A 144179-nucleotide genomic window follows, 5' to 3' on the forward strand; every position below is an offset into this window, starting at 1 on the left:
AGCGAAAAGGGACAGGGGCATCAGAGGAGGGCACCAGAGGACAGGGGCATCGTAGGAGGGCAGTGGCAGCAGAGGACAGAGGCAGCGGAGGATGACAGGGGCAGCGGAAGAGGGCACCGGAGGACAGGGGCAGCGGAAGAAGGCATCGGAGGCTATTCTAATTTTTGGGTTAAAGCTGTGCGCTTTCAGGTGCTGTTAGAAGACACAGCTTTCCCTCTGCAGCAGCGAAGGACAGGGACAGCGGAAGAAGGCATCGGAGGACAGGGGCAACGGAGGAGGGCACCGGAGGAGAGGGGCAGCGGGAGAGGGCACCGGAGGACAGGGGCAGCGGGAGAGGGCACCGGAGGAGAGGGGCAGCGGAAGGCATCGGAGGACAGGGGCAACGGAGGAGGGCACCGGAGGACAGGGGCAGCGGGAGAGGGAACCGGAGGACAGGGGCAGCGGGAAAGGGCACCAGAAAACAGGGGCAGCGGGAGAGGGCACCGGAGGACAGGGGCAGCAGAAGAAGGCATCGGAGGACAGGGGCAACGGAGGAGGGCACCGGAGGACAGGGGCAGCGGGAGAGGGAACCGGAGGACAGGGGCAGCGGGAGAGGGCACCAGAAAACAGGGGCAGCGGGAGAGGGCACCGGAGGACAGGGGCAGCAGGAGAGGGCACCGGAGGACAGGGGCAGCAGGAGAGGGCACCGGAAGACAGGGGCAATGGAGGAGGGCACCGGAGGACAGGGGCAGCAGGAGAGGGCACCAAAGGAAAGGGGCAGCAGGAGAGGGCACTGGAGGACAGGGGCAATGGAGGAGGGCACCGGAGGACAGGGGCAGCGGGAGAGGGCACCGGAGGACAGGGGCAGCGGGAGACGGCACCGGAGGACAGGGGCAGCGGGAGACGGCACCGGAGGACAGGGGCACCGGGAGACGGTACCGGAGGACAGGGGCAGCGGGAGACGGCACCGGAGGACAGGGGCAGCGGGAGACGGCACCGGAGGACAGGGGCAGCGGGAGACGGCACCGGAGGACAGGGGCAGCGGGAGACGGCACCGGAGGACAGGGGCAGCGGGAGAGGGCACTGGAGGGCAGTGGCAGCAGAGGAGGGCAGTGGCAGCAGAGGGCAGAGGAAATGGAGGGCAGCGGAGGACAGGGGCAGCAAAGGGGGACAGGGGCATCAGAGGAGGGCACCAGAGGACAGGGGCATCGTAGGAGGGCAGTGGCAGCAGAGGACAGAGGCAGCGGATGATGACAGGGGCAGCGGAGGACAGGGCCAGCGGAGGAGGGCACCAGAAGACAGGGGCAGCGGAGGAGCAGACCAGAAATGTCAGGATCCAGCCATCTGGCAGTGCGCTTACAAGCATGCACTTGTCTAGGTAACTGGCCACCTCCGCTAGACTGCAGTGGTGGTCAGTAACGTAGGCGACAAACAGTAAAGTAGAATATTTAGGCCATGTTCACACTTTGCGGTTTTTACAGTGGAACCGCGGCGATTTTGCCGCTGCGGGTCAGCTGCAGTTTCCATTGCATTTACAGTAACATGTAAACCCTATGCAAACCGCTGTGCACATGCTGCGGGAAAAACCGTGCGGGAACGCAGCGGTTTACAACCCGCAGCATGTCACTTCTTTGTGCAGAATCGCTGCGATTCTGCACCCATAGGAATACATTGAACCGCTTACTTCCCGCATGGGGCTGTGTCCACCATGCGGGAAGTAGGCGGATAATGTGCGGGTGGTACCCGGGGTGGAGGAGAGGAGACTCTCCTCCAGGCCCCGGGAACCATATTTGTGTAAAAAAAAAAAAAGAATTAAAATAAAAAATCATGATATACTCACCTTCTGACGTCCCGACCTCCTCAGCGCTGCACGCGGCCGTCTGGTCTCAGGTTTTCTATGCAACCAGGACCTGCGGTGACGTCGCGGTCACATGACCGTGACGTCACGAAGGTCCTTCTCGCACAGCATCTTTGGAACCGGACCGCCGCCTGCAGCGCCGAGATCGGGACGTCAGAGGGTGAGTATATCATGATTTTATTATTTTTTTTAACATTACTATTGATGCTGCATATGCGGCATCAATAGTAGGAGTAAAATCCCGCAGCGGAACCCGCAGGACAAACCGCGATAAATCTGCAGGGATAACCGCAGCGGGTTTGCCCTGCAGATTTATCAAATCCGCTGCGGGAGAACCCGTGGGAGAACCCGCAGCCCCCTTCCTCGGTGTGAACATAGCCTAAAAAATCCCTGTGTTCTTCTTGAGGCAAATGGATTCTTGTTTTTACAAGCATTTTTGCAATTGTACCCATTTATGATAATGTGACAACCACTTTAAATGGTTAATCTGGGAGGGCGTTGTACTGTTTGGAGAGCCACTTTAATAGTCTGTCAAATGGATGAGTCATAAAATCCTAAAAATGACTTGTGCCGCATATAATACAGAGAGTGCAGCTGGGGAGCAGGAAGTGTGCAGAGGTGGCCCCGTGGCCTTTATCACCGAGTGCAGGGATCACAGATTCCTCAGGTCAATGTCTTATTCTGCAGCAGGTGAGAAGCGGACGATCTCGCCCAGCAGGTTCTGGGCGTCATTCTCCACCCCGTCATCTGTGAACGGGTCACACCGGAGGCGGCTCATAATCCCGACAGCCAAGAAACCTAAAAACTCTGCAGAACTCACAACAAGAAAGTTCCAGAGATCAGCGGCCAAAATCCGTAACTGCCACCCAGACAGACCCCGCTGATCTGCAGCCTCGCCCCGGGACGGATATCGGGAGGACACGAAACAGAGGGAGAGACGAGGGGAGAACTCGGAGCTGATCCCGACGGTGTCCTGTGTGGGGCCGATCCCACCGATGTGTACAGGGTGGAAGTGACAAGATGCAGTGACAGCAGTGTGCAGCCTGCGGTGTGACTAGAGGACCTGCTGGAGGCAAGCTGGGACTCGTGCACTGTTATTATCGGTCACATTCTGAGTGCAACCGAGGGGCCACCACAAAGTGAGTGCAACCGACAGACTGCAACCGAGTGACCACCACTGAGTGCAACAGACAGACCACAAAAGGGGGACAGTCACAGAGGGACAGTCACAGAATGCAACAGACAGACCGCAACCGAGGGACAGTCACTGAGTGCAACTGACAGACTGCAACCGAGGGACAGCCGCAGAGCGCAACCGACAGACTGCAACCGAGGGACAGCCGCAGAGCGCAACCGAGGGACAGCCGCAGAGCGCAACCGAGGGACAGCCGCAGAGCGCAACCGAGGGACAGCCGCAGAGCGCAACCGACAGACTGCAACCGAGGGACAGTCACAGAGCGCAACCGACAGACTGCAACCGAGGGACAGCCGCAGAGCGCAACCGAGGGACAGCCGCAGAGCGCAACCGAGGGACAGCCGCAGAGCGCAACCGACAGACTGCAACCGAGGGACAGCCACAGAGCGCAACCGACAGACTGCAACCGAGGGACAGCCGCAGAGCGCAACCGACAGACTGCAACCGAGGGACAGCCGCAAAGCGCAACCGACAGACTGCAACCGAGGGACAGTCACAGAGCGCAACCGAGGGACAGTCACAGAGCGCAACCGAGGGACAGTCACAGAGCGCAACCGAGGGACAGTCACAGAGCGCAACCGAGGGACAGTCACTGAGTGCAACCGACAGACTGCAACCGAGGGACAGTCACAGAGCGCAACCGAGGGACAGTCACAGAGCGCAACCGAGGGACAGTCACAGAGCGCAACCGAGGGACAGTCACTGAGCGCAACCGAGGGACAGTCACAGAGCGCAACCGAGGGACAGTCACTGAGCGCAACCGAGGGAGTCACAGAAGGACAGTCACAGAGCGCAACCGAGGGAGTCACAGAAGGACAGTCACAGAGCGCAACCGAGGGACAGTCACAGAGCGCAACCGAGGGACAGTCACAGAGCGCAACCGAGGGACAGTCAAGTCACAGAGCGCAACCGAGGGACAGTCACAGAGCGCAACCGAGGGACAGTCACAGAGCGCAACCGAGGGACAGTCACAGAGCGCAACCGAGGGACAGTCACAGAGCGCAACCGAGGGACAGTCACAGAGCGCAACCGAGGGACAGTCACAGAGCGCAACCGAGGGACAGTCACAGAGCGCAACCGAGGGACAGTCACAGAGCGCAACCGAGGGACAGTCACAGAGCGCAACCGAGGGACAGTCACAGAGCGCAACCGAGGGACAGTCACAGAGCGCAACCGAGGGACAGTCACAGAGCGCAACCGAGGGACAGTCACAGAGCGCAACCGAGGGACAGTCACAGAGCGCAACCGAGGGACAGTCACAGAGCGCAACCGAGGGACAGTCACAGAGCGCAACCGAGGGACAGTCACAGAGCGCAACCGAGGGACAGTCACAGAGCGCAACCGAGGGACAGTCACAGAGCGCAACCGAGGGACAGTCACAGAGCGCAACCGAGGGACAGTCACAGAGCGCAACCGAGGGACAGTCACAGAGCGCAACCGAGGGACAGTCACAGAGCGCAACCGAGGGACAGTCACAGAGCGCAACCGAGGGACAGTCACAGAGCGCAACCGAGGGACAGTCACAGAGCGCAACCGAGGGACAGTCACAGAGCGCAACCGAGGGACAGTCACAGAGCGCAACCGAGGGACAGTCACAGAGCGCAACCGAGGGACAGTCACAGAGCGCAACCGAGGGACAGTCACAGAGCGCAACCGAGGGACAGTCACAGAGCGCAACCGAGGGACAGTCACAGAGCGCAACCGAGGGACAGTCACAGAGCGCAACCGAGGGACAGTCACAGAGCGCAACCGAGGGACAGTCACAGAGCGCAACCGAGGGACAGTCACAGAGCGCAACCGAGGGACAGTCACAGAGCGCAACCGAGGGACAGTCACAGAGCGCAACCGAGGGACAGTCACAGAGCGCAACCGAGGGACAGTCACAGAGCGCAACCGAGGGACAGTCACAGAGCGCAACCGAGGGACAGTCACAGAGCGCAACCGAGGGACAGTCACAGAGCGCAACCGAGGGACAGTCACAGAGCGCAACCGAGGGACAGTCACAGAGCGCAACCGAGGGACAGTCACAGAGCGCAACCGAGGGACAGTCACAGAGCGCAACCGAGGGACAGTCACAGAGCGCAACCGAGGGACAGTCACAGAGCGCAACCGAGGGACAGTCACAGAGCGCAACCGAGGGACAGTCACAGAGCGCAACCGAGGGACAGTCACAGAGCGCAACCGAGGGACAGTCACAGAGCGCAACCGAGGGACAGTCACAGAGCGCAACCGAGGGACAGTCACAGAGCGCAACCGAGGGACAGTCACAGAGCGCAACCGAGGGACAGTCACAGAGCGCAACCGAGGGACAGTCACAGAGCGCAACCGAGGGACAGTCACAGAGCGCAACCGAGGGACAGTCACAGAGCGCAACCGAGGGACAGTCACAGAGCGCAACCGAGGGACAGTCACAGAGCGCAACCGAGGGACAGTCACAGAGCGCAACCGAGGGACAGTCACAGAGCGCAACCGAGGGACAGTCACAGAGCGCAACCGAGGGACAGTCACAGAGCGCAACCGAGGGACAGTCACAGAGCGCAACCGAGGGACAGTCACAGAGCGCAACCGAGGGACAGTCACAGAGCGCAACCGAGGGACAGTCACAGAGCGCAACCGAGGGACAGTCACAGAGCGCAACCGAGGGACAGTCACAGAGCGCAACCGAGGGACAGTCACAGAGCGCAACCGAGGGACAGTCACAGAGCGCAACCGAGGGACAGTCACAGAGCGCAACCGAGGGACAGTCACAGAGCGCAACCGAGGGACAGTCACAGAGCGCAACCGAGGGACAGTCACAGAGCGCAACCGAGGGACAGTCACAGAGCGCAACCGAGGGACAGTCACAGAGCGCAACCGAGGGACAGTCACAGAGCGCAACCGAGGGACAGTCACAGAGCGCAACCGAGGGACAGTCACAGAGCGCAACCGAGGGACAGTCACTGAGCGCAACCGAGGGACAGTCACTGAGCGCAACCGAGGGACAGTCACTGAGCGCAACCGAGGGACAGTCACAGAGCGCAACCGAGGGACAGTCACAGAGCGCAACCGAGGGACAGTCACAGAGCGCAACCGAGGGACAGTCACAGAGCGCAACCGAGGGACAGTCACAGAGCGCAACCGACAGACTGCAACCGAGGAACAGTCACAGAGCGCAACCGACAGACTGCAACCGAGGGACAGTCACAGAGCGCAACCGACAGACTGCAACCGAGGGACAGTCACAGAGCGCAACCGACAGACTGCAACCGAGGGACAGTCACTGAGCGCAACCGAGGGACAGTCACTGAACGCAACCGAGGGACAGTCGCAGAGCGCAACCGAGGGACAGTCGCAGAGCGCAACCGAGGGACAGTCGCAGAGCGCAACCGAGGGACAGTCGCAGAGCGCAACCGAGGGACAGTCGCAGAGCGCAACCGAGGGACAGTCGCAGAGCGCAACCGAGGGACAGTCGCAGAGCGCAACCGAGGGACAGTCGCAGAGCGCAACCGAGGGACAGTCTCTGAGCGCAACCGAGGGACAGTCGCAGAGCGCAACCGAGGGACAGTCGCAGAGCGCAACCGAGGGACAGTCACAGAGCGCAACCGAGGGACAGTCACAGAGCGCAACCGAGGGACAGTCACAGAGCGCAACCGAGGGACAGTCACAGAGCGCAACCGAGGGACAGTCACTGAGCGCAACCGAGGGACAGTCACTGAGCGCAACCGAGGGACAGTCACTGAGCGCAACCGAGGGACAGTCACTGAGCGCAACCGAGGGACAGTCACTGAGCGCAACCGAGGGACAGTCACTGAGCGCAACCGAGGGACAGTCACTGAGCGCAACCGAGGGACAGTCACTGAGCGCAACCGAGGGACAGTCACTGAGCGCAACCGAGGGACAGTCACTGAGCGCAACCGAGGGACAGTCACTGAGCGCAACCGAGGGACAGTCACTGAGCGCAACCGACAGACTGCAACCAAGGGACAGTCACTGAGTGCAACCGAGGGACAGTCACTGAGTGCAACCGAGGGACAGTCACTGAGTGCAACCGAGGGACAGTCACTGAGTGCAACCGAGGGACAGTCACTGAGTGCAACCGAGGGACAGTCACTGAGTGCAACCGAGGGACAGTCACTGAGAGCAACCGAGGGACAGTCACTGAGCGCAACCGAGGGACAGTCACTGAGCGCAACCGAGGGACAGTCACTGAGCGCAACCGAGGGACAGTCACTGAGCGCAACCGAGGGACAGTCACTAAGCGCAACCGAAGGACAGTCACAGAGGGACAGTCACAGAGTGCAACCGACAGACTGCAACCGAGGGACAGTCACAGAGCGCAACCGAGGGAGTCACAGAAGTACAGTCACAGAGTGCAACCGAGGGACAGTCACTGAGCGCAACCGAGGGACAGTCACTGAGCGCAACCGAGGGACAGTCACTGAGCGCAACCGAGGGACAGTCACTGAGCGCAACCGAGGGACAGTCACTGAGCGCAACCGAGGGACAGTCACTGAGCGCAACCGAGGGACAGTCACTGAGCGCAACCGAGGGACAGTCACTAAGCGCAACCGAAGGACAGTCACAGAGTGCAACCGACAGACTGCAACCGAGGGACAGTCACAAAGCGCAACCGAGGGACAGTCACTGAGCGCAACCGAGGGAGTCACAGAAGGACAGTAACAGAGTGCAACCGAGGGACAGTCACAGAGCGCAACCAACAGTCACAGAGCGCAACCGAGGGACAGTCACAGAGCGCAACCGAGGGACAGTCGCAGAGCGCAACCGAGGGACAGTCGCAGAGCGCAACCGAGGGACAGTCGCAGAGCGCAACCGAGGGACAGTCGCAGAGCGCAACCGAGGGACAGTCGCAGAGCGCAACCGAGGGACAGTCGCAGAGCGCAACCGAGGGACAGTCGCAGAGAGCAACCGAGGGACAGTCGCAGAGCGCAACCGAGGGACAGTCGCAGAGCGCAACCGTGGGACAGTCACAGAGCGCAACCGAGGGACAGTCACAGAGCGCAACCGAGGGACAGTCACTGAGCGCAACCGAGGGACAGTCACAGAGCGCAACCGAGGGACAGTCACAGAGCGCAACCGAGGGACAGTCACAGAGCGCAACCGAGGGACAGTCACAGAGCGCAACCGAGGGACAGTCACTGAGCGCAACCGACAGACTGCAACCGAGGGACAGTCACTGAGTGCAACCGAGGGACAGTCACTGAGTGCAACCGAGGGACAGTCACTGAGTGCAACCGAGGGACAGTCACAGAGCGCAACCGAGGGACAGTCACAGAGCGCAACCGAGGGACAGTCACAGAGCGCAACCGAGGGACAGTCACTGAGCGCAACCGAGGGACAGTCACAGAGCGCAACCGAGGGACAGTCACAGAGCGCAACCGAGGGACAGTCACAGAGCGCAACCGAGGGACAGTCACAGAGCGCAACCGAGGGACAGTCACTGAGCGCAACCGACAGACTGCAACCGAGGGACAGTCACTGAGTGCAACCGAGGGACAGTCACTGAGTGCAACCGAGGGACAGTCACTGAGTGCAACCGAGGGACAGTCACTGAGTGCAACCGAGGGACAGTCACTGAGTGCAACCGAGGGACAGTCACTGAGTGCAACCGAGGGACAGTCACTGAGTGCAACCGAGGGACAGTCACTGAGTGCAACCGAGGGACAGTCACTGAGTGCAACCGAGGGACAGTCACTGAGTGCAACCGAGGGACAGTCACTGAGTGCAACCGAGGGACAGTCACTGAGTGCAACCGAGGGACAGTCACTGAGTGCAACCGAGGGACAGTCACTGAGTGCAACCGAGGGACAGTCACTGAGTGCAACCGAGGGACAGTCACTGAGCGCAACCGAGGGACAGTCACTGAGCGCAACCGAGGGACAGTCACTGAGCGCAACCGAGGGACAGTCACTGAGCGCAACCGAGGGACAGTCACTGAGCGCAACCGAGGGACAGTCACTGAGCGCAACCGAGGGACAGTCACTGAGCGCAACCGAGGGACAGTCACTGAGCGCAACCGAGGGACAGTCACTGAGCGCAACCGAGGGACAGTCACTGAGCGCAACCGAGGGACAGTCACTGAGCGCAACCGAGGGACAGTCACTGAGCGCAACCGAGGGACAGTCACTGAGCGCAACCGAGGGACAGTCACTGAGCGCAACCGAGGGACAGTCACTGAGCGCAACCGAGGGACAGTCACTGAGCGCAACCGAAGGACAGTCACAGAGGGACAGTCACAGAGTGCAACCGACAGACTGCAACCGAGGGACAGTCACAGAGCGCAACCGAGGGACAGTCACTGAGCGCAACCGAGGGAGTCACAGAAGGACAGTCACAGAGCGCAACCGAGGGACAGTCACAGAGCGCAACCGAGGGACAGTCACAGAGCGCAACCGAGGGACAGTCACAGAGCGCAACCGAGGGACAGTCACAGAGCGCAACCGAGGGACAGTCACAGAGCGCAACCGAGGGACAGTCACAGAGCGCAACCGAGGGACAGTCACAGAGCGCAACCGAGGGACAGTCACAGAGCGCAACCGAGGGACAGTCACAGAGCGCAACCGAGGGACAGTCACAGAGCGCAACCGAGGGACAGTCACAGAGCGCAACCGAGGGACAGTCACAGAGCGCAACCGAGGGACAGTCACAGAGCGCAACCGAGGGACAGTCACAGAGCGCAACCGAGGGACAGTCACAGAGCGCAACCGAGGGACAGTCACAGAGCGCAACCGAGGGACAGTCACAGAGCGCAACCGAGGGACAGTCACAGAGCGCAACCGAGGGACAGTCACAGAGCGCAACCGAGGGACAGTCACAGAGCGCAACCGAGGGACAGTCACAGAGCGCAACCGAGGGACAGTCACAGAGCGCAACCGAGGGACAGTCACAGAGCGCAACCGAGGGACAGTCACAGAGCGCAACCGAGGGACAGTCACAGAGCGCAACCGAGGGACAGTCACAGAGCGCAACCGAGGGACAGTCACAGAGCGCAACCGAGGGACAGTCACAGAGCGCAACCGAGGGACAGTCACAGAGCGCAACCGAGGGACAGTCACAGAGCGCAACCGAGGGACAGTCACAGAGCGCAACCGAGGGACAGTCACAGAGCGCAACCGAGGGACAGTCACAGAGCGCAACCGAGGGACAGTCACAGAGCGCAACCGAGGGACAGTCACAGAGCGCAACCGAGGGACAGTCACAGAGCGCAACCGAGGGACAGTCACAGAGCGCAACCGAGGGACAGTCACAGAGCGCAACCGAGGGACAGTCACAGAGCGCAACCGAGGGACAGTCACAGAGCGCAACCGAGGGACAGTCACAGAGCGCAACCGAGGGACAGTCACAGAGCGCAACCGAGGGACAGTCACAGAGCGCAACCGAGGGACAGTCACAGAGCGCAACCGAGGGACAGTCACAGAGCGCAACCGAGGGACAGTCACAGAGCGCAACCGAGGGACAGTCACAGAGCGCAACCGAGGGACAGTCACAGAGCGCAACCGAGGGACAGTCACAGAGCGCAACCGAGGGACAGTCACAGAGCGCAACCGAGGGACAGTCACAGAGCGCAACCGAGGGACAGTCACAGAGCGCAACCGAGGGACAGTCACAGAGCGCAACCGAGGGACAGTCACAGAGCGCAACCGAGGGACAGTCACAGAGCGCAACCGAGGGACAGTCACAGAGCGCAACCGAGGGACAGTCACAGAGCGCAACCGAGGGACAGTCACAGAGCGCAACCGAGGGACAGTCACAGAGCGCAACCGAGGGACAGTCACAGAGCGCAACCGAGGGACAGTCACAGAGCGCAACCGAGGGACAGTCACAGAGCGCAACCGAGGGACAGTCACAGAGCGCAACCGAGGGACAGTCACAGAGCGCAACCGAGGGACAGTCACAGAGCGCAACCGAGGGACAGTCACAGAGCGCAACCGAGGGACAGTCACAGAGCGCAACCGAGGGACAGTCACAGAGCGCAACCGAGGGACAGTCACAGAGCGCAACCGAGGGACAGTCACAGAGCGCAACCGAGGGACAGTCACAGAGCGCAACCGAGGGACAGTCACAGAGCGCAACCGAGGGACAGTCACTGAGCGCAACCGAGGGACAGTCACTGAGCGCAACCGAGGGACAGTCACTGAGCGCAACCGAGGGACAGTCACAGAGCGCAACCGAGGGACAGTCACAGAGCGCAACCGAGGGACAGTCACTGAGCGCAACCGAGGGACAGTCACTGAGCGCAACCGAGGGACAGTCACTGAGCGCAACCGAGGGACAGTCACTGAGCGCAACCGAGGGACAGTCACTGAGCGCAACCGACAGACTGCAACCGAGGGACAGTCACTGAGTGCAACCGAGGGACAGTCACTGAGTGCAACCGAGGGACAGTCACTGAGTGCAACCGAGGGACAGTCACTGAGCGCAACCGAGGGACAGTCACTGAGCGCAACCGAGGGACAGTCACTGAGCGCAACCGAGGGACAGTCACTGAGCGCAACCGAGGGACAGTCACTGAGCGCAACCGACAGACTGCAACCGAGGGACAGTCACTGAGTGCAACCGAGGGACAGTCACTGAGTGCAACCGAGGGACAGTCACTGAGTGCAACCGAGGGACAGTCACTGAGTGCAACCGAGGGACAGTCACTGAGTGCAACCGAGGGACAGTCACTGAGAGCAACCGAGGGACAGTCACTGAGCGCAACCGAGGGACAGTCACTGAGCGCAACCGAGGGACAGTCACTGAGCGCAACCGAGGGACAGTCACTGAGCGCAACCGAGGGACAGTCACTGAGCGCAACCGAGGGACAGTCACTGAGCGCAACCGAGGGACAGTCACTGAGCGCAACCGAGGGACAGTCACTGAGCGCAACCGAGGGACAGTCACTGAGCGCAACCGACAGACTGCAACCGAGGGACAGTCACTGAGTGCAACCGAGGGACAGTCACTGAGTGCAACCGAGGGACAGTCACTGAGCGCAACCGAGGGACAGTCACTGAGCGCAACCGAGGGACAGTCACTGAGCGCAACCGACAGACTGCAACCGAGGGACAGTCACTGAGTGCAACCGAGGGACAGTCACTGAGTGCAACCGAGGGACAGTCACTGAGTGCAACCGAGGGACAGTCACTGAGTGCAACCGAGGGACAGTCACTGAGTGCAACCGAGGGACAGTCACTGAGTGCAACCGAGGGACAGTCACTGAGTGCAACCGAGGGACAGTCACTGAGTGCAACCGAGGGACAGTCACTGAGTGCAACCGAGGGACAGTCACTGAGTGCAACCGAGGGACAGTCACTGAGTGCAACCGAGGGACAGTCACTGAGTGCAACCGAGGGACAGTCACTGAGTGCAACCGAGGGACAGTCACTGAGTGCAACCGAGGGACAGTCACTGAGTGCAACCGAGGGACAGTCACTGAGTGCAACCGAGGGACAGTCACTGAGTGCAACCGAGGGACAGTCACTGAGTGCAACCGAGGGACAGTCACTGAGTGCAACCGAGGGACAGTCACTGAGTGCAACCGAGGGACAGTCACTGAGTGCAACCGAGGGACAGTCACTGAGTGCAACCGAGGGACAGTCACTGAGTGCAACCGAGGGACAGTCACTGAGTGCAACCGAGGGACAGTCACTGAGTGCAACCGAGGGACAGTCACTGAGCGCAACCGAAGGACAGTCACAGAGGGACAGTCACAGAGTGCAACCGACAGACTGCAACCGAGGGACAGTCACAGAGCGCAACCGAGGGAGTCACAGAAGGACAGTCACAGAGCGCAACCGAGGGACAGTCACAGAGCGCAACCGAGGGACAGTCACAGAGCGCAACCGAGGGACAGTCACAGAGCGCAACCGAGGGACAGTCACAGAGCGCAACCGAGGGACAGTCACAGAGCGCAACCGAGGGACAGTCACAGAGCGCAACCGAGGGACAGTCACAGAGCGCAACCGAGGGACAGTCACAGAGCGCAACCGAGGGACAGTCACAGAGCGCAACCGAGGGACAGTCACAGAGCGCAACCGAGGGACAGTCACAGAGCGCAACCGAGGGACAGTCACAGAGCGCAACCGAGGGACAGTCACAGAGCGCAACCGAGGGACAGTCACAGAGCGCAACCGAGGGACAGTCACAGAGCGCAACCGAGGGACAGTCACAGAGCGCAACCGAGGGACAGTCACAGAGCGCAACCGAGGGACAGTCACAGAGCGCAACCGAGGGACAGTCACAGAGCGCAACCGAGGGACAGTCACAGAGCGCAACCGAGGGACAGTCACAGAGCGCAACCGAGGGACAGTCACAGAGCGCAACCGAGGGACAGTCACAGAGCGCAACCGAGGGACAGTCACAGAGCGCAACCGAGGGACAGTCACAGAGCGCAACCGAGGGACAGTCACAGAGCGCAACCGAGGGACAGTCACAGAGCGCAACCGAGGGACAGTCACAGAGCGCAACCGAGGGACAGTCACAGAGCGCAACCGAGGGACAGTCACAGAGCGCAACCGAGGGACAGTCACAGAGCGCAACCGAGGGACAGTCACAGAGCGCAACCGAGGGACAGTCACAGAGCGCAACCGAGGGACAGTCACAGAGCGCAACCGAGGGACAGTCACAGAGCGCAACCGAGGGACAGTCACAGAGCGCAACCGAGGGACAGTCACAGAGCGCAACCGAGGGACAGTCACAGAGCGCAACCGAGGGACAGTCACAGAGCGCAACCGAGGGACAGTCACAGAGCGCAACCGAGGGACAGTCACAGAGCGCAACCGAGGGACAGTCACAGAGCGCAACCGAGGGACAGTCACAGAGCGCAACCGAGGGACAGTCACAGAGCGCAACCGAGGGACAGTCACAGAGCGCAACCGAGGGACAGTCACAGAGCGCAACCGAGGGACAGTCACAGAGCGCAACCGAGGGACAGTCACAGAGCGCAACCGAGGGACAGTCACAGAGCGCAACCGAGGGACAGTCACAGAGCGCAACCGAGGGACAGTCACAGAGCGCAACCGAGGGACAGTCACAGAGCGCAACCGAGGGACAGTCACAGAGCGCAACCGAGGGACAGTCACAGAGCGCAACCGAGGGACAGTCACAGAGCGCAACCGAGGGACAGTCACAGAGCGCAACCGAGGGACAGTCACAGAGCGCAACCGAGGGACAGTCACAGAGCGCAACCGAGGGACAGTCACAGAGCGCAACCGAGGGACAGTCACAGAGCGCAACCGAGGGACAGTCACAGAGCGCAACCGAGGGACAGTCACAGAGCGCAACCGAGGGACAGTCACAGAGCGCAACCGAGGGACAGTCACAGAGCGCAACCGAGGGACAGTCACAGAGCGCAACCGAGGGACAGTCACAGAGCGCAACCGAGGGACAGTCACAGAGCGCAACCGAGGGACAGTCACAGAGCGCAACCGAGGGACAGTCACAGAGCGCAACCGAGGGACAGTCACAGAGCGCAACCGAGGGACAGTCACAGAGCGCAACCGAGGGACAGTCACAGAGCGCAACCGAGGGACAGTCACAGAGCGCAACCGAGGGACAGTCACAGAGCGCAACCGAGGGACAGTCACTGAGCGCAACCGAGGGACAGTCACTGAGCGCAACCGAGGGACAGTCACAGAGCGCAACCGAGGGACAGTCACAGAGCGCAACCGAGGGACAGTCACTGAGCGCAACCGAGGGACAGTCACAGAGCGCAACCGAGGGACAGTCACAGAGCGCAACCGAGGGACAGTCACAGAGCGCAACCGAGGGACAGTCACAGAGCGCAACCGACAGACTGCAACCGAGGGACAGTCACAGAGCGCAACCGACAGACTGCAACCGAGGAACAGTCACAGAGCGCAACCGACAGACTGCAACCGAGGGACAGTCACAGAGCGCAACCGACAGACTGCAACCGAGGGACAGTCACAGAGCGCAACCGACAGACTGCAACCGAGGGACAGTCACTGAGCGCAACCGAGGGACAGTCACTGAGCGCAACCGAGGGACAGTCGCAGAGCGCAACCGAGGGACAGTCGCAGAGCGCAACCGAGGGACAGTCGCAGAGCGCAACCGAGGGACAGTCGCAGAGCGCAACCGAGGGACAGTCGCAGAGCGCAACCGAGGGACAGTCGCAGAGCGCAACCGAGGGACAGTCGCAGAGCGCAACCGAGGGACAGTCTCAGAGCGCAACCGAGGGACAGTCACTGAGCGCAACCGAGGGACAGTCACTGAGCGCAACCGAGGGACAGTCACAGAGCGCAACCGAGGGACAGTCACAGAGCGCAACCGAGGGACAGTCACTGAGCGCAACCGAGGGACAGTCACTGAGCGCAACCGAGGGACAGTCACTGAGCGCAACCGAGGGACAGTCACTGAGCGCAACCGAGGGACAGTCACTGAGCGCAACCGACAGACTGCAACCGAGGGACAGTCACTGAGTGCAACCGAGGGACAGTCACTGAGTGCAACCGAGGGACAGTCACTGAGTGCAACCGAGGGACAGTCACTGAGTGCAACCGAGGGACAGTCACTGAGTGCAACCGAGGGACAGTCACTGAGTGCAACCGAGGGACAGTCACTGAGAGCAACCGAGGGACAGTCACTGAGCGCAACCGAGGGACAGTCACTGAGCGCAACCGAGGGACAGTCACTGAGCGCAACCGAGGGACAGTCACTGAGCGCAACCGAGGGACAGTCACTGAGCGCAACCGAGGGACAGTCACTGAGCGCAACCGAGGGACAGTCACTGAGCGCAACCGAGGGACAGTCACTGAGCGCAACCGAGGGACAGTCACTGAGCGCAACCGACAGACTGCAACCGAGGGACAGTCACTGAGTGCAACCGAGGGACAGTCACTGAGTGCAACCGAGGGACAGTCACTGAGTGCAACCGAGGGACAGTCACTGAGTGCAACCGAGGGACAGTCACTGAGTGCAACCGAGGGACAGGCACTGAGTGCAACCGAGGGACAGGCACTGAGTGCAACCGAGGGACAGGCACTGAGTGCAACCGAGGGACAGTCACAGAGCGCAACCGAGGGACAGTCACTGAGCGCAACCGAGGGACAGTCACTGAGCGCAACCGAGGGACAGTCACTGAGCGCAACCGAGGGACAGTCACTGAGCGCAACCGAGGGACAGTCACTGAGCGCAACCGAGGGACAGTCACTGAGCGCAACCGACAGACTGCAACCGAGGGACAGTCACTGAGTGCAACCGAGGGACAGTCACTGAGTGCAACCGAGGGACAGTCACTGAGTGCAACCGAGGGACAGTCACTGAGTGCAACCGAGGGACAGGCACTGAGTGCAACCGAGGGACAGGCACTGAGTGCAACCGAGGGACAGTCACTGAGTGCAACCGAGGGACAGTCACTGAGCGCAACCGAGGGACAGTCACTGAGCGCAACCGAGGGACAGTCACTGAGCGCAACCGAGGGACAGTCACTAAGCGCAACCGAAGGACAGTCACAGAGGGACAGTCACAAAGTGCAACCGACAGACTGCAACCGAGGGACAGTCACAGAGCGCAACCGAGGGAGTCACTGAGCGCAACCGAGGGAGTCACAGAAGGACAGTCACAGAGTGCAACCGAGGGACAGTCACTGAGTGCAACCGAGGGACAGTCACTGAGCGCAACCGAGGGGGTCACTGAGCGCAACCGAGGGACAGTCACTGAGCACAACCGAGGGAGTCACTAAGCGCAACCGAAGGACAGTCACAGAGTGCAACCGACAGACTGCAACCGAGGGACAGTCAGAAAGCGCAACCGAGGGACAGTCACTGAGCGCAACCGAGGGAGTCACAGAAGGACAGTCACAGAGTGCAACCGAGGGACAGTCACAGAGCGCAACCGACAGTCACAGAGTGCAACCGAGGGACAGTCACAGAGCGCAACCGAGGGACAGTCACAGAGCGCAACCGAGGGACAGTCACAGAGCGCAACCGAGGGACAGTCACTGAGCGCAACCGAGGGACAGTCACAGAGCGCAACCGAGGGACAGTCACTGAGCGCAACCGAGGGACAGTCACTGAGCGCAACCGAGGGACAGTCACTGAGCGCAACCGAGGGACAGTCACAGAGCGCAACCGACAGACTGCAACCGAGGGACAGTCACAGAGTGCAACTGACAGACTGCAACCGACAGTCAGAGTGCAACCGACAGACTGCAACCGAGGGACAGTCACAGAGTGCACCATAGACAGTCAACAAGTGAGTGCAATCCACAGCCTCTACCCCAGAGACAGACACTGAGAACAACCGAGACTACAACTGAGGGCACCGGACTGCCGGCACTAGAGCGAGCTGGTGCCTGTCTCTCACAGCTGTTTCTCTAAGGGTATGTGCATACGATACGGATTTTGCCGCGGATTTTTCCTCCGCGGATTTGGAAAATCCGCAGTGCAAAACCGCTGCGGTTTTCACTGCGGATTTGTGTGCAGTTTCTTCTGCGGATTCCTCTGCGGGTTTTCAACTGCACTTTCCTATTGGTGCAAGTTGAAATCCGCTGCGGAATCCGCAGAAAGAAGTGATATGCTCCTTCTTTTTTTCCGCAGAGAATCCGCGCGGATTTTTCTGCATCATGTGCACTGCGGATTTTGTTTTCCATAGGGTTACATTGTACTGTACACCGCATGGAAATCCGCTGCGGATCCGCGGCAAAATCCGCATCGTGTGCACATGCCCTTAGGGTATGTGCACACGATGCAGATTTAGTGCAGAATTAGTGCAGATCTGCAGCGGTTTTTTGTGCAGCAGAAACGCTGCACTGTGATTTACAGTACAATGTAAATCAATGTGAAAAAAAAAAGCTGTGCACATGGTGCAGAAAAATCTGCGCAGAAACGCTGCAGAGTTCAAAGAAGTGCATGTGACGTCTTTGTGCAGTTCTGCAGCGTTTCTGCACCGTCCATAATAGAAATCTGCAGTGGTAAAATCTGCACAAAAACTGCGGATTCTGCCAGGAGATGCAGATATAGTGCAGAAAATTCTGCACCACATTTCCTACGCCTTAGGCTACTTTCACACTAGCGTTAACTGCAAACCGTCCCAAAAACGTCTTTTTCCCGAAAAAACGCTCCGTCATATCTGTCAGCTGTCTCTTATAGCGCTCCGTCATATCTGTCAGCTGTCTCTTATAGCGCTCCGTCATATCTGTCAGCTGTCTCTTATAGCGCTCCGTCATATCTGTCAGCTGTCTCTTATAGCGCTCCGTCATATCTGTCAGCTGTCTCTTATAGCGCTCCGTCATATCTGTCAGCTGTCTCTTATAGCGCTCCGTCATATCTGTCAGCTGTCTCTTATAGCGCTCCGTCATATCTGTCAGCTGTCTCTTATAGCGCTCCGTCATATCTGTCAGCTGTCTCTTATAGCGCTCCGTCATATCTGTCAGCTGTCTCTTATAGCGCTCCGTCATATCTGTCAGCTGTCTCTTATAGCGCTCCGTCATATCTGTCAGCTGTCTCTTATAGCGCTCCGTCATATCTGTCAGCTGTCTCTTATAGCGCTCCGTCATATCTGTCAGCTGTCTCTTATAGCGCTCCGTTATATCTGTCAGCTGTCTCTTATAGCGCTCCGTTATATCCGTCAGCTGTCTCTTATAGCGCTCCGTCATATCTGTCAGCTGTCTCTTATAGCGCTCCGTCATATCTGTCAGCTGTCTCTTATAGCGCTCCGTCATATCTGTCAGCTGTCTCTTATAGCGCTCCGTTTTGTCTCTGTCTCTCGCAGTCACTCTTTCCCGCCTCCATGTCTCTCGTGGACTCGGACTCCTCCGCTCACATGAAGAGCCGCAGCCCCGGACCGGACTCGCCGGATTCCCACAGGAAAAAACGCAGCTCCGTCACCGAGACTCCCGACGACACCGAGCCGCTACTACCGCCGACTCGCTCCGGAGACCCCGCCCCCGCGGCAGACCCCGCCCACACATCGTCTTCCTCCAAGGCAGACCACGCCCAGTCCTGCTTCCCGCTGCGCTACTGCTGCCCCCCAGCGGCCGGCGGCTCCATTGCACGCTGCTGTCATGGAGGAGCCAAGATGGCGGCCCTGGCCTACAACCTGGGCAAGCGGGAAATCAACCAGCACTTCAGTGTGAGGAACGCCAAGCTGCTGGCGCTGGGGGCCGCGCTGCTCGTCTCCGCCTGCCATGCCGTGTTCTGGGGATACTCGTCTCACGGTGAGTGCTGCTCCTCCATCATTATCACCTTGTGCGGTGTCGTGACAGCTCCCCCTGCTACTATCGTGACAGCTCCCCCTCCCCATGTGGTGACAGCTCTGCTCATACTGTGACAGGGAATAAACCCTGCATCCTGCCCGGTCAGTAGCCCCCTGTACAGACATATATGGGGGGGTGTAATAAATGTCCGCAGCGGGGGCCGCTAACAGCACCGTCTAACCATCGTCTTTGTCGATAAAGTTGTCTAATGTCGTCATGTGACCTTCGCCAATAATTCGGATGCAGGTCGTCGACGATGCGGCGTCATGGCAACCGCTTATTTCCTCGGTCATGTGACCCTTTCCAAAATCTCCGACCTGCGAGAATAGAAAACTCCAAATTTGACGCTTTTGGGCGCCGCAACTTTTCCCAAAACTGCAATAAAAAGCCACCGAAACCTCGTCTGCGGCCCAGACCGGTAGCCATGGCAACGCCAGAGCGCCGCGCAAAAAAAAAAAACGAGACGTCACACGAGCGCATCGCCGGAAAAATACAGCCGTAACCGGTCTCAGGAAACGACGACACGAGTATTTACATATTATTTTTATTACTTTAAAATGAACATCGGAATCCAAAACCCCAAAAAGGCAAAGGCGGAGTCGGGGTTGTGTGTGTTTTTATTTATTTATTTTTTTTTGTTTGTTTTTGTTTTTTGTTTTTACACCATCCTCACATTTTATTTTTCTCCATTTTTCAGTCAATTTTGTAAAGTGACACTACAAGAAAACAAGGGCTCAGCGGGAAGTATAAAAAAAAAAAAAAGCCCCAGTGGCGCTGCTTGGGTGAAGGGGGTCGGGGGAGAGGACGCAGCAGGAAGGGGTTAAACTAGCGGCTCTAATGTGACGTTATTCATTGCTGAGGTCGTTATGGAGGAAGCGCAGCACGAACACCCGACCCGCTATGTGCAGCCACAACCTAGCGCCTCCCGGGAACACCGGGCAATTGTTCATTTTTGCTCTTTTGCTTTTTCTCCTTTTTTTTTTTTTTCCTCAAAGATTCATATTTTTTATTTTGTAATTTTTCCTCCAATAATTTTCTGGGTGTAAAATTGTCCTGGTAATGATAACGCGATTCTCCCGGTAAACAGTCCCGTCCCGTCCTCTTCTCAGCCGGGTAAACAGTTTGTTCCCTGGTAGGGGGAGCATCAAGACCTTTCTGGCTAAATGGGCAGTGTCTATCTATCTATCTATCTATCTATCTACAGTATCTATCTATTTATGTGTGTGTATATTTATGTGTGTGTATATATATATATATATATATATATATATATATATATATATATATATATATATATATATATATATATATATATATATATATATAATATTTTTAATGTATGATAATTTAGGACCCCCATCTCCCGAGCCCCGTGTGTAGGATAATGTTTTGTTGTAGTGCACAATGCCTTTTAATATCTTTTTTTTTTTTTACTAAAAATCATTTGTGCTATAGGATTTCATAAGTTTTTTTGCCCTTGTTGTCGTGTGTAGATTCTGTGCTGCGTTCTCTATTGCTGGCTGTAGAATGAGTTAACTGAGAATCATCGGTGAGCTCGTTCAGATGGGAGAGTTTTGTCTTTATCTGAGCTCCTTTCACCACTGACAGCAGAAAATGGGAGTAATGTTATGTACCATTTAGGGTACGTGCACACGTTGTGGATTCTCTGCGGATCCGCAGCGTTTTTTGCGGTGCAGAAACGCTGCAGATCCACAATTGATTTACAGTACAATGTAAATCAATGAGAAAAAAAAATGCTGCGCACACTTTGTGGAAAATCCGGTGCGGAAACGCTGCGGATTAAAAGAAGTAGCATGTCACTTCTTTTTTGCGGATCTGCAGCGTTTTTGTACCCATTCCATTATAGAAATCCACAGGGGTAAAAAACAGTACATCTGCAAAAAATCCGCAGCAAAAATGCACAAAAAACGCTGGGGAGCCGCACAAAATATGCGACAAATCCGCAGCTACATTTTCTGCCAGAAGAGGCAGAATCCGCACCAGAAATTCCTAAGGCTAATCCGCAAAGTGTGCACATAGCCTTATAACTTGCAGCTCACGTATTCGAGCGGTCGCTTTGAGCATCTGCACAGTTTTTGTTTAGTGATCAGGCAGAGCGCTTTGTGAATGCTCTGCCTGATCATAAAGAAAGTGGTCAGGTAGATTCAGCTGTAAGAGTCAAGTGTGTATATAGAAGCCTGGAGTCGCCCGGGTTATGTCCTCTGCCGGCCATCTATGAAACCTAGTCGTGTGGTTGTTGTAATTGGGGGCCACATTCATTATAGGGACTAGTGGAGCATTATTTTTGCAAGGATGGGAACATTTTTGCTGTATACCTGATGGTAGCCGCGCAGAGCATTGTCCTCCTTGGGTGTGTGGCCATCACTGATGTAACGTGGCTAATAGCCTCTTATGTTTCTTCTTACTAGGAGATGACACGTGCGGATACCTCATATCCAGCGGCCGCTTCCTGGGGGAGAACGTATGGCAGCCGTATACCTGTATGATGCACAAATACAAGCCAAGGTATGGAAAGGGGCAGAAACCTGACCCACCGACAGGATCCACCATTCTCAATAGGAGATATCACAGCTCACCTCCTCCTCCTCCTGTACAATGACTGATAACACTGGATTCTCCATTCACAATAGGTGATGTCACAGCTCACCTCCTCCTTCTGTACAATGGTGGATAACACCTCTTTATACAGTAGATAACACTGGATTCTCCATTCACAATAGGTGATGTCACAGCTCACCTCCTCCTTCTGTACAATGGCGGATAACACCTCTATATACAGCAGATAACACAGGATCCACCATTCACAATAGGTGATGTCACAGCTCACCTCCTCCTCCTGTACAATGACTGATAATACCTCTATATACAGTAGATAACACAGGATCCACCATTTACAATAGTTGATGTCATAGCTCACCTCCTCCACCTGTACAATGACTGATAACACCTCTATATACAGTAGATAACACAGGATCCACCATTCACAATAGGTAATGTCACAGCTCACCTCCTCCTCCTGTACAATGACTGATAATACCTCTATATACAGTAGATAACACAGGATCCGCCATTCACAATAGTTGATGTCATAGCTCACCTCCTCCACCTGTACAATGACTGATAACACCTCTATATACAGTAGATAACACAGGATCCACCATTCACAATAGTTGATGTCATAGCTCACCTCCTCCACCTGTACAATGACTGATAACACCTCTATATACAGTAGATAACACAGGATCCACCATTCACAATAGGTGATGTCACAGTTCACCTCCTCCACCTGTACAATGACTGATAATGCCTCTATATACAGTAGATAACACAGGATGCACCATTCACAATAGGTGATATCACAGCTCACCTCCTCCACCTGTACAATGACTGATAACACCTCTATATACAGTAGATAACACAGGATCCATCATTCACAATAGGTGATATCACAGCTCACCTCCTCCACCTGTACAATGACTGATAATGCCTCTATATACAGTAGATAACACAGGATCCACCATTCACAATAGGTGATGTCATAGCTCACCTCCTCCACCTGTACAATGACTGATAATGCCTCTATATACAGTAGATAACACAGGATGCACCATTCACAATAGGTGATATCACAGCTCACCTCCTCCTCCTGTACAATGACTGATAACACCTCTATATACAGTAGATAACACAGGACCCACCATTCACAATAGGTGATGTCACAGCTCACCTCCTCCTCCTGTACAATGACTGATAACACTCTATATACAGTAGATAACACAAGAAGCAATATTCACAATAGTCAGGATCCACCAGTCAGAGCTCACCTCCTCCTCCTCCTCTAAACGCCCATTTTTGTATTTCTTTTGTAGTGATGCCAAAAGCTGCCTAAGAAACCAGCGTGTCACGTTTGTGGGAGACTCCCGCATCCGTCAGCTGTTCTTCACCTTTGTAAAGATCCTTAATCCGCATGTCAAAGAGCAAGGAAACAAGGTGAGTGTGTGTGGGGATTGTGGCAGGACGTGGGCTGCCCGTTTGTCTGCGGCACCATGGACCGCTTTGTGCTCCCTCTTCGGGTCTGCTCACGTCTTTGCTTCTGACACCGATGTCCTCGGCCCCCCATGAGCACGGACAAGTGTCCCGCTAGGTCCTGTTTCATGCATATGTCGACTGATGTCCCGGAGACCCCATCAATTACTATATTGCACTGTCGGCCGCTGCCTGGAAATCGTGTAGTCGGCTGTATAATCTGCGTGTCAGATGTTGGGGCTGACTGGTCTGTGGGGTTTCAGGAGTGACCGGTACAGCCGGAATTAAAGGGGAGTCCAAGTGCATTAATCCTTGTAGGTGGGAAACTTTCTAATGCTGTTTCAAGTTCTCACCGTTTTTAAGATCTCTTCTTGCTGTCAGGGAATAGGGACAATGTAATTAAGTGCTAGGGGTGAAAACACAGCATCACGCCTTGTCAGTCTAGGATTTATGACCCTTGGATGATCATCTTGTCTCCACAGCATGAGAACATACCGTTCCAGGACGACGACCATAACATCAGGGTGGTAAGTGGTTTCTCTTTCTGCTAGCTCTCAATCCAAAATCAAAAGTGATCATCCATCCTAATGATAGGTGATCACTAGTGATGAGCGAGTGTACTCGTTACTCGATATTTCCGAGCATGCTCGGGTGGTCTCCAGAGTATTTGGGGCGTGCTCGGAGATTATGTTTGAGTTGCCGCAGCTGCATGATTTGCGGCTGCTAGACAGCCTGAATACATGTGGGGATTCCCTAACAAACAGGCAATCCCTGCATGTGTTCAGGCTGTCTAGAAGCCGCAAATCATGCAGCTGCGGCAACTCAAACATAATCTCCGAGCACGCCCAAAGTACTCAGACAACACCCGAGCATGCTCGGAAATCTTGTGAAACGAGCATACTCGCTCATCACTAGTGATCACTTCTTAATCAGCATGTGTGTCACCACTCCTCTCTTTTTACATGGGACTGCTGAGTGCATTGAGGATGAATGGAGCGGTGATGGGCAAGTGTGGCCCTGATTTTAGAGGAGTGACGCATATATATCACACATTTATGGCCTGTCCTGTGGACGGAGAATGCTGCTTCCAAGGGGTTAAAGCTTAACCCTCTGAAAATCGGCTTTTATGGCGACAGATTATGAAACTGTGACAAAACGGATGTTGATTTTTTTTTTTATTTTTTTTTTCCCTTCTAGGATTTCCTGTGGTATCCGGAGGTGAACGGTTCTATGAAGCAATGCTTCCAGACTCTGATCGAGGTTCGTGCCGACACTTTCCTCTGTCTCCTTTTTAGAAAGCGAAGTAATGACGACTTTTTGTGAGATCCTGGACCTCCCTGACGTCGTCTCACCGACCTGAGCAATTCTATTAAAGTTTTACTAACTTTTTAAACAGCGGGTTTGCGTCACGTGGGGACGGGCGGCCATGTATCCAAGTACAGATACTCAATAGTAGTGATCAATAGTCCTATTGTTATAGTGTGGGGGGACATATGACAAATTGGGGGACAGGTAACGTGACTAGTTCGATGTTTAGTTAATCTATTGATGCTTACGTAGGACTGATCCATTCCTCTGTGCTGACCGGAGTCAATGGTAAAAGACAATTTCGCAAGCAGAATTTCTAAAACCTCACAAAAATTATGTATTTACCTGATGTACAAACCACAAGAAACTGGAATATCTCTTTAAAAAGTTCACATCAGCCACCACTAGGTTGTGCTCGCTGCATACAGAGCCCCCAACATATGCCGTTAAAGGGGTATACACATTTTGATTGCTGATCCGACTGATTTTAACAGTATAGGGGCAGCATTGTTCCATGCTTTTATATCGGGTTCAGGGAAAGAGCTCTCCCTATCAGTGAGAGGGATAAATGCTCGATCCTCACCTATCAGACATGGCATATACTGTTAGAACTGCCAAGTTTTGTCATGTAAAAAAAAATCATACTAAGAAGTAATTTTTCCACTTTTAATGTAACCCATAATCTGTAATAATCCATTTAGAAACAAACTGAAATCATGTGGTTGCATAAGTGTGAACGCCCTCTTATAATTGTGGATGTGGTTGCATCAGAATTAGCCATTCACATTTATATTCATGGTAAATAGTAGTCAGTGCACGGCCGCCATCATTAACAGCGATTCTGATTAACCCAATATAAATTTTCACTGTTCTAAGAGGATTTTCCTGACATTTTTTTAGTTGGATTTTACAGCGAAATCCATGATCCATAACCAGCTGACAACACAGCAAAGGGATCTGATTGTTAAAAGCTATTGGTCAGGAGGTAACAAAAAAATAGTTTGCAAGGCATTAGATCTACCACGGAGAACTGTGAGGATGTCACTAAGGAGTGGTTTACATTTGGCACATCAGTGACATTACTTCTCAAAAATTGATGACAAGAAGAAAATTGGTCTTGTAGGCTGCCAATACGGGTACAACAACATTAAAGGAGCTGCAGGAATTTTTGTCAAGCACTGGTTTTGTACTGCATGTGACAACTATTCATTTGTCCGGTTAGGGTGGCAAGACAGAAACCACACGGAAAAATCATCCAAGTCCCTCTATGGTTTTTCAAAACCTACATCAAGCAATATGAGAAAATGAGTTATGGCTGATAAGAGCAAGGTAGAAATCTTTGGCCATAAATTCCAAAAGGTGCAAAGCCAACAGTGTGTGTCGCCAAAAAAAAACATACCCACAGTAAGGCATGGTGAAGGCAGCACTGTGCTTTGGGGCTGGAAATGAGGCTTTAGTCAAAGTGAAGAGATTTATGAACAGTTACAAATATCAGTCAGTATTGCAACAAAACCTTCAGGCCTTGGCTAAAAAAGATGAAGATGAAGTTCACCTTTCAACAACGACCCTAAGCATAGCTCAAGATCCGCACAAGAAACTTAAGAAGAAGATAAAAGTTTTGGAGCAGCTCGTATCTAAATCATTGAGAATCTGCGAGTGACCTGAAGAAGGCGTTGTACACAGGAGATGCACCCCACAGTCTGATAGATGTGCAGCCATTGCATGGGGGAGCGAGCAAAGATACCCATTATAGATGTGCCGCGATGATAGACTCCGACCCAAAAAGCATGAACGCCGTTTTAAATTCAAAGGGGACTTCAACAAAGTTTTAATTTGAGGGTGTGCATATTTATGCAACCACATTATATATATTATTTTTTTTTTCCCCATTCGAAAAGGTTTTAGTTTATTTTTCAAGTGAATTATATAGATTATGGGCGATATTAAATGTGGAAAAAGGTCTTAGATGTGGATGGTTCTTAGATATATATATAACTTGTTTTTCATTTTAAAGCAATGACATTTTAACAGAGGTTTGTAGACTTTTTTTAATTTATTTTTATTTTTATGCAGTTTCCAGATAAATACTACGTCAAATACAAAGTTGTAGTAAATGTCGAGTGGAAGCGTCTTCTTGCTTCTAACATCGTTCATTTTCTTACTTCCAGAGCCCAGCATCAAAGCCCCAAATTGTTGTAGCCGGAGCCGCCACGGTAAGCTGCTACTAATCCTATAACTACGTGCACTGAGACCGAGGACCCTGAACTGTTAATAAAACCGTCTGTTTACGTCGGCTCATTAAATACGTGTTTAATCTGTAGAAAAGAAGGTTTTATTTTCTCATTAACCCTTACATTTACGTGCGCCCTCTACAAAAGAGAATGAACGTTCATTGCTCTCCACTCCCCATAATCACGGGTGTGGAGAGCAGTGAGTATTCCGGTAGCTGTCCACGGCTTATAAAGCAGCGTATGACACCACTGCCATGTGCTGCTTACAAGCATAAATCACCTGCTGGCATAAGAACAGGATGCTGTGAGGGAGCGCAGGGAAAGTATAATGGTTTGTTGTGTTTTTTTATTTTTATTTTTTTTTAATGTTTTTTCTGATGGGGGGCTATGCATGCCGGGATGGAGGTGAGGGTGCAATGCATACCTGGATGGGGGATATTCGTACAGAATTAACCACATTTTCTCCATCGCCACATTGGGGGACACAGGACCGTGGGTGTATGCTGGGGGATATTCGTACAGAATTAACCACATTTTTTGCCTCCTTTTTAATTTTTTTTCACCTATTTTCCTCCTCTAAAACCTAGGTGCGTCTTATAGTCCGATAAATACGGTAAATTATTCCGATCGGTAAACGGCGTAACGAGAGATAACGCCTCACATTTGTTATCTGTGTAGTGGTTCTGACCCAGAGAATCATATTGCCAGGGTCAGTATTCTTCTAAAATTAATGCTGTAAATAATAAACCCAAAAAACAATTGCAGAATTTCATTTTTTATTTTTTTTTTGCTGTTTTGTGGCAAATATCATTTTTCTTTCCTGCTTCCTTGTACATCACATGTCAAAATGAATAGTGTCATTCATAAGTACAACTCTATAAAAGGAAGCACTCAAACGGCTATATCGATGGGAAAAATGCAAAGTTATGGCTCTGGGAAGAAGGGGAGAAAAAAAAGAAATGAAAACACAAAAATGAGACATCATCCTGTCCTTAAGGGGTTAAATAAAGAAAAAAAAAAACAGTATAATTGTGCTATCATCAGACTAATCCATGGAACAGAGTTACCTTCTACAAGTATTATCGCTTTTTTGTCCAAACCCCAAGAATAGTTGTTTTTTTTCCTTTTTTTTGTCTTAAATATTTGGCCAATCATGGGAAAACTTGTTGTGCTTGGCAGACAATGTAAATAGTGATTGTGACCAGTGAGAACACAATGAAATGAAAATGAAAGTTTCCGCTTTATTCTCAGTGGTCGATAAAGATGAACAATGGCAGCGCGGAGTCTCTGGCCCAGTACAAGGTGAACCTGACGGATCTGGAGCCGGTTCTGGGGAAGTTGGCGGACACCGGTGACGTCTACTGGATCTTGCAAGGTGCCATAAATTGTATGTCTAGGCGGAGGTGGCACAAGACGACGTCCATGTTGTCAGACTCGTATTGTGAGGAGCCGGTCTGACCACATGGCCATTGTTTTATTCTGCCTCTGCAGACCGATGAACCTGTCGTTTTCATCGTTCATGTAAACCTCGTGTCCTCTTCTCATTCTCAGATCCCGTCTATGAACAATTATTAGGTGAAAGTCGCAGGATGATCACCAACGCACGGGTCGATGCTTACAACGAAGTTGCGGCAGCGATTTTAAATGGCACCAATAGACAATCGAGATCAAAAATCAAAATTTTCAGCGTCTCCAGGCTCATCTCTGAAGAAACTATAGAGCAATCTTTGGATGGCCTTCATATCCCAGAGACCAGCAGAGAGATAGTAAGCGCCAGAAATTTTGTGGATAACTTACGAGATGCCTTGGCCGATGTGGCGCCGCCTTGCAGGGACACCTTGGCAGACGTGGCGCTGCCTTGCAGGGACACCTTGGCAGACGTGGCGCTGCCTTGCAGGGACACCTTGGCAGACGTGGCGCTGCCTTGCAGGGACACCTTGGCAGACGTGGCGCCGCCTTGCGGGGACGCCTTGGCAGACGTCGCGCCGCCTTGCGGGGACGCCTTGGCAGATGTGGCGCCGCCTTGCTGGGACGCCTTTGCAGACATTGGGCCATCTTCAGGACTGTGGGTGTGCTAAGGGGTGCTGGCCACTTGGACGCCAGTCCCAAGAACTGTGGGAGCCCTGACACTATCTTGGGGACAGTGGGCATTTTATGGCTGTCAGCAGGATTGTGGGTGTCTGGTGAGCATATGCAGGACAGTGGGCGCATCCTGTGGCCTTTTCGGGTACAGTGGGCTACCTGTGGCCATCGGGGGGGGGGAGTTAGGACATGTCTGTAGTAATATCTACATGTAATCCCGTCCTCTCTTGCAGAGCTCCATGATTCTTATGAATTCCTACTGCAATAAAATCCTCAAGCCCATCGATGGCTCCTGCTGCCAGCCCACTCCTCCGCTCACCCTCATACAGAAGCTGGCTGCCAGTTTCTTTGCTTTATCCATCGGGGCCTACCTGGCGATCAGTGTGATCCAGAGGAACAAACACCGGAAGAACAAGATGTGCACAGACATAGAGAGCGGGGAGGAGAAGAAGCCGGCCACCGTCAACCCAGCCGCCTCCACACTGGAGGTCGCCCTTTTCTCCTTTGCCAAGCTTGGGCTCATCATGACGTACTTCTACTTCTGTGACCGCGCCAACCTGTACATGAAGGAAAACAAGTTCTATACCCACTCCTCGTTCTTCATACCCATCATCTACATCCTGGTGCTGGGGGTCTTCTACAATGAAAACACAAAGGAGGTAAGATCTGCCTCATAGTGGTCTTGTCTGAACTCTGTAATGTAACAACCAGAACAAGGAGTGCAGCTCTGGAGTATAATACAGGATGTAACTCAGGATCAGTAATGTATGTACACAGTGACTGCACCTACAGAATAGTGAGTGCAGCTCTGGGGTATAATACAGGATGTGACTCAGGATCAGTAATGTAATGTATGTACACAGTGACTGCACCAGCAGAATAGTGAGTGCAGCTCTGGAGTATAATACAGGATGTAACTCAGGATCAGTAATGTATGTACACAGTGACTGCACCAGCAGAATAGTGAATGCAGCTCTGGAGTATAATACAGGAGGTAACTCAGGATCAGTAATGTAATGTATGTACACAGTGACTGCACCAGCAGAATAGTGAGTGCAGCTCTGGAGTATAATACAGGAGGTAACTCAGGATCAGTAATGTAATGTATGTACACAGTGACTGCACCAGCAGAATAGTGAGTGCAGCTCTGGGGTATAATACAGGATGTAACTCAGGATCAGTAATGTAATGTATGTACACAGTGACTGCACCAGCAGAATAGTGAGTGCAGCTCTGGGGTATAATACAGGATGTAACTTAGGATCAGTAATGTAATGTATGTACACAGTGACTGCACCAGCAGAATAGTGAATGCAGCTCTGGGGTATAATACAGGATGTAACTCAGGATCAGTAATGTAATGTATGTACACAGTGATTGCACCAGCAGAATAGTGAGTGCAGCTCTGGGGTATAATACAGGATGTAACTCAGGATCAGTAATGTAATGTATGCACACAGTGACTGCACCAGCAGAATAGTGAGTGCAGCTCTGGGGTATAATACAGGATGTAACTCAGGATCAGTAATGTAATGTATGTACACAGTGACTGCACCAGCAGAATAGTGAGTGCAGCTCTGGAGTATAATACAGGATGTAACTCAGGATCAGTAATGTAATGTATGTACACAGTGACTGCACCAGCAGAATAGTGAGTGCAGCTCTGGAGTATAATACAGGCTATAACTTGGGATCGGTAATGTATGTACACAGTGACTCTATGCTCTTTTATGTATGTGGAGTAGGCGACGTGCAGGAATGTTGGGACGTCATTGTTATATTACACCTGTAGTTACCTTTGTTATTGCAGCGAGGATATTTGTTTCCGTTGCTGTTTCTCGCTTGTTCTGACCTCTTTTTATTACCATCGTGTGAAGAGAATTATCCGCAGTTTCTGGACTTTGTACTTTGGATCACTTAGAGCTTTTCAGTAATTACTTCCTGCTCGGTCCAGTCCGACATGAGACTTCTGTAGTCAATCGCAGGCTGTTAGTAATGTGTTGGACAGCACTGCAGGCAGTGATTGGCTGCAGCTGCAACATGGCCGGTGGAGTAGAGTCTGATTGTTTTGCTTGGAGAGAAATTGGCAGTTTTCTACCTTGTTGCAAGAGGCAGCATTTGCAGATATGATCACAGGAAGGGCAAACATGTTGATCTGTCAATTTGCCCCGTAGTGAAGGCTTATATGGTCCTTATACCATCGCTGACAACAAGATTCTCTTTCTTGTTTGATTTCAGACAAAATTATTGAATCGCGATCAAACTGATGAGTGGAAGGGATGGATGCAGCTCGTCATATTAATCTATCATATATCCGGAGCCAGCTCTGTGAGTATCATCACTGTGGTGACAGGTCCAAGTCCTGTGTAACACACGGAGGAAGGAGAATCTGCACGGACAAGTCTGGAAATAACGTGTCATATGAGGATGAGCAATACATACAGTGGCATGTAAAAGTTTGTACACCTCTGGTCAAAATTACTGTTAACATGAACAATTAAGGGAAGCTGAAGATGAAATGAGCTCTAAAAGGCCTAAAGTTAAAGATGACACATTTCCTTTGTATTTTAGGCAAAAAACAAACAAAAAATACACTCCTCAAAAAAGTAAAGGGAGCACTCAAATCCCACATCATAGATATCACTGAATGAGATATTCCAGCTGTAAATCTTTATTTATTACATAGTGGAATGTGTTGAGATCAATAAAACCTAAAAATTACCAACGTAAATCACAACTAATATGCCATGGAAGTCTGGAGTTGGAATGATGCTTAAAATCAAAGTGGAAAATTGAGTTACAGGCTGATCCAACTTCAGTGGAAATGCCTCAAGACAAGGAAATGATGCTCAGTAGTGTGTGTGGCCTCCACGTGCCTGTATGACCTCCCTACAACGCCTGGGCATGCTCCTGATGAGGCGGCGGATGGTCTCCTGAGGGATCTCCTCCCAGACCTGGACTAAAGCATCCGCCAACTCCTGGAGAGTCTGTGGTACAACGTGATGTTGGTGGATGGAGCGAGACATGATGTCCCAGATGTGTTCAATCGGATTCGGGTCTGGGGAATGGGCGGGCCAGTCCATAGCTTCAATTCCTTCATCTTGCAGGAACTGCCGGCACACTCCAGCCACATGAGGTCTGGCACTGTCCTGCATTAGGAGGAATCCAGGGCCAACTGCACCAGCATATGGTCTCACAAGGGGTCTGAGGATCTCATCTCGGTACCTAATGGCAGTCAGGCTACCTATTGCGAGCACAGGGGGGCTGTGCGATCCTCCAACGAAATGCCACCCCACACCATTACTGACCCACTGCCGGTCATGCTGAAGGATGTTGCAGGCAACAGATCGCTCTCCACGGCATCTCCAGACTCTGTCACGTCTGTCACATGTGCTCAGTGTGAACCTGCTTTCATCTGTGAAGAGCACAGGACGCCAGTGGTGAATTTGCCAATCCTGATGTTCTGTGGCAATTGCCAAGCGTCCTGCACGGTGTTGGGCTGTGAGCACAACCCCCATCTGTGGAGGTCGGGCACTCAGACCATCCTCATGGAGTCGGTTTCTAACGGTTTGTGCAGATACATGCACATTTGTGGCCTGCTGGAGGTCATTTTGCAGGGCTCTGGCAGTGCTCCTCCTGTTCCTCCTTGCACAAAGGCTGAGGCAGCGGCCCTGCTGCTGGGTTGTTGCCCTCCTACGGCCTCCTCCACATCTCCTGGTGTACTGGCCTGTCTACTGGTAGCACCTCCAGCCTCTGGACACTACGCTGACAGACGCAGCAAACCTTCTTGCCACAGCTCGCATTGATGTGCCATCCTGGATGAGCTTCACTACCTGAGCCACTTGTGTGGGTTGTAGAGTCCGTCTCATGCTACCACGAGTGTGAAAGCACAATCAACATTCAAAAGTGACCAAAACATCAGCCAAAAAGCATTTGTAGTGAGATGTGGTCTGTGGTCCCCACCTGCAGAACCGCTTCTTTATTGAGGGTGTCTTGATAATTGCCAATAATTTCCATCTGTTGTCTATTTCATTTGCACAACAGCATGTGAAATTGATGGTCAATGTTGCTTCCTAAGTGGACAGAAGTGAAAAGAGGATTTCTTCTACAAATGGATAATAATCCTAAGCACACAGCCAAATCCACAATAGATGACCTCAAAAGGAGCAAGGTGAAGGTTTTACAATGGCCCTCGCAGTCCCATGATCTCAACATCATTGAAAATCTGTGGCCTCTAAATACCAGAGGATGCAAGACGACCCAGGAATCTCACAGGACTAGAGGAATTCTCCAAGGAAGAATGGATGAAAATCCCTCAAACAAGAATTGAAAGACTCCAAACGCGTTTACAAACTGTTGCTTTCAAAAGGGGGTGTTACTGTGTACTAACCATTCTGGGTGTCTATATTTTTTGCATCTGCACATTTTCCTTTTTGTAATTTTTTAAGTCTAAGAGGACTATATATATATTGTTGCCTAAACTTCAAAGGAAATGTCATCTGTAACTTTAGGCCTTTTAGAGAACATGTCATCTTCAACTTGCTTAACTACTCACAATAACAGTAATTTTGACCAGGGGTGCCATAACTTTTACATGCTACTGTAGACGCTGCTGATCTGACAGCATAATGCTCCATCGATGGGGCCAAACACGGACTGACATGTAGGGGTTCCTAACTCAAAAAGAGGGAGCTGCTGCGTATCAGAAGAGGCAGCTGCTGCAGAACCTCACAAAACACCCCTCAGCTGCTGCTCCCCTCATAATATGCACCTCAGCTGCTACAGAACCTCATATACGCTCTTGATGTAACCACTGCTGACTAATCTTCCTTCTCTCCTAGTTTTTGCCGGTGTACATGCACGTACGGGTTCTGGTCGCTGCCTATTTATTTCAGACAGGATACGGACACTTCTCCTATTTCTGGTTAAAGGGAGATTTTGGAATCTACCGCATCGCCCAGGTACGGAGATTTTGGCAGATTTGTAGAGTAGTGTAACTACATTAATAGCTCTTGAGTAAATATTCATGTTTTTTTGGGGGACGCTCTGGTGATGGGATTTGTTCCCCAACGTACAGAAGAGCATCAAAACTCTTGTGGAACGGTTTCTCTTTTATGTTAGTCTTGTGAATGAGTTTGTTGGGAGTTCAGGAAGGTAGGGGACCCCACGTTTTGCTGTAGAGGTACCTACACCTTAACCATTTCTAAAATTTGCCATAGACCTAAATGAGAAAGACCTTTAAAAAAAAATTGATTGAACCTTGGATTTTCATCATGAAATGTTGGTATTTAATCTACTTTATTAATGCTGCTCATTTCTGTCATCACAGGTCTTATTCCGCCTGAACTTCTTGGTGGTCGTCCTCTGTATCGTCATGGACCGGCCGTACCAGTTCTACTACTTCGTTCCTTTGGTCACCTTCTGGTTCATGGTGATTTATGGATCCATGGCTTTATGGCCACAGATCACCCAGAAGAAGGCAAATGGTAACAATGACCGCCGGTTTATTCTGAATTTACACCTTTGTGTATTTTGCTTTGTCTTTATTTATTTGGGTCAATTCTGTTGTCATCTTTAACGCTTTCAACTTTTTAAATCCTTTGTTTGGGTTAAAAATATATATATTTTACCTCCCTGGAATCGTGGGGGAGCAGGAGATGAGTCGCTGTCAGACGCATTTCACAAACGTGTGTTATAATTAATAATTTCTGTAATAATTTGGATCTGTTCCTCCTGTCACATTGATGTTGCGTTTCCTCTTCTCCAGCTAATAACATTTGGTATTTCGGGCTGGTGTTGAAGCTCGGATTCCTGCTGCTGTGTATCTACGTCCTGTCTCGTGCTCAGGTACGCTGCACTTCCCTACGTGAACCTCCCCTGTAAATTACGGGTGTGGGGGGGACACCTCACGGTTTTTAGCTTCTGAAGTCCCTAATAAATATGACCAGAGTCTACTTCTGTCTGGTCTGGGGATCCCACGTGTCCTTGCATGGATGCAGCTCGCCACATACACTGATGTTACACAGAGGTAAATCAGATATTAATGGGACGGGTGCACGACCTGGATATTGATCGCCTATCGTAAGGATCATTGGCATCAGCCCGATCCACTGTCATCAGTGAATGAAGTGGAATAGTTCAGCACTGTGTACTGTCGTGGCCATTTCTCAATTTTGTACATCAGCTCCTATTGAAGTGGATGGGATCTGAGCTGCGGTACCTGAGAATGGCCATTACACGGTGTATGGCGCTGTGCTGTTCTGGCTCTGCAGACCATAGATCCGGCAGCTGATCCAGTGGGGGTGCGGGATGCCAGACCCCCGCTAATTACCGTAGATATTGATAAACCATCCTAAGTCCTGGAAAACATATTTTAGCGTAGATGGCGATTTGGATCCATACAAAGTCCCCATGACAACACTGACGGAAATAGGACGAGGCAGCCGTGGAATCCATAGAGAATGACTATAAAGGTGGCAGTGCGATATGTTCATGACCTGCAGTTACACACCCTTTCTCATAGGGTTGTTGGACCCCCATTTCGCTGTTAGATGGGGGTCCGTGTGGTGTAATCATCCGGTATTAGACATTTGTGTTGTATCTATATGACTTTGGGAAGCCCAGGAGTTTGAATGTTTTCATAATCATCATGTCTGACATATACATCCGTGCCATACATTGCTACCACTGTGGAAGCCGCACTCAGGGCGGACATCATGGCACATTACTAGTGTAGGTCTGGTGCTCAATTACCCCCACAATACCCTCTGACGTTCTGCTCTTTCCTCCCAGGACTCCTTCGAGAAGATCTTCTCGCTTTGGCCGATCTCTAAACTGTTTGAGTTAAATGGTGAAGTCTACGAGTGGTGGTTTCGATGGAGTTTAGACCGATATGTAAGTATTTTCTCTACACTCCTATGGATTGCGGTCTCCTCTTTGTTTTAGAGCATCTGGAGCGTCTCTTGTTTTGGGACTTTGTGCCTGCATCTTCCTCCACTATTCCTCTTGATATAGGCTGAGTCTTTGTTTTGTCAAAGTGGCTCCTTAAATTATTGGTACATTTCCCGGTGGAACAACTGAGGGATAATGCAATGCAGAGATATTAAATGTTCAGGCCACTTTCTAATAATATACCCAAAATTATAGACCAATCAATATATAAGGCGTACCTCCAAAAGAACATATACCCAAACAAGAAGGGAAGTAACAGACCAAAAATAAAATATAAGAAATTTTATTTAGCAATGATTAAAAGACAAAAATCCGAATAATATTTAAATATATACAAGACAAGGGGAGACACGGCAGAATGGACTCAAAGCAATCCATGTTGTATATCCATATATACACGTATAAAGGGGAATGAATAAGTTGATCACTAGATGCACATGCAACAGCAGGCTCTGGATTACAAAAATGAATAACAGCAGATTGGATGTAACCATAACCAGTGAAGTAAATCTCAGCAAAATATATACATGGAAATGTCTCATAAGGATCTACAGGTAACGGGTAATGATGAATGTGCCTACTAGAGACTACTGGGCTATATTAAATATGAGACCATGTAATTATACCTATATGGGGTGCAAAGGTAGCCAATGAGTATAGGGCTGTGCCGACTATCAAATTGCCAAATAGGTACAGGGTAAAGTGTCAGTGCATAAAAGATAGAGTCAGAGTTCAACTATGCCCATATAGGAGCCATATTAGAGAGGTCATAAGCAGAGTGTCAGCGCTGTGTGCATACCTGCTGGTAGAAGGATTTGCCGTGAGACAGGATAACCCCGACGCGCGTTTTGCAACGTAGCTTCTTCCAGGGGGTTGTTGTCTTGTATATATTTAAATATTATTCACATTTTTGTCTTTTAATCATTGCTAAATAAAATTTCTTATTTTATTTTTGGTCTGACACTTTCTAATAATGTTTCATTCCCTAACCTGAAAAGTTTACATAACTCATTGAGTGTCCCGGGGGCCGCTCTTAGATGCTGTGGTTTTTAGTAACCATTGCATCTAAGGGGGTTAAACCAAAGAGAGAGAGAGTCCTTCTGTCAGTCCATCGATTTGCCCCTGTGATTCAGTCACCAGGGGGCTATGCGCTGCTTTGGTTCCTAATGAGACCCTCCTCGTTTGCCAAGTATATAGGCCTATGATGCCCTGCACTACCAGGCATGACATACTGCGATACAGAAGTAGTGCAGTGTATTATGAAAGATAAAGGATTGCAAGGTCCATCTCATTAATGGGAAAAAAAATCCAACTAAAAAGAAACCCCCACAAACTTCTTCTTACAAAATGCTGTGTTACGTCAGCATTATATTCTACAATGACACTGTAAAATGTTACTGCACATAGAAGACAGAGAGGGTTTATTAGCGTGTCTGCCTTCCCAATAGCTGTGTACACAGTATATAGGAGTGACTGACAACGCTCGCTCCCCCGGTCCGAACGATCATGTGATCAATGGGTGTAAGGATATAACGAGGGTCCTAGGAGACCCTCATCCCCCTCTACCATGCAGCCAGTAGGCGGCTGAATTTGCACCTTTACCTGGGGCTAACGAACCAGCACTAGTTACAGGGAAAATGAGGGAAAAAAATTAAAAAGTATTTGTGTTAAAATCACCCCCTAAAAAGTCTTTTATGACCTTATAGGCAGCGCAACTTGTGAAATAAATATATCAAAATCAAGAAAAAATAAATAATTGCAATCTTGTTGAGGAAAAAACCAACAACTTGTCTGACTTATATAAAAATTGTTACGGAAGTGGAACAAAATGATCTTTTATGGTTATAGGAAAAAAGAAAAATGGGCACATTTCTTCTATTTACCCACCAATATTGCACGATATTGGCAATAAAAAATGATGATAATATGAAAACTGCCTCATTTTGAACTGGTTAATAGATTATTGCTCGCAGAATATGAAGAAAAAAAATGACACTGTCTTCTGTCCAAAGAATCGTAGCATCAAAACACTGCATCTGTAATCCATAGTTTCTGGGTTGGATGTGTGACCACTAATATTGCTGCTGTCACATCCCTCGGAGGGGTGGATATCCAGCTTTTCAAGAGTCCAGAAAAGAAGATCTCGCTAACGTGGCAATGGCGGCTGATTCTTCTGTACGTTGTGTCTTGCAGGCTGTTTTCCATGGCATGCTGTTTGCGTTCATCTACCTGGCGTTACAGAAATATCAGGTGCTTTTCGAAGGAAAAGGGGAACCTCTGTTTTCCACCAAAGTCTCCAACGTGCTGCTCTTCTTCTCAGTCGTGTCTTTTTTGGTAAGTCCTGATTTTATCAATATATCCGAGCAATATACCATAACTTTATATCATGGGAACTCCTTTTTAAGAACCTGGACTGAACATCTGGGAAACTTAGTGGTTGTCTAGTACTTTTTGCTTTGCTTCGATATGCGAAAGTAGCGCTAAGTAAACCAGAAGGCAAATGTTCTTCCGAATACCGGACCCACTGGGAGGTTACTTGGTCCCTGCTGTGAGCTTTTGATCCATTTTGCCCCCAGTACCATCCGCTCTCCTTGGTTCTGGATTCATAAAGAATCCCTATTATTATCCAGTCTATAGAGGATTATTTCCACCTTCCTGCAACAGACGCTGGGGGAGCAGGTGGGCACAAGAGAGGACGACCGAGGGGGGCTTTACAATGATTGGCTTGGATTACCAGTGCTAGCGATCATGAGAAATGTCGAGCAGGAATGGATGTGAGGAATCTAAAAATATGGAATGTCAAACAAATAAAGGTAACTAAGTCTACAGTGCCAGCAAATCTGCGATCTGCATGCTTCCGGCCACATTCCGACTAGACCTGTCACTCAATACACTTGCATTGCGTCTAGTTGGCACATGACCACAAGTATGCAAATTACATTATTGTTCTCCTGGCACCAGAGATTCCTGACCGTGTGCACTCCTAAGTCTGCAGTCATGTAGAGTGACTGCAGACTTGAGCACAAAGCCTGGAGAACCCCTTTAATCGGGCGCTAAGCAAAATACGTGTAAATCATATGCATTTAAAAAAATGGAAGACACTTTCAAAAGATCTGATGCACTTCCTATATTTAAATCATATAAATATTATGTAACAAAGACAAGACAAATAAAAAAAACATTTAAAGAGAACCTGTTTCTGAGGACAAAATGTCTGTTGGTTGTAATCCATAATTGACAAACACATGCAGGGATTGCCTAACAAATGGGAACTCCCTGCATGTGTTGCGGCTGACAAACCGCCACGAGACATGCAGCCGTGGGAACGTATTATTCGAACACAGCGCAGACACTCAGCACCCGATCATAGCGGATTACACCTTATTAGAGCTTGTTCGCTCATCGCTAATAATAACCAATAGGGCCATAAAAATACATCTGAAAGTTATGAATAAACACTTCCCCCTAAAGTGATATCCAATAGTATGTAAAAAATAAATATAAAAAAATATATATATATGTTGCACACAAATATGCCCACATACACTGCTCAAAGAAATAAAGGGAACACTTAGACAACAGGATATAACTCCAAGTAAATCAAACTTCTGTTTGTCAACACTGCTTGACAATCAATTTCACATGCTGTTGTGCAAATGGAATAGACAACAGATGGAAATTATTGGCAATTATCAAGACACCCTCAATAAAGGAGTGGTTCTGCAGGTGGGGACCACAGACCACATCTCAGTACCAATGCTTTCTGGCTGATGTTTTGCTCACTTTTGAATGTTGGTTGTGCTTTCACACTCGTGGTAGCATGAGACGGACTCTACAACCCACACAAGAGGCTCCGGTAGTGCAGCTCATCCAGGATGGCACATCAATGTGAACTGTTGCAAGAAGGTTTTCTGTGTTTGTCAGCGTAGTGTCCAGAGGCTGGAGGCACTACCAGGAGACAGGCCAGTACACCAGCAGACGTTGAGGGGGCCGTAGGAGGGCAACAACCCAGCAGCAGGACCGCTACCTCAACCTTTACAAGGAGGAACAGGAGGAGCACTGCCAGAGCCCTGCAAAATGACCTCCAGCACACCACAAAAGTGCATGTGTCTGCACAAACGGTTAGAAACCGACTCCATGATGATGGTCTGAGTGCCCGACCTCCACAGATGGGGGTTGTGCTCACAGCCCAACACCGTGCAGGATGCTTGGCATTTGCCACAGAACACCAGGATTGTCTAAATCGCCACTGGCGTCCTGTGCTCTTCACAGATGAAAGCAGGTTCACAATGAGCACATGTGACAGACGTGACAGAGTCTGGAGACGCGGTGGAGAGCGATCTGCTGCCTGCAACATCCTTCAGCATGTCCGGTTTGGCAATGGGTCAGTAATGGTGTGGGGTGGCATTTCTTTGGAGGGCCGCACAGCCCTCCATGTGCTCGCCAGAGGTAACCTGACTGCCATTAGGTACCGAGATGAGATCCTCAGTGTGTGTCAGCAGTTCCTGCAAGATGAAGGCATTGAAGCAATGGACTGACCCGCCCGTTCCCCAGACCTGAATCCCATTGAGCACACCTGGGTCATCATGTCTCGCACTATCCACCAACATCACGTTGCACCACAGACTGTCCAGGAGTTGGCGGATGCTTTAGTCCAGGTCTGGGAGGAGATCCCTCAGGAGACCATCCGCCGCCTCATCAGGAGCATGCCCAGGCGTTGTACGGAGGTCATACAGGCACATGGAGGCCACACACACTACTGAGCATCATTTCCTTGTCTTGAGGCATTTCCACTGAAGTTGGATCAGCCTGTAACTCAATTTTCCACTTTGATTTTGAGCATCATTCCAAATCCAGACCTCCGTGGGATATAAGTTGTGATTTACGTTGATAATTTTTAGGTTTTATTGTTCTCAACACATTCCACTATGGTATGAATAAAGATTTACAGCTGGAATGTTTCATTCTGTGATATCTAGGATGTGGGATTTTAGTGTTCCCTTTATTTTTTTTTGAGCAGTGTACATACATACATACACACACACACACACACACACACACACACACACACACACACACACACACACACACACACACACATATAATATATATCTCTCAAGTGAGAAGCTTTAAAAAATAGAATTGTAATTAAGAATAAATTATCATTTAACAAAATGCTCAATGACATCAATAATTACTATGCTGGAATACCAGAGAAGATCTAATTGACACACAACTTGTTAAACAGATAAATGGCACTGATGCAGCATTAAACAACTACAGAATACATGTTATGTAACCAGAGAGAGTGTCGCTTACATTACCACATATACTAGGACCAATATAAGTATATATGAAACTGGCATCTTGTGGGTTGCTCAATTTTCTTTATCCAAAATGTGAATGATAGTAAGGGACTGTAGTAATGGTTCTGTATATAGCTTTCAGTTGCATTCCTTAAAATGCGCAGATCTGACAAGGAACAGTAGATGGGTGTAGCTGGTCTCACTGGTTGCTGCCTGAGTTGATGGAACTGCTGGACATCTGATTTCGAAGACCAGTAATCATGATTATTATAATTTATTTATATAGCACCATTAATTCCATGGTGCTGTACATGAGGAGGGGTTACATACAGGGTTATAGATATGTTTAACAGTAAACAAGTTTACAATGACAGAGGGGAGAGGACCCTGTTTTTCTCTTCGCCACGACAGCACCCACTTGAGAGAGGGGATCCGCCCCTAGGAACAGGAAACCCTATGGAGAGAATAAAAGGGGCGGTCCCCCTCGCTCCCACAGTTGGTTTCCTGTTCCTGCGGGAGACCTGGAGAGAAGAGGATTCCCAGCCTGGATGCCGCTTGCGCGGTTTACCTGAATAGGGACAGCAAGGGCTCCAGGGCTGGAAGCAGCGTCGGGGGTCCTGTCTCAGCTTCCCCCCTCTGCTGGCAGGTACCGTGAGGCCAGGATCGGGGAGGCACCTGGCTCACGGAGAAGTATCCAGCAGACCTGCGGGCCGGACCGCTGGGGTAAGATCCTGTGACGCCAGCCTCGGGTGGCGCACAGGCAGCGTGGGGCCAGTGATTTCTCCCCCGGAAGTATTACCACAACTTCCGGGGTGAGGGAGGAGGAGGACGGCGCCTGCGCGATCGCTGGATAGAAGCGCAGGCGCGCACAGCAGAGCCGCAACCCGGATGTAGTGGTCACTTCCGGGTGCGGCAGGATGAAGATGGCGGCCCCCATAACAAAAGGACGCCGGCGTTGATTCCCGGCGTCCATCATGGCATCTCCTCAAGAGACAACGTTGCCTTCTTCTGAAGCTAACGCTGTTACACCAGGAAGCCGGACTAGCAGCCGCAGATCATCCTCCAAGAGCTCCAGGGAGAAAAGATCGGACCGGTCGGTTCCTCCATCTGTGCCTCCGTCTCCTCCTCTCCAGCCAGTATTATGACAGCTTCAGGGGTGAGTGTATGTCTACCCTATTGTAAGCTGATTGTACTCCCTCTTTCATCTAATTCCCTAGGTTAAAAGAACAGGGAAATCCAAACATAAGCAATGTGCCTTATGCTCTCAGCCGCTCCCGGATACCTATTTAAAAAAGTTATGCCAGTCTTGCATCGAATCCACCTTACGTGAGGAGTCTTCAGTAAGGTCGGATGATATACGTAGCATGATAAGAGAGGAGTTGCGAGCTTTTCGAAACTCGGATAAAATTCCTGGAAGTAGGAAGAAATACAGCTCTCCTCTATCTGAACAGTCATCTGAGGTTGAGGATAAGGAGTCGGACAGTTCCCAAGAGGTTATATCCTCGGAGGGTGAACAGGATACATGTTTCCCTACAGAAAGCATTGACAATTTAGTCAGATCTGTACGCAACACCATGGGTATGGAAGATACTAAGACCCTTAAAACACCTCAGGATGTGATGTTTGCTGGCCGGTCAGAGAAAAAGAGACCTTCCTTTCCTATTATTCCATCAATAAAGGAGTTAGTCAAAAAAGAGTGGGAAAGCCAAGGGCAAAGAGGGTTGCCGTCTTCCTCAAAACGTCGCTATCCATTTAATGACGAGGATTTCTCCAAATGGGTAAAAGCCCCAAAAGTAGATGCGGCAGTGGCATCCACTTCTAAGAAATCTTTATTGCCTGTTGAAGATTCAGGATCCTTGCAAGACCCGCTCGATCGGAAAGCAGACTCCCTTTTAAAAAGAGCTTGGGAATCCTGTACAGGAGCTTTTAAACCAGCTATCTCGGCCACATGTACTGCTAGATCCATGATGGTTTGGTTGAATGATCTGGAAGAAGGCTTAAAAGGTGGCCTTTCCCGCAATAAACTCGTGTCATCCATTCCGTTAATTAGAGGAGCTACTGCCTTTTTGGCAGATTCTTCGGCGGATTCCATCCGATTATCAGCCAAATCAGCAGGTCTAACCAACGCGGCTCGCCGCGCCTTGTGGCTAAAGGGGTGGAAAGGAGATCCACAAACAAAATCCAAGTTATGTGGTCTGCCCTGTCAGGGTGAGTACCTATTTGGTAAGAATGTCATCCAGTTGAGTACCAAAGCGGGTGAGAGGAAGAAAGGGTTCCCCAATAACACTTATCTTCCATCTTATAGGAGAGCATTCCGAAAGCCCATGTTCAACAGAAGACGGGACTATAAAAACCAGAACCGTTGGGATAACAAGGACTTTAAGCAGAAAGGAGCCTTCTTCGGAAAACGCCCTTTCAAACCTGAGGATAAACCCCGCTAGGACAGATCTACCCGTTGGTGGTAGGTTGTCCTTCTTCTCCACACAATGGCTGGCAATAACCTCTAATTCATGGGCAACTAGCCTGATAACTACAGGCCTAAAACTAAGATTTTCTCAAGTTCCCCCGGACTCGTTTTGTTTGACTTCCTTAGGTTCACCATCACAACAAGAGGCCTTGGAACAGGAAATAATAACTCTCCTGTCCAAAGGAGTATTAGTGGAAGTCCCTTTTCATCAAAAAGGAAGGGGATTTTATTCCCCTTTATTTTTGATTTCAAAACCCGACGGATCATATAGAACAATAATTAACCTTAAGAGACTAAATGTCTTCTTAGAGAACCAAACTTTTAAAATGGAATCCATCCGGTCAACTATTAAGCTTCTGTTTCCCCATTGCTTCATGGCAGTTCTTGACCTTAAAGATGCATACTATCATCTTCCAATCTTCAGAGAGCATCAACAATATCTACGGGTGGCAGTTATGGTCAAAGGTCAGATACGGCATTATCAATACACATCAATGCCCTTTGGACTATCAATAGCCCCTAGAGTTTTCACAAAACTAATATCAGAGGTAATGTCATATTTGAGGTTAAAAGATACCCTCATAATACCCTATTTAGATGACCTATTGATAGTCGGGAACTCTTTCTCAATGTCATCAACGCTTATCTGATTCAATTTCATCCTTACAGGGGTTGGGGTGGTTAGTGAATTGGGAAAAATCTAAATTGTCCCCCACAACTGAGCAAAAATTTTTAGGAATTATTCTAGACTCTACAAATCAAATGTGCTTTCTTCCCGAGTCAAAACAAATAGCAATCATAAACAAGGTACAATCAGTGATTAACCACCCCCTATTTTCCCTAAGAGAAGGTATGTCCCTTCTTGGTTCCTTCACTTCTTGTATTCCAGCTGTTCCGTGGGCCCAATTCCATAGCAGGAAATTGCAGCATACAATACTTCATGAGGAAGAATGGTTACATGGCCGATTAGATACTCGTATTTCCTTAACGACAGACGTGATACAATCTCTCACTTGATGGTTAAATCAGAATCATCTTTCCAGTGGGGTCCCCTGGGTGGTTAAACCATCAAAAACTGTTTTCACTGACGCCAGTCCTAGTGGTTGGGGAGCACATTTAGAAAACCAAATAGTACAAGGTCTGTGGTCTCCTAGAGAATCAGATGATTCTTCTAATAAAAAAGAGCTGAAGGCTGTTTATCATGCCTTATCTGAATTTCTTCCGCAGTTACACGGAACACATACAAGAGTCTTCTCAGACAACATGACAGCGGTAGCATATATAAACCACCAAGGAGGAACAAGATCGGAAGGACTCATGTCTATAGCCAACGATATTCTAGCCATGGCAGAGGAACACCTCCTGTCCCTATCGGCGCTACATGTGAGAGGAATCGACAATTTGAGAGCAGATTTCCTCAGCCGCCACACTCTCCACCAAGGAGAGTGGGTTCTAAATCGTCGTATCTTTTGTATGATAATAAAAAAGTGGGGCACTCCCGAGATAGATCTCATTGCGACAAGACAAAACAGGCAAGTCAAAAAATTTGCATCATTGTTCCGATCTGACAATCCAGATATCTTCGACGCCCTACAAGTACCATGGGTATTCAAGAAGGCATATGCCTTTTCCCCGCTGATATTACTTCCGACAGTGATCAGGAAGATAAGGGAGGACAGAGCAAACGTGATCCTAATTGCTCCATTCTGGCCCAAGAGGCCATGGTTTTCCTGGCTGAGAGCCATGTCAATCTCAGACCCATGGATCCTCCCGGAGGATCGGGATGTTCTCTTCCAGGGCCCCTTCAACCACCCTCAGGTGAAGGGTCTACGGTTAACAGCCTGGAACTTGAGAGGCAGCTGCTAAAGATGAGAGGGTTCTCAAACAAAGTGATTGACACTCTTCTACTAAGTAGAAAAAAGTCCACTACCTCCATCTATGCAAGAGTGTGGAAAAAATTTCTAAACCTCTACCCAACAGCCCTGTCAAACGAAATTCATATTCCTATAATTTTAGAATTTCTTCAAAAAGGGCGCGATCTAGGTCTGGCAGTCAGTACCTTAAAAGTACACATTTCTGCGCTGGGGGCTTTATATGGTCTTGATATCGCAGGTAATAATTGGGTAGCCAGATTTGTTGCAGCATGCCAGAGGTCAGAGACAATCCGAATTCCCCATGTACCACCTTGGGATGTTAATTTAGTTCTCGAAGCTCTTACAGATCACCCTTTTGAGCCTCTACATTCAGCTCACATAAAACATGTCTCCCTCAAGACAGCTCTTCTTGTCGCCTTAGTATCAGCGAGAAGAGTAAGTGACATACAGGCACTATCGATAGATCCTCCTTTCATGTCTATATTCCCAGATAGAGTTGTCCTTAAGACAGACCCTTCATACTTACCCAAAGTATGCACTAAATTTCACAGATCGCAAGAAATTTTCCTTCCCTCCTTCTATGATAACCCTACAAGTCAGGAAGAACAAAAATACCACACATTAGATGTGAGGAGAGCCATATTAGCCTATTTGGATAGGACTAGCGCCTGGAGGAAGAGCAGGGCTCTCTTTGTTTCTTTCCAGGGTCATAGAAAAGGAGCTGGAATCACGAAGGGTACTTTATCTCGGTGGATTCGAGATGCAATATGTCTGGCCTATTCATCCAAAGGGGAGAATCCGCCTGAGACCGTAAGAGCACATTCCACCCGGGCGATTGCATCATCCTGGGCTGAACGAGCGGAGGTTCCGTTAGAACAGATATGTAAGGCCGCAACCTGGTCTTCGCCTACTACCTTCTATAATCACTATAGATTAGATCTATCTGCCTCATCTGACTTATCCTTCGGTAGATCAGTCCTTAACACGGTGATCCCTCCCAAATGACTATCTCTGAAAGTCTCTCAAGTGGGTGCTGTCGTGGCGAAGAGAAAACACCGGATTACGTACCGGTAATGCTCTTTTATAGAGCCACGACAGCACCCCTTCACTTCCCACCCTTATAGGTTTTTTATTAGGAGCACGGTTAAGGGTGTTTGGTTCTTGTAGTTAGCCATGCTTAAGTTAACTAGTTATAAACGATGATATTGAATGACCTACTAAAGTCTGGTGGGCGGTTCCTCGCAATCTCTGTAAACCCAACTGTGGGAGCGAGGGGGACCGCCCCTTTTATTCTCTCCATAGGGTTTCCTGTTCCTAGGGGCGGATCCCCTCGCTCAAGTGGGTGCTGTCGTGGCTCTATAAAAGAGCATTACCGGTACGTAGTCCGGTGTTTTGCGGACTTACATTCTACGGGATAATGGGGAAGAGACAGGAGGTCGGGGGTGCTGCAGCACTGGTGGTGGTGAGGCGGCAGCTCTGGTGGTGGTGAGGGGGCATATCTGGCGGTGGTGAGGCGACAGCTTGGGTGGTTGGTGAGGCGGCAGCTCGGGTGGTGAGGGGGCAGAATGTTATTGCAGGCTGCAGGCTTTCCTGAAGAGATGGGTTTTCAGGTTCCGTCTGAAGGATGCGAGGGTGGTGGATAATCGGACGTGTTGAGGCGTGGAATTCCAGAGGATGGGGGATATTCGGGAGAAATCTTGGAGGCGGTTGTGTGAGGAACGAATAAGTGTGGAGGAGATTAGGGGGTCTTGGGAGGATTGAAGATTACGTGAGGGAAGATGGTGGGAAATTAGTTGAGATATAGGGAGGGGACAGGTTGTGGATGGCTTTGTAGATCAGTGTTAGTAGTTTGAACTGGATTCATTGGGGAATTGGGAGCCAGTGAAGAGATTTGCAGAGGGGAGAAGCAGGGGAGTAGCAAGGAGGGAGGTGGATTAGCCGGGCAGCAGAGTTGAGGACAGACTGGAGTGGTGCAAGGGAGTTAGCAGGGAGGCCACAGAGGAGGGTGTTGCAGTAATCGAGGAGGGAGATGATGAGGGCGTGCACAAGAGTTTTATTAGATTGTGGGCTGAGGAAGGGACGGATTCTGGCAATATTTTTGAGTTGGAAGTGGCAGAAGTTTGGACATGAGGTTGTAAGATTAGATAAGGAACAGAGGCGGGTGAAGATGAGGTCTAGCGTATGTCCGTCTGGTTGGGTGGCTGTTGAGGACCACTGAGTAAGTCCAAAGGATGAAGTAAGGGCCAGCAGCTTGGAGGCTGCTGGCTGGCGGGTGTCAGTAGGGATATTCATGTCACCCATTATGATGGTGGGGATGTCAGCAGTGAGAAAGTGAAGAAGCCAGGTGGAGAATTGGTCAATGAAGGCAGTGACTGAGCTCGGTGGTCGGTATATGACAGCCATTTGGAGATTAGAGGGAGAGTAGATACGGACAGAGTGAACCTCGAAAGAAGGGAGGATAAGGGAGGGTGTGATGTGTCCTTCATCTGCTGCACTAAGTTTCCTTGGCCGTCCAGTGTGTATTATGTCTTCAACTTTGCCCATTTCTTGCTGCTGCTTCAGAAGAGATTAAACAGCAAACAGAAATCCCAGCCTGCTTTGAAATTTTTACTTGGAAGAGACCTGGCTGATGCAATATAACTACCTTGTGTCTTGTTGCTGTGCTCAGTCTTGTCATGCTGCTTGTTACCTATGACATGATATTGTCTTCTACAACCTCACCTTTGTAGAAGTTTGTCTGTTCGTCACCCAGTTTTAAGTCTCCTACACGGCTGTTTCCGTTTCAGTTCATGAATGTTACAAGCTACATATGAAAATGATGATCATTATCACCTGTTTGGTAGAATTGGTTAATTGCTCACATGACTATAATCCTACAAAATCCACAACTTTTTGCAAGTGTATCTAGAAAAAGGTGACGGGCGGTCACCAAATATCGATGTGATTTACATTTCTCTTTTTTTCATTCACTTTTCATTTTGTTAATTGATAAAAAATAAACTGTTAACTAGCCACCCCCTTTCCCAAATAATACAAAGAATAATAAAAAAGACCCATAATCTGCACTGCCGCGTAAAGTTCAAGTCCCATATGATAAACCTCTTAAAGAAAAAAGTTGTTGTTTTTTTCCACTGAAATATAAAATAAACTATACATAATCCTAATTGTACTGACCTGAGGAAACATTTTTACCGCACTATGAACACCATAAAAGCAAAGCCCCTAAAAAAATAAATAAATAAAGGCAGAATTGTATTTTTTAACTTTTTTTTTTTTTTTACATTTCACACACTTTTTTTTTTCCTGTTTTTTTTTTTCGCCCCCCACTACATTGTATGGTAAACTGAATAATGTCACTCAAAGCTAAAACTGCAAAGAACCCTTAATCGGCTGTGTCTACATTAAAAATTAAGAGCATTGAATTGTGGAAGAAACAAAAGTGCGAAAACTAAGAATGTCTGCTTCCTTAATGGGTTAATAACCGCTGTCCTTCTTCTTTCTCCAGACCTATTCCATATGGGCCAGCAGTTGTAAAAACAAGACCGAATGCAACGAGATGCACCCGTCCATTTCTGTTGTACAGGTACCGATAGTTCTCCATTATGTCTGCAGGTAGTGGACACAACCTTTTTTGTCACAAGTCTATCAGACCGATCGTTAGCGCTTCACCTCTGAGGCCTAAAAAATAGGAAATAAAATTCCTCCTCCTTGCTTTACACTGCAGCTTTACTTGTAGAGGTTAGCTGTGGGTGTACAGGAAGCAGGAAGGCTGTGCATAGAGAAGGAGGCTGGTCTGAAAGTGTCACACCTAGCTTAAAAAAAAAATTTGAGAACTGCCCTCTTTCTTGTTACGCAGATTTTAGCTTTCGTCCTCATAAGGAACATTCCCGGGTATGCCCGCTCTGTGTACAGCTCATTCTTTGCCTGGTTTGGCAGAATTTCTTTGGAGGTAAGTAAATGTCGCCTGTGTGAAGCTGTTTTATTAAAACGGAACCATTATAGATGTCTGTGAGTGGCAAAAGTATGTGAACTTCTGCAATACCTGCATATAAAAGTTTTCAGTAATTGTTGATTATTTGCAGGAATTTTAGCTCATTCCTCCCTCCAAAATAGCTTCATCTCTGTTATGAGAGGCCTTAAGTTGCTTAGATGCTACCTTGGGTTCCTTTGTAGCCTTGCATACTCTTATATGCCTTGCTGTTGGAGTGATCTTTGTTGGTTGACCGCTGCTGGCGATGGTAATAATGGTCTTCAGTGTCCTCCATTTGTACACAGTTTGTCTGCCGGTGGATTGTTGCTTCCAAATTCTTGAAGGTTGGCTTTATAACCTTTTTCAGCATGATGAGCATAAACCATTCTTCTTCGGAGTTCCATCGGGAATCTTCTTTGTTCATGCCGTGATCCAATTCCATAAAAATGTGTTGTGAGCATCAGACTTTAATAAATTCCTGTTGTTTAAATAAAACTGGTTGCCCAATCACACCAGATTGTAATCCCATTGACTGAAAACACCAGAGTCTAATTTCACGTTATCTGCTAACCTTAAAGGTTCACATAACCTTTGCCACTCTGACATGTGATACTGGAACCTTTTTTTTAATTTAAAAAATAAAAAAGTAAAAAACTGTGGGCTTATAGTGCATGGTCTGCGTGGGCGGAGCATAACCAAAGGCTTGTCACGCCCCTGAAGAGCTACTTCCTGTACTTTACTCCATTCCTCCAGCCCCGCACTAATAATAACTATATTTCATCTAGGTTATCAGGGATATTTTGGGTGTTTACTTTCCTGCAATTTTTTTTTTTTAGATTAGTGCTTTTTTCTTTGCATCTAACACCTCTATATTTTATCTTCCAGTTATTCATCTGTCAGTATCACATTTGGCTGGCTGCTGACACAAAGGGAATCCTGGTCCTCATCCCTGGGAACCCCATGCTGAACATCATCATTAGCACGTTTATATTCGTGTGCGTGGCGCATGAAATCTCCCACATAACCAACGACCTGGCACAGATCGCTGTTCCCAAGGACATGTCGGCTCTTACCAAGAGGTTAATCTGCATCACCAGCTTCTTTTTTATACTCCTGTTTCTATCCGCTGTCCAACATTAGCCGGACGGCGGGCCTAGACTTTCACAGACTCCAGGAAACGCGTCTACCTAATGTCACGCAGCGTCTGAGGATACATGGACCTCGTCTTCTACAGGAGCAGCCTGCAGTCACTGTCCCTGCTGTGGCAAGGCTAATACTCCGACCATGCGGGAAGTAGGGGTTTCACAACAGCGAAAGACCGCTGACCTATAGAAAACAAGATGGGTATGGATATAGAAGTGAAGAAAAAAACACAAAAAAAAAAACTGTACAGAAGAAACTTTTTTTCTTAATTTAATAGGAATACCTTCTGTTTACATGTTTTTATTCAGGGGGCTGCCGCCGAGGTGCTGTCTTGTCCCTCTGCCTTTTTGCATTTGCTATAGATGTTGTGGGGCGAAAGCTCAAAAAGCGTTACTGACCACTGAAGCTGTGAAGGGGTGGAGCGCCTGACCTCCATGTGTTGGGAAGGGGTGTAGCGCCTGACCTCCGCATGTTGGTAAGGGGTGGAGCGCCTGACCTCCGCGTGCTGGGAAGGGGTGGAGCGCTGGAACCTCCGCATGTTAGGAAGGGGTGGAGCGCCTGACCTCTGCGTGTTGGAAAGGGGTGGAGCAGCTGACTTTGTGGAGGGAAGGGATGGGGAGCGGCTGACCTCCGCATGGAGGGAAGGGATTGGGAGCTGCTGACCTCTTCTTGTTGGGAAGGGGTGGAGCGGCTGACCTTCACTTGTTGGGAGGGGTGGAGCGGCTGACCTCCGCGTGGTGGGGAGGGATGGGGAGCGACTGACCTCCGTGTGGTGGGGAGGGATGGGGAGCAGCTAACCTCCGCGTGGAGGGAAGGGATGGGGAGCGGCTGACCTCCGCGTGGTGGGGAGGGATGGGGAGCGACTGACCTCCGCGTGGTGGGGAGGGATGGGGAGCGACTGACCTCCGTGTGGTGGGGAGGGATGGGGAGCAGCTAACCTCCGCGTGGAGGGAAGGGATGGGGAGCGGCTGACTTCCGCGTGGAGGGAAGGGATGGGGAACGGCTGACCTCCGTGTGGTGGGGAGGGATGGGGAGCGACTGACCTCCGCGTGGTGGGGAGGGATGGGGAACGGCTGACTTCCGCGTGGTGGGGAGGGATGGGGAGCGACTGACTTCCGCGTGGTGGGGAGGGATGGGGAGCGACTGACCTCCGCGTGGTGGGGAGGGATGGGGAGTGACTGACCTCCGTGTGGTGGGGAGGGATGGGGAGCGACTGACCGCCGCGTGGTGGGGAGGGATGGGGAGCGACTGACCTCCGCGTGGTGGGTAGGCATGGGGAGCGGCTGACCTCCGCGTGGAGGGAAGGGATGGGGAGCAGCTGACTTCCGCGTGGAGGGAAGGGGTGGAGCGGCTGACCGCCGTGTGGAGGGAAGAATGTCAGGCTGATAAAGCTTTTGATTTTTTTTTTTTTTTGTGCGATTATGTACGTGAGATTTGTAATTTATAAGGAGCGGTATGTATATACTGTCTGTGATCCTGTATGTAAGGTAGCGGCACTTAACCCAGCAGCAGAAGAGGAACATACAGCGTACATTCAGAGTAGATCCACATACAAAGCTGAGTCACTTCAGCGATACGTTATTTTTTATTTTTTTTTTCTATTAAGGGTAACACTCCGCTTTATGGAGGCCGCCCGCGGATATAGGAGGTCTTACAGGCCAGGCAAACCGTTAACGGAGAGGAATGAAGTGGCGCTCACCAAGCAGTTTAACCTTCCATATTGCTTCTCGCATGACTTGCAAAAATGTCACAAGGGTTGGGAGGTTGCAAAATAGGCAGGCCACACAGTGCTCCCTGGGAAAAAGGTATGCAAATTAGCTCATCTCCAGAAGGAGGAAAACTGTCTCTCTAGTGCCACCTATAGGTAGTTGCCCAACCAGAAATCACTTTATGGTTTGGTTAATATTCTATTGACTAATTTATATGACCATAAACGATTCAACAAGGGGTAATATAGAGACAGATTTCTTACTTCTGTGTGAGAGCTCATTTGTGTTAGTGTATATTATTCCGTTGTACTCCAGAGCTGTACGTACAATTCTGCACAATTAGCTCGATTTTTTTTTTTTTTTTCCCAGTATTTTTTTTGCTTACTCATTGCCTACGTTATGGGTATGTACTATAATTTGCCACATGTAAGCAGAATTATATCTTCCCCCCCCCCCCCCCTTAGTAATCCACTCAACGAAGTAAAACTTGTCAGCTGTTTCCAGTGATGACCAACAGAATTGTGAATGCAGCTCTGGAGCATAATACTGTTTGTATTCTATTCACAAAGTTAGCCAGCAAGTTTTGCAGATTGTGTTTAGGCGAAACACATATCGGACATGGTGGTGTATACCGTCTGTGCCCTAGATGTCCAGATGTGCACACCCTTTGGTGACTGATGCCGCGGGCCTTGATTTGCACCATGCATTATCAGGAATTCTTGATAACTGGCACTTTCCTATACTTTTGTAACACACACTCCTCTACCGGTGCTGGGGGGTAATAATTTCATTTATTTGGGGTATTTTGGCGTTCTTTCCTTCTCTGGGCATTGGTTTGGCGTTTTGAGTGACTGTGAGTGTATAGTTGTATATTACGAGCTGATTACAGATGAGATGTATATATTTTAAAGTCATTTTTTTTTTTAACATTTATTTATTAAAAGAAAAAATTTAAGTTTTATTCTTTTTCCTCCCATTCAGGCTTCGTACACACACGGCGGGATTATTATCGCACTTTTGCATCAAATAATTCCGCAATGTCTAGACGTAGCCTCGGCTCTGCTTTTTAGGACCGAATGTTCACATTGTAGATTTACTGCCAAATTCATTACATAAGTCGAATTTCTTTAAAGGGATTGTTCAGACTTAGAAAAAAGACACATGGCCGCTCTTTTTCTTGAAGCAGCGCCACGGCTGTAGATGTATTGAGTCTGGTATTGCAGCTCTTTTTGACGTAAATGGGTCGGAGTTGCAATACTATACATAGCCTGTGGACAAGGGTGGCGCTGTTTTTGTTGGGGTTTTTTTTTTTTTTTTTTTGCAGAAAACCGCAATCTTGTTCAAGCCCTTTAATCTGAAAGGTCTTCTGGGTATTTTTTTGTGATCAGAACTTCAGATGTTGTGTTAAAGGGGTTATTCCAGTTTACAAAAATACTATTATTATTAATATTAGACCATCATAGTCTATAGATTTGCAGGACCCTCGTCCGGCGTCTGTCGGTATACCTCTGCACCTGGACCAGGGTCCCACACACTTGAATGCTGAGAATCAATGGGCATCTCTGGCGTTTACAAGGCCCCTATCATGACATTAAGGGCCCAGTGGCTTCGGGCCTAAAGCAAGCATCGGTGGCGTCCAGGATGCCGGCATTCAAGTTTCGGCAGATGTTCACAAACCTCGCCTTCGCCTTCCACGAGTGCTGACATGGACATCAGCCTGGGACACTGAAAATCTTTCTGCTCATCTCTAGTGTGAGCCTATACTGAGAATCACACCAATCGCCAGAAAGAAGGATCCGGTCATGCTGTTCTCCATAATTTATCTATGATTAGGACTTTTTTTGCATAAAGAAGTAGTGGTACGGCTGTGTAGGTGCTTGTCTGCCCATTAAAACGATATATCTTTTGTATAGATCCGATGTTCCAGTCATGAGAAATCTAGTGTAGAAGCCGTATGCAAATCCAGGGGGCGTGTCAATGCATTTACAGGAAGTAGTCAAAAGTGCACTTCCTGCCCAATTTTCTTGACTTCAACGAAGGATTTCTCATGACTGGTGCTTCGGATCTAAACAAAAAAAGTATCGTTTTTATTGGGGGTGATGCACCTATGCAGCTGTACCGTTATTTCCATATGATGATCGAGTCCCTTTAAATTCAGCATAGTCTGCAGGAAAACAAGGGACATAACTCCTGCTACGACATCGGACCCACACAGATTTAACAACTATCACCGTGGGAGATCATTTTTGTAAACTGGGATACTCTTAAAGAATATTCACCCTGGATTCTTTCAGACCATGTCCCACTTTCCAAAATGTTTATACAGTAGATATGAGTGTAAAATGTGTTAGGAGAATATTTATAGGAAAAATTGATTTTCAACTGAAGAAAACTTTTTTTTTTTTTTCCCCCTCAATAACAGCCCTATTCTTGCCCATCAAAATGGATCTGAGCTGTTCTCCCGTGAAAAGAGTGGTGCTGTTTTTAAGGGGTAAAAAAACGACCTTTTTTTTTCTCTCCTATTTCAATCTTATATTGAAGTCTTTGGGTTTTGTGGTTCCACGGCTGCGGTCTGATGATGGTAACTTTTGGTACTTGGGTTTTATTCCTCCTGCAATACTATTGTGGGGTCTGGGCCTCTCGTGACTGAGCTTTATGTAGGACGTTCTTATGTTTTCTGTTATTTATATGTGTGCACGTGTTTACACCCTGATTGCCAGGATTCTTTATTTAATTTATCTTATGAAGTGTATATTAAGTATTGGGGGGAAAATGAGAGGGTAATAAATCCCATTTAACTTCCTTCTTGTGTCTTTTTTTTATATCATGTTTGGTGTGATAAATGCTCACATTTATGCATCATAATATCGTAAATGCAAAGTGCTGAAAACTCCCCGTCGTATCCGAACTGTAAGATGGGACTGAAAAGTACCAAGCAAGACATAACAAAGATAATTTATGATAATTTTCTATCTAAGGACCACCCATGAGGAACAATTAAAGGGGAATTTTTTTCCCTAAAGAATACCCCACCTCCTTCGGGGTTTCCCCACCATTCCCAGTTTGACACTTATCCTCTTCGCCTATGGTCTGTTCTTCCTAGTTTCAGTCTTCGTCACAATGGAAATGACAGCTGATCGGTAGGGGTGCATGGACAACCCCGAAATATTACCAATAAAAAAGGAGCAAGACCGAGGGCTAAAACTGTGGCATAAAGATGGGTCACCAATTTTATTTTGGTGCTGGGGCAATTCCACCTTGATTTTGGTCCATAGAAGATACTGACTACTTGTATACTAATCTCTCTGGTGCCCCAGATAATACACACAAGGACTGATCGTGCTCCACAATGTTTCAGCCTCAGATTAAGGTTTTTATCAGAATTGTGGATAACAAAGCTACCATTAATGTTGCCTTCTATCTAACGTGTGCGCAACCTTTGGGGCTTTGAAGCAGCGCTTAATGAAGTTGACACTTTCTTTTGGATCACTTTTCATCATGATTAAGGATGCTGCAACACCCCGAAACGCGTAGTTCCCAATGTCAGATCGATGTTGGCACTATTTTAAACGTGAAGTTTTATCGCACGCACGTGAATAAAGAAGATTGCTTCTTCGTCAGTCGGATTTTCTCTTTCTTACGTTCTTTGAATCACTTTCTACAAGATGCCTCTAGGAGGGTTGCAAACGACATGTCTTCAGGCTTGGCGCCTCTCTTTGGTTCAGATGCGTCATGCCTGTCAGTGTCATACTAATAGTCCAATGTACATCGTAGAAATGGTGGCTATTGTTAGGACCTTGACCGCAAAGTCAAACCATCAAAGGGAGACCCTCGCTTTCCTCTAACCACTTGGATGCTACGTTCAGCACTGAATCCGGAATCTTGAGTTCTCTCTGATACCAGTCGTTAACTGTTGCACCCTGGGACCATCACTAATCAGAAGAATAACGAGAACCCAGGCTGATCTGCTCTTACATATTTTTGGTTAATGTGATTATTTTGTAGGATAGCCCATCGTGAATTTCTCTTATTATTGGGATTATTTCCTCTTCCTGACCTTCATTTATTAGTCAGACTGAAGCCACTACTGTGTAATACTTCATGTCTCCTTTGGGGGCACTGCAGGAAAACAAAACACTTGCAAAATCCACTTGACTTCGTTTTCTAGTATAGTCCAACATGATATATGGAAATATAACCCAAAAAACTAAACATTTTTATGGGTTGCATATCCACACTACATTCTTAACTCTCCTCCATTCATAAACTTGCAAAGCAAACACCGGAAGCTTTTATCAGCAAGTAACTGTCCCCAGCCTCTTTGGTCACGGACATTGGACATGCTTTATTTTTCACACGTCACACATATACAATACAAGAAACAATGGCACCACCAAAGGCCCAATGAGATGATCATTTTTGGAAAAAATGTAGGGACCATCTGATTTATCAGTTTGTGAAGACTCTTCACACTTTCTACTTGTTTTCATGGAGCGATTTCCCCTCCCTCCGGAAAAAAAACCACAATACAACTTGGTACAGAAAAATGGATGTTAATGTTTATTAGCACCGTTTCAGTGGTTCAAGTACCATAATTAGCACCTCGGTACGACCGCTTCCTTCTCCTAGCACCACTTTTTGGATACCCATCTGGAGCCATGAACATTAGGTATGAGGTAGCTAAAACCTATTGGAAGCCACAGCTTTAAACTTCCTCTGTGGTAGATATTGATAGGCCACAAAGATGCAAGCTTTCACGTTTTTTATTTCGATTTTTTGAAATTTTTTTTTTATCTTACAAAAGCTGACATTCTGTCTTTAAATTTCACTTGATGTTACGATAGTGAAAGACTTCCGTATCCTCTTTTGGTACGTTTCAGATTTTCTTTGCACGATGCTCCTTTTTTTTAAAATAAAAAAAGAAAATTTCTTCTCTTGCCCAAAATTTACCCAGGTAGATGTTGGAAAAAAAAAAATAACGACCTAGAATTAGAAGGTGTCAGCTTATAGAAAAGGGACGAAGAGAGAGAACGCGTCTTAAGTTAGTTTTTTTTTTTTAAAAAAAAAAACATTGTTCGTTATTTGAAACAGACTGGACCAATGTCTATTCCGAACTCTTGGTCGGCACCACCAATGTCCAAAGGTGCAATGTCCAGGAAGGGTAAGCGCGATGGTTTGTTTGTTCTGTATTCGATGACTGTCTTGCCCCAATCTCCGTTACGTGTCTGTAATAGAAGGATACAATTAATGAGTAGGTGCCCTCGTAAAAAAAAAAAAAATTTGGCTTCTCCAATAGTGTCAACCTTCACAGTAATCGCCTTTGGGAAAACTTTTTATATGAAGGTTATTTACTCTGTTGAGTGTTCAACTCTGAAGATCATTAGATGGCAATGGTGGTCAAGCTAACCAGTTATGGGGTCTCTCAAGTGGATATGTGCTCAATCTCAATGCCCTACTTTCTATTTTTTGCCTTGTGTCCCCAGCCTCTCCCAGAAGGCAGCTTCTTGTGCATGGTCAAGTCGCAGTTTTTGGAAATTGTGCAAAACTGTAATGTGTCAATCTTAAAATTCGAGAAGGTAGTTTTACTATTTTTTCCCTAAAATGGATGGTGACTAGAGTTGAGCACTTAGATTCATAGGATCCTGGTCCAGTAGCCACATGGGTAGTCTGTAGCTTGCGAATTACAGCCTTGCAAATGTCCTACTACCTGACAAAATCCCCTGACAAGTAGGCTACGCAATGTCATTGCGTTATGGTGCTACGCGTGCATTGACGTTGCGTTAGGCCTGTTAAAAGAAAGAGGTGTCGGGATGCCGAAAAGTAGTAGGAGGTTTCCAGGACTCTGGTGTGACCACTGGACTAGTCTTCTGAGAATCTTTTTTGCTAACTTCATTGCAAATAGTGGTTGCAGAGGGCGCACCAAGAACTCCACATGGCCCTAGACTTGCCCTTTACTCACCACTCCCTTAAAAGTAAGGACATGTGGAGTTGGCATCCATTTAAATATATGGTTCCATCATGGAAGGGTGTAGTGCCACAATGGAGACTAACAAGAACTGTGTTTTCCGACTCTGCTCTCTGGACTTACCGTGCAGCCGTCTTCAAGAACGCTGAAAGTGAATCTGCTGTTGCCCTCTGCTCTGAGTTCGACGTCGTTGGATCCTTGCAGAATGACGGCCTTTTTCAGGTTGCCGGTCTGTCCATCCATGTAGGCAATGCTGTTCTTGCAGTGGTAGGTGATGTTCTGGGAGGCATGGTTTGCCAGTAGACGCATGAAGGCGAGTTGAGTGGCCATATCCTTGGGAGTGACACCTTCATCGTTGTATTCAAACTAACGAGGTAAGGAAATACATTTGCACGTAAGTATAAAAATTCCTACATTCATGCATTATACAAAGACAGTAATTAATTGTCTTATAAATTGATGGACTATGGTTGTGCCATAACTTTATGGTTGATCCGACTTCTGGAAACACTCCAATCCTGAGAATGAAGGACATGTCATGCTGGTACAGCCCGGTGAACTCTTCTAAGTTCTCCCTACATAGCAGCGCTCCCAAACATCTGGCAGTGCAGAGTACTGCAGCCAACCCAATTCACTTGCATGGAGCTTCTCGGCAAAGCGGCCTCATGCTCTCACCTTTAGGACCTTCATTGTTCCTTAGTATGAAGGACCGTATCCATTAAATGGGGCTAGTTCCAGTTTCTATTTGGCAAGAAGTGCTACCGGGGAGAGGAAACTCAGAAGAGGATTGGTGTAGGTCCCAAAACTCAAACCTCCACCGGTCAGGAGATAATGGCATATAGCACTTTAAAATGGAATCACCCTGACATAACACATCCACAATTCACATTCACTCACATAGGGTATATGGGAAAATATTTTGGGCTGTACATAGCAGTTGTCTTGGCACTATATGGTAATTTTATGTGGGTTGCATTGCTTTTTGCCTGAGGTCCATTTTCTATAAAAGTAGCCCTTTGGTCTTGGATTGGGCCAAAGGTTGCTGGCATTAGTCACCTGTGTGCCACCATTGATGGTTTCACCGAACCAAACGTGCTTCTTGTTGGATTTGTTGATGTACCAGTTCTTCTGTGGGATGCTGTCTGGGTTTGCGTGGATGCAAGTCTCACCACTGGAGAAGTCACAGAATACTCTGATGGCATCGGAAGAGCAGCCTTGGTTGGGGTCAATCCAGTAGAATCCTGTAAAGTAGGAAAACATCAGAGGTCATTCATTGTTTTGGAATGCACCTCATAGTGTTTCCTATGTGTGGGTTAATTTTTCTTGGCTTTCTACTCGAAACTGCCTAAGATGAAGTACCACTGATTCTATAAGGATAAAACCCCTTTACATTGGATAGTAGATAAATGGATTATTAGTAGAGGTCTGACCAATGGTATGTATCCCCACCAGTCCTGAAAACACGAGTCCTGTATCGAAAACGTGAACAGAGCAGTAATGCACGTGATTGACCAGCAATTCATTCACTATTGTAGGCCGTGGTTACGCAAGAGCGCTAGTTCCCAAAGTCTGATCATGGGACCCTTGACCATACAGTGGATTCATCACCTATCCTGATGGTGGTGGATACATTTTGTTGATGGGAAAACCCTTTTAACTTCCAGATATAGGTGGGGCATTGGTTGTGCAAACAAGATACTGAAGTGGCCAAGATAAAAAAAAAAAAATAATAAACTACAAATGAAAAGTCTGCCAGGCACTCTCTTATGTTTGTACATACCGCTAGTCCAGTCGGGGTGGCTGAGTCTTAAGTCACGGCAGGTACGGGATGGGTTCTTTCTTGAGCCTTCTGGCATCAGAATGGTTTCGATCTGGTTGTTCAGAGATTTCAAAGTAGCATCCACTTCGTAATCCTTGGGTCTGCGAACAGGTTGGTCAGCTCTGTAGAATTCACCGCCTTCATGTTCATATCCGCCACCAGATGGACCAGCGTGTCCAGGAGGACCAGGGGGACCAGGAGGACCCTATGTAACATTAAAAGTAATCATTACCCCAGGCTTTAAAAAGCAACATGTAAACTATACGTCTAATTAGTTTGTCTAAATACTTGAAGCTCACAGGGTTGTCTTATTCCAGAAATTTATAAGTGTGACTTTTTGAGACAGAAAAATTAACTTAAACTACTTACCATGGGACCGGAATAACCGGGTGGACCACGGGGACCAACGGGACCGATGGCACCAGCATGTCCAGAACGACCCTCTTTGCCTGGAGGACCTGATGGACCAGCGGGACCCTAAAATACCCCCACACCAAAAAAAAAATTAATATTCGCAATCCAAATAAAAATAATAATTTGGATTATTATTAGGTTGAATTAAATTTACATACACGAGGGCCAACTGGACCCATAGAGCCTGCGGGACCAGTCTCTCCTGGAGTTCCCTGATGGTGATCGTAAAAATAAATATTAGACTTAACATACAGATCCAAGGATGGTTGAAAATAGCATAATTTATAATATATAGTACACGCGTTACTCACATGGGGACCGGGAAGACCTTGTAGACCGTTATGTCCTTTGCGACCATCAAGACCTCTGCCTCCTCTCTCACCACCTTCACCCTTGTCACCACGAGGACCTTGGGGACCCTAATAAAAATAATGTTGGTCAAGAACTAATGTTACCATCAGTTTTTATTGGACAGTCTAAAAAGCCAGTAAACGAAAGAGCTCTGTATAGTTAATCGGTGCTCTTTAACGGGCCGAGATTGGCCCCGCCTAAATGCACTTTTGCCTCCAGCATTGCTCAACAATATGTGGAACCCCCATAGAAGAGAATGGAGAGAGCTGTGCTTTCAGGGCCAACCCCACATTCAGGATCCCATTTTTGAGTGGATCCCATACCATGTTAATATGTAATATATGTGTGAGATGGGAAATAGCTGTCCACTTGGAAAAAGATTTGAAGATTTCCCAAGCAATAAACCGAGCAGATGATGTCTTACTGTTGGGATCCTCCTCAATCTAAAGGAGAACCTGACACCAAGTGTTCAATATTTCTATAGCACCCCCACAGGGGAAATACAGCATTTCATGGCGTCCATTGAAATCTGGCTATTTCTATATAAGACATGGACTTTTTGGATCTCCCAGAGAAATGGTTGATTTTTTTTAGCTACTCTCTGTTGGAGCTAGTGGTAGTAGATCCCATTTATTAACCCCCAAATCCCTTAATATTATATTTAATAATAATTTCTGATTCTCTGTTTGGGCACTAGGGTTTTGAAGCCGATAAGGCGTCAATCAAAAGTTATAATATTTCTAGAATATTTAGATAAAAATTATACATACAGCAGGGCCTCTTGCACCAGCGGGACCGACTGAACCGGAAGGACCGGATGGACCCTAAAATAAAGAAACAGATTTGCAACACATTTACCAATTATTATATTAATGCAACATATGCCACATAATAATAATAATAGTACAAAAGTAATTGGTAGAACGAGTAGGAACCAACCAAGAAGAACCGACTATGAAACATTCCAGATGGAAACAAAAGATCTGACTACACAGGGTTTATTTGTAGTCTGTTACTATGGAGACACATAGGTCAGCATAGGAACTGTAAACGCAAAATTGTAGATTTTTAATTAGGACTAAATATGGATTAATTAGGTAGAGTTCCATAAAATTAAAGGATAATTAACAGAAATCACCAAAATTATTTGCAGCATCCTGATGCCAGGACCACGTTGGTAGCCCATGGCTGCCAGACCAGAGCCCTGTGACTCTCTTCCTATCTGCTAGCATTCCCGGTGTCTTTTTTTTTTTTATTAGTCAGCCTGGAGTGACGCAACAATGAAGTTGCGTTGGACCTACAAATCAGAAGAGGTACCGAGGATGCGGGAAGATTCGGAAAAGCTTTGCAGAGCTCTAGTTTGATGGCCGCTGGACTAGGTTACTGCAAATATTTTTTCTGAACTTATAGTGCAGGATGCAATTAAGCTAAAAAGTGACCGTATTACAGATTTGTGACCAATTTCGAAGACTCCTGTTCCATACAGGAGCACATGGTATTTTTTATTTTCTCACTGACGTATCCAAAATCTGGGAGGAAAAAAATTGTGGCATGTTTTCATATCGCTCCATTATGGCGGTATGAATTGATAGACACATAGGAGGGGAAAATACCAATCTGCACATGTTCACCATATGGCGGCACTAATCATCCATCATATTGATACATCGGAAAATTGTAATAATACTTTGTAAATATTGTATATCCCCATTTAATATATTTTGCCCAGATGATCTATCCTAAAAGTGGAAGTTCAAGTTTCAACTCACAGATTCACCGCGGTTTCCAGATTTACCAGCAGGACCAGTAGAACCGATGGACCCTGGAGCACCAGCAAGCCCAGAGGGACCAGTATTACCAGGATAACCACGTTCTCCCTAAAACAAAAACATTTTTTTTTTAAAGAAGTTGCTCAACAGAAATAAATTAATCTACATCATAAGAAAGAAAAAAAATAGTCCAAACTTACCTTGGCGCCGGGAAGACCATCGCGGCCGGGAGGTCCATCGTTACCGGGGTGGCCCTAGAATAAAATAAAGGTGTTTAGAAATGACTATTCAAAGAGCGCACAACCTATGTTTTGGATCCCAGGACAGGTTGGATTTGGGTCTTAGGCATATTTATAGGAAGAGGGATGTTGGAATGGATCACAGCTGTGGGATCATTTTTGGACGCATATTTGAAGTTGTTTTGTTCCAGCTTCGATAAGAATGAGCCGTGAGATGGGAAATTGTCGTGAACCTCTACAATTGATTAGTTGACCGCATCTGACCAATCTATCATCTGATATAATAAAGTGATGGACATTCCTAAATACAATTAAAAAAAAAATATTAAGATACTCACATCACGACCGGCTTCTCCAGCATGGCCAACGGGACCGGGGGATCCAACATTACCAGGAGAACCACGAGAACCTGCAGGACCAGCAAGACCAGAAGGACCAGACTCGCCCTATAGAGGAAAAAAACAAAAACAAATGTATCATTGAAGATTTTCTTAAATGCCTATGTACAGTATATTATCTTCTGGAATCAAATATAGCCTAAAACTAAACGCCCACCAGGAAGCCAGTGCAAAGAGTGATGATTTTTATTAGATCTGTCTTCAGCTTTTTTACTGCGTTGTATTTAAGGGCCAGCTATTTTTATATCTTTATATGGATGGTCACTTTTTTTTTTTTATCAATTACTATCGAGATTATCCACTACTTTTTTATTTACTATATTATATTACTTGATCAGTAGCGACTTTATCTTCAATTTTCGGGTACTTACATTGGAACCAGATCCGCCAGGAAGACCGCGCTCTCCTCTTGTACCAGGAAGACCAACAATACCGCGAGCACCAAGAACACCAGAGGGACCAGCAGTACCAGGTGCACCCTATGGTCACGGGAAAGAAGAGGAAAAACTAAAAGTTTCATAGTACATGAGCAATGGATACTGTAAAACCTCACAGGTCACTTCTTAAGAGCAGAAAGCATTGAAGATTAAAGAAAATTGTCCGCGATTCATCTTTTGTGTATTTTTCCGAAAGTCACTTTTCTTTCTGTGTCTAGCATTCGATGCCTTTTTTTTTTTTCTACCACCAAATTCATCAAAATGGTGCATGAAAATAAAAAATTGCTCTTTATTTTTACCCTTTTTAAGGTGAAAAAAACATTTGCGTGCAAATATGCAAAAAAAAAAAAAAATCAGACAGAAATTAGAGCACGTTTTGCACAAAAATTTGGGGATGTACTGTATAAAAAAATTGCAAATAATAAAAAGCTAAAGTTAAAAAAAGTTAAAAAAAGTTGCATTATCCGTTAAAATTTGGCATGCAACTCTAATATTTGCATGCAAATATGCAAAATAGATAAATAAATTACTCACTCCATGCAGGAATTGGAGCACATTCGCACAAAAATGCAACTAATTTAAAAATGGCAAATAATGCAACTGGATTACAAAACCCAATGCCCGTAAGGGCGAATAGAGAAAAAAAATACAAAAAACAAAAACAAACTTGAAAATTTTAAAGCTTAGATTAAAGAAAAAGCCTTAAAATGGGAAAAACTGGGCAAAAATAAAATAGGCGCAAAAATGTAATAATGAATTGGGCTCTATATGTAGTAAAACCTAAAAAAAAGAAAAATCTGCATGGATAAAAAAATAGTATTTTTAACTGTTTAGAAAATGATATGAAAAGTAAATATGTATTTCATGTGTGAAAAAAAAAAACATTGATGAAGACCTGAAATCATCATCAACAATATTCTTGACAACCTGAGACTTTAGGTTTTTTTTTACACTTTTTTTTTTTATCATTGTAAAGTGTTTTTGTTTTTTTTTAATTTATCATTTATACTTACAGCGGGACCAGATTCTCCAGAAGGACCTTTATCTCCAGCCAGACCTTGAGGGCCAAGATGACCTTGCTCACCAGGGCGACCAACTGGGCCACTGTCACCACGTGGACCTCTTGGACCATCTTTGCCAGCGAAACCAGTTGCGCCAGAAGGGCCAACGACACCCTACATGGGGGAAAAAATCATCTTATCTATGGATATAGTGTGAAATATTATTGAATGAAAATCCCGAGTATATTCTATTCAGTAATGGGCCCACAGATGTGTCATTGTGAATGCATCGCAGTCTCGAAATGAAGGATGTTGAGTTGCAAATTTTGATAAAATTGTACTTTCCTATTTTTCAACTTTTTTTTTTTCAAATTCACCTTTCATTAAAAGCGAGCTATGAGCTGATCATTTTTTTGTTTTTAGGATCGGCGAATATATGTGGGAACAGCCCATAAACCTTTTGTTTTATGTTGGGACTCATCAAGAGCAACATTCTTTTCTAAGAACCAAACGAAGGTGGCATGTTCTAGGTTTTCTTTGTAAAATGCGTCGATGTAACTGGTTACAACTATTACAACTCGTTTATGGTAATAAGCCGTTATCAAATTAATTGCCAGTGAAATTATAATTGCCGATGGAAAAGAATTTGCCGATGCACTTACAGCGGGTCCGGGAGTACCGACTCTTCCAGCAGGGCCAGGGAACCCAGTTGCACCCTATAATTGGGATATGTGATGTATAGTTAATGATTTTCTTCAAAAAGTTCACGGTAATCCTAACGTTATGGTATTCACACCGTTGACTTACAGAAGGACCTGCATCACCACGAGCGCCAGGGGATCCAGCAGCTCCATTGGGACCCTGAGCAAAAGACAAAAAAAGATTTGAATTTATCGCTCTTCGGTCACCAAGCCACTATGGTTTGGGAACACGGTCTAGCAGAGGTAACCGTATATTCACATGGTCTATAACCCATTATATTGCTCCGAACTTTACCATCCCCCAATGCTTAAAGTATGTGTTACTTACAGCAGGTCCAACTGCACCAGCGGGACCGAGTTGGCCAGGAGAACCAAGTTCTCCTTTGGGTCCCTTAGGTCCTCTCTCTCCTTTAACTCCAGCATGACCAGCAGCACCCTAGGGAATATAATGCAGACAATATAACAGTCCATTGTAATTAAGGAGACTAGAGTTGAAATCATTGCATGGCACTTTAAAAAGTCCAGTTACTTACAGGAGGTCCAGCAAAACCAGTAGGACCAGCGGGACCAGCTTCACCACGTTCACCCTGGATGGAGGAACAGAAGAAAAATGATCAGTTTGCTTTTTTTCCCATTCCTGGGGTATGTAAATCAATTTATTATAATGGATATCACTTACAGGAGTACCACGGGGACCAGCATTACCAGAAGGACCGGCAGGTCCAGATTCACCCTATATAAAAAAAAGAAAACAAATATTAAATATATAATAATATATCCATAATACAGGATAATTGTAGTGTAAAACTATAGTGGAATGGATTCTTATATGGCACCCGGATTACATCCTTACCCTGTCACCGGGACCTCCAGCTGGACCGGGGGCACCACCAGCACCAGCGGGACCCTATACAGAGCAAAATAAGAAAACAATATCAGAGTGATGGATCAGAAATAGATAGAAAATAGGAAAAAGTCATATTTGAATCCTCATTTCAGGTGTTCATGGTGTCCATTATGGCTAACCAGAAACTGGCGTACGACAACTATTATTGCAAAAAAAACAATCCACGCAAATTGCAGGTGGGTTGTCACTGCTCTCCCATATGTAGATGGACTTTTCTATTACATGGAAGACTCTTAGGAAAGAAGTTCCCAGCTGAGAGGTCTAGGACGTGTTATACTGTTATGCCTCAGAAATGCTTCTCCACTTCTGACCCAAACCTGATGATTAGTGTACGGTAGTAAAATTGGAATAAGGCACATATGAGACCACATAAAGTGGTGACGGGAGGCAATTAACATGACGTGGAGTTGTACATATTAGGGTACATATACAGAGATGGGTACATATTACATAGTGTGGCGACAGGAAAGTGAACATCAGTTGTTGAAAACCTGTGATGGGATGCAAATAAGATAGCGTAAAGTTGGAAAGGGGTAAAGTCTACTCTACAGTAGATCAGATATTGAGAGTTGGGTATGTGTTAGTGTAGAGTCGGTTATGGGTACATATTGGGTATTGAACGTTGGGTATGGGTACATATCAGATATTGAAGGTTGAGTATGTATTAGTGTAGAGTCGGTTATGGGTACATATTGGGTATTGAACGTTGGGTATGGGTGCATATCAAATATTGAGCATTGGGTATGTATTAGTGTAGAATTGGATATTGGTACACATCAGATATTGAAAGTTGGGCAAGTATTAATATACAGTAGATGGGTACATATCATAGATTGAGAGTTGGGTACATATGAGTGTAGATTTGGGTTTGTGTACATATCAGATATTAATAATGGAAATGTGTAGAATTGGGTGTATGTGGGTACATATGAGTGTAGAGTTGGGCTTGGGTACATATCAGATATTGAAAGTTGGGTACATATGAGTGTAGAATTGGGTTTGAGTACCCTTCAAATATAGAGAGTTTGGAGTGTATTAGTATAGAGTTGGGTGTGGGTCAGATATTGTACATTTAGGTACAGCACATAGCGCAGAGCTGTGATGGGGTGCATATGCTAGCATGCTACTGTAAAGTCAGAAAATAATACATATTGCATTGTAGGAATATATACAATATATTTAGGAAGCGGTAAGGGGTTGGGAAGGGATATATTCTAGAAAGAATAGAGTTTGGAGAACTAAAACAAAATATTACAGTGTACTCACACGAGCACCATCTCTTCCTGGGCTACCATAGTCTCCAGAATTGCCAGCATCTCCCTGTGGATCAAAAAGTCATGTTGAGTATTTTCACCAGTCATGGTCATGATTGGGATCTATGGAATGGGCCAATATCAATATATCATTACTCCAAATTCTTGGTGTCGTTTAATAAAGTTTTTTGTTTTGGCACATTACCTTTTCACCCTTGCCTCCTGGGACTCCAGCGGTACCTCTCTCTCCTGGGATTCCAGCAGGGCCTTGGGGTCCAAGAGCTCCGTTCAGACCAGCAGCACCAGGCTCTCCCTGGATGAGTTACATCATTACCATGTAGAATCAATTATAAAATGTAAAACTGCTGTGTTATTACTAGTATTGAACCCATCATGGTCAGAGCATGACACTTGACCTTTCATTTGGTGTTTTCTCAACCCCTTTGCCCTTTGCATGCACTTATCCCTGACCTGGACCTATCACAATTTTTGATTTTCCCTTTATAAATAACTATTTCTTTCAAACATAATAGTGTATTATATCTATAACCATACATCCAAGGTATTCCTGATAAGTATAGAAATACATCTATATCAGACAAAGAAAAACATCGTCAATGTAACTTCCCTAAACCATGAAAAATCTACAGAGGATGCCATAATGATATTTCGGTAAATAATGTTTTTGCCACTAGGGAAATTTGTGATAAATATAATAATTTCAATCACTGACCACCTATGGTGACAACTGTAATAATTTTGCTTACTTCAAACACTATGGTTGCAGATGGCTAACACAGCCATAATCTATGATTACTGACACAACTTTACCAATGCATATCATAAAATTGATCGTATCAACAATGCAAGAACTAATTATATAATCCTAATTTGGCTCCATCCCATAAGTACAAATGCTCTCTATATGGCTATAGATATTGATAATTTTTCATCATGGAACATTCTCTTGATTGAGAGATGTTTGTGTATTACTATACTTGTGTCCTCCAAAAAGTCGCATTTAAGAAATTGACTGTTTATAAATAATAATAATAGGAAAAAAACTTACTTTGCTTCCATCAGTTCCGGGGGCACCAGTAGGTCCACGGGGTCCGAGAGCTCCAAGTGGACCAACGGCTCCACTCTCACCAGGGCTACCACGCTCGCCCTAAAGAGCAACAATAGGACTATCATTATGGAACATGGAAAAGTTTTTCACAGGGATACACGATGGAGAAAGATGGTAGAAGGAGACCAGATTAATTTAATGTAATACTCACTCTTGTACCAGCAACACCAGCAGGGCCAAAATCACCAGGGGCACCCTAGAAAAAAATTATAAAAATATTAGTTAACATCAGACAGATATTGACAATCAAGTCTCTCTTAGATGAAGTCAGTCTGATAAGAGGGGCTTTCTTGTAGAATGCATTGGAGACGCAAAAAGAAATTCTCCAAGAGTCTGCAACCCATAGCGAACATACTATTGGTCATGAAGAAAACTATGTAATTTCAGAAAACTCTTCTGAAGTCATTTGGTGACTCGATGATTCTAAATCCAACATCTGCAACATGTAATATGCAGGTTCCCACCATGTTTGCTTTGGTTTTCTACAGTTTTTCCCAAATTCCCGCCAAAAATGGTAGGATAATTGGCTTCCTATGAAATTAGCCCTAGCTTTTGTAAAAAGGGGGCTTAGATTAGTGACATCCATTGAGGTCCTGGATCTTAGAACACTTCTATGGAATATGGGAAATAATAATAAATATCTGAATAAGGTAACAAATGGGCAAGATGTTACCACCAAACCCATAACTGGTGTCTACTAGACGACTGCAAATTTATATTAATTGGCAACTTACTCTTTCACCGGGTTTGCCAACTTCTCCTGGAGGACCACCGGGACCTGGCAGACCCTATCATTACAGAATGAACAATGGTTAATAATTGTACACATGGATCGAGAAACTATTCTTCATATTGTATTAGGATAGTAGTGAGAATTGTTTACCTGGAAACCTGCGGCACCAGATGGACCCTGTTCACCCTTTTCTCCTTGACCACCCTGAAGACCAAATATAGGAAATATGGGTTATCTTAGCTCTTTCTCCGGAAAGAAGTTTTGTTTTATGTTCTTTAAAGGAGGGTGCAAAAAAAAGGTGTTAGAAAATTCAACTTACACCAAGACCTGCGGGACCTTGGGCACCATTGTTTCCATCGGGACCTGGGGCTCCCTAAAAACAAATACATTGACATTAAGGAAATCGAAAAACATTCACTGAATTTTACTGTCATTATCAAAAATCGTGACTTGAGGTCTATAGTAACTATAATCTAGATTGCACCAACGATAACTAGCAAGTGTCTCTTCAGTCACCAGCTAATTATATTTTAAATCAAAAATGTTTTTACCAATATGTAGCGTCTACTAATCGGAACTAAAGTCTACATTATCTCTTCTAGGACTCTAGTTTTCGGTCTAAATACAATGTATTTGAAATCACTTTAGATATTGTACTTACTCTGTTTCCAGCGAGGCCTTGGTTTCCTTTTTCTCCATTCTTTCCGGGCTCACCCTGGGAGGAGAAGACGCCGCCATTAATGTCAGGTATGTTTATTTTTAATTAATTTACTCTCGCAATTAAACTTAAGATTATATTTCAGTAAAATACTCACATTTGGACCTTTGGGTCCAGGGAATCCAATGCTACCAGGTTCACCTCTGGGACCAGCGGGACCAGAAGCACCAGAGCGGCCTTCAATACCTTGGGGACCCTTAAACATAAGACAACTAGGTAAGTGCAAAATAAAGCACAGGTGCAATAATATCAAATGTAATCGTGTTTTTGAGGGTGATGTACTCTTCAAGATGCAGCCTCCACCTACGGTTACCCCACTACACTTGACCAAGCACCAAAACCACTAACCAATAAAAACCCACTGAGAGACACCCTTACTTAGAGGGCTTGTCCAGGATGAGAAAAATATTGCACCACAACTATCCATTGGTTATGTCTGGTTTATCTTTGGAGCAAAGCAGTCATCTTTTTCTAACCCTTGATAACCCCTTTAACAAAATCTTAATTGAGCTGAAACACATTGTAGACTATGGTACAAAAATAGCCCAGGTGTTTCTCTCCTAAGATCTAGGATTGGGGGGTATCTATATATTATCCTCCAGAATATAAGGTCTTTAATCTGACCATCAAGGACGACATCTGCTGAAAGTTGTATGTTCTCCCTGTGTTTAAGGGGGTTTCCTCCCTCAGTCCAAAGAGATACTGATAGGAAATATATGTTGTGAGCCCCAATGGTGGACATAGATGATGATGTCTGTAATGTTCTGTGGAATATGATGGGGCTGTATGAGAGACTCAACGAAATAAACTAAAATAGTACTAAACTTACAGCAAGACCTTCTTTGCCAGCAGGACCAGTGCTTCCCGAGAAACCAGGAAGACCCTAAAACAATAAGATTATCAATTAGTACGTACATACCACCTAAAATAATTTTATTACAGTTTTGGAAAAAACTTCCCATGGAACACGTACGAAAGGTTTATAGATTGAGAAGAGATTAACTTACTCTTGCTCCAACAAGACCGGGTTCTCCAGGGCGTCCAGCATCTCCATTGGGACCTCTTACTCCAGGAGGACCAGAAGCACCACGATTACCAGCTGGGCCCTAAATAAAGTAAAAAGTATGGATTAAACTAGTTTTGAATAAATCGAAATGGTCAACAATTGGACAGAACCTTGAAGTTAACTTACAATGCCACCAGCTCTACCATCAGGTCCAGGCAGACCACGGGTTCCGGGAACACCCTAAAATAAATATAACACAAATTAGATTTTGTATGACATTAGAAAAGTGCAAAACTATAGAAGTTTTCGCTATAACCGGCAGCTTAACGCTAATTCAGCCAACCACATTTCCTCACAAATTTCAATGTTAGTTGGGACAGGGGGAAAAGCTTCATCTAAACTTTTTTTCTGTCCCAGGTAATCTCCTGTAGAAAGAAAGAATTGGGCGTGTTAAAAAATTAGCATGCCCAGTTCTTTGTTTCAGGCAAAAGTAACAATCCTTTACACATAAATCAGTGGGTTTGGTCAACTTTCATCTTATGTATATGGACACCTTTAGAGGCTCTTCCTAGTGTGATATTCTGTAGTTCTGACCATTCTCACAGTAAGTATTTTGATCATCTGGATGACTCAGACTGCTTTATTGGCAAAATTTGTATGTATTATAAGTTTATCTCTGAGTATCGACAGTAATCTGGATAAGTATAATGATATATATGTATTACACAAAAAAGGATGTCGTCTATGTAACGTCAATAAACTATGAAAAAATCCAGATGTCACATTTGGATTCTAATATTTTGGGAAATTTATTAATTCTTAATAATTATTAATTGCAGATCATACTTACTCTAATTCCAGCATTTCCAGAGGGACCAGAAGATCCAGCCTCACCATTGGGTCCTCTCTTTCCTTCCTCTCCAGAAGGACCGGCAGGACCAGAAGGACCAGAAGTACCCTGCATTAAAATACAAACTGTGATAACTAGAAAGAAAAAGCTAAAGAAGGGATTTATAAAAAAAATTCCAGATCCGATTGGGAATGTAATTATTATAATCGGTCAACAAATTACTATAGTAGACCCTAATGAGATTGCTGCTACTTACAGGTTCACCCTTTGCTCCGCTATCTCCTTTAGAACCAGCAACACCAGGATCTCCCTATGACAAAAGAATTTACATTAGTATAGTGAAAGAACACAGACGGATTGCGCTATCTGGCAATATGTACATTCTGCCACTTACAGCAAGACCTCTTGCTCCAGCAGGTCCAGAAGGTCCAGGTGGTCCAGGAACACCACGACCACCAGGCAGACCAGGAGCACCAGCTACACCAGGAAGACCCTGAAATGAAACAAAATCATGTTTATATTAATATTATAATCCCTTCATCCTGCTCCCTGCATTGCACTGTTTATTTTTTGTCCACTAACATGGAAGTCAATGATGGCTCCTTACGGCTAAGAACCTAAGTTGGTAACCTTAAATATAGAAGCAAAAGTCCTACAGGGCTAAGTTGCAAGAAGACTCACAACCGATGGTCAACCCCTTTAACCAATACAATCCAGATATATACTTACAGATGCACCCTTTGCTCCGTTGACACCATTGTTACCAGGGTTGCCCTAAAAATTAATAAAATTTCATTAATAATGATGTGCTCACCCATACATGATATCTGTCGCATGTACAAAGCAGCAAGCGCTTACAGGTGGTCCAGCGGGGCCAACAGTACCAGGGGGTCCGGGTTCACCTCTTCCTCCAGCAGCACCAATTGGGCCAGTGTTACCAGAAGGTCCTATTTCACCCTATTAAAAAATTACAAGAAAATTATAAAGTTGCTCCAAGATCCCCCTTAAAAATATTTGCAGACTTCACCAAATACCCAACTTACCTTAACACCAGGGGCACCAGGAAGACCAGGGGAGCCGCCTGAACCAATTGGGCCCTGAAAAAGGTGAGACAGTTAAAAATCAGAAAAAAGTCATATATTAGAGAAGAATCCACCAAGTCCTCACCTAATAACTAGTAGAAATAAAACATATTAGCCCGTTTTATTGCTTATTCATTAATTCTAACTCAATTGGAATTTTTGCATTTATTTTTTATTTATTTTTTTGCTGTATATTGATACATGTATATTTTATATTAGGGCGTAACCCTAAACCCCACACATAATGTCACATGTCTACACTATTACTCATCAGCAAAGACATTTTAAATACATGTCATACTTACAGCGGGTCCGACTGGGCCACCGCTACCGTCACTTCCGCGGGCACCCTGTCAAAAAAAGAGTAGTAAGACTTTAAGGAAAGTAGCAAATTGTGTGTATAGATTCACATCCATCCATGACGTGTTACAAAGGTGTTCCTACCATCAAGGGTTAAATGCCACTGGTACTAACAAATGTTACCTTATATTAATATGATGCCAGCTGATCTATCGTTACTAACAGATCTGGATTGTTTGGGACTTTTCCCATATTTTCAAAAAACAATCCTGGAAAATTTGGGCAAAAGAGGTTGGGTTTATGTAAACCCTGCCCAAAAAATGGGCTTTCCTAGGGGGCGGACTTAAACTTTAAGGGAAGGAGGCAAGGCAGGGATCAGGGGGAGGAGCAAACACTCCCTTGGGCCGCCAAATGTCGATATACCTGTGACATAAAGTTGTAAAATCTGGTCTTGAAATTGAATGCTTTTATAGAAGATAATAATAATAATATGACTTATACTAATATTTTACAATATTTCTCTATCATCTTGTGTTATTAATATCTACGATTTAAGATGATTATTTCAGTGATCGCTGACTAGGTATTAATTTACTTACAGCAGGGCCGGAGGCTCCGATACGACCTCTCTCACCAGGGAGACCGCGAGAACCCTTTAATATGACACAGAAAAAAAAAATCCACATTATTATATAAAATGTGATCTAATATGCAAACAAAGTAAAATGCAAAGAAAAAAACGATATAGAATTATCATATTATTATACATGATATAATTAGACATTACTAGGTTATTGGTATATTACTAAGTATAACCAAAACGGTTACATAATTAAAATAAGTAGTAAAAAATATAGACTAAATATAAAAAACGTAATAATATTATAACAATGTAGCAAGAACCTAAAATAATACTAAAATGTAATACAATCAATATAGTAATGAGAAAAAATATTATAAAATAATAATGGTCAAGAAAATAGCTTCATAATGCAGTATCTCAATAAAATATAATAATCAATATAGTGATATAAAAATATGAATTTAAATGAAACAAAAATAGTGAAAAATTGCATTATAATACAGTAAATGAATGAAATATAATAATAGCAAATAATTGTAATAATAATAGCAAATAGTAACAGAAAATAATAATAATATAAAAATAATAATAATAGCAAAAACTATGTGAAAGTAAAAAATGTAATACTTACAGCCTGACCTGGGGATCCATTTTCACCATTAGCACCATTCTCACCCTATAGGGAAAAGTAAATGTAAACATAAAATGTAATAACCAGGGCTGATGTGACTTTAGTGTAGTCGTAGTCAGGTCCCTCCCCCATACTATCTGTTCCTGTGACATCACTTCCTGCCTTCCTGGAGTGACAGCTGCTTCTTAAAGCACCTTAGGGAACATTTTTATTAAAATCAATCTGTTTTCATCCAAATACAGAGCTGAACTGCAATACCAAAGTGATTAGAGTTAAGCTGCTATACCAGACCCAACCTGTTAAAATGGGTGGCACTTAATGCAGACATTATTTTGGTATTTGTAATCCTGTACAATTATATCAATTAGGTTATACAGCTCCTCACACAATGTCATTCAAGACTGCAGCCTAACCAGATTAACTATGGGTAACTATGTATTTTGTAAATGTCGAAATGTCATTTAACGATAATTCCACCTTTAATGAATAACACCCCTGTTATATAATTGTTTACACCCCTTTTCTTTACCTTTTTAATGCGGCATGTCACGTTTACTAGTTTACATCTCGATTCTAAAATTTTTTTGTTTTTCTACTTCACATGTCATAAAATATACTCTTCCCGCTAAATATATAACTTCATATTTGGGTAGAGATGGCTATTAAATGAACGGCCGGGCGTCTTGTTGATCATGAGAATAGATACCTTGTTACCAGAGGCACCAGAAACTCCCTTCTGTCCATCGCTGCCAGTGTGTCCCTGAAATAAATCGAAAAGGGTCAATTTATCTGTCTGTAAAGCCAAAAACATCTCACCCAATTAATTGCTGGATTGTAGCCCTGTATACCGAGCATGGAAGAGGTTATGGCGAGGGCAAATCGGGCAACGTCCCGTGGTCAATACAATTTGGGCAGCACAAAAAGTTTATCCTGATCTCAGCTTGTGATCACGACCGGCCAACAAGCGATCCCACCAAACCCCCAATACATAAGCCCAAAATTGTGCCAAATTACTGCCAATCACTTCTGCTGATGGCTATTCCCTGTGAAAATAAGAGGGTGTAAAAATTCAACACGGCCTCGCTTCTCTCCCAAGACCCTTGGTAAGAACAGGGAGGTCCCATCATAAACATTATATGGTCAACATTAATGGATTTGGTCGACCTAAGTCTAATATCTATGGAAGACCTCGGTGCTAACTACACCAGCACCAACGTGGCCAACATCATAGGTCAGTGATATCATATAGTACAACGTATCAGAAAAGTGATATCAAAATATATCACCACCATCATTACAGGACTTTTTTTTCCACTCTTCCAAAAAATGTGGATGAGGCACCCCCCCATCCAAACTTTTGACCATAGTGCTCCACCATCATGCATTATAATGGAAGTGAGATCAGTCATGTAGACTTGTGTGGCCACCATAAAATAAGAATGATACTTACTCTAATGCCTTTGAATCCAGGGAGACCAGGAGTTCCAGGAAAGCCACGGACACCCTAAAAGATTATAATGGGCACATTATAGGATATACAAACTGAGATCTACATGAGCATGTGGCACAAATCTTGTTTCAATCACCTAGACATTTTATTTTAAGCTTAGCGTTTTCATGAATATCTGGATCGGAGGGTTGAATCTAATGAGCACTTTCAGGGCTCGGAGAAGCTCAACCATTTTTCCCATACTGGCTTAATTCAGAAGTACAAATGGACTATTTAATGGTTCACACCATGTATGATGGGTGGATACATGGTGAGTTCCACAAAGCCAACTCTCATGGCCAAGATAGTTATGGATGAATATTACTCCCCTAAAACTTTGCAAGTCAATCTGAAATTTCAGTTTTGGTTGAGGATACCCTTCAGGAAGCCCTTGATCCAGTAAATCATAAGGCTAAATATCTAGCAGAAGACGAAATCACTAACACATGATCTCATACCTGAGGACCGACTATGCCTCTCTCGCCAGGTCTTCCAGATTTGCCAGCGTGACCCTAAAAGTGCCAAGCAAAGTATGGTTTTAGTCAACACAAGTAAATAGTAATATATAATAACTTGGCATCTCACAGCTTCGGTCTTAGTACATACATCTTCACCGGGTTTTCCAGGGGGGCCACTGGGGCCTCTGGAGCCTAAGGGACCCTAAAAATACAAAAAATGATGTGATGTTAATGGGAGCATTCTTTACTAACTACATAATGTGAAAATGTCATTATTAAGAGGAACTTACAGTCTGACCGGGTTCACCAGGCTCTCCTGCCAGTCCTTGGAAACCTTGAGATCCCTACAGAAGTACCAAAAGGATGAGAAAGGGCATGAATAACAGATAACGGCATCTCTCCTGTCCTGCAAGCCACTAGTAAAAAAAATCCCCTGCATAGCAAGTATAGATTGGCCCTTACGTTCCTTCTTTAAGAACTGTTATCCCTTAACCCAAAGGCTCATCACTCACCCCATGATTACCATGTAGTTGTCTACTATATGTACCCTACATTACTTGATCCTCATACAACAGCTTCATCGCCGTTGTCTCAGACATACAGGATCCTGATTAGTAAGTTTTATCACCTATTTCTCAAACTTCTGTCTTTAATTTCTCTTCTTCCTGATGTATAGCACCCCTATCTAAGAGCTCCATCAATCTCATGTACAGCTTAACTACTCTATACAAAATGTAGACAACCCTTACCCCCGGAGTTTTACTAACCACATCCAAAAGTTTCATTACCCTTGCTGTACAGATTTTTTTTTACTTTATCCAATGGCTGCATTACCCTTGGTCATTGTCCTTGGTTATCAACCTTACTATCTGAACCAAAAGCCACAGTTCAACACACCTAACTTTATCCAAATAGCACACAATACTTACCCCAGATCTTTAATAGCTTTATCCAAAATTTCTATCACCCTTACTCCAGAGCTTTAATCCCCTTATCCAAAATTTCTATCACCCTTAGGGTACCGTCACACAGTGGCATTTTGATCGCTACGACGGCACGATCCGTGACGTTCCAGCGATATACTTACGATCTCGCTGTGTCTGACACTCTACTGCGATCAGGGACCCCGCTGAGAATCGTACGTCATAGCAGATCGTTTGAAACTTTCTTTCGTCGTCTAGTGTCCCGCTGTGGCGGCATGATCGCATGGTGTAACAAAGGTGTGCACAATATTGTATACGATGTGCGCATAGTAACCAATGGCTTCTACATCGCACATACGTCGTGAAGTTATCGCTCCAGCGTCGCGCATTGCGAAGTGTGACCGCAGTCTACGACGCTGGAGCGATATTGGAGCGATGCTGGAACGTTACGGATCGTGCCGTCGTAGCGACCAAAGTGCCACTGTGAGACGGTACCTTTACTCCAGAGCTTTAATCCCCTTATCCAAAATTTCTATCACCCTTAATCCAGAGCTTTAATCCCCTTATCCAAAATTTCAATCACCCTTACTCCAGAGCTTTAATCCCCTTATCCAAAATTTCTATCACCCTTACTCCAGAGCTTTAATCCCCTTATCCAAAATTTCTATCACCCTTACTCCAGAGCTTTAATCCCCTTATACAAAATTTCTATCACCCTGACTCCAGATCTTTAATCCCCTTATCCAAAATTTCTATTACCCTTACTCCAGATCTTTAATCCCCTTATTCATAATTTCTATCACCCTTACTCCAGAGCTTTAATACCTTTATGCAAAATTTCTATCACCCTGACTCCAGATCTTTAATCCCCTTATTCATAATTTCTATCACCCTTACTCCAGAGCTTTAATACCCTTATGCAAAATTTCTATCACCCTGACTCCAGATCTTTGATCCCCTTATCCAAAATTTCTATCACCCTTACTTCAGGGCTTTAATCCCCTTATCCAAAATATCTATCACCCTTACTCCAGAGCTTTAATACCTTTATCCAAAATTTCTATCACCCTTACTCCAGAGCTTTAATACCTTTATCCAAAATTTCTATCACCCTTACTCCAGAGCTTTAATCCCCTTATCCAAAATTTCTCTCAGCCTTACTTCAGAGCTTTAATACCTTTATGCAAAATTTCTATTACCCTTACTCCATAGCTTTAATCCTTTTATCCAAAATTTCTATCACCCTTACTCCAGAGCTTTAATCTCCTTATCCACAGTTTCTATCACCCTTACTCCAGAACTTTAATCCCCTAACCTTATCGAAGAATAGCATCACCCTTAGGCCCGAACTTTGCTACCCTTATCGAGACGTTGCATCACCATTACTGTAGAGTATTTTCACCCTTTTCTCTAGAGTTTTACTACCCTTATCGAAAAAGTACATCACCTTTATGCATGAGCTTTACAATTCTATACAAAAGCTATAGTACAACACACTTACCTAATAGTGCTACTAACCTAATAAAAAACTACATCACCCCTTCCCCAGAGCTTTTTGCCCTTATCCAGACACTGTGCCACCCTTATCCCGGAATTTTGCTACCCTTTTCCAAAAGTTGAAGACACAAAAGAGAATAGTAAAACCAAAAACACTCAGTTTGAAAAAATGTTGCAGTAATCCGCAAGTGCTAGTAAAAAATGTAAAAAACAGGGTATTTGGTTGATACGTTTTTTGCAAAAAATGTATACTAAGCTGCTCTACCAAACTTCACGGTATACCCCCATAGTTTGTAAGCTTGCGAGCAGGGCCCTCACTCCTCCTGGTATCTGTTTTGAACTGTATTTCTGTTATGCTGTAATGTCTATTGTCTGTACAAGTCCCCTCTATAATTTGTAAAGCGCTGCGGAATATGTTGGCGCTATATAAATAAAATTATTATTATTATTATTATTATTACCCTTATCAGAGCAGTCCTAACTAATGTATGTTCCTGTTTCCCTTTTCCAAAAGTTGCATCGCCTTCACTTTTGAGCTTTTTGATCTTTATCCAACGGTTGCATTACCCTTACCCCAAGGCTTTTCTACCTCCTTCAACAGCTAAATCACCACCAACCACAGAGCTTTATTACCCTGTTCAAAGCTTAACCTCAAAGCTTCATTACCCTTGCCTCAGAGATCCACCTCCATAGTCTCCATCACTCTTACTGCAGAGATTTTCTACTCTTTTACCATAAGGCTTCTTCGCCTTTCTCCCTATCCAATATTTACATCACTATTAGTTTACATCTTCATCTTCCCTCATCCCCGTTATTGAAGTTATCTCCTATTGTTCCAGCACTGCAATATTCCTGATCATAAAGATACATCATCATATTGTGAGTGTCCCATTATTTTTCATACCAAACCTACCATAGTCATTATTATCAAAAGATTAACAGAAATGGTCCATTAGATAGTGAAATACTTACAGGTGATCCGCTGGGTCCTGGAGGGCCTCTTGGTCCCATGATACCCTACAAGAAAAAATAAAATGTGATTTGCTATTAGCAACCCTTTAGAAATATCTGATCTATTTTTTTTTTTAGCATTTATAGTTCTCCGAGCTATCCATATGTCTAGCTATGAGCTCAATCAAGGCAACCGCAAGGGTGTAGCACCGACCATCCTGAAGGCTTCCACGCTAAATTGATAGTGTCATATGCCCATCTTCATCCGCCTTGAATGAGCATCAGGTTAGGGTATCACCAGCTACATCTATATGGCCAGATAATACCCAGAACTGGCCTTACAAGCACTATTGTGCAATGTGGATGGTTCTCACCTGTGGGCCGGGATCACCGCCAGCTTTGGAAGGGTCAAATTGAGCTGCAAAATTCTACAAGAGAGGAAAACACCATTTCTGTCAAAATTTTCAATTTTTCATTTTTACAATTCTTTTTTTTTTGTCTATAAGCTTAATGTCTTACTCCGCCAAGTCCAGGGGGTCCGGGAGGGCCTGGGGGCCCGGGTAAGCCTGGGAGTCCATCATCGCCATCTCTGCCTGGTGTTCCTGGGAGGCCCTGGAAAAAAAAACAATGTGGGAATCTTACTACTAAGTTTTGCTAATCTGTACCCAAACACAACAATCTCACATATTTCTCAGCTTTTTTTCTTTTACGCTCAAAACTTAATCAGATAAGTAATAAGACCAAAATGTTACACCAAAAGCTGTCCCATTCAGCCATGGGCAAGGGGAATTGTGTTGATAAGCACTGGCCAATCTGTTAGGCCAACAGATGACCTAGACCTACACAATAAATCAACCATCAATTGTTTATGTTTGCATTCGGTCTAATTGGCTGTGTGGGCCTATAAGGTAGGGCTAATTATACCCAGCATTGACAATACATGACCTTTGTAAGGCACTTGCCTTGTCAACTTGGTTTTCAAGCCTGGATCTTAGAGAACGTTCAACATGGAGGTCTGGTATCTACACACGTCCTTATGGTCCACATAGACTCACAATAAGGCAGTCTCAAGCTGGAGACTAACACTGACTCATAGAGTTTAATACAAAGTTTAGGCATTCCCTATGTCAACCTTGTCCTAAGCCTGCATCTTAGGGGACATTCTTCATGAACGTCTGGTGTCTGCACACATCTACATATGGACAATATGGAAGTCTACAAATATAGCTTGGCTACAGTTTTAAGACTTGTGAATAGGCCATGAGGTCCATACAGAGCAGTCCCAAGTTACAGACCAAACCTGACCCAGACATTACAGTACAAAGTTTAGACATTCACTGTGTTAACCTTGTACTAAAGCCTGGAACTTGGAGGATGTTCTTCATTGACGTCTGCTGTCTACAGACACGTCTATATGGACTATATGAAAGTCTACACAAGTTGCTGACCTATGTGTATAGACCACCATATAGTCGTTATAAAGCAGCCCAAACCTGAAGACTAAAGTTGACCCATAGAGTTGATTGTAAAGTTTAGACATTCCCCATGTCAACCTTGTCCTAGAGCCTGGATCTTGGAGGACATTCTCCATGTAGGTCTGGTGTCCAAATGGACTATATAGAATGATTAGTATAGTACAGTCTTGACCTGGAGGCTAAAGTTGACCCAGGGGCTATAGTACAGAGTTTAGGCAATCTAAATGAATGAAGGCAACTACATTTACAATCCATAAAGCTCAATTCAACTGTTAACATAGAAAACAGAGAAAATAGATCGTCAATATACCTTCCCACTTATACAGCTATATGGAAAGTTTATCTTAGTGGTCTGTAATCATTTGTTCTCCAGATGCTAGAAAACTAGAACTCCCTTCATGTGGAGCATTCTTGGAGTTGTAGTTACCCATCTGGTAGATAATTATTTTATCGCATTATTACAGTAGGTATTAATTCACATTTGTTTGTGTAATATTTGTTAGTAAAATACATGGAAAAAACTTACAAGTACTACTGACAAACACACTAACTGGGTAAAAAAAAAGTCCCAAAAAATAACTGTAACTTATTTCATATTTTCCTTATGCCATATTGTGGCTATTACCGTATTTTGTCTTTAAAAAAAAGAGACAAAATGCAACAAAAAACACAAATTTTCGCTAAAAATGCAATGAGACTTCATAAGAGTTTCTAAAAAAATTTTTACAAAAATTACCTGAGCATTAAAATATAAAGAAAAGAAAGAAACAATTCGGAAGAAGTTGATTCTATAATTTTTTTTTTTAAATGTTGAATGTTTTCATTTAAACTGATTTTTTTTACTTTATTGAATAATGTAAATATTGAATATTAAATAGTAAATATTTACTATCACGACCTCAATCACTGGAAGGTTAAGAATCCTTCAGTGGTTTTGCTCCATACCTGCTCTCCTCTTGGGCCTCTATCTCCTCTGGAGCCCTGCAGATAAGAACAGGCGTGAACATGACGTCACATTGAGGAATCGCAACCGTCCGCAGCAGCAAAAGACCAGAGGGAGCTGAACGATGCCATCTGCAGCCATTACAGGGTTCAATATTGCTCTCTTTTAGGGCTGAATGTCTGAGGTCAGACCTACAACACTCAAAGCCATTATCACAGCGCTCCATATAAATATATACATGATTTTCTGTAACCTAGCAGTGGATCAGATGCAGCAGAGCTGAGCTGCTTGTCAAGCATTTTGCAGAGCTGAGTTGATAATCAGTAGAGCTCCTTGTAGTGTTCTACCTGTCGATTTGCATAGGACTGCAATACAGCTGCAAAGAGTTACATCACTATAAAAGTTAAACCCAGCTCCGCCGCATACAATCTCCACTCTGCTGCATCACGTATATCATTTACATTGTATCCGAAGTGTCAATCAAAGCAAAAGCATCTACTTCATTTCTTGTAATCCCCAAACAGCCTCTTGCCCTATAATATTACCAAGGGCTGCCTTGACCTGTCCGCACCTGTCACCCGAGGCACCACATTCCACAAAATCCAGACTGGCTGAATCTAAGCTTATATATATATATATATATATATATATATATATATATATATAGCAGAGCTGTATTTGTTATTTAATATTTTGCGCTATATTATCCTAACGTAGCAGGTACCACCTGAAGTCCTATGGAAGTGTATTATGATAAGATAATGCAGTCCTATGTAAAATCTACTGATCACAATACGTTTTTGGCAAAATGACAAACTCAGCTCTGTTACATCAGTATCCATCGATCCTGCAATGCAAGTATCACAAGACATAGAAAAGTCCTTACCCTTTGAACTTAGAAACAATAGAAAAGGTAAAAACAACAAAAAAATAGTAAAAAAAAAAAAAATGCCCCCTCAAAAGCAAAACAGAAATACTAGTGAAAATTTTTGCAACCGCCACCAATACATTCCAGGCCCACAGATGCTTTCTGTTAGTTTTATGACTCTCCCTTATGACAAATCACTTGATCCCATGGTAACTAACTACAGGATACAAGCAATGAATCCAATGGATTTCCAACAACTGTAAAATGCTTCCAAGGTTAAAAAAAAAAAGATTCCAAAAAATTGCAAATTTGTATCCGCACCTGAGCTCATCCATAGTAAAAGTGCAGGGTCCAATGGAAAAAAAACAAAAATCCATCGGAATGTTATTAGCTCAAATCCCAAAATTCTACATCGGAGTTATAGGGACTGTGCCATGTTGCCCCCTATATGAGTGAGCCCCCAGGTAAAGCCAACCCACCCAAGAGATCTGGGTGGGCTCATTCTGGCCAACACGTCGGTCATCCATAAACTACCCAACTCCGGGCTCGCGGATCGCGGATAACCCTTCCCCATTGGTCTAATCTAAGCAAATACACAAGTGCACGTGGGAAATAGAATCGGAACAGTAGAATTTACTGACCTGATCTGTGCGGGAGACGTGGAAAAAAAAGGGAAAGGAAAAAATAAAATAAAATTACCATTTAAGTAAACTTTATTTTAAAACCTAAAAGCAATAAAGGAATGATCAAACTAAATGGAAACGGGATTTTAATAATAAAATACATATTAATAATACGTGCAATAGAATACATACTAATAATAAAAAAAATGAATAATATTAATGATACGTAAAATAACAATAATATTAATAAATAAATATGGTGATGACTATGACAAGTATAATAAAACAATAAAAGTCCTAGTGAGCTATAATATTGCCATTGTAAAATGCTAAAATGTAGATAATAATGTAGAAAAATATAATATAATTGTGATAATATTGCTATCAAAATATATACTAATATAATAGTCAAAACATGATTATCAGATTGTCAGGGAAGTGATTCAAGTTTAAATTAATAATAATAATAATAATAATAATAATAATAATAATTACATTATAAACTAATTTGACAATGTCTTGGATATAACTAAATATTATATTTATAGGAGTCTAACATCTATTTTAGAACTACATAGCCCAGCATGGCACACACTGTCAGGGGTGGTTCCTCCTCATCAGTAGAGTTTCAGGCCCTTTCTGGGGTGCTGCATCTGTCAGGTGAAGGGCAGAGCAGCTACAATTTGGGGTCTTATCACCTATAGGAGCCTTTTGTTTGTTTGCTCTCAGGACAAATCACATGGGGGGAAATTAATTCTGCAAATTCCCCTACACAATAAAATATGTTGTGACTCTTTGTGGTCTGTATATATGGGCACTGCAGACTCAATTAATGTCTAATCTACTTGGAATAGGGGGCAATGAACCAATTAAACCCCTGCAACTTAGGCTGCACATATAGATGTAGTAAAGCTTAATTTGTATCTAAACACTCGTGCATTTTCATAGTGATCTAGTTACTTGCAAATGTATGTAAAACCATAACAATTAAAATAAATTGTGCCATTTTTTTTAAATAAAGCAAAGAGTGCTGTGCTATTGCAAAATAACCACTAGAGGGCGCAGGTATTCTCAGCTCTATGGCCCCAGTGCATTCCTAAGGGAACCAGTCTGTACTTGGAGATGCCTGGAAGCAGCTGTGGGAAAACTCAGAGATCATGTGCATTAACTCTTCACCTGCCTAGCGCTGTTTGAGCAATGCAAGGCTATAGCCTATACATGTCACGTCGCACTACAGGTTCCAGCAGAGCTGTCCGTTGCACATAGGATGTACTGCAAGAACCCTTGAAAAACTGATTTGTGCTGCGTCGATCCTTCAATATTAAGCCGTTTTCACACGTTCAGTATTTGGTCAGTATTTTACATCAGTATTGATAAGCCAGTATCAGGGGAGGAAAAGTATCCTAGAAACACGTCACCGCTTCTGTATTATCGCCCACCCTTGATTTTGGCTGACAACTACTGATGTAAAATACTGACCAAACACTGAACGTGGCCTTATAGTGCGCCTTGCCTATTGGTGACATGCCGCCGGATGACCCATTGGGTACAATGGCACATGCCGGAATGATATTTTGGTGTAAATTATAGAGTAATCTATAAGGTTAGCACTCAGGTTTGCCCCGAAATAGCAGTCAGGGAATTTTCCTGGGTGATGTAATGTCTGTTTTATGTAACATTGCTGTTACATGGCGACAAAGCCTGAAAAGGATTAATGGAGAAGAAATCAGCTATGCGCATTACACAGCTTGGCCACTAGATGGCGCAGACGTGCAGGCTTAGCCGCCGGCAGACAATGCAGCACAACGCCCAGGATTCCAGATGTGCAAAGTACCAAAAACTTTTGTTCTATCCATCCCTGAACTCCTACATGAATAATATGAAGCCGGGCGGAATTATATCTCCTTTTATTCCCCTTTTCGAATGCCTTAAGTATATCGCACGCCGTGACGATCCCTTTAAGCACATTCTTGGATCTTTGCCTTAGCTGAAGACATGACACATCTGTTGCAGAGCACAATGCTGGTCACAACCTTCACTGTTAAGGAAACGTTCCTAAAAGTTACAACAAAGTAAAGAATCCGGCTAAAAACTATGCACCAGCACTATCTGCAGCCCTGAGAAGAGGAATACTGGAGGATGGCACTTACTTTGACATGTTACTAGGTATAGGGTCACTGCAAGCAGCAACAAAGTCCGTAAATCCACAAAGCTGAGCATGGCTAGTGGCGGCCAGTCATGCAGACTCCTTGTGAGAAGGTGGCACTGCTCAGATCCTCTGGGTTGCTGGCATGCAGTGTTGTTGAGTTACTCCAAGCTGTGCAGAAAGCTGCCTTGATGCTAAGATAATGATGCCTGGTCCTCCCCATATATACGGCAGGAGGTTCCCTGGGCTGAGAGTCATCAGGAGCCTGCAGGCCAATGAGCGGGGGGATGAGCCTCCACATCTCCAGCCTCCACCACCACTGCTGGCAACAAAGGAGAGCTGCTGGTGACGAAGGCAATTCTCTTCTTAAATTACTTCCATTCTTTTGAGGACGTGGACGGTTTAAAAAGATTTCAACTTTTTTTTTTTTTTTTACTTGAAATTGCAGGTTGTGTCTTCTTTAGCGGAACCATGGAGGAGATGGCGAGGTCTCCTGGTGGCATCAGGTGGAAAGTTCTCCCCTACTAAAGTTCTCCCCTACTGATCGCTAAAAAGGGATCTTATGCCCTGATAGAACTGCAGGATGGATCCCTGGTGGCATCAGGTGGAAAGTTCTCACCTACTGATCGCAACAAGGGATCTTATGCCCTGATAGAACTGCAGGATGGATCCCTGGTGGCATCAGGTGGAAAGTTCTCACCTACTGATCGCAACAAGGGATCTTATGCCCTGATAGAACTGCAGGATGGATCCCTGGTGGCATCAGGTGGAAAGTTCTCACCTACTGATCGCAACAAGGGATCTTATGCCCTGATAGAGCTGCAGGATGGATCCCTGGTGGCATCAGGTGGAAAGTTCTCACCTACTGATCGCAACAAGGGATCTTATGCCCTGATAGAACTGCAGGATGGATCCCTGGTGGCATCAGGTGGAAAGTTCTCACCTACTGATCGCAACAAGGGATCTTATGCCCTGATAGAACTGCAGGATGGATCCCTGGTGGCATCAGGTGGAAAGTTCTCACCTACTGATCGCAACAAGGGATCTTATGCCCTGATAGAACTGCAGGATGGATCCCTGGTGGCATCAGGTGGAAAGTTCTCACCTACTGATCGCAACAAGGGATCTTATGCCCTGATAGAACTGCAGGATGGATCCCTGGTGGCATCAGGTGGAAAGTTCTCACCTACTGATCGCAACAAGGGATCTTATGCCCTGATAGAGCTGCAGGATGGATCCCTGGTGGCATCAGGTGGAAAGTTCTCACCTACTGATCGCAACAAGGGATCTTATGCCCTGATAGAACTGCAGGATGGATCCCTGGTGGCATCAGGTGGAAAGTTCTCACCTACTGATCGCAACAAGGGATCTTATGCCCTGATAGAACTGCAGGATGGATCCCTGGTGGCATCAGGTGGAAAGTTCTCCCCTACTGATCGCAACAAGGGATCTTATGCCCTGATAGAACTGCAGGATGGATCCCTGGTGGCATCAGGTGGAAAGTTCTCACCTACTGATCGCAACAAGGGATCTTATGCCCTGATAGAGCTGCAGGATGGGTCCCTGGTGGCATCAGGTGGAAAGTTCTCACCTACTGATCGCAACAAGGGATCTTATGCCCTGATAGAACTGCAGGATGGATCCCTGGTGGCATCAGGTGGCAAGTTCTCGCCTACTGATCACTACAAGGGATCTTATGCCTCCATAGAACTGCAGGATGGATCCCTGGTGGCATCAGGTAGAAAGTTCTCACCTACGGATCGCTACAAGGGATCTTATGCCCTGATAGAGCTGCAGGATGGATCCCTGGTGGCATCAGGTGGAAAGTTCTCACCAACTCATCACTACAAGGGATCTTATGCCCTGATAGAGCTGCAGGATGGATCCCTGGTGGCATCAGGTGGAAAGTTCTCGCCTACTGATCACTGCAACAGATCTCATGTCCTGCTAGCACTGAAAGTTGAGTCTTTTCCAGGGATGGATGATCATGGATCCATGGTGGCATCTGACAGTAGCAGGAGTGGACACTGACAGAAGAAGGCCCCTATGCAAAACCAGTATATGGCCCTTTCTAGTCCAATAATTGTGGCAGAAGATGCTTTTGAGGTAGAAGTGGGCCTCTTACCTCTTGTACCTCTGTGCGGCTGCACCAATGATATGTTCACCTCAGGATAGAAGGTCCTTATTTGAGGGATCATTAAATGGGCACAAGCACCACAGAAAAGATGGCTTAGGGTAGAGGCGCAATGATAACTAGGATAGTACATGGTCCTTATCTGGTCACCTAATGATCGCTACCAGAGGCAGCTAATGTCTTCTCCATCAATGGGGGAATGGAGATTTTGGCGGCATCATGTACAAGGTCATTATCTGGTCACCAATTTAAAAAGCAAAGTTTGTGTCTTTTCTTTCACTGAAGAGATAATTTCTGGTGAGGTCAAGTAGAGGGTCTTTATCTGGTCTGTAAGTGACCACTACAACATGGCAGATTTTGTCTTCACCCTCAGGTGTATGGATTTATGTCGGCATCAAGTAGAACTTAAGGTCAATATCTGGTCATCAACGTAAAGAGCAAAGGTTCTATCTGTACCTGATGCCACCAGGACCCATCTCTTCAGTGAAGGTCGAGGGTCTGTACAACTACTAGGCTACAGACTGCGTCTTATTTCACCACCGAGAAAGGGGCATAAGCCAGAGGTTCCTTAACTGATCGGTATAAGGTGTAGGCTGTGTCTTATCTCACCACAGAGAGCGTGGCATAATGTATGGCTTTATGGTAACTACTTAGGTACAAGCTATGTATTATCCACCACTATGAGGATGGGATTATGTAGAGGGTCCTTATCTGGTCGTCTTCTGATCACTGCAAGGGTCCCTAAGTGATCAGTACAGGATGGCAACCTTTGTCTTCACCACAATCTAGAATTTAGATTTTTCGTGGCATCAATATATGGTCACCTACTGGTCACTATAAGGTTCTTTATGGGATCTCCACAAGGGTAGAGTTGCGTCTTCACCACTGAGAAGATGGCATAGTGGGAACTTATCTACAAGAGTCTCTAAGGAGTCACTAATCATGAAAGGACAAATCTGGGGGGTATCAAGTGGAAAGTCCTTAGTTAGTCACCTACGAAATGCTGCAAGTGTGTTTAAGGTGTCTAAGGGTACAAGAGGAGTCCCAACCTCTAGGAATACGGCATATGGTAGAGGGTGCTTATCTTGTCACCTTTTGACAACTACAAGGGATCATTAAAAGAGTATATTTTGCATCTTCTGATCCACCGAGGAGATGGGTTCCTGGTGGTATCACAAGAAGGTCCTTATCTGGTCACCTGATGACCACTTGAAGGGTCACTAAGTGATCAGTAAAAGGGGGCAACAGGGTCTTCTCTATCATCTCTGAGATGGGTTCATCAGTGATACTTACTAATGACCACTACAATGGTTAAAGCTTTTGTCTTCTCCCCCACTACAGGGATGGACCCTTGGTGGCATCAGGTAGGTCATCATCTAGTCAGTAATGGATCATAAGGGATCAGTTCTCGAATACAGACTGTCCTCTCCACCACAGAAGGAATGGGATTCCTGGTGGCATCAATTATCTGGATCCCAACAAGGGTGTTTATAGGGGATACTACAGGGGTACAGGCTTTGTCTTCTCCACTGAGGAGGTCAAGACCTGGTGGTATTGGGTGGAGATCCTCACGTAATCACTGTTCTGATGCCCCCATTACGGCTATGCCACTTCTTTACCCATATATTCTGAATCTGCTGAAGATATTCATCTTTTCTTTGTTGGACATGTTGGGTGTTGTAGTCCCACATCTAAAAACGATGACGCGGGCGTGTTTCTTTAAGGACTGTAGGAAGGAGTGGAGTTACATTCTTTTGGGTTGGAGAAGTTTCTGCTTTATTTTATGACTCCATAAGACTTCAGGACCAGCCCCGATGATGGGGGGGATGAGCAGAGCCCGAACTTGGCTGCTGAGACAAAGTTTTCCAGCTTGATGATGTGTTAGATTGTTTAACCATTTATTGTCCTGTGGGGGCAGGGTCTGTGCTCTGCTAGAACCTCTCCTTCCTACACAACTGATATGAAACATGTGTCTTGTTGTGTTAAAGATACAGGTTGCAGGGTCCCATCCCCCAACTAGGTCAGATTTTCCAGACTTCAACCAGTTTCTAATGAGACTTCATGACGGTATATGGAGAATCAGAAAATATACAGTATATACGCAAACGATGCTTAGCTACCCTTCATGGAGCCAAAGGGTCAGTGGTTGTTGTAGAACTACTAGTACCAGCATGTACTGTCATGCAAAGACCTTGGTATGACTGCAAATCCCAACTCAGGGGGACTACAAATCCCAGCTTAACTTACCAAAGGTTAAATGCATACCCACTTGTACCATTGATATAGCTCTGCGAACATCAGGGGGACAACAGATCCCAGCACAACTTCCCAAAGGTTGACTCCATAACTACTTGTAGCATCAATAGAGCTCTGTGAACATCAGAGGGACTACAGATCCCAGGATAACTTACCAAATGTTGAATCTGTATCCATTTGTAGCATCAATATAGCTCTGCGAAAATCAGGGGGACTACAAATCACAGCACAACTTCCCAAAGGTTGACTCTACACCCACTTGTTCCATATATCTAGCTGTGAGAACCCCTGGGAGGACTACAAATCCCAGCATATGCTGAAACACAAAGTATATACAGTATGCCCTGTTATTTCAGTTCTACGAGAGAGTAAAGAACACATGACTTTCCAAAGTCTGTGGCACTACTATTCCCAGCAAATGCTCCCAGGCAAAGGCTGCCTGGATACTCACCTACTTGCAGAATCACTCTTTGCTCAGGCTCGTTCACACTGGCGAGAGAATCGGATGTTATATGCCATGATCCTCAGCTCAAACTCTGCTGCTGCTGCTGCATCACAGGTGTGGAGAAGATGGAGATTTTAATTTCTCCATCTTCTCCATTGTGTGAGTCGGCGTCTATCGGATGACATCCGAGTGCAGTCTGACGTTTTGCATGCACCCATACACTTGTATGGGCTTGCGCCATCTGATATACGCTGCCAATCAAAGCAACATTAGCGGACCCTAAGGCTGTGTGTGTGCGCAGACAATTTATTTTAGAAAGTTTTGGAGCAGCAACTTTCCGAATCCTCCGCAAAAACTAGAAACTCCTCTAAAGTTCGGACTTTCTGCTCAGTTCTTGCACCAAAACTCTGCAAAAACAGACCCCCTAAGGCTACATGGAAAGTTTGGCTTTCTGGTATCTGTCACTAACGGGTAATGATTTTACTCATTTGTAGGACTACAAGTCTCAGCATTTGCCTGATTTCAGGCTGTCCACCTCCGGTGTAGTGAACGGTTATGATTGCACCTGTGGTTCGGCGCCAACTCTGCTGTAGAGTCACACATTGAACTTGCTGCATCTCAAGATTGTCTCCTTTAATGTGACAGCGAGGGGAGGACTGAGGACTGTGAAGATGGAAGATCAGGACTCTCCCTGCAGCGACAAAGCATCTCCTCTGTCACCCACATTCCTGTCCAGACAGCCTGGCCTGCAGGAACACGTCCCCGGCCTCCCCTGGAGCATCCCGGCTCCTAGGACATGGCCGCTGCCTGGATATGGCTCCTCGCTACTTGCTGAGCTTTGCACAAATATCTTCTCTGACTCTTAGCACGTAGGAAATGAAGAAAGATTAATGTAATAAAAAATTATCACCAGCCACCAGGCGTGAAATTCACAGCAAATGGGCTATGTGCCTGGATACAGAAGACGCCAGATGACCCCAACCTCAAAACAAATTGTTGATTTTTCTTTAGGATTTCACTATTTTTTCCTTCCACCTGTCAATTTTTTTCCACCTGTGGCACTCACAAATTACACCATGCCAAATATAACATGTGTATAATTTGGCTATTTTGAACAAATTGTATTGTTTTGTTTTTTAAATTTGTGACACTGGGAGAAAACCGGGTACTGCCGCTACCAAACAAAATTAGTATTACAGCATCTATAATACTGCCCCATATATTCAAGAATATAGCTACTATAATGCTGCTCCGATGAACAGGAATATAACTACTATAATACTGCTCCTATGTACAAGAATATAACTACTATAATACTGCCCCTATGTACAAGAATATAGCTACTATAATACTGCCCCCTATGTACAAGAATATAACTACTATAATACTGCCCCCTATGTATAAGAATATAACTACTATAATACTGCCCCTATGTACAAGAATAGAACTATTATAAAACTGCTCCTATATACAAGAATATAACTACTATAATACTGCCCCTATGTACAAGAATATAACTACTATAATACTGCTCATATGCACAAGAATATAACTACTATAATACTGCCCCTATGTACAAGAATATAACTACTATAATACTGCTCCTATGTACAGGAATATAACTACTATAATACTGCCCCTATGTACAAGAATATAACTACTATAATACTGCCCCTATGTACAAGAATATAGCTACTATAATACTGCCCCCTATGTACAAGAATATAACTACTATAATACTGCCCCCTATGTATAAGAATATAACTACTATAATACTGCCCCTATGTACAAGAATATAACTACTATAATACTGCTCATATGCACAAGAATATAACTACTATAATACTGCCCCTATGTACAAGAATATAACTACTATAATACTGCTCCTATGTACAGGAATATAATTACTATAATACTGCCTCCTATGTACAAGAATATAACTACTATAATACTGCTCCTATGCACAAGAATATAACTACTATAATACTGCCTCCTATGTACAAGAATATAACTACCATAATACTGCTCCTATGTACAAGAATATAACTACTATAATACTGCCCCCTATGTACAAGAATATAACAACTATAATACTGCCCCTATGTACAAGAACATAACTACTATAATACTGCTCCTATGTGCAAGGATATAACTAATATAATACTGCTCCTATGTACAAAAATATATCTACTATAATACTGCCCCCTATGTACAAGAATATAACAACTATAATACTGCTCCTATATACAAGAATATAACTACTATAATACTGCCCCTATGTACAAGAATATAACTACTATAATACTGCCCTCTATGAACAAGAATTTAACTGCTATAATACTGCCCCTATGTACAAGATTATAACTACTATAATACTGCTCCTATATACAAGAATATAACTACTATAATAATGTCCCTATGTACAAGAATATAACTGCTATAAGGCTGCCCCCTATGTACAAGAATATAACTACTATAATACTGCTCCTATGTACAAGAATATAACTACTATAGTACTGCTCCTATGTACAAGAATATAACTACTATAATACTGCCCCTGTGTACAAGAATATAACTAATATAATACTGCTCCTATGTACAAGAATATAACTATTATAATACTGCTCCTATGTACAAGAATATAACTACTATAATACTGCCTCCTATGTGCAAGAATGTAACTACTATAATACTGCTCCTATATACAAGAATATAACTACTATAATGCTGCCCCTATGTACAAGAATGTAACTACTATAATACTGCTCCTATGTACAAGAATATAACTACTATAATACTGCTCCTATGTACAAGAATATAACTACTATAATACTGCTCCTATGTACAAGAATATAACTACTATAGTACTGCTCCTAGGTACAAGAATATAACTACTATAATACTGCCCCTATGTACAAGAATATAACTAATATAATACTGCTCCTATGTAGAAGAATATAACTACTATAATGCTGCTCCTATGTACAAGAATATAACTACTATAATACTGCCTCCTATGTGCAAGAATGTAACTACTATAATACTGCTCCTATGTACAAGAATATAACTACTAAAGTACTGCTCCTACGTACAAGAATATAGCTACTATAATACTGCCCCTATGTACAAGAAAATAACTACTATAATACTGCTCCTATATACAAGAATATAACTTCAATAATACTGCCCCCATGAACAAGAATTTAACTGCTATAATACTGCCCCCTATGTACAAGATTATAACTACTATAATACTGCTCCTATATACAAGAATATAACTACTATAATGACGTCCCTATGTACAAGAATATAACTACTATAATGCTGCCCCCTATGTACAAGATTATAACTACTATAATACTGCTCCTATATACAAGAATATAACTACTATAATAACGTCCCTATGTACAAGAATATAACTGCTATAATGCTGCCCCCTATGTACAAGAATATGACTACTATAATACTGCCTCCTATGTACAAGAATATAACTACTATAATACTGCTCCTATGTACAAGAATACAACTACTATAATACTGCCCTTATGTACAAGAATATAACTAATATAATACTGCTCCTATGTACAAGAATATAACTATTATAATACTGTTCCTATGTACAAGAATATAACTACTATAATACTGCCTCCTATGTGCAAAAATATAACTACTATAATGCTGCCCCTATGTACAAGAATGTAACTACTATAATACTGCTCCTATGTACAAGAATATAACTACTATAATACTGCTCCTATGTGCAAGAATATAACTAATATAATACTGCTCCTATGTAGAAGAATATAACTACTATAATGCTGCTCCTATGTACAAGAATATAACTACTATAATACTGCCTCCTATGTGCAAGAATGTAACTACTATAATACTGCTCCTATGTACAAGAATATAACTACTATAGTACTGCTCCTATGCACAAAAATATAACTACTATAATACTGCTCCTATGTACAAGAATATAACTACTATAATACTGCTCCTATGTGCAAGAATATAACTAATATAATACTGCTCCTATGTAGAAGAATATAACTACTATAATGCTGCTCCTATGTACAAGAATATAACTACTATAATACTGCCTCCTATGTGCAAGAATGTAACTACTATAATACTGCTCCTATGTGCAAGAATGTAACTACTATAATACTGCTCCTATGTACAAGAATATAACTACTATAGTACTGCTCCTATGTACAAAAATATAACTACTATAATACTGCCCCTGTGTACAAGAATGTAACTACTATAATACTGCTCCTATGTACAAGAATATAACTACTATAATACTGCTCGTACAAGAATATAACTACTATAATACTGCTCCTATGTACAAAAATATAACTACTATAATACTGCCCCTATGTACAAGAATATAACTACTGTAATACTGCTCCTATGTACAAGAATATAACTACTATAATACTGCCCCCTATGTACAAGAATATAACTACTATAATACTGCTCGTACAAGAATATAACTACTATAATACTGCTCCTATGTACAAGAATATAACTACTATAATACTGCCCCTATGTACAAGAATATAACTACTATAATACTGCCTCCTATGTACAAGAATATAACTACTATAATACTGCTCCTATGTACAAGAATATAACTACTATAATACTGCTCCTATGTACAAGAATATAACTACTATAATACTGCTCCTATATACAAGAATATAACTACTATAATACTGCTCCTATGTACAAGAATATAACTACTATAATACTGCCCCTATATGCAAGAATATAACTACTATAATACTGCCTCCTATGTACAAGAATATAACTACTATAATACTGCTCCTATGTACAAGAATATAACTACTATAATACTGCTCCTATGTACAAGAATATAACTACTATCATACTGCCCCTATGACTGAAAAAACTGAAATGTAGAAATGTTTGCAAATTTATTAAAAAGAGAAACTGAAATATCCCATGGTCATAAGTCTTCAGACCCTTTGCTCAGTGTTGAGTAGAAGCCCCCTTTTGAGCTAGTACAGCCATGAGTCTTCTTGGGAATGATGCAACAAGTTTTTCACCCCTGGATTTGGGATCCTCTGCTATTCTTCCTTGCAGATCCTCTCCAGTTCTGCCAGGTTGGATGGTGAACGTTGGTGGACGCCATTTTCAGGTCTCTTCAGAGATGCTCAATTGGGTTTAGGTCAGGGCTCTGGCTGGGCGGTCAAGAATGGTCACAGAGTTGTTCTGAAGCCACTCCTTTGTTATTTTAGCTGTGTGCTTAGGGTCATTGTCTTGTTGGAAGGTGAACCTTTGGCCAAGTCTGAGGTCCAGAGCACTCTGGAAGAGGTTTTCATCCAGGATATCTCTGCACTTGGCCGCATTCACATTTCCTTCAATGACAACCAGTCATCCTGTCCCTGCAGCTGAAAAACACCCCCATAGCATAATGCAGCCACCACCATGTTTCACTGTTGTGATTGTATTGGGCAGGTGATGAGCAGTGGCTGGTTTTCTCCCCACATACCACTTAGAATTATCACCAAAAAGGTCTATCATCGTCTCATCAGACCAGAGAATCTTATTTCTCATAGTCTGGGAGTCCTTCATGTGTTTTTTAGCAAACTCTATGCGGCTTTCATATGTCTTGCACTGAGGAGAGGCTTCCGTCAGGCCACTCTGCCATAAAGGCCTGACTGGTGGAGGGCTGCAGTGATAGTTGACTTTGTGGAACTTTCTTCCATCTCCCTACTGCATCTCTGGAGCTCAGTCACAGTGATCTTGGGGTTCTTCTTTACCTCTCTCGCCAAGGCTCTTCTCCCACGATTGCTCAGTTTGGTTGGATGGCCAGGTCTAGGAAGACTTCTGGTGGTCCCAAACTTCTTCCATTTAAGGATTATGAAGGCCACTGTGCTCTTAGGAACCTCGAGTACTGCAGAAATTCTGTTGTAACCTCGGCCAGAACTGTGCCTTGCCACAATTCTGTCTCTGAGCTCCTTGGCCAGTTCCTTTGGCCTCATGATTCTCATTTGGTCTGACATGCACTGTGAGCTGTGAGGTCTTATATAGACAGGTGTGCGCCTTTCCAAATCAAGTCCTATCAGTTTAATTACACACAGCTGGACTCCAATGAAAGAGTAGAACCATCTCAAGGACGATCACAAGGAAATGGACAGCATGAGACTTAAATATGAGTGTCTGAGGAAAGGGTCTGAATACTTATGAGCATGTGATATTTCAGTTTGTCTTTTTTAATAAGTTTAGTAAAATTTCTACATTTCTGTTTTTTTTCAGTAAATATGGGGTGCAGAGTGCACTTTAATGAGAAAAAATGATTTTTTTTAATTTACCAAATGGCTGTAATGAAACAAAGAATTTTAAATCTAAAGGGGTCTGAATACTTTCTGTACCCACTGTATTATATACAGAGCTCCTGGGTACAATATCACCAGTGATCACTGTATTACCTGTACACTAACACTATATACAGAGCTCCTGTGTATAATGTCACTGGTGACCACTGTATTACCTGTAAACTATACACTATATACCGAAAAAGCATATACAAAAGATGCGTATCTCGAACAAATCTTTATTAGAATAGAAAAAATTATTTCCTTAAAACATTAGAACATACATAATTTAAAATCTGGCAGCCAACAAAAATGCTCGGTATATGAGCCAAACAAATATACGTGGCACCACTACTGAGCAAACAGCATTACAAAAAGATGGTAATACCAACATCAATACATTGCTAAAACTAGCATAATTCTAGGTGGAAACCAGAAAGCAATACTTCAGATCACCAGTGAGAGACATCAAGCCATAGTGGCATACCCGGTTCCCACTACCCAGTAGTACTTATAATAGTGAAACAATATATACCAAAGTACTCACATAGATAAATAGATTCTTGCTGATGCTCAGGAGATGGTGCCACAGCCCCTACGCGCGTTTCGGCAGCGTGCCTTCGTCAGCGTGCCCCTGACGAAGGCACGCTGCCGAAACGCGTGTAGGGGCTGTGGCACCATCTCCTGAGCATCAGCAAGGATCTATTTACCTATGTGAGTACATTGGTATATATTGTTTCACTATTATAAGTACTACTGGGTAGTGGGAACCGCGTATGCCACTATGGCTTGATGTCTCTCACTGGTGATCTGAGGTATTGCTTTCTGCTTTCCACCTAGAATTATGCTAGTTTTAGCAATGTATTGATGTTGGTATTACCATCTTTTTGTAATGCTGTTTGCTCAGTAGTGGTGCCACGTATATTTGTTTGGCTCATATACCGAGCATTTTTGTTGGCTACCAGATTTTAAATTTTGTATTTTCTAATGTTTTAAGGAAATAATTTTTTTCCATTCTAATAAAGATTTGTTCGAGATACGCATCTTTTGTATATGCTTTTTCATACATGTAGCGTAGAACATGTGCTGACTATGTATTTATGTGGACGCTGTACTATTTTCTAGATTTTTTGAATATGCGTCCTTTAGATTAAGGTGTATCTGATAGGTTTCCTCAACTATATACCGAGCTCCTGTGTATAGTGTCTCTGGTGAACACTGTATTACCTGTACACTGACACTATATACAGCGCTCCTGTGTATAATGTCACTGGTGATCACTGTATTTACCTGTACACTAACACTGTATACAGAGCTCCTGTGTATAATGTCACTTGTGATCACTGTATTACCTGTACACTGACACTATATACAGAGCTCCTGTGTATAATGTCACTGGTGACCACTGTATTACCTGTACACTATACACTATATATAGAGCTCCTGTGTATAATGTCTCTGGTGATCACTGTATTACCTGTACACTGACACTATATACAGAGCTCCTGTTTATAATGTCCCTGGTGATCAGTATATTACCTGTACAATGACACTATATAAAGTACTCCTGTGTATAATGTTACTGGTGATCCCTGTGTTATCTGTACATTGACACTATATACAGAGCTCCTGTGTATATTGTCACTGGTTATCACTATATTACCTGTAAAATGACACTATATACAGAGCTCCTGTGTATAATGTCACCAGTGATCACTGTATTGTCTGTACACTTACAATATACACTGTATATTATATACAGAGCTCCTGGGTATAATTCCACTGGTGATCACTGTATTACCTCTACACGATATGGTATATACAGAGCTCCTGTGTAGAATGTCACCAATGATCACTGTATTACCTGGTGATCACTGTATTACCTGTTATGACCTGGTGGTCAGGACAATAATGGACCTGGTGGTTAAGAGCACACGGAAAGACCTGATAGTTACTGAAAATAAGGATGAGCTCTGGGACGTGGGAACTCTGCTGACCACAATCCCTAATCCTATCACACACACTAGAAATAGCCGTGGATTGCTCCTAACGCTCCCTATGCAACTCGGCACAGCCTAAGGAACTAGCTAGCCCTGAAGATAGAAAAATAAAGCCTACCTTGCCTCAGAGAAATTCCCCAAAGGAAAAGGCAGCCCCCCACATATAATGACTGTGAGTAAAGATGAAAATACAAACACAGAGATGAAATAGATTTAGCAAAGCGAGGCCCGACTTACTGAACAGACTGAGGATAGGAAAGGTTGCTTTGCGGTCAGCACAAAAACCTACAAAAAGACCACGCAGAGGGCGCAAAAAGACCCTCCGCACCGACTCACGGTGCGGAGGCGCTCCCTCTGTGTCCCAGAGCTTCCAGCAAGCAAGACAACAATAAAAATAACAAGCTGGACAGAAAAATAGCAAACCAAAGAAAAACAAGCAGGAACTTAGCTTCTGCTGGGAAGACAGGTCACAAGAGCGATCCAGGAGTGAACTAGACCAATACTGGAACATTGACAGGTGGCATGGGGCAAAGATCTAAGTGGAGTTAAATAGAGCAGCCAGCTAACGAATTAACCTCGTCACCTGTGGAAGGAAACTCAGAAACACCCACAGCCACCAGAGAAAGTCCATGGAGAGAACCAGCCGAAGTACCATTTATGACCACAGGAGGGAGCCCGACAACAGAATTCACAACAGTACCCCCCCCTTGATGAGGGGTCAACGAACCCTCACCAGAGCCCCCAGGCCGACCAGGATGAGCCAAATGAAAGGCACGAACCAGATCGGCAGCATGAACATCAGAGGCAAAAACCCAGGAATTATCTTCCTGACCATAACCCTTCCACTTGACCAGGTACTGGAGTTTCCGTCTCGAAATACGAGAATCCAAAATCTTCTCCACCACATACTCCAACTCCCCCTCAACCAACACCGGGGCAGGAGGATCAACGGATGGAACCACAGGCGCCACGTATCTCCGCAATAATGACCTATGGAACACATTATGGATGGCAAAAGAAGCAGGAAGGGCCAAACGAAATGACACAGGATTGATAACCTCAGAAATCTTATACGGACCAATGAAATGAGGCTTAAACTTAGGAGAGGAAACCTTCATAGGAGCATAACGAGACGACAACCAAACCAAATCCCCAACACGAAGTCGGGGACCCACACAGCGCCGGCGGTTAGCGAAACGTTGAGCCTTCTCCTGGGACAATGTCAAATTGTCCACCACATGAGTCCAAATCTGCTGCAACCTATCCACCACAGTATCTACACCAGGACAGTCCGAAGACTCAACCTGCCCTGAAGAGAAACGAGGATGGAAACCAGAATTGCAGAAAAACGGCAAAACCAAAGTAGCCGAGCTGGCCCGATTATTAAGGGCGAACTCAGCCAACGGCAAAAAGGACACCCAATCATCCTGATCAGCAGAAACAAAGCATCTCAGATATGTTTCCAAAGTCTGATTAGTTCGTTCGGTTTGGCCATTTGTCTGAGGATGGAAAGCCGTGGAAAAAGACAAATCAATGTCCATCCTAGCACAAAAGGATCGCCAAAACCTCGAAACAAACTGGGAACCTCTGTCAGAAACGATGTTCTCCGGGATACCATGTAAACGAACCACATGCTGGAAAAATAATGGCACCAAATCAGAGGAGGAAGGCAATTTAGACAAAGGTACCAAATGGACCATCTTAGAAAAGCGATCACAAACCACCCAAATGACCGACATCTTTTGAGAGACGGGGAGATCCGAAATAAAATCCATAGAAATATGCGTCCAGGGCCTCTTCGGGACCGGCAAGGGCAAAAGCAACCCACTGGCACGAGAACAGCAGGGCTTAGCCCGAGCACAAGTCCCACAGGACTGCACAAAAGAACGAACATCCCATGACAAAGATGGCCACCAAAAGGATCTAGCCACCAAATCTCTGGTACCAAAGATTCCAGGATGCCCAGCCAACACTGAACAATGAATCTCAGAGATAACTCTACTAGTCCATCTATCAGGGACAAACAGTTTCTCCGCTGGGCAACGGTCAGGTCTATCAGCCTGAAATTTTTGCAGCACCCGCCGCAAATCAGGGGAGATGGCAGACAAAATTACCCCCTCTTTGAGAATACCCGCCGGCTCAGGAACACCCGGAGAGTCAGGCACAAAACTCCTTGACAGGGCATCAGCCTTCACATTCTTAGAGCCCGGAAGGTACGAAACCACAAAATCAAAACGGGAGAAAAATAACGACCATCGAGCCTGTCTCGGATTCAACCGTTTGGCAGACTCAAGATAAGTCAAATTCTTGTGATCTGTCAAGACCACCATGCGATGCTTGGCTCCTTCAAGTCAATGACGCCACTCCTCGAATGCCCACTTCATGGCCAACAACTCTCGATTACCAACATCATACTTGCGCTCAGCAGGCGAAAACTTTCTAGAAAAGAAAGCACATGGCTTCATCACCGAGCCATCAGAACTTCTTTGCGACAAAACAGCCCCTGCTCTAATCTCAGAAGCATCAACCTCAACCTGAAAAGGGAGCGAAACATCTGGCTGGCACAACACAGGGGCAGAAGAAAAATGACGCTTCAACTCCTGAAAAGCCTCTACAGCTGCAGAAGACCAATTGACCACATCAGCACCCTTCTTGGTCAAATCAGTCAATGGTTTAGCAACACTAGAAAAATTAGCGATGAAGCGCCGATAAAAATTAGCAAAGCCCAGGAACTTTTGCAGGCTCTTCACAGATGTCGGCTGAGTCCAATCGTAAATGGCCTGGACTTTAACAGGGTCCATCTCGATAGTAGAAGGGGAAAAAATGAACCCCAAAAATTAAACCTTCTGAACTCCAAAGAGACACTTTGACCCCTTCACAAACAAGGAATTCGCACGAAGGACCTGGAACACCATTCTGACCTGCTTCACATGAGACTCCCAATCATCCGAAAAGTCCAAAATATCATCCAAATACACAATCAGGAATTTATCCAGGTACTCCCGGAAGATGTCATGCATAAAGGACTGAAATACTGATGGAGCATTGGAAAGCCCGAATGGCATAACCAGGTACTCAAAATGGCCCTCGGGCGTATTAAATGCTGTTTTCCATTCATCGCCTTGTTTAATACGCACAAGATTATACGCCCCTCGAAGATCTATCTTGGTGAACCAACTAGCCCATTTAATACGAGCAAACAAATCAGATAACAGCGGCAAAGGATACTGAAATTTGACTAATTTTATTAAGAAGGCGGTAATCAATACAAGGTCTCAAAGAACCATCCTTCTTGGCCACAAAAAAGAACCCTGCTCCCAACGGTGATGACGACGGGCGAATATGGCCTTTCTCCAAGGATTCCTTTATATAACTCCGCATAGCGGCGTGTTCTGGCACAGATAAATTGAACAATCGGCCCTTAGGAAACTTACTACCAGGAATCAAATTAATTGCACAATCGCAATCCCTATGAGGAGGTAGGGCACTGGCTTTGGGCTCATCAAATACATCCCGATAATCCGACAAAAACTCTGGAACTTCAGAAGGAGTGGAAGATGAAATAGACAAAAATGGAACATCACCATGTACCCCCTGGCAACCCCAGCTGGACACAGACATAGATTTCCAGTCCAATACTGGATTATGAACCTGTAGCCATGGCAACCCCAAAACGACCACATCATGCAGATTATGCAACACCAGAAAGCGGATATCCTCCTGATGTGCAGGAGCCATGCACATGGTCAATTGGGTCCAGTACTGAGGCTTATTCTTGGCCAAAGGCGTAGCATCAATTCCTCTCAATGGAATAGGATACTGCAAGGGCTCCAAGAAAAAACCACAGCGCCTAGCATACTCCAAGTCCATCAAATTCAGGGCAGCGCCTGAATCCACAAATGCCATAACAGAATAGGATGACAAAGAGCAAATCAGAGTAACGGACAATAGAAATTTAGACTGTACCGTACCAATGGTGGCAGACCTAGCGAACCGTTTAGTGCGCTTAGGACAATCGGAGATAGCATGAGTGGAATCACCACAGTAAAAACATAGCCCATTCCGACGTCTGTGTTCTTGCCGTTCAGCTCTGGTCAAAGTCCTATCACATTGCATAGGCTCAGGCCCATGCTCACATAGTACCGCCAAATGGTGCACAGCTTTACGCTCACGCAAGCGTCGATCGATCTGAATGGCCAAAGACATAGACTTATTCAGACCAGCAGGCATGGGAAATCCCACCATGACATCCTTAAGGGCTTCAGAGAGACCCTTTCTAAAGATTGCACATTCATTCCACTGAGTGAGCACAGACCACTTTCTAAACTTCTGACAATATAACTCCGCTTCATCCTGACCCTGACACAGAGACAGCAAGATTTTCTCTGCCTGATCCACTGAATTAGGTTCATCATAAAGTAATCCAAGCACCAGGAAATACGCATCAACATCACACAATGCCGGATCTCCTGGCGCAAGGGAAAATGCCCAGTCTTGAGGGTCACCACGTAACAAAAAAATAATGATCTTAACTTGTTGAACAGGGTCACCAGAGGAGCGAGGTTTCAAGGCAAGAAACAATTTACAATTATTTTTGAAATTCAAGAACTTAGATCTATCATCACCAAAAAACAAATCAGGAATTGGAATCCTAGGCTCTGACATCGGATTCTGAACCACAAAATCTTGAATGTTTTGTACCCTTGTAGTGAGATTATCCATCCAAGAGGACAGACCTTGAATGTCCATGTTTACACCTGTGTCCTGAACCACCCAGAGGTAAAGGGGAAAAGAGAGACAAAACACACTGCAAAGAAAAAAAATGGTCTCAGAACTTCTCTTATCCCTCTATTGAGATGCATTAGTACTTTGGGCCACCTGTACTGTTATGACCTGGTGGTCAGGACAATAATGGACCTGGTGGTTAAGAGCTCACGGAAAGACCTGATAGTTACTGAAAATAAGGACGAGCTCTGGGACGTGGGAACTCTGCTGACCGCAATCCCTAATCCTATCACACACACTAGAAATAGCCGTGGATTGCTCCTAACGCTCCCTATGCAACTCGGCACAGCCTAAGGAACTAGCTAGCCCTGAAGATAGAAAAATAAAGCCTACCTTGCCTCAGAGAAATTCCCCAAAGGAAAAGGCAGCCCCCCACATATAATGACTGTGAGTAAAGATGAAAATACAAACACAGAGATGAAATAGATTTAGCAAAGCGAGGCCCGACTTACTGAACAGACTGAGGATAGGAAAGGTTGCTTTGCGGTCAGCACAAAAACCTACAAAAAGACCACGCAGAGGGCGCAAAAAGACCCTCCGCTCCCTCTGCGTCCCAGAGCTTCCAGCAAGCAAGACAACAATAAAAATAACAAGCTGGACAGAAAAATAGCAAACCAAAGAAAAACAAGCAGGAACTTAGCTTCTGCTGGGAAGACAGGTCACAAGAACGATCCAGGAGTGAACTAGACCAATACTGGAACATTGACAGGTGGCATGGAGCAAAGATCTAAGTGGAGTTAAATAGAGCAGCCAGCTAACGGATTAACCTCGTCTCCTGTGGAAGGAAACTCAGAAACACCCACAGCCACCAGAGAAAGTCCATGGAGAGAACCAGCCGAAGTACCATTCATGACCACAGGAGGGAGCCCGACAACAGAATTCACAACAATTACCTGTACACTGACACTATATAAAGAGCTCCTGTGTATAATATCACTGTTGATCGCTGTATTACCTGTACACTGACACTATGTAGAAAGCTCCTGTGTATAATTTCACTGGTAACCACTAAATTACCTGTACACTATACACTATATACAGAGCTCCTGTGTATAATGTCACTGGTGATCAATGTATTACCTGTACACTATGCACAAATACAGAGCTCCTGTGTATAATGTCACTGGTGATCCCTATATTACCTGTACACTATACACTATATACAGAGCTCCTGTGTATAATGTCTGTGGTGATCACTGTATTACCTGTACACTGACACTATATACAGAGCTCCTGTATATAATGTCACTGGTGATCACTGTATTTACCTGTACACTGACACTATATACAAAGCTCCTGTATGTAATGTTACTGGTGATCACTGTATTTGCCTGTACAATGACACTATATGCAGAGCTCCTGTATGTAATGTTACTGGCGATCACTGTATTACCTGTATACTATGCACAATATACAGAGCTCCTGTGTATGTCACTGGTGATCACTGTATTACCTGTACACTGACACTATGCAGAGCTTCTGTGTATAATGTCACTGATGATCCCTGTATTACCTGTACACTATACACTATATACAGAGCTTCCATGTATAATGTCTGTGGTGATCACTGTATTACCTGTACACTGACACTATATACAGAGCTCCTGTATATAATGTCACTGATGATCACTGTATTTACCTGTACACTGACACTATATACAGAGCTCCTGTATGTAATGTTACTGGGGATCACTGTATTACCTGTATACTATGCACAATATACAGAGCTCCTGTGTATAATGTCACTGGTGATCACTGTATTACCTGTACACTGACACTATGCAGAGCTCCTGTGTATAATGTCACTGGTGATCCCTGTATTACCTGTATACTATACACTATATACAGAGCTCCTGTGTATAATGTCTCTGGTAATCACTGTATTACCTGTACACTGACACTATATACAGTGCCCTTGTATATAATGTCACTGGTGATCACTGTATTTACCTGTACACTGACACTATATACAGTGCTCCTCTGAATAAGGTCACTGGTGATCACTGTATTACCTGTACATTAAAACTATATACAGCGCTCCTGTGTATAGTGTCACTGGTGATCACTGTATTAACTGTACACTATATACAGAGCTCCTGTGCATAATGTCACTGGTGATCACTGTATTACCTGTACACTATATACAGAACTCCTGTGTGTAATATCACTGGTGATCACTGTATTACCTGTACACTGGCACTATATACAGAGCTCCTGTGTATAATGTCTCTGGTGATCCCTGTATAATCTGTACACTATGCACAGAGCTCCTGTGTCTAATGTTTCTGATGATCACTGTATTACCTGTACACTGACACTATATACAGAGCTCCTGTATATAATGTCACTGGTGATCACTGTATTATCTGTATACTATGCACAATATACTGAGCTCCTGCATATAATGTCCCTGGTGACCACTGTATTACCTGTACACTATACACTATATACAGAGCTCTTGTGTATAATGTCTCTGGTGAACACTGTATTACCTGTACACTGACACTATATACAGAGCTCCTGTGTATAATGTCACTTGTAATCACTGTATTACCTGTACACTATACACTATATACAGAGCTCCTGTGTAAAATGTCACTGGTGACCACTATATTACCTGTACACTATACACTACATATATAGAGCTCCTGTGTAAAATGTCACTGGTGACCACTATATTACCTGTACACTATACACTACATATATAGAGCTCCTGTGTATAATATCTCTGGCGATCACTGTATTACCCGTACACTGACACTATATACAGAGCTCCTGTGTATAATGTCTCTGATTATCACTGTATTACCTGTACACTGACACTATATACAGAGCTCCTGTGTATAATATCTCTGGCAATCACTGGATCGTCCAGGTTGGCGGGGCAGGATCACCCCAGCAGCACGTGCAGCTGAAGATAGGAAAATCTTTGATGGAAAAAGAAAGCGTGCAATCCGCAAGGCACAAGTAGAATCTGGTGTACTGACTACATCTGCTTCCTTATGTCTAGTATGTGGGCGAACCTTTAGGGCCAACTTAACTTAATAAGTTACAGTGGAGTAGAGTGGTGGCGGATTAAAAAAAATGTTTTGGCCAAAACAAAAGCTGCTGGCTATGTATGTAATATGGTTTTAGATGGGAACTGTTAATCTGTGATTGGTGAGGACTTGGTGCAGAAGTGAAGTTTTTCCAAGAGAGGGCGGTGGGACTGTGGAAGATTTCGGGAGTGGAAGGTCAAGGTGGCCCCTAAAATTTTGCCAGTATGGGGACCTGAAATTCCTGGTGGCAGCCTTGTTTACTTAAACAAATGTATCTCTGCCATGTCAAGAAATAAAATGAGTAACATTTTCAGAGTTATTGGAGGCATAAAATAACAAGTAATAAGGCTGTAGAAATACTGTAGAGGTGAAGTGCATCCTGGATGGAGAAAAGCTCCAGCCCTGTAATTTTCAGCTTTACCCTCCCACCACATCTTGTTCTCAAGTTTTATTCTCTGCACCAACAGCAAAGTCTCCCACCTCCAGCAGCTGGAATAGAGTTTAGGTGACTCATTCTCCAGGCTCCCCCTCTCCTTGCTGTACATTCCTTATAATCTACAGCCAGGGGGCTACACCAGTGGTTTATTAACTGCATCCTCCCTGAACTCAGTCTCTACACTTAGACACCAACGTTCTAGCCAAATGTACACACAGATTCTTTTATGGTCCATTTACACTGTACACACTAAAGTAAACTATTAGTAATGGATAATTAGCAAAATAAGTAGCCACAATAGTGAAGAGGATAGGACTGGCAGAGCTCATTTATTATCTATATAATTATACATTTTGTACATGTTTTATTAATTGTGCAGGACGATAATTCTTCACAAAGCTTAATAACATAAAGTAGGTTTCATCTGCCATAATAATTAAAACACATTAACAACTAGTACAAAGAGACAGCCACAGCTTTCATTGCTACATCTGCATGTTTGTTTGTTTTTTTAAATTCAAACAAACAATAAAGATAAAATGTGGCAATTAAAAAAATGCATATAACTAGTTCAATGCTGCCTATTCTGTAAAAGAATATACCATCCCTAATATAATACTATCACTTGTGTTCAAGAATACATGTATAATAGATGTACAAGAATATAACTACTATAATACTGCCTTCTATGTACAAGAATATAACTACTATAATACTGCCTTCTATGTACAAGAATATAACTACTATAATACTGCCTTCTATGTACAAAAATATAACTTCTATAATACTGCTCCTATGTACAAGAATATAACTACTATAATACTGCTCCTATGTACAAGAATATAACTTCTATAATACTGCTCCTATGTACAAGAATATAACTACTATAATACTGCTCCTATGTACAAGAATATAACTGCTATAATACTGCTCCTATGTACAAGAATATAACTACTATAATACTGCCCCAATGTAGAAGAATATAACTACTATAATACTGCCCCTATGTACAAGAATATAACTACTATAATACTGCCCCAATGTACAAGAATATAACTACTATAATACTGCCCCTATGTACAAGAATATAACTACTTTAATACTGCCCCTATGTACAAAAATATAACTACTATAATACTGCTCCTATGTACAAGAATATAACTACTATAATACTGCTCCTATATACAAGAATATAACTACAATAATACTGCCGCTATGTACAAGAATATAACTTCTATAATACTGCTCCTATGTACAAGAATATAACTACTATAATACTGCCCCAATGTAGAAGAATATAACTACTATAATACTGCCCCCTATGTACAAGAACATAACTACTATAATACTGCTCCTATGTACAAGAATATACTATAATACTGCCCCTATGTACAAGAATATAACTAATATAATACTGCCTCCTATGTACAAGAATATAACTACTATAATACTGCTCCTATGTACAAGAATATAACTACTATAATACTGCCGCTATGTACAAGAATATAACTACTACAATACTGCCCCCTATGTACAAGAATATAACTTCTATAATACTGCTCCTATGTACAAGAATAAAACTACTATAATACTGCTCCTATGTACAAGAATATAACTACTATAATACTGCCCCAATATAGAAGAATATAACTACTATAATACTGCCCCTATGTACAAGAATATAACTACTATAATACTGCCCCAATGTACAAGAATATAACTACTATAATACTGCCCCTATATACAAGAATATAACTACTTTAATACTGTCCCTATGTACAAGAATATAACTACTATAATACTGCCCCTATGTTCAAGAATATAACTACTAGAATACTGCCCCATGTACAAGAATATAACTACTATAATACTGCTCCTATGTACAAGAATATAACTACTATAATACTGCTCCTATGTACAACAATATAACTACTATAATACTGCCCCTATGTACAAGAATATAACTATTATAATACTGCCCCTATGTTCAAGAATATAACTACTATAATACTGCCCCTATGTTCAAGAATATAACTACTAGAATACTGCCCCATGTACAAGAATATAACTACTATAATACTGCTCCTATGTACAAGAATATAACTTCTATAATACTGCTCCTATGTACAAGAATATAACTACTATAATACTGCTCCTATGTACAAGAATATAACTACTATAATACTGCTCCTATGTACAAGAATATAACTACTATAATACTGCCCCAATGTAGAAGAATATAACTACTATAATACTGCCCCTATGTACAAGAATATAACTACTATAATACTGCTCCTATGTGCAAGAATATAACTACTATAATACTGCCCCTATGTACAAGAATATAACTACTATAATACTGCCTCCTATGTACAAGAATATAACTACTATAACACTGCTCCTATATACAAGAATATAACTACTATAATACTGCCGCTATGTACAAGAATATAACTACTATAATACTGCCACTATGTACAAGAATATAACTACTATAATACTGCCTCCTATGTACAAGAATATAACTACTATAATACTGCTCCTATATACAAAGAATATAACTACTATAATACTGCCGCTATGTACAAGAATATAACTACTACAATACTGCCCCCTATGTACAAGAATATAACTTCTATAATACTGCTCCTATGTACAAGAATATAACTACTATAATACTGCTCCTATGTACAAGAATATAACTACTTTAATACTGCCCCTATGTACAAGAATATAACTACTATAATACTGCCCCTATGTTCAAGAATATAACTACTAGAATACTGCCCCATGTACAAGAATATAACTACTATAATACTGCTCCTATGTACTAGAATATAACTACTATAATACTGCCCCAATGTAGAAGAATATAACTACTATAATACTGCCCCTATGTACAAGAATATAACTACTATAATACTGCCCCAATGTACAAGAATATAACTACTATAATACTGCTCCTATGTACAAGAATATAACTACTATAATACTGCCCCTATGTTCAAGAATATAACTACTAGAATACTGCCCCATGTGCAAGAATATAACTACTATAATACTGCTCCTATGTACAAGAATATAACTACTATAATACTGCTCCTATGTACAACAATATAACTACTATAATACTGCCCCTATGTACAAGAATATAACTACTATAATACTGCCTCTATGTTCAAGAATATAACTACTATAATACTGCCCCTATGTTCAAGAATATAACTACTATAATACTGCCGCTATGTACAAGAATATAACTTCTATAATACTGCTCCTATGTACAAGAATATAACTACTATAATACTGCTCCTATGTACAAGAATATAACTACTATAATACTGCCCCAATGTAGAAGAATATAACTACTATAATACTGCCCCCTATGTACAAGAACATAACAACTATAATACTGCTCCTATGTACAAGAATATACTATAATACTGCCCCTATGTACAAGAATATAACTACTATAATACTGCCTCCTATGTACAAGAATATAACTACTATAATACTGCTCCTATATACAAGAATATAACTACTATAATACTGCCGCTATGTACAAGAATATAACTACTATAATACTGCCCCTATGTATAAGAATATAACTACTATAATACTGCCTCCTATGTACAAGAATATAACTACTATAATACTGCTCCTATGTACAAGAATATAACTACTATAATACTGCCGCTATGTACAAGAATATAACTACTACAATACAGCCCCCTATGTACAAGAATATAACTTCTATAATACTGCTCCTATGTACAAGAATATAACTACTATAATACTGCTCCTATGTACAAGAATATAACTACTATAATACTGCCCCAATATAGAAGAAAATAACTACTATAATACTGCCCCTATGTACAAGAATATAACTACTATAATACTGCCCCAATGTACAAGAATATAACTACTATAATACTGCCCCTATGTACAAGAATATAACTACTTTAATACTGTCCCTATGTACAAGAATATAACTACAATAATACTGCCCCTATGTTCAAGAATATAACTACTAGAATACTGCCCCATGTACAAGAATATAACTACTATAATACTGCTCCTATGTACAAGAATATAACTACTATAATACTGCTCCTATGAACAACAATCTAACTACTATAATACTGCCCCTATGTACAAGAATATAACTACTATAATACTGCCCCTATGTTCAAGAATATAACTACTATAATACTGCCCCTATGTTCAAGAATATAACTACTATAATACTGCCCCATGTACAAGAATATAACTACTATAATACTGCTCCTATGTACAAGAATATAACTTCTATAATACTGCTCCTATGTACAAGAATATAACTACTATAATACTGCTCCTATGTACAAGAATATAACTACTATAATACTGCTCCTATGTACAAGAATATAACTACTATAATACTGCCCCAATGTGGAAGAATATAACTACTATAATACTGCCCCTATGTACAAGAATATAACTACTATAATACTGCTCCTATGTACAAGAATATAACTACTATAATACTGCCCCTATGTACAAGAATATAACTACTATAATACTGCCTCCTATGTACAAGAATATAACTACTATAACACTGCTCCTATATACAAGAATATAACTACTATAATACTGCCGCTATGTACAAGAATATAACTACTATAATACTGCCCCTATGTACAAGAATATAACTACTATAATACTGCCTCCTATGTACAAGAATATAACTACTATAATACTGCTCCTATATACAAAGAATATAACTACTATAATACTGCCGCTATGTACAAGAATATAACTACTACAATACTGCCCCCTATGTACAAGAATATAACTTCTATAATACTGCTCCTATGTACAACAATATAACTACTATAATACTGCTCCTATATACAAGAATATAACTACTTTAATACTGCCCCTATGTACAAGAATATAACTACTATAATACTGCCCCTATGTTCAAGAATATAACTACTAGAATACTGCCCCATGTACAAGAATATAACTACTATAATACTGCTCCTATGTACAAGAATATAACTACTATAATACTGCCCCAATGTAGAAGAATATAACTACTATAATACTGCCCCTATGTACAAGAATATAACTACTATAATACTGCCCCAATGTACAAGAATATAACTACTATAATACTGCCCCTATGTACAAGAATATAACTACTTTAATACTGCCCCTATGTACAAGAATATAACTACTATAATACTGCCCCTATGTTCAAGAATATAACTACTAGAATACTGCCCCATGTGCAAGAATATAACTACTATAATACTGCTCCTATGTACAAGAATATAACTACTATAATACTGCTCCTATGTACAACAATATAACTACTATAATACTGCCCCTATGTACAAGAATATAACTACTATAATACTGCCTCTATGTTCAAGAACATAACTACTATAATACTGCCCCTATGTTCAAGAATATAACTACTAGAATACTGCCCCATGTACAAGAATATAACTACTATAATACTGCTCCTATGTACAAGAATATAACTACTATAATACTGCTCCTATGTACAAGAATATAACTACTTTAATAGTGTCCCTATGTACAAGAATATAACTACTATAATACTGCCTCCTATGTACAATCATATAACTACTATAATACTGCCCCTATGTACAAGAATATAACTACTATAATACTGCCTCCTATGTACAAGAATATAACTACTATAATACTGCTCCTATATACAAGAATATAACTACTATAATACTGCCGCTATGTACAAGAATATAACTACTATAATACTGCCCCTATGTAGAAGAATATAACTACTATAACACTGCCTCCTATGTACAAGAATATAACTACTATAATACTGCTCCTATATACAAGAATATAACTACTATAATACTGCCGCTATGTACAAGAATATAACTACTACAATACTGCCCCCTATGTACAAGAATATAACTTTTATAATACTGCTCCTATGTACAAGAATATAACTACTATAATACTGCTCCTATGTACAAGAATATAACTACTATAATACTGTCCCAATGTACAAGAATATAACTACTATAATACTGCCCCTATGTACAAGAATATAACTACTTTAATACTGCCCCTATGTACAAAAATATAACTACTATAATACTGCTCCTATGTACAAGAATATAACTACTATAATACTGCTCCTATATACAAGAATAAAACTACTATAATACTGCCGCTATGTACAAGAATATAACTTCTATAATACTGCTCCTATGTACAAGAATATAACTACTATAATACTGCTCCTATGTACAAGAATATAACTACTATAATACTGCCCCAATGTAGAAGAATATAACTACTATAATACTGCCCCCTATGTACAAGAACATAACTACTATAATACTGCTCCTATGTACAAGAATATTCTATAATACTGCCCCTATGTACAAGAATATAACTACTATAATACTGCCTCCTATGTACAAGAATATAACTACTATAATACTGCTCCTATATACAAGAATATAACTACTATAATACTGCCCCTATGTACAAGAATATAACTACTATAATACTGCCCCTATGTACAAGAATATAACTACTATAATACTGCCTCCTATGTACAAGAATATAACTACTATAATACTGCTCCTATGTACAAGAACAAGAATATAACTACTATAATACTGCCGCTATGTACAAGAATATAACTACTACAATACTGCCCCCTATGTACAAGAATATAACTTCTATAATACTGCTCCTATGTACAAGAATATAACTACTATAATACTGCTCCTATGTACAAGAATATAACTACTATAATACTGCCCCAATATAGAAGAATATAACTACTATAATACTGCCCCTATGTACAAGAATATAACTACTATAATACTGCCCCAATGTACAAGAATATAACTACTATAATACTGCCCCTATGTACAAGAATATAACTACTATAATACTGCTCCTATGTACAAGAATATAACTACTATAATACTGCTCCTAAGTACAACAATATAACTACTATAATACTGCCCCTATGTACAAGAATATAACTACTATAATACTGCCCCTATGTTCAAGAATATAACTACTATAATACTGCCCCTATGTTCAAGAATATAACTACTAGAATACTGCCCCATGTACAAGAATATAACTACTATAATACTGCTCCTATGTACAAGAATATAACTTCTATAATACTGCTCCTATGTACAAGCATATAACTACTATAATACTGCTCCTATGTACAAGAATATAACTACTATAATACTGCTCCTATGTACAAGAATATAACTACTATAATACTGCCCCAATGTAGAAGAATATAACTACTATAATACTGCCCCTATGTACAAGAATATAACTACTATAATACTGCTCCTATGTACAAGAATATAACTACTATAATACTGCCCCTATGTACAAGAATATAACTACTATAATACTGCCTCCTATGTACAAGAATATAACTACTATAATACTGCTCCTATATACAAGAATATAACTACTAAAATACTGCCGCTATGTACAAGAATATAACTACTATAATACTGCCCCTATGTACAAGAATATAACTACTATAATACTGCCTCCTATGTACAAGAATATAACTACTATAATACTGCTCCTATATACAAAGAATATAACTACTATAATACTGCCGCTATGTACAAGAATATAACTACTACAATACTGCCCCCTATGTACAAGAATATAACTTCTATAATACTGCTCCTATGTACAAGAATATAACTACTATAATACTGCTCCTATGTACAAGAATATAACTACTTTAATACTGCCCCTATGTACAAGAATATAACTACTATAATACTGCCCCTATGTTCAAGAATATAACTACTAGAATACTGCCCCATGTACAAGAATATAACTACTATAATACTGCTCCTATGTACAAGAATATAACTACTATAATACTGCCCCAATGTAGAAGAATATAACTACTATAATACTGCCCCTATGTACAAGAATATAACTACTATAATACTGCCCCAATGTACAAGAATATAACTACTATAATACTGCCCCTATGTACAAGAATATAACTACTTTAATACTGCCCCTATGTACAAGAATATAACTACTATAATACTGCCACTATGTTCAAGAATATAACTACTAGAATACTGCCCCATGTACAAGAATATAACTACTATAATACTGCTCCTATGTACAAGAATATAACTACTATAATACTGCTCCTATGTACAACAATATAACTACTATAATACTGCCCCTATGTACAAGAATATAACTACTATAATACTGCCTCTATGTTCAAGAATATAACTACTATAATACTGCCCCTATGTTCAAGAATATAACTACTAGAATACTGCCCCATGTACAAGAATATAACTACTATAATACTGCTCCTATGTACAAGAATATAACTACTATAATACTGCTCCTATGTACAAGAATATAACTACTTTAATACTGTCCCTATGTACAAGAATATAACTACTATAATACTGCCTCCTATGTACAATAATATAACTACTATAATACTGCCCCTATGTACAAGAATATAACTACTATAATACTGCCTCCTATGTACAAGAATATAACTACTATAATACTGCTCCTATATACAAGAATATAACTACTATAATACTGCCGCTATGTACAAGAATATAACTACTATAATACTGCCCCTATGTAGAAGAATATAACTACTATAATACTGCCTCCTATGTACAAGAATATAACTACTATAATACTGCTCCTATATACAAGAATATAACTACTATAATACTGCCGCTATGTACAAGAATATAACTACTACAATACTGCCCCCTATGTACAAGAATATAACTTCTATAATACTGCTCCTATGTACAAGAATATAACTACTATAATACTGCTCCTATGTACAAGAATATAACTACTATAATACTGCCCCAATGTAGAAGAATATAACTACTATAATACTGCCCCTATGTACAAGAATATAACTACTATAATACTGCCCCTATGTTCAAGAATATAACTACTAGAATACTGCCCCATGTACAAGAATATAACTACTATAATACTGCTCCTATGTACAAGAATATAACTACTATAATACTGCTCCTATGTACAAGAATATAACTACTATAATACTGCCCCTATGTACAAGAATATATCTACTATAATACTGCCCCTATGTTCAAGAATATAACTACTATAATACTGCCCCTATGTTCAAGAATATAACTACTAGAATACTGCTCTTATGTAGAAGAATATAACTGCTATAATACTGCTCCTATGTACAAGAATATAACTACTATATTACTGCCTCCTATGTACAATAATATAACTACTATAATACTGCTCCTATATACAAGAATATAACTACTATAATACTGCCCCTATGTACAATAATATAACTGCTATAATACTGGCCCTATGCACAAGAATATAACTACTATAATACTGCTCCTATGTACAAGACTATAACTACTATAATACTGCCCCTATGTACAAGAATATAACTACTATATTACTGCTCCTATGTACAAGAATATAACTACTGTAATACTGCCCCTATGTACAAGAATATAACTACTATAATACTGCTCCTATATACAAGAATATAACTACTATAATACTGACGCTATGTACAAGAATATAACTACTATAATACTGCCCCTATGTACAAGAATATAACTACTATAATACTGCCTCCTATGTACAAGAATATAACTACTATAATACTGCTCCTATATACAAGAATATAACTTCTATAATACTGCCGCTATGTACAAGAATATAACTACTACAATATTGCCCCTATGTACAAGAATATAACTACTATAATACTGCCGCTAGGTTCAAGAATATAACTACTATAATACTGCCCCTATGTACAAGAATATAACTACTATAATACTGCCCCAATGTACAAGAATATAACTACTATAATACTGCTCCTATGTCCAAGAATATAACTACTATAATACTGCCCCTTATATACAAGAATATAACTACTATAATACTGCTCCTATGTACAAAAATATAACTACCATAATACTGCTCCTATATACAAGAATATAACTACTATAATACTGCTTCCTATGTACAAGAATATAACGACTATAATACTGCTGCTATATACAATATTATAACTACTATATTACTGCTCCTATGTACTAGAATATAACCACTATAATACTGCCCCATATACAAGAATATAACTATTATAATACTGCCCCTATGTACAAGAATATAAGTACTATAATACTGCTCCTATGTACAAGAATATAAGTACTATAATACAGCTCCTATATACCAGGATATAGCTACTATAATTCTGCTCCCTATGTACAAGAATATAACTACTATAATGCTGCTCCTTTGTACAAGAATAGACCTACTATAATACTGATCCTATATACAAGAATACAACTACTATAATACTGCCCCTATGTACAAGAATATAACTACTATAATACTGCTCCTATATACAAGAATATAACTACTATAATACTGCTCCTATGTATAAGAATATAACTACTATCATACTGCCCCTATGTACAAGGATATAACTACTATAATACTGCCCCTATGTACAAGAATATAACTACTATAATACTGCTCCTATGTACAAGAATATAACTACTATTATGCTGCCCATATGCACAAGAATATAACTACTATAATACTGCTCCTATGTACAAGAATATAACTACTATAATACTGCTCCTATGTACAAGAATATAACTACTATAATACTACTCCTATGTACAAGACTATAACTACTATAATACTGCTCCTATGTACAAGAATATAACTACTATAATACTGCTCTTATGTACAAGAATATAACTACTATAATACTGCTCCTATGTACAAGAATATAACTACTATCATACTGCCCCTATGTACAAGGATATAACTACTATAATACTGCCCCTATGTACAAGAATATAACTACTATAATACTGCTCCTATGTACAAGAATATAACTACTATTATGCTGCCCATATGCACAAGAATATAACTACTATAATACTGCTCCTATATACAAGAATATAACTGCTATAATACTGCCCCTATATACAAGAATATAACTACTATAATACTGCTCCTATGTACAAGAATATAACTACTATTGTATATAATGTCAGTATGTGGCTGTTACCCATACTACACTGCTGCTTGTGTAGACATTTCTGCTTGCAGTAACATCTTTTCCTGGTCATTGCGCAGTATTTTTTTCCACAGCTGCTTCGAAATCTTGAGCTCCTGCAGTTTGGTGATACTAGACTTACCAGAAGTCGTACTTTCTATGTCGGCTCAGCAGAATTTTACTTGATTCCTTTTTTCTCTCTTATGTCTAGATTTGTCTTACATCCCATTGTGACCATCTGGATGAGGACCTAGGATGACGGAGGAGACAATTTAATCGTATAGGAAAAATTGCTTCAGCTAATGGTCTATGGGACCAGCCAGTTGGGAATGTTGTTTTATTAATTAAAAGATCTCCTCTCATTGCTTCTGATTAATAGGTGCCCTAGTTGCAGCTGGTTAGGATTGGTCACTTTCAGCCTACGTGTTTATAATATCTAGGAATCGTCCAGATTCCTATGTTCTGTAACTTGTCATCCATTATTTTCTAGTGGCTTGTTTGTCTTCATCAGAATTCTGACAGCACAATGGGTGCAGGAACTTCTTTTTCCTCACTTCTCAGTATGCTTTCCTTTTGCTATTGTCCAATGCTTTGCCTGCCTTGAACTCAGTGCCTTCCACTCTTTTATGCCTGCACGCATATTGGCAGATAGAGCAGGAGCAGAGAGCCAAAACTGGCCCCTAAGTCCTGCAATGTGACAAAGACCCAGACCCATTTTTTTCTTTTCCCTCACTTCTCACCTCACCTCATGGTTTGCCTGCCTTGAACTCAGTGCCTTCCATTCTTTTATGCCTGCACGCACATTGACAGACAGGAGAGAAGGAGCAGAGAAACAAAAACTGTCCCCTAATTCCTACAAAGAGACAAAGACTCGGACACATTTTTTTCTTTTCCCTCAACTCTGAGTATGCATTAATTATGCTATAGTGAAAATTTGCCTGCCTTGAATTCAGTGCCTTCCATTCTTTTATGCCTGCACGCACATTGACAGACAGGAGAGCAGGAGCAGAGAGACAAAAACTGGCCCCTAATTCCTGCAAAGTGACAAAGACCCAGACCAACTTTTTTCTTTTCCCTTAACTCTGAGCATGCATTCGTTATGCTATAGTCCCATGATTTGCCTGCCTTGAATTCAGTGCCTTCCATTCTTTTATGCCTGCACGCACATTGACAGACAGGAGAGCAGGAGCAGAGAGACAAAAACTGACCTCTAATTCCTGCAAAGTGACAAAGACCCGGACCCATTTTTTTCTTTTCACTCACCTCTCAGTATGCATTCGTTATGCTATAGTCCCATGATTTTCCTGCCTTGAACTCAGTGCCTTCCGCTCTTTTATGCCTGCATGCACATTGACAGACAGGAGAGCAGGAGCAGAGAGCCATACACTATCCCCTAATTCCTGTAGAGTGATAGAGACCCAGACCCTTTTTTTTTTTCTTTAGGGGAGAAAGACCTGTCCCCATGTCCGGTAACTTGTGGAATTATATGAAAGATATAATAATCTGGTACTTAGCGTTCCCATGAGTTTGAAGGAACTCCGTATGATACCATTCAGCGTCTGGTCATGCTGCAATGTCTTGTGTGTGGACGCTCAGTTCAGGGAAGCAGTGGCAGATGCAAATTGATGCTGATGTGAAGTTAGTGCTGCAGGCAATAAAATTCACAAGGAACAATGGTGGATATTAGGCACTGGACCCAGGAAGGATGAGTACAGCACTTTTTTTTTAAACAAAGTTTTTTGAAAATGGAAAAACTTTTTAAGTCTAAGGAGGTAAGAACTGGAAGAAAATGGAGTTAAAACTGATGAGTGCTGCGCTTATGTGCTTAGCTTATGTCTACTTTTGTCACAAAAACTGGTGGAATGGTGATTAACATTTTTCATGGCACAAAAATACCAAAAACGGGAGAAAAACGTTTTAACATAACAAGAACCTTTCCCTGTAGCTTCGTTCTGCAGTTCTCATCAGCAGATGGTATTAGGAGTAAATTATGTTTAGCCAAAAGATGGTATAAGGAGACTCCAGGGACCTGGAACTGATCCAGGAATAACAGTGATGTCAGCCGAACCGAGACGTTACTGTGAGCAGAAGTAAGAGGCCATTAGACGCAGGAAGCGTCGGATCCTCCGCACAGATGCTGAGAGCAAACTCTGCACCATTAATGTAAACTTCTATCTGAGAAGCCTCAATAGCCGAATGTAATACAGAGAAAAAGAAGAAAAATAATGACGTTCATTTTGATCAATTTTTCACAGGAGTAATCTAGTTTTATTTATTTCTTTATAAAAATTTGTGAAAAAAGAAAATGGAAACACAACTGATCACCGTCTGGGTAGCAGATATATCAGGGGCTTCCTAGATGGAGAGAACTGCAACTACTACAACATTACTTCCCAGATAATATTTATCCATGTCCGCTGTTGGCAAAAAAAGAATGAAACAAGAACAATATAAATATCTCAAGTCTAACAGGTGGTTTCTCCAAATTCAGCATAAAATGCCACTTTTAGTGATTACTACACCTTCAAAACGATTTACCCCTTCATGACCAGCATCTTTAGTACTCAGTAGAGCACTTCTGGCTGTTATAACCTGCTACAGTTGTCATACATTGTCAGACACCAGCTTTGGCCAGTGTTCCTCAGGAACCTTAGCCCATCTTGGGTTGTCTCCAGAGGGGTCTGCCTGGGTTCTGTGCTTTTTCGGTAATATAATTTCCTTACTAGTTTCCATGCCATTTGCCATGACATGTTTCATGATGGTATTACTTGATTGATGTGCTCTATTTAATAAGGGTGATTGTAGATAGATGGAAGAATAGTAGATAGAGAGAGATAGATGATAGATAGAGCAGTCATTGTAGAGTGGGGTTCCTGTAGTTTTACTTTGGGGTTGTTCCCCGGACTTGAGCCCTGCATCTTCCCCAGTGTTGCCACCACCCACCTCCACATCTGACTACAGAGTGCTACCAACAACAATCCCCACACTGGCAGCCCCATCACCCCCTCACTTTAGGAGGCTAGCCCACTTTCTCAGATCTCTTCTCTCCTTACTGTTGTCCTTCCACCCCAACCATTCAACATCAGCAAATATGACGGTCTTTGGTAAAGAAGAGGAGGCCTCAGACTGTCCCTGGAACTGGGACCCTAACTATTCTTGTCTGGGGGTACTCTTGAAGGTAGAGAGGCCTGAGTCTCTGACCTTACTATGCTCCTGTTAATATCCTAAGCTGTCCCCTCCCTCAGGAGACCCGGGACAGATATGTTAGTGTATAAACACGTAAGACAAACAGGGATAACAAAAAGCAACTTACATACAAAACCACTCACCAAGGGTAGAGAAGAATAAAGGGAAGGATAGGACGGGACAACCCAAATGGGAATAGGATAATGGAGAAAGCATGAACACAAAAACAGTAGACAACACTCTCCAGCAGCAACTACAAATTCCAACTTCAGCATAACAACTCCAAATAACCATGAACTAAAACTTTCACAGGCAGGGATGACAAGGTCTGGCCAGGTTTTATAGAGAGAAAATGAGTAGATCAGGAGCATCTGTGAGATGGAGCTGCAGGTCTCTAACCAGCATACAAAGAGTTGTTAACCTCTTCAGCACAAAAGGAAACAAAGTCCATTTAATATGAGGAACAAAACACACAGGCTAAATGGAAAAACTACGATTCACAACGCGTAACCTGGAAGATAAGACACACTGGTGTCAGTATTCCTGTAGTAAGATTGATTTTTTTCAGCCTGGAACCATTATGAAGTCTTTGCTAAGCACTTTTTGCGGCCATGCGTCTGAGCTCCAGCCAGTTACCCAAGCTTCACATAATATACAGTATGTTCCAACACTGCTGATGGTCTCTTTTCCTTCTTTAGATATCTGGTTCCCAGAACCATATGAGCAAACAGCATCTAGGATTCAGGATTTGGACTGTCCCAGCACTCCCTATAGCTTGCTGTTGAGCAGACAGGGAGCCATGTTGGATTTTAAGTTTCCCTGTCGGTTGGCAATATTTTGGGATTGCTCAAATAGGAAGCATTGAGCAATTACATAAATTGTACTATTTTGAAAAATTGATTATATTGCTAAGGACATAAAGTCCAGACACATAGACCTGCTGCAGCAGGAAAAACGTGGCATCATATGCCTCCAAAATAAGTTCCCCAGGGCAGTAGCAACTTGTACTTTGCCTTACTCTAGATGGACTCTGACATGAGGTCTACCTGGAAGTGATGGATCCCTTAGGTTGTAACAGACTTGAACTGGGCTAAACTGAGGAATTGGAAACCTTGGGGCCTTTGGTATATTTTATCACTGCAAAGGGATTTGGACACAGTCTTCCAAAAGTTGCCATTAACAATAGTTTTCAAAGAATGGAAACCAAGACGTAGAAGAAAGAAGAGATCTGAAGCCAGGGCCGCCATCAGGGCATTACAGCCGTGACTGGCGTATGGGGCCCAGTGAGCAGAGGGGGCCCGCATCGGGCCCCCTCTTACCTGCTCACCGGGCCCCTACCGGCAGCCGCAGCCTGAACCGGGCCCTTAGCGGCGGCCGGCTCTACAGCTGTACGCTATTGACGTGCGGACCCGCACCCGCACGTCAATAGTTAACAGCCGCCAGCCGCAGCGTGCAGGTCGCCGGCGTCTGACGTCATTGTCAGTCGCCGGCGAGTGCACGGTGCAGCTGCGTGGAGAGAGCAGGAGCGCGGCAGGTAAGTAGAACTTTTTTGTTTTTTTGAGAGCGGCGATGCGGGGCGGGGGGGGGGGGGGTGGGGCAGTAAAGCTGGACACAGGGTGGGGGCCGGGGGGCAGTAAAGCTGGACACAGGGTGGGGGCCGGGGGGCAGTAAAGCTGGACACAGGGTGGGGGCCGGGGGGCAGTAAAGCTGGATACAGGGTGGGGGCCGGGGGGCAGTAAAGCTGGACACAGGGTGGGGGCCGGGGGGCAGTAAAGCTGGACACAGGGTGGGGGCCGGGGGGCATTAAAGCTGGACACGGGGCAGAGTGCAGGACAGAGATGGGGCAGAGTGCTGGACAGAGATGGGGCAGAGTGCTGGACAGAGATGGGGCAGAGTGCTGGACAGAGATGGGGCAGAGTGCTGGACAGAGATGAGGCAGGATTGGAAACAGATGGGGCAGAGTGCTGGACAGAGATGGGGCAGAGTGCTGGACAGAGATGGGGCAGAGTGCTGGACAGAGATGGGGCAGAGTGCTGGACAGAGATGGGGCAGAGTGCTGGACAGAGATGGGGCAGAGTCCTGGACAGAGATGGGGCAGAGTGCTGGACAGAGATGGGGCAGAGTGCTGGACAGAGATGGGGCAGAGTGCTGGACAGAGATGGGGCAGAGTGCTGGACAGAGATGGGGCAGAGTGCTGAACAGAGATGGGGCAGAGTGCTGGACAGAGATGGGGCAGAGTGCTGGACAGAGATGGGGCAGAGTGCTGGACACTGATGGGGCAGAGTGCTGGACAGAGATGGGGCAGAGTGCTGGACAGAGATGGGGCAGAGTGCTGGACAGAGATGGGGCAGAGTGCTGGACAGAGATGGGGCAGAGTGCTGGACAGAGATGGGGCAGAGTGCTGGACAGAGATGGGGCAGAGTGCTGGACAGAGATGGGGCAGAGTGCTGGACAGAGATGAGGCAGGATTGGAAACAGATGGGGCAGAGTGCTGGACAGAGATGGGGCAGAGTGCTGGACAGAGATGGGGCAGAGTGCTGGACAGAGATGGGGCAGAGTGCTGGACAGAGATGGGACAGAGTGCTGGACAGAGATGGGGCAGAGTGCTGGACAGAGATGGGGCAGAGTGCTGGACAGAGATGGGGCAGAGTGCTGGACAGAGATGGGGCAGAGTGCTGGACAGAGATGGGGCAGAGTGCTGGACAGAGATGGGGCAGAGTGCTGAACAGAGATGGGGCAGAGTGCTGAACTGAGATGGGGCAGAGTGCTGGACAGAGATGGGGCAGAGTGCTGGACAGAGATGGGGCAGAGTGCTGGACAGAGATGGGGCAGAGTGCTGGACAGAGATGGGGCAGAGTGCTGGACAGAGATGGGACAGAGTGCTGGACAGAGATGGGGCAGAGTGCTGGACAGAGATGGGGCAGAGTGCTGGACAGAGATGGGGCAGAGTGCTGGACAGAGATGAGGCAGGATTGGAAACAGATGGGGCAGAGTGCTGGACACAGATGGGGCAGGATTGCACACAGACTGGGCAGAGTGCTGGACACAGATGGGGCAGGATTGGACACAGATGGGGCAGAGTGCTGGACACAGATGGGGCAGGATTGGAAACAGATGGGGCAGAATGGAGACAGATGGGGCAAGATTGGAGACAGATGGGGCAGGATGGATACGATGGAGACAGATGGGGCAGGATGGGGAGATCATATGGGGCAGAATGGATACCCATGAGGGCAGGATGGGAGAACATATGGCTGGAGCCTGGAATGAGACACACGGGGGCTAGGATGGCGAATTTTACCATAGGGGCTAATTAAGGGATATTATTATTGCAGTGATGTATTTATTTTATTTTTTGAGTATACTGTTTTAAATGGGGGGGAGGTCCTGTTACTGTGTAGAGTAATACTATGTTGCCTTCTTCATGTGGTGTAATGTAGAAGTTGGGAAAATTAAGTAATGTGTTCTACAAGCGGAACTCGAGATAACTGTTTTATTTCCTGCAGAGACGAGTCCTGGCTGGATGAAGTGATGGCGGTCTGTGCTGGATGAAAGATGAAGGACTTCACCTAGAGACGTCACTGGTGAGTCAGTGTTACCTATACACTGACACTATACACTGTATACTATATACAGAGGTCCTGTGTACAATGTCACCAGTGATCACTGTATTACTTATACATTATATACAGAGCTCCTGTGTATAATGTCACCGGTGATCACTGTATTACCTGTACACAGACACTGCTTACTAATTACAGATCTCCTGTGTATAATGGCACTAATGGTGATAGTATTGTGTTTTTTTTTTTTATTACTGATCAGTATTGTAGTATTCAGTCATTTGTGGTAATATGCGGTCTGGTCATGGTGTAGCGGTATTTGTTCCTTGTATTTTATATTATTCGATCACTGTGGTGGTAATATGTCATCTGGTCATAGTGCGGTGGTATTTGTTCCTTGTATGTAGTATTATAGGTCATTTTAAAAATTGAAAAATAAATAAAAATATACCGAAATTGTATTGCATATTTTAACAAATATTTAGTAGGTTACAGCAGAGTAGGGCCCGGCCAAAAGTGTCTACCGTGTTATGGTGGCGGCTTAAAAAATCTTTTGGCCAAAACAAAAGCTGCCGGCTATATGTGTGATCTGGCGATGGGAACTGTCAATGTGTGATAGGTGAGAAGTGGAGATTTTCCAAGAGAGAGCGGTGGGACTGTGGACAGTTCGAGGGGTGGAGCCTGGAGGCGGGGCTGGGGTGGAGCCTGGGCGGAGTTTCAAGGGGGCCCCGAAAATTTTGCCAGTATGGGGCCCCGAAATTTCTAGTGGCAGCCCTGTCTGAAGCCATAAAAGTGATCAAACAAAAGGTCAGGAAGGCAGAGCTCACTCATTCCAGTAGACTAGAAGATGGTCAGGGCAGCCGGCACCAGCAATTACCGCCGGGTAGTCATGCTATGGCAGAAATAGGTGGATTGGAGGGCAGGCAGAGAGCAGAAGGGTGGCTAGATAGGTCAACGATGAAGTATTAGTTTTTCTTTTTGACGGACTTGCATCTGCAAACAAATTTGGGCTATGAACAAACCTCCAGAACCGATCTAGTTTCTAAAACGGGGAGTGACTGTTGTTTGCTACAGCGTCCCTTCAGGAATAATGAAGCATTGCATGAATGTGCTAAAACAGTAGGCATTGATTCATTCTAGCACATGGACCTTGGCTTTAGCTACTACAGAGTGTTCCCTCCTTACTTCACATACTGTCCAAATAAGGGGGTACGACAGAGATTAAAAGTTATAAAATAACTATTAAAAAACTCTCTTCCCTCACTTTACAGTAATAATAATTCTTACAGTTTAAATGATATCTACGATGACCGGGACTGTAAAAGAAACATCCCCCCCCCCCTGTGATTTGCCACCACTGTGGTTACATAATCAGCGGGTCTGCAAAACCGAAGGGTCGAAAGCAACAATTTGGGGAAGTTAAAAGTAGAAAGAAAGCGAGAGCTGGGAATGATCTGTCATTTCTCTGCCGAGTGTAACGTATCATCAGGGCTTTGCTGATGTGGCAGCAGGGATTCTAAGCGCAATGTGCTGCAACGTAGCAAGACCTCAGGTCACCTGTAAACGGCTGCATGAGCCAATAATGGTGCAAGATGACAAATTTAGAGATATGGACGATGGAATGAAAAGTATCCGGGGTCAGATCAAGGTTATTGGTTCTACACCATTGCCAGTGTCATAGTACATGGCTAAATATACACATTATATACACATAACATACACATAAGACATGGCGGGGTATTCTGATGATGTCATCAGAATGTGATGTCATCGGAACTAGTGATGAGCGAGTATACTCGTCACCCGAGATTTCTGAGAATGCTCGGGTGGTCTCCGATTATTTCGGCATGCTCGGATATTTAGTTAATGACGTCGTAGCTGCATGTTTTGCAACTGCTAGACAGCCTGAATACATGTGGGGGTTGCCTGTTTGTTAGGAAATGCCCACATGTATTCAGGCTGTCTAGCAGCCGCAAATCATGCAGCTACGGCGACAGAAACGAAATCTCCGAGCACATCCAAATACTCGGAGATCACCCGAGCAAGCTCGGGAAATCTCGAGGAACCAGTATACTCGCTCATCACTAGTCTGTTTTCATTAGTACCTGACCCGCTTGTTGATGGTTTCCAGGTGGAAGAATATGTGTTTTGTAATTAATATAAACAATAAAAAGTAATATAAATATATTGTAGAGATACTATATAGTTTCTGAGAATAGGTCCAATGAGAATGAAAAGCTTCACAGTTTTCTCCAGGTGTTTGCTCTGCTCCTGCCTATGGTATAGGTAATATGTGTAGACGATGTAGGGGCTGATTTCAGATCCACGTCAGTAACAAACCAGCATCTCCCAGTATAAACCCAACATATAGAGCACATATAGAAGCAATAACGCGTCGCAGCCTTTGAAGGTCGGGCAGATTGCTGGAAATGATTGGCTGCAGAATCCTGTATCTTCATGTGTACAACAGATGTAAATTCGCAGGAATCTGAGTCCGAGCATTAAAACCGAAGATTATTGGGCCGTCCTGACTACAAATGATTCTGCAGGGAGTGAATTATGTAGCTGGTGACGTGTCCACGTGGAATAATGCTGCCGGAGAAAGTCTCAGCGCTGAAGAGAGCCATGTGTGGACAGCGGACCTCAACCAGAACCTGCCCTGCTGGTGGGATGGGCTCATGGGTACAGCCAGGGGCGTACATAGAAATCAAGGGGCCCCATAGTAGAAGTCCCCCCACAAAAAAAATATTCGGCAGGGTCATAGAAGAGCATATCTCACAAGTTTACAACCTTTACAAGGTAATATTCCTCCTACTGAAGCCCCTAGATTCCCCTTTACCTGCCCCCATAGAGTATGGTGCCAACAAAAGTGCCCAACAAACACTACAGTATATGATGCCACCACAGTGAATTTCTCCACATTAGCCTCCACATGTGTAAGGGGCTCTAAGGACTGGTACTCGCCCTTACCCCTTTAAGAACCAACTCAGTTCTCATTGTACCATGTGGATGCTATATATGATTATCATTGCTGTTATTATCCTGTTTGCTGCTATGTCACCATATTTACTGTGCCATTATGTGTGCTGCTTATAATGTATACTACTTTATTATAGGGAAAGTGCAGTACCTCAGTTGGGACATTAGATGGGGCACAATAGTGTATATAGTTAATCATAGAAGGAGCTAGCTGTGGGTAAGACAGGAGTATTTCCTGGTTATAGTTCAGTGAAGACAGGGAGCTGGTTCAGCTTAGAGGCCAGGGAGCCCCAGCCATCCCAAGGGGCTTAAGAGCCCAGGACAGTGCAGCAGCACCGCAACGTTTGAAGGAAAGGGCCCAGCCGTCCAGTGCCAGTGGGTCAGAAAGTTACAGCCTAGGAATTGCAGCAGGATAAAGACGCAGGTCGCTCCAAAATGTGGCAGCTTTCTACGTGGGTAGACGCCCTTCTGTCTGGGGCGAAACAGATAAAGGAATTCCAAGAGTAGTCATGCTGAACAGGGAGGACGTTGCAGTACCGAACAGGGCAGAATAAGTGAAGACACAGGGAAAGAAAAGGATGTGGACGATGTCGTACTCTGTGTTGATGCTGTAACTAATGTGAATGTGCTGTGAATGGATACAAGTAACGTTCCTCGTTTAAAGTTTGAAATGGACTCTTTAAGCTCTTCAACATCCGCAGCCGAGCTTCAGCAGCCCAGTGGGACTCTGACGGTGCAGAGGGTGCAGCAGAAGGTATGCAAGAAAAGGGACATTGTTTATATGTGTCAGGAGGCCAGGGCGCGCTTAGCCAGATATTCTCAGCCACAATTATGGCCCTGACTCTGCCCCTCACACATGCACGGTATGATAGCCCTACCCTACCCCACCTTAACATCCCCGGCAAAGTATGGTGACCCAAACACAGTATGATCCCTCAACAGTGACACCCACGCAGCCCTCCATGCAATATAATGGGCCTACATAAGGTATAATAATAATAATAATCTTTATTTATATAGCGCCAACATATTCCGCAGCGCTTTACAGTTTAACAGTTTCAAACTCAAAAGTCATAAGTAACAACGTTAACAATACAATAATTAAAGCAAAATAAGACGACCCTGCTCGTGAGAGCTTACAATCTACAATGAGGTGGGGGAGATACAAAGTACAGGTGTGTATTTACAATGATGTGTTTACAATGATGGTCCAGCCATCTTCAGGGGTTGGGGAATAGATGGGGATAGTGAATGGGCTACACACACACAAACATAACATAACTTTGATTAGTGAACGTGATAGGCCGCTCTGAACAAATGTGTTTTGAGCGAGCGCCTAAAACTATGCAAATTATGGATGGGATGGTCCTAATATCTTGGGGTAGAGCATTCCAGAGGATTGGCGCAGCACGGGAGAAGTCTTGGACTTGGTATAATGACCCCACACCTCTCCACACTGTATAATGACCCGCACTCTCTCTCCAAACAGTATAACCGCCACCACCTGTCCTCCACACAGTATGATGGACCCCACACCTCTCCACACTGTATAACAGCTTACATATAGCATAATCACTTATAATCTCCTCCACATAGCCCTCCATAAAGTATCAAAAAAGGAAAGGTATCCAGCAACAGATACATCTGTGAAAAATTATTTAAAAACAAAAATCTTTAATGTATAGGATGGTTCAAATTATGGTGCAAAACCATTAGTTTAGAAAAAAATAATGTTTTTACACCATAATTTTAACCATGTTATACATTAAATATTTTTCTTTTTTAATAATTTTTCACCAATGGATATGTTGCTGGGTACCTTTCCTTCTTTGATACTGCTCGTTTGCTGCTAACACAAACTGCTTTCCGTGCATGGCCATTGGATTCTACTGCAGTGAGCTGGATTTTTTCTACAAAGTTTTTTTTTTTCCCCCTCCATAAAGTACAACGGCTCCTACATAGCCCTCCATAATGTATAAAGGCTCCTACATAGCGGTCAATAAAGTATAATGGATTTCACATAGTTCTCCATATAGTATACGGGGCCCCACATTGCCTTCCTAGTATAATGGCCTCATAGTCTATAGTATAATGTACTTCCCATAGTCCCCCATACAGTATAATGCACTCCCCATAATCATCCATACAGTATAATGCACTCCCCATAGTCCTCCATAAAGTATAATGCACATATAATGGTCCTCCATACAGTATAATGTACTTCCCATAGTCCCCCATACAGTATAATGTACTTCCCATAGTCCCCCATACAGTATAATACACTCCCCATAATCATCCATACAGTATAATGCACTCCCCATAGTCCTCCATAAAGTATAATGCACATATAATGCACACCCCATGGTCCTCCAAACAGTATAATGCACTCTCCATAGTATTCCATACAGTATACCGCACTTCCCAGTCCTCCATACAGTATAATGCACTTCCCATAGTCCTCCATAAAGTATAATGCACATATAATGGTTCTCCATACAGTATAATGCACTCTCCATAGTACTCCATACAGTATAATGCACTCCCCATAGTCCACCATAAAGTATAATGCACATATAATGGTCCTCCATACAGTATAATGCACTCTCAATAGTACTCCATACAGTATAATGCACTCCCCATAGTCCTCCATGAAGTATAATACACATATAATGGTCCTCCATACAGTATAATGCACTCCCCATAATCATCCATACAGTAAAATGCACTCCCCATAGTCCTCCATAAAGTATAATGCACATATAATGCACACCCCATGGTCCTCCAAACAGTATAATGCACTCTCCATAGTACTCCATACAGTATACCGCACTTCCCAGTCCTCCATACAGTATAATGCACTCCCCATAGTACTCCATTAGATGATTCACAATAGGTAATGTCACAGCTCACCTCCTCCTCCTGTACAATCACTGATAACACCAGTATATACAGTAGATAACACAAGATCCACCATTCACAATAGGTGATGTCACAGCTCACCTCCTCCTCCTGTACAATGACTGATAACACCTCTATATAGAGTAAATAACAACCATTCACAATAGGTGATGTCACAGCTCACCTCCTCCTGATATACAATGACTGACAACAACTCTATATACAGTAGATAACACAGGATCCACCATTCACAATAGGTGATGTCACAGCTCACCTCCTCCTCCTGTACAATGACTGATAACACCTCTATATACAGTAGATAACACAGGATCCACCACTCACAATAGGTGATGTCACAGCTCACCTCCTCCTCCGGTACAATGACTGATAACACCTCTATATACAGTAGATAACACAGGATCCACCATTCACAATAGGTGATGTCACAGCTCACCTCCTCCTGTACAATGACTGATAACACCTCTATATACAGTAGATAACACAGGATCCACCATTCACAATAGGTGATGTCACAGCTCACCTCCTCCTCCTGTACAATGACTGATAACACCTCTATATACAGTAGATAACACAGGATCCACCATTCACAATAGGTGATCTCACAGCTCACCTCCTCCTCCTGTACAATGACTGATAACACCTCTATATACAATAGATAACACAGGATCCACCATTCACAGTAGGTGATATCACAGCTCACCTCCTCCTCCTGTACAATAACTGATAACACCTCTATATACAGTAGATAACACAGGATCCACCATTCACAATAGGTGATATCACAGCTCACCTCCTCCTCCTGTACAATAACTGATAACACCTCTATATACAGTAGATAACACAGGATCCACCATTCACAATAGGTGAAGTCACAGATCACCTCCTCCTCCTGTACAATGACTGATAATACCTCTATATACAGTAGATAAGGCTACGTTCACATTAGCGTTCCGCTAATGTGCGTCGCTGTTGCGTCGGCGACGCAGCGTCGACGCAGCGGCGACGCGCCCCTATGTTTAACATGGGGGATGCGTGCGTTTTTTTTGTTGCGTTTTCCGACACGTGCGTCGTTTCCGACGCTAGCGTCGGACGCAAGAAAATGCAACAAGTTGCATTTTTCGTGCGTCCGATTTTCGTCAAAAAACGACGTACGCGTCGCAAAACGCAGCGTTTTTGCGTGCGTTTGCGCGCGTTTTTTTGTGCGTCGTGTGTTGCGTCGCCGACGCAGCGGCGCGCAACGCTAATGTGAACGTAGCCTAACACAGGATCCACCATTCACAATAGGTGATGTCACAGCTCTCCTCCTCCTCCTGTACAATGACTGATAATACCTCTATATACAGTAGATAACACAGGATCCACCATTCACAATAGGTGATGTCACAGCTCACCTCCTCCTCCTCCTGTACAATGACTGATAACACCTCTATAAACAGTAGATAACACAGGATCCACCATTCACAATAGGTGATGTCACAGCTCACCTCTTCCCCCTGTACAATGACTGATAAAAACCTCTATATACAGTAGATAACACAGGATCCACCATTCACAATAGGTGATGTCACAGCTCACCTCCTCCTCCTCCTGTACAATGACTGATAACACCTCTATAAACAGTAGATAACACAGGATCCACCATTCACAATAGGTGATGTCACAGCTCACCTCTTCCCCCTGTACAATGACTGATAACACCTCTATAAACAGTAGATAACACAGGATCCACCATTCACAATAGGTGATGTCACAGCTCACCTCCTCCTCCTGTACAATGACTGATAAAAACCTCTATATACAGTAGATAACACAGGATCCACCATTCACAATAGGTGATGTCACAGCTCACCTCCTCCTCCTCCTGTACAATAACTGATAACACCTCTATATAGAGTAGATAACTGTTGTGGATTCTGTTTTTGGACTCCCTCTGGTGGTTACAGATGGTACTGGGTGACTTGTGTTTTCTGCGGTCTCTGGTGTCCACCTGTTCTATCAGGATATGGGAGTTTCCTATTTAACCTGGCTTTCTTGTCATTTCCTCGCCGGCTATCAATGTAATCAGTGTGTCTTGTTACCTCTGCTTCCCGCTCCTGTAATCTTCAGGACAAGCTAAGTTTTTGATTTTCCTGTTCCACGTTTGGCTTAATTTTTGTCTTAGTCCAGCTTGCAGATATGTGATTCCTTTTTGCTGGTTGCTCTAGTGGGCTGATATTACTCCTCATGTTCCATGAGTTGGCACATGAGTTCAAGTAATTTCAGGATGGTTTTTTGTAGGGTTTTTCGCTGACCGCGCAGTTCACTTTTGTATCCTCTGCTATCTAGCTTTAGCGGGCCTCATTTTGCTGAATCTGTTTTCATAACTACGTATGTGCTTTCCTCTCATTTCCCCGTCATTACATGTGGGGGGCTGCTATTTCTGTGGGGTGTTTCTCTGGAGGCAAGAGAGGTCTGTGTTTCTTCTAATAGGGGAAGTTAGTCCTTCGGCTGGCGCGAGACGTCTAGGAATCATCGTAGGCACGTTCCCCGGCTACAGCTAGTTGTGTGTTAGGTTCAGGATCGCGGTCAGCTCAGTTTCCATCACCCTAGAGCTTGTTTTGTTTTTTGTGCTTGTCCTTTTGTGATCCCCTGCCATTGGGATCATGACAGATAACACAGGATCCTCCATTCAAAATAGGTGATGTCACAGCTCACCTCCTCCTCCTGTACAATAACTGATATCACCTCTATATACAGTAGATAACACAGGATCCTCCATTCACAATAGGTGATGTCATAGCTCACCTCCTCCTCCTGTACACTTACTGATAACACCTCTATATACAGTAGATAACACAGGATCCACCATTCACAATAGGTGCTGTCACAGCTCACCTCCTCCTCCTCCTGTACAATAACTGATAACACCTCTATATACAGTAGATAACACAGGATCCACCATTCATAATAGGTGATATCACATCTCACCTCCTCCTCCTGTACAATGACTGATAACACCTCTATATACAGTAGATAACACAGGATCCTCCATTCACAATAGATGATATCACAGCTCACCTCCTCATCCTGTACAATGACTGATAGCACCTCTATATAAGTAGATAACACAAGATTCACCATTCACAATAGGTGATGTCACAGCTCATCTCCTCCTCCTGTACAATGACTGATAATACCTCTATATACAGTAGATAACACAGGATCCACCATTCACAATACGTGATGTCACAGCTCACCTCTTCCCCCTGTACAATGACTGATATCACCTCTATATACAGTAGATAACACAGGATCCACCATTCACAATAGGTGATGTCACAGCTCATCTCCTCCTCCTCCTGTACAATAACAGATAACACCTCTATATACAGTAGATAAAACAGGATCCTCCATTTACAATAGGTGATGTCACAGCTCACCTCCTCCTCCTGTACAATAACTGATAACACCTCTATATACAGTAGATAACACAGGATCCTCCATTCACAATAGGTGATGTCACAGCTCACCTCCTCCTCCTGTACAATGACTGATAACACCTCTATATACAGTAGATAACACAGGATCCACCATTCACAATAGGTGATGTCACAGCTCACCTCCTCCTCCTCATGTACAATAACTGATAACACCTCTATATACAGTAGATAACACAGGATCCACCATTCACAATAGGTGATATCACAGCTCACCTCCTCCTCCTGTACAATGACTGATAACACCTCTATATACAGTAGATAACACAGGATCCTCCATTCACAATAGATGATGTCACAGCTCACCTCCTCATCCTGTACAATGATTGATAGCACCTCTATTTAAGTAGATTTCCCCATAGTTTGTAAGCTTGCGAGCAGGGCCCTCACTCCTCCTGGTATCTGTTTTGAACTGTATTTCTGTTATGCTGTAATGTCTATTGTCTGTACAAGTCCCCTCTATAATTTGTAAAGCGCTGCGGAATATGTTGGCGCTATATAAATAAAAATTATTATTATATTATTATTATAACACAAGATTCACCATTCACAATAGGTGATGTCACAGCTCACCTCCTCCTCCTGTACAATGACTGATAACACCTCTATATACAGTAGATAACACAGGATCCACCATTCACAATAGGTGATGTCACAGCTCACCTCCTCGTCCTCCTGTACAATAACTGATAACACCTCTATATACAGTAGATAACACAGGATCCTCCATTCACAATAGGTGATGTCACAGCTCACCTCCTCCTCCTGTACAATAACTGATAACACCTCTATATAGAGTAGATAACACAGGATCCTCCATTCACAATAGGTGATGTCACAGCTCACCTCCTCCTCCTGTACAATGACTGATAACACCTCTATATACAGTAGATAACACAGGATCCACCATTCACAATAGGTGATGTCACAGCTCACCTCCTTCTCCTGTACAATGACTGATAACACCTCTATATACAGTAGATAACACAGGATCCACCATTCACAATAGGTGATGTCACAGCTCACCTCCTCCTCCTGTACAATGACTGATAACACCTCTATATACAGTAGATAACACAGGATCCACCATTCACAATAGATGATGTCACAGCTCACCTCCTTTCAATAAAAGTATAAAACTTCTGAAATGTTTTAATAGTCCTTCAGTAACCAGAGAAACAGCCGACTAAATGATAAAAAAAAAAAACAATGAAGCAGTAAAATGTGAAATCCAAGATTTGTATTAGTCTGAAAACTTTTAGGTATGACTGTACATTATATACCACTCGTATGCGTCCGCTATATATGTATTCTAGACCACTGTGTGGGTCTGCTATATATGTATTATACACTACTGTGTGGGTCCGCTATATATGTATTATACACCACTGTGTGCGTCTGCTATATATGTATTATACACCACTGTGTGGGTCTGCTATATATGTATTATACACCACTGTGTGGGTCTGCTATATATATATTATACACCACTGTGTGCGTCTGCTATATATATATTATACACCACTGTGTGGGTCTGCTATATATGTATTATACACCACTGTGTGGGTCTGCTATATATATATTATACACCACTGTGTGGGTCAGCTATATATATATTATACACCACTGTGTGGGTCCGCTATATATGTATTATACACCACTGTGTGCGTCCGCTATATATGTATTATACACCACTGTGTGCGTCCGCTATATATGTATTATACACCACTGTGTGGGTCTGCTATATATGTATTATACACCACTGTGTGGGTCTGCTATATATATATTATACACCACTGTGTGGGTCCGCTATATATGTATTATACACCACTGTGTGCGTCCGCTATATATGTATTATACACCACTGTGTGCGTCCGCTATATATGTATTATACACCACTGTGTGGGTCTGCTATATGTGTATTATACACCACTGTGTGCGTCTGCTATATATGTATTATACACCACTGTGTGGGTCTGCTATATATATATTATACACCACTGTGTGGGTCTGCTATATGTGTATTATACACCACTGTGTGGGTCTGCTATATATGTATTATACACCACTGTGTGGGTCTGCTATATATGTAGTATACACCACTGTGTGCGTCTGCTATATATGTATTATACACCACTGTGTGCGTTTGCTATATATGTATTATACACCACTGTGTGCGTCTGCTATATATGTATTATACACCACTGTGTGCGTTTGCTATATATGTATTATACACCACTGTGTGGGTCTGCTATATATGTATTATACACCACTGTGTGGGTCTGCTATATATATATTATACACCACTGTGTGGGTCCGCTATATATGTATTATACACCACTGTGTGTGTCTGCTATATGTGTATTATACACCACTGTGTGCGTTTGCTATATATGTATTATACACCACTGTGTGCGTCTGCTATATATGTATTATACACCAATGTGTGGGTCTGCTATATATGTATTATACACCACTGTGAGGGTCTGCTATATATGTATTATACACCACTGTGTGGGTCTGCTATATATGTATTATACACCACTGTGTGGGTCCGCTATATATGTAGTATACACCACTGTGTGCGTCTGCTATATATGTATTATACACCACTGTGTGCGTCTGCTATATATGTATTATACACCACTGTGTGCGTCTGCTATATATATATTATACACCACTGTGTGGGTCTGCTATATATGTATTATACACCACTGTGTGCGTCTGCTATATATGTATTATACACCAATGTGTGGGTCTGCTATATATGTATTATACACCACTGTGAGGGTCTGCTATATATGTATTATACACCACTGTGTGCGTCTGCTATATATGTATTATACACCACTGTGTGGGTCTGCTATATATGTATTATACACCACTGTGTGCGTCTGCTATATATGTATTATACACCAATGTGTGGGTCTGCTATATATGTATTATACACCACTGTGTGCGTCTGCTATATATGTATTATACACCACTGTGTGCTTCTGCTATATATGTATTATACACCACTGTGAGGGTCTGCTATATATGTATTATACACCACTGTGTGCGTCTGCTATATATGTATTATACACCAATGTGTGGGTCTGCTATATATGTATTATACACCACTGTGTGCGTCTGCTATATATGTATTATACACCACTGTGTGCTTCTGCTATATATGTATTATACACCAATGTGTGGGTCTGCTATATATGTATTATACACCACTGTGTGCGTCTGCTATATATGTATTATACACCACTGTGTGCGTCTGCTATATATGTATTATACACCACTGTGAGGGTCTGCTATATATGTATTATACACCACTGTGTGCGTCTGCTATATATGTATTATACACCACTGTGTGCGTCTGCTATATATGTATTATACACCACTGTGTGGGTCTGCTATATATGTATTATACACCACTGTGAGGGTCTGCTATATATGTATTATACACCACTGTGTCTGTCTGCTATATATGTATTATACACCACTGTGTGCGTCTGCTATATATGTATTATACACCACTGTGTGCGTCTGCTATATATGTATTATACACCACTGTGTGGGTCTGCTATATATGTATTATACACCACTGTGTGGGTCCGCTATATATGTATTATACACCACTGTGTGGGTCTGCTATATATGTATTATACACCACTGTGTGGGTCTGCTATATATGTATTATACACCACTGTGTGGGTCCGCTATATATGTATTATACACCACTGTGTGGGTCCGCTATATATGTAGTATACACCACTGTGTGGGTCCGCTATATATGTATTATACACCACTGTGAGGGTCTGCTATATATGTATTATACACCACTGTGTGCGTCTGCTATATATGTATTATACACCACTGTGTGGGTCTGCTATATATGTATTATACACCACTGTGTGCGTCTGCTATATATATATTATACACCACTGTGTGCGTCTGCTATATATGTATTATACACCACTGTGTGGGTCCGCTATATATGTAGTATACACCACTGTGTGGGTCCGCTATATATGTATTATACACCACTGTGAGGGTCTGCTATATATGTATTATACACCACTGTGTGCGTCTGCTATATATGTATTATACACCACTGTGTGGGTCTGCTATATATGTATTATACACCACTGTGTGGGTCCGCTATATATGTATTATACACCACTGTGTGGGTCCGCTATATATGTATTATACACCACTGTGTGCGTCTGCTATATATATATTATACACCACTGTGTGGGTCTGCTATATATGTATTATACACCACTGTGTGGGTCCGCTATATATGTATTATACACCACTGTGTGGGTCCGCTATATATGTATTATACACCACTGTGTGGGTCCGCTATATATGTATTATACACCACTGTGTGGGTCCGCTATATATGTATTATACACCACTGTGAGGGTCCGCTATATATGTATTATACACCACTGTGTGGGTCCGCTATATATGTATTATACACCACTGTGTGCGTCTGCTATATGTGTATTATACACCACTGTGTGCGTCTGCTATATATATATTATACACCACCGTGTGCGTCTGCTATATATGTATTATACACCACTGTGTGGGTCCGCTATATATGTATTATACACCACTGTGTGGGTCCGCTATATATGTATTATACACCACTGTGTGGGTCCGCTATATATGTATTATACACCACTGTGTGGGTCCGCTATATATGTATTATACACCACTGTGAGGGTCTGCTATATATGTATTATACACCACTGTGTGGGTCCGCTATATATGTATTATACACCACTGTGTGCGTCTGCTATATGTGTATTATACACCACTGTGTGCGTCTGCTATATATATATTATACACCACCGTGTGCGTCTGCTATATATGTATTATACACCCCTGTGTGCGTCTGCTATATATGTATTATACACCACTGTGTGCGTCTGCTATATATGTATTATACACCACTGTGTGCGTCTGCTATATATGTATTATACACCACTGTGTGCGTCTGCTATATATGTATTATACACCACTGTGTGGGTCTGCTATATGTGTATTATACACCACTGTGTGGGTCTGCTATATATGTATTATACACCACTGTGTGGGTCTGCTATATATGTATTATACACCACTGTGTGTGTCTGCTATATATGTATTATACACCACTGTGTGGGTCCGCTATATATGTATTATACACCACTGTGTGCGTCTGCTATATATGTATTATACACCACTGTGTGCGTCTGCTATATGTGTATTATACACCACTGTGTGGGTCTGCTATATGTGTATTATACACCACTGTGTGGGTCTGCTATATATGTATTATACACCACTGTGTGGGTCTGCTATATATGTATTATACACCACTGTGTGTGTCTGCTATATATGTATTATACACCACTGTGTGGGTCTGCTATATATGTATTATACACCACTGTGTGGGTCCGCTATATATGTATTATGCACCACTGTGTGTGTCTGCTATATATGTATTATACACCACTGTGAGGGTCTGCTATATATGTATTATACACCACTGTGAGGGTCTGCTATATATGTATTATACACCACTGTGTGGGTCCGCTATATATGTATTATACATCACTGTGTGCGTCTGCTATATATGTATTATACACCACTGTGTGGGTCTGCTATATATGTATTATACACCACTGTGTGCGTCTGCTATATATGTATTATACACCACTGTGTGGGTCCGCTATATGTGTATTATACACCACTGTGTGGGTCTGCTATATATGTATTATACACCACTGTGTGCGTCTGCTATATATATATTATACACCACTGTGTGGGTCTGCTATATATATATTATACACCACTGTGTGGGTCTGCTATATGTGTATTATACACCACTGTGTGGGTCTGCTATATATGTATTATACACCACTGTGTGCGTCTGCTATATATATATTATACACCACTGTGTGGGTCTGCTATATATATATTATACACCACTGTGTGGGTCTGCTATATATATATTATACACCACTGTGTGCGTCTGCTATATGTGTATTATACACCACTGTGTGCGTCCGCTATATATGTATTATACACCACTGTGAGGGTCTGCTATATGTGTATTATACACCACTGTGAGGGTCTGCTATATATGTATTATACACCACTGTGTGTGTCTGCTATATATGTATTATACACCACTGTGTGGGTCCGCTATATATGTATTACACACCACTGTGTGGGTCTGCTATATATGTATTATACACCACTGTGTGGGTCTGCTATATATGTATTATACACCACTGTGTGTGTCTGCTATATATGTATTATACACCACTGTGTGCGTCTGCTATATATATATTATACACCACTGTGTGCGTCTGCTATATATGTATTATACACCACTGTGTGGGTCCGCTATATATGTATTATACACCACTGTGTGGGTCTGCTATATATGTATTATACACCACTGTGTGCGTCTGCTATATATTATACACCACTGTGTGGGTCTGCTATATATGTATTATACACCACTGTGTGCGTCTGCTATATATGTATTATACACCAATGTGTGCGTCTGCTATATATATATTATACACCACTGTGTGGGTCTGCTATATATGTATTATACACCACTGTGTGCGTCTGCTATATATGTATTATACACCACTGTGTGCGTCTGCTATATATTATACACCACTGTGTGGGTCTGCTATATATGTATTATACACCACTGTGTGCGTCTGCTATATATGTATTATACACCAATGTGTGCGTCTGCTATATATATATTATACACCACTGTGTGCGTCTGCTATATATGTATTATACACCACTGTGTGGGTCCGCTATATATGTATTATACACCACTGTGTGCGTCTGCTATATATGTATTATACACCACTGTGTGCGTCTGCTATATGTGTATTATACACCACTGTGTGGGTCCGCTATATATGTATTATACACCACTGTGTGCGTCTGCTATATATATATTATACACCACTGTGTGCGTCTGCTATATATGTATTATACACCACTGTGTGCGTCTGCTATATGTGTATTATACACCACTGTGTGCGTCTGCTATATATGTATTATACACCACTGTGTGCGTCTGCTATATGTGTATTATACACCACTGTGTGCGTCTGCTATATATGTATTATACACCACTGTGTGGGTCCGCTATTAATGTATTACACACCACTGTGTGCGTCTGCTATATATGTATTATACACCACTGTGTGGGTCTGCTATATATGTATTATACACCACTGTGTGTGTCTGCTATATATGTATTATACACCACTGTGTGCGTCTGCTATATATGTATTATACACCACTGTGTGCGTCTGCTATATATGTATTATACACCACTGTGTGCGTCTGCTATATATGTATTATACACCACTGTGTGTGTCTGCTATATATGTATTACACACCACTGTGTGTGTCTGCTATATATGTATTATACACCACTGTGTGCGTCTGCTATATATGTATTATACACCACTGTGTGCGTCTGCTATATGTGTATTATACACCACTGTGTGGGTCCGCTATATATGTAGTATACACCACTGTGTGCGTCTGCTATATATGTATTATACACCACTGTGTGCGTCTGCTATATATGTATTATACACCACTGTGTGCGTCTGCTATATATGTATTATACACCACTGTGTGCGTCTGCTATATATGTATTATACACCACTGTGTGCGTCTGCTATATATGTATTATACACCACTGTGTGTGTCTGTTTTTTGTTACTCTGCGTGGGATTTTGTTTCCAGCGTCCTACTAAACTGATCCAACATTTTGTCTGCGAGCCTTGCCAGAACAGAGACATAAAAGGAGAACAGCTGGGAGTCATTAGGGGTTTTTTTTTTCCTTAAAGGGACTCTGTCACCTGAATTTGGCGGGACTGGTTTTGGGTCATATGGGCGGAGTTTTCGAGTGTTTGATTCACCCTTTCCTAACCCGCTGGCTGCATGCTGGCTGCAATATTGGATTGAAGTTCATTCTCTGTCCTTCATAGTACACGCCTGCGCAAAGCAATCTTGCCTTGTGCAAGCGTGTACTACGGAGGACATAGAATGAACTTCAATCCAATATTACAGCCAGCATGCAGCCAGCGGGTAAGGAAAGGGTGAATCAAACACCCGAAAACTCCGCCCATATGACCCAAAACCAGTCCCGCCAAATTCAGGTGACAGGTTCCCTTTAAAGAGACAGGAGAAAATAGTATTTTCTTCAGTAATCGTATTCCTGACGTGTTATTGCTATTTACATTATTAGACAAATAGAATTTGCTTTGTAAGTTGTATATGAGTTCTGGGGTGTAGAAACGCTGCTGATCCGTAATTGATTACAGTACAATGTAAATCAATGAGAAAAAAAAATGCTGTGCACACTTTGCGGAAAATCCGCTGCGGAAACGCTGCGGTTTAAAAGAAGTAGCATGTCACTTCTTTTTTGCGAATCTGCAGAGCTTTTGGACCCATTCCATGATAAAAAAAACGCAGGGTAAAAAACACAGCAAATCCGCAAAAAAAACGGCAGAAAAAACGCTGCGGAATCGCACAAAAAACGCGACAAATCTGCAGGTGCGTTTTCTACCAGGAGAGGCAGAATCCGCACCAGAAATTCCTGAGCCTAATCCGCAACGTGTGCACATAGCCTTACAGGAGCTTGTCTGACCTCATTCTACAACCAAACACAGTAATATGGGGTCAGTCCCTCGGCAGGTATAACGGCTCCCGCTCTTCTGGGAATTTTTCTGCTAGGAGGAGTCTGTGGGATTTATTCCCCTTCACCCAGAAGAGCATTTGTGAGGTCAGACCCTGATGTTGGGGGAGGCCGGGCTCATAATCTCCATTATAGGTGTTGGATGAGGTCCAGGCTCTGTGCGGCCGCTCATCTTCTCCCCCATGTCTGTATGGACCTTGTGCTCTGAGCACAGTCATGGGGGGCAGATGAGGGTCTTCCCCAAACTGTTCCCACAAAGCTGAAGCTACAATTGTCCACAATGTCTTGTGCAGAAGATGAAGATTTCCCATCACTGGAGCTGAGGGTCCGAGGCCGCCCCCTGATAACAGCACATAGTATTATCCTCCTCCACCATCTGTACAGGGGGCACAGTGCAGTCAGGGGGGAACGTCCTCCTGGAATCACCAAACCCAGACTCCTCCATCAGATAGAGAAGTGTGACCTGTCACTGCAAAGAACACGTCTCCTCCAGAGTCCAGGGGTGGCGGCTTTACACCACTCCATCCGACGCTCGGCATTGTGCTTGGTGATGTACGTCTGCATGCAGCTGCTCGGCCATGAAGCTCCCGGTGGGGTGCAGTGTTTGTGCTGATGTTAATACCACGGGAGGTCTGCCGTTATGGGGTCAGCATAGTGGTGGTGACCTTTCTGCTCTCTGTTCCTCAGCACTCGGTGACTCTGCTCTGTAACGTTATGTGTTCTTGTGTTTGAGTTGCTGCGGTTTCTTCCACTTTTCA

At 43.9% G+C, this 144179-nt stretch overlaps 3 protein-coding genes across 3 annotated transcripts; 1 reads left to right on the forward strand and 2 right to left on the reverse strand.

Annotated features, from left to right (window-relative positions):
• The first annotated feature begins 2420 nt into the window (after positions 1-2420).
• CASD1 (CAS1 domain containing 1) lies at positions 2421-55117 on the forward strand. The gene is made up of 19 exons (XM_069729385.1): positions 2421-2976; positions 18744-19188; positions 21657-21753; positions 23118-23238; positions 23757-23801; positions 24472-24534; positions 26751-26795; positions 28065-28188; positions 28365-28579; positions 29129-29554; positions 31134-31223; positions 33737-33856; positions 34225-34381; positions 34663-34742; positions 35688-35789; positions 38040-38180; positions 48999-49076; positions 49350-49442; positions 50349-55117. Exons 2-19 carry the CDS (start codon positions 18762-18764, stop codon positions 50601-50603), a joined length of 2679 nt encoding a protein of 892 aa, XP_069585486.1. The 5' UTR covers positions 2421-2976; positions 18744-18761; the 3' UTR covers positions 50604-55117.
• Positions 18025-18693, reverse strand: LOC138643291 (uncharacterized protein PF3D7_1120000-like). The gene has a single exon (XM_069732223.1). The coding sequence runs from the start codon at positions 18691-18693 to the stop codon at positions 18025-18027; it is 669 nt and encodes a 222-aa protein (XP_069588324.1).
• A 1945-nt stretch (positions 55118-57062) lies between the features above and the next one.
• COL1A2 (collagen type I alpha 2 chain) lies at positions 57063-86174 on the reverse strand. Its single transcript, XM_069729386.1, has 50 exons — positions 85962-86174; positions 82340-82375; positions 80439-80531; positions 80294-80347; positions 79941-79985; positions 76839-76892; positions 76697-76750; positions 76549-76602; positions 76052-76105; positions 75308-75361; positions 74602-74646; positions 73987-74040; positions 73393-73437; positions 73049-73102; positions 72864-72962; positions 72735-72779; positions 72400-72498; positions 72262-72315; positions 72006-72113; positions 71342-71395; positions 71157-71255; positions 70979-71032; positions 70247-70345; positions 70093-70146; positions 69751-69804; positions 69582-69635; positions 69433-69486; positions 68850-68894; positions 68639-68737; positions 67775-67882; positions 67583-67636; positions 66263-66316; positions 66089-66142; positions 65943-65996; positions 65738-65845; positions 65516-65569; positions 65371-65424; positions 64721-64882; positions 63642-63749; positions 63211-63318; positions 62834-62887; positions 62634-62741; positions 61635-61688; positions 60825-60932; positions 60672-60725; positions 60469-60576; positions 60061-60304; positions 59337-59521; positions 58404-58646; positions 57063-57540 (listed from the first exon to the last, which is right to left on the reverse strand). The coding sequence occupies exons 1-50, from the start codon at positions 86046-86048 to the stop codon at positions 57394-57396; spliced, it is 4077 nt and encodes a 1358-aa protein (XP_069585487.1). The 5' UTR covers positions 86049-86174; the 3' UTR covers positions 57063-57393.
• Between the last annotated feature and the right edge of the window lie 58005 nt (positions 86175-144179).

Source organism: Ranitomeya imitator, chromosome 6 (assembly GCF_032444005.1).
Source record: "Ranitomeya imitator isolate aRanImi1 chromosome 6, aRanImi1.pri, whole genome shotgun sequence".
In the NCBI taxonomy this organism is placed as follows: domain Eukaryota; kingdom Metazoa; phylum Chordata; class Amphibia; order Anura; family Dendrobatidae; genus Ranitomeya; species Ranitomeya imitator.

Coding starts and splice junctions, on each gene's coding strand:
- LOC138643291 (XM_069732223.1), bottom strand. CDS start 18,693: ATGACGGAGCGCTATAAGAGACAGCTGACAGATATGACGGAGCGCTAT.
- CASD1 (XM_069729385.1), top strand. CDS start 18,762: ATGTCTCTCGTGGACTCGGACTCCTCCGCTCACATGAAGAGCCGCAGC. Junction 28,189..28,364: donor CGTCTACTGGATCTTGCAAG/GTGCCATAAATT, acceptor TCTCATTCTCAG/ATCCCGTCTATGAACAATTA. Junction 28,580..29,128: donor CAGAGACCAGCAGAGAGATA/GTAAGCGCCAGA, acceptor CCTCTCTTGCAG/AGCTCCATGATTCTTATGAA.
- COL1A2 (XM_069729386.1), bottom strand. CDS start 86,048: ATGCTCAGCTTTGTGGATTTACGGACTTTGTTGCTGCTTGCAGTGACC. Junction 74,041..74,601: donor ATGGATCCCCAGGTCAGGCT/GTAAGTATTACA, acceptor GTCATATTAAAG/GGTTCTCGCGGTCTCCCTGG. Junction 64,883..65,370: donor TCGGTACTCCCGGACCCGCT/GTAAGTGCATCG, acceptor TCCCCCATGTAG/GGTGTCGTTGGCCCTTCTGG.